The 144,179-nt window shown below is 35.5% G+C and overlaps 10 protein-coding genes and 7 long non-coding RNA genes across 17 annotated transcripts; 13 read left to right on the plus strand and 4 right to left on the minus strand.

The window, feature by feature from the left end:
- Positions 1 to 597: 597 nt before the first annotated feature.
- On the plus strand, positions 598 to 1,169 carry LOC123883947. Its single transcript, XM_045932921.1, has 2 exons — positions 598 to 907; positions 1,014 to 1,169. The coding sequence occupies exons 1-2, from the start codon at positions 616 to 618 to the stop codon at positions 1,070 to 1,072; spliced, it is 351 nt and encodes a 116-aa protein (XP_045788877.1). The 5' UTR covers positions 598 to 615; the 3' UTR covers positions 1,073 to 1,169.
- Positions 1,170 to 2,526: 1,357 nt separating this feature from the next.
- On the minus strand, positions 2,527 to 5,539 carry LOC123883942. The gene is made up of 5 exons (XM_045932915.1): positions 5,067 to 5,539; positions 4,712 to 4,841; positions 4,351 to 4,626; positions 4,162 to 4,263; positions 2,527 to 3,240 (listed from the first exon to the last, which is right to left on the minus strand). The coding sequence occupies exons 1-5, from the start codon at positions 5,492 to 5,494 to the stop codon at positions 2,728 to 2,730; spliced, it is 1,449 nt and encodes a 482-aa protein (XP_045788871.1). The 5' UTR covers positions 5,495 to 5,539; the 3' UTR covers positions 2,527 to 2,727.
- Positions 5,540 to 23,002: 17,463 nt separating this feature from the next.
- Positions 23,003 to 23,574, plus strand: LOC123883951. Its single transcript, XM_045932925.1, has 2 exons — positions 23,003 to 23,312; positions 23,419 to 23,574. The coding sequence occupies exons 1-2, from the start codon at positions 23,021 to 23,023 to the stop codon at positions 23,475 to 23,477; spliced, it is 351 nt and encodes a 116-aa protein (XP_045788881.1). The 5' UTR covers positions 23,003 to 23,020; the 3' UTR covers positions 23,478 to 23,574.
- A 15,079-nt stretch (positions 23,575 to 38,653) lies between these two features.
- On the minus strand, positions 38,654 to 40,477 carry LOC123883952. The gene is made up of 3 exons (XR_006800568.1): positions 40,092 to 40,477; positions 38,948 to 39,087; positions 38,654 to 38,753 (listed from the first exon to the last, which is right to left on the minus strand). It is a non-coding gene; the product is annotated as an uncharacterized LOC123883952 (long non-coding RNA).
- Positions 40,478 to 41,242: 765 nt separating this feature from the next.
- LOC123883953 lies at positions 41,243 to 41,787 on the plus strand. Its single transcript, XM_045932926.1, has 2 exons — positions 41,243 to 41,552; positions 41,659 to 41,787. Exons 1-2 carry the CDS (start codon positions 41,261 to 41,263, stop codon positions 41,715 to 41,717), a joined length of 351 nt encoding a protein of 116 aa, XP_045788882.1. The 5' UTR covers positions 41,243 to 41,260; the 3' UTR covers positions 41,718 to 41,787.
- Positions 41,788 to 43,921: 2,134 nt separating this feature from the next.
- Positions 43,922 to 44,493, plus strand: LOC123883954. The gene is made up of 2 exons (XM_045932927.1): positions 43,922 to 44,231; positions 44,338 to 44,493. The coding sequence occupies exons 1-2, from the start codon at positions 43,940 to 43,942 to the stop codon at positions 44,394 to 44,396; spliced, it is 351 nt and encodes a 116-aa protein (XP_045788883.1). The 5' UTR covers positions 43,922 to 43,939; the 3' UTR covers positions 44,397 to 44,493.
- A 1,957-nt stretch (positions 44,494 to 46,450) lies between these two features.
- On the minus strand, positions 46,451 to 47,863 carry LOC123883955. The gene is made up of 3 exons (XR_006800569.1): positions 47,700 to 47,863; positions 47,467 to 47,563; positions 46,451 to 46,696 (listed from the first exon to the last, which is right to left on the minus strand). It is a non-coding gene; the product is annotated as an uncharacterized LOC123883955 (long non-coding RNA).
- A 23,029-nt stretch (positions 47,864 to 70,892) lies between these two features.
- LOC123883956 lies at positions 70,893 to 72,281 on the minus strand. Its single transcript, XR_006800570.1, has 3 exons — positions 72,141 to 72,281; positions 71,908 to 72,004; positions 70,893 to 71,137 (listed from the first exon to the last, which is right to left on the minus strand). It is a non-coding gene; the product is annotated as an uncharacterized LOC123883956 (long non-coding RNA).
- Positions 72,282 to 72,627: 346 nt separating this feature from the next.
- LOC123886224 lies at positions 72,628 to 73,102 on the plus strand. The gene is made up of 2 exons (XM_045935558.1): positions 72,628 to 72,937; positions 73,044 to 73,102. The coding sequence occupies exons 1-2, from the start codon at positions 72,646 to 72,648 to the stop codon at positions 73,100 to 73,102; spliced, it is 351 nt and encodes a 116-aa protein (XP_045791514.1). The 5' UTR covers positions 72,628 to 72,645.
- Positions 73,103 to 75,306: 2,204 nt separating this feature from the next.
- Positions 75,307 to 75,878, plus strand: LOC123883957. Its single transcript, XM_045932928.1, has 2 exons — positions 75,307 to 75,616; positions 75,723 to 75,878. The coding sequence occupies exons 1-2, from the start codon at positions 75,325 to 75,327 to the stop codon at positions 75,779 to 75,781; spliced, it is 351 nt and encodes a 116-aa protein (XP_045788884.1). The 5' UTR covers positions 75,307 to 75,324; the 3' UTR covers positions 75,782 to 75,878.
- A 2,105-nt stretch (positions 75,879 to 77,983) lies between these two features.
- On the plus strand, positions 77,984 to 78,555 carry LOC123883958. The gene is made up of 2 exons (XM_045932929.1): positions 77,984 to 78,293; positions 78,400 to 78,555. Exons 1-2 carry the CDS (start codon positions 78,002 to 78,004, stop codon positions 78,456 to 78,458), a joined length of 351 nt encoding a protein of 116 aa, XP_045788885.1. The 5' UTR covers positions 77,984 to 78,001; the 3' UTR covers positions 78,459 to 78,555.
- A 2,106-nt stretch (positions 78,556 to 80,661) lies between these two features.
- On the plus strand, positions 80,662 to 81,233 carry LOC123883959. Its single transcript, XM_045932930.1, has 2 exons — positions 80,662 to 80,971; positions 81,078 to 81,233. Exons 1-2 carry the CDS (start codon positions 80,680 to 80,682, stop codon positions 81,134 to 81,136), a joined length of 351 nt encoding a protein of 116 aa, XP_045788886.1. The 5' UTR covers positions 80,662 to 80,679; the 3' UTR covers positions 81,137 to 81,233.
- Positions 81,234 to 83,339: 2,106 nt separating this feature from the next.
- LOC123883960 lies at positions 83,340 to 83,911 on the plus strand. Its single transcript, XM_045932931.1, has 2 exons — positions 83,340 to 83,649; positions 83,756 to 83,911. The coding sequence occupies exons 1-2, from the start codon at positions 83,358 to 83,360 to the stop codon at positions 83,812 to 83,814; spliced, it is 351 nt and encodes a 116-aa protein (XP_045788887.1). The 5' UTR covers positions 83,340 to 83,357; the 3' UTR covers positions 83,815 to 83,911.
- Positions 83,912 to 99,191: 15,280 nt separating this feature from the next.
- Positions 99,192 to 101,397, plus strand: LOC123883961. Its single transcript, XR_006800571.1, has 3 exons — positions 99,192 to 99,393; positions 100,671 to 100,725; positions 101,343 to 101,397. It is a non-coding gene; the product is annotated as an uncharacterized LOC123883961 (long non-coding RNA).
- Positions 101,398 to 109,696: 8,299 nt separating this feature from the next.
- On the plus strand, positions 109,697 to 112,055 carry LOC123883962. Its single transcript, XR_006800572.1, has 3 exons — positions 109,697 to 109,847; positions 111,125 to 111,179; positions 111,744 to 112,055. It is a non-coding gene; the product is annotated as an uncharacterized LOC123883962 (long non-coding RNA).
- An 8,316-nt stretch (positions 112,056 to 120,371) lies between these two features.
- On the plus strand, positions 120,372 to 123,250 carry LOC123883965. Its single transcript, XR_006800574.1, has 3 exons — positions 120,372 to 120,843; positions 121,818 to 121,911; positions 123,210 to 123,250. It is a non-coding gene; the product is annotated as an uncharacterized LOC123883965 (long non-coding RNA).
- Positions 123,251 to 125,573: 2,323 nt separating this feature from the next.
- Positions 125,574 to 137,405, plus strand: LOC123883964. The gene is made up of 3 exons (XR_006800573.1): positions 125,574 to 125,967; positions 136,178 to 136,271; positions 137,365 to 137,405. It is a non-coding gene; the product is annotated as an uncharacterized LOC123883964 (long non-coding RNA).
- The last annotated feature ends 6,774 nt before the right edge of the window (positions 137,406 to 144,179 follow it).

Below are 144,179 nucleotides of genomic sequence, written 5' to 3' on the forward strand. Positions count from 1 at the left end.
CTTCTTGATTTCGTGTTTCTTCAAGAGAAATCTCTAACAGGGCGCTTTCCATCTTTTTATAAGTATCAGGATTGGCCCTGAAAATTTGGAAGCCCAACCACAAATGTTAAAAACGAACTCTTAATAAAAAAATGTAAAAAGTTTCAAAAAGAATTATCCTTATCTAAATAGTAAATAAAATCAATAACATAAAAAAAAAAGTCATATTTGTATCGAACATAAATAAAATATCCTTATTCTAATGAAAGACATATTAAAAGATATAACTGAGCCACCATTAAAAAAAAAAAATATCACCGAATATATAAGTTTTGAATTACATGTTAAAGGGTTGGGCATGATTTCTATCAACCTTTTAGAAAGAAACTATTTTTTCTTTATTAAGAAACTATAAAAACATCGGTTTATGGATGTATTATTTATTAACCTTGTTTAGATTATACTCTTCTTCATTTGTTTCACAAATTTGTTACAAAATCAATTTTGTTAAGTCCATTATATTTATTATATATAAATGTACATTTATGTCCATGCTTATAAATTGAGGTTGTTTTATTCAATTTTTATTATCAAATCAAATTTAGCATATAATATCAAAATTAACATCGAAGAATTATGAAAATGTGTGAGAAGAAAAAGATTGTTTCAATATGTGTGATGATAATGTTAGTTATGGCACACGCTGATAATTCTCCTCCACCTCCATCACAACCTAGTTCACCAACTGGTCGAATCGCTTGTCTTGCCAAATGTGCTTTTAAATGTAAACGCTTCAAAACAAGAATTCCATTATATGCAGGTTGTGTTGCTGCATGTACATTATTGAAATGTCATAAAGTATTGTCAAAAGTTACTTATGATTGTGCAACTAATTGTTCGATGTCCAAGACCTTTAACATCAACACTGGTACATATACTTATACTTTTGTCTCTTATATTTTTATAAGAATAATCTTATAAATAATGATTGCCTTATTTAATTGTGCTTCTTACAATAAATGTCTTTTTCGCAGATGCCGGTGGTGTTAATGATATCGTGAATTCATGCTTGAAATCTTGCAAAAACAAATAAAAATGTTACATCTGTAAATCAATGGTTTTAGGAAAAAAGTTGATATGAGAAATTCTATGTAGAATTGGTAAGGTACTGACGTTGTAATGAAATTTGATTACACAAATAATAAAATAATTTTATCTCATTATTATTCTCTCACATTGTGATATTTTGTTAAAAAATTGACAAAAGATACGATTTAACGTATGTGTAATTGTTTCTGACGTTTTAGTGCAAACATGATTAGTTTTTTGTAATTTTTAATTATGTCGTAATAATGAGTATTATAATTAATTTTAAATATATATTTTTAGTGAAAACTCTTTTTTCACTTGTTCCTATATTATAGGTGTAAAAACAATTACAATCATCGTAAAGAATGAAATCCACCAAAAAATTTATAGTGGCTAATTTTAAAAAAATTATATAATTTTTATATTTAGATTATTTTAATTTGAATAAATGTTTTTCCATTATGGGTTGTCGTTTAATATGATTACGAAGAAAGTCAGCCATAATTTGTATAGGGGACTAAATGATACAAGTATTTTAAAAATAAAATTAGATATATAATTGTAGACCTGATAACCCATTATATTGATCGATTTTGTTTATGTGAAAATATTCTAAAGCATTCCTAATAAATTTGAATTTTTTGAATTAGACTTAATTATTTAAAAAAAATTAAAGACGTATCATTAAATAAAATGCTTACATTCTTTCCATCAATTTATTGCTTAAAAAATTGGTATAAAATCTCTGACATCTAAGAAGAAATTTGAAAAAATTTGAAATCCTGTTCTCGGCAGGACATATGTCATACACGATGTCTAGGACAACTGTGTAGATTGCCAGATTTCTCAGACAATTAGTTTGACAACTTGATCGCAGGATCAATTTAATTATATTGAAGTAAAATACTAAAAATAATAACGACACAAGTAATTGTTACACTACAACAAAACTGCTCTGGAGCGTCGGTCAAAATTAGACACTAAATGGCAAAAAACGGACTCTAACAGGTTTTAGCGTCAGCTTAGCATCCATGTCGTGGTAGACGCTTAAACGCTCGAAGTTAGACAGTTGCGTCCAGCAGACGCTATTTGGCATCCGTTCAATTAGACGCTACATTGAAGCTAGTAACATGTATATATGGCAGACGCTAGTAGCTTCGGTTATTGCGTGACGCTACAGATATATATCAGTCTCATAAAGTGTCACCTGTAGAGTCCACTTGACAGACGCTAACTGTAGCGTCTGCCCCTGATGGATGCTATGCGTTGGTTTTAGAATTATGTAGCATCACCTAACAATTAGCTAAGCTGACGCTTTTGTAATTTTTTTTTTTTTTTAGCTAATGGAAAGTCACCTAACAATTACTATTCATGCATTTAAAATATAAATTCTTATCCAAGACCAACTATATATATATATATATATATATATATATTATAACCATATAAAATGTCAACATAAAGGTCTATATATCCATAAAAATAACCCACAAAATATATAACCCACCAAAATATATAACCCATCAAAGCAACCCTTAAACTTCCATCAAAATAACCCTCAAAGTCTACAACCATCAAAATAACCCTTAAGCTTACCATCAAAATAACCCACAAATCTACAACCATCAAAATAACCCATAAAATCTACAACTATCAAAATCAAGCATCTTCCTCGTCATCAACCGATTGATCATCTAATTCATCATCATAATGAGGATGAGAACTATGACGAGAATGACCACTACAAGAGCCTGACTCCAAAGCCATCATGCGTCTACTGAATTCTTCAAACTTCATTTCCAAGTTTTGTGTCCGGTCTTGAGCTTTAGCAGCATCGTCTTCAGCTTTAGCAGCTCTCGCATTTGCCGCAGCAGCCGCAGCTCTAGCAGCTTCAGCATCTGCACGTGCTGCAGCAGCCTCGGCTCTAGCAGCCTCAATGAGTTGGTTATCATGTTCCCTAATGTGAGTTTCCTCTGCCTCATAAGTCAAGTGTGTGACACCATGAATAAGGTTTACAGCCAAGTGCCCAGTTCCATAACACCTTCCCCGAGACTTACCCCCAGAAACATCTTTCCATAAATGAATTCTCTGCGATCCATCAACCTCTTGAGTTTCACCGGTAACAACACCGTCAATTTGTGTCATTTTAGCAAGACGATCATGATATTCAGCCTGTAAATGAAAATATGATACTAACATCAATAAATGACAAGAGAATGTATTCAGATATAATGAGAGTATTTGGTATATTGTCTTTATTTCTACTATGTATTTAGATTAATAATAACAACTTGAACTCTATATCAGTACAGAAATCACAATAGATACTTAAGTAGTTATATTGCAAGTTAAGTCTTAAGCTAGCTTTTATAGGTAAATACTTAAGTAGTTATTACTTATTAGTACAAAAACATTTATTTACTTATATCTTTGGAGCTCACCATATATTGAAATTTTGGGGTGAGACACTATAATATTAGTACAGAAACAGGTCCTGATATAGGACAGCAACATGATATAACACATAACATAATCAACATCCAAGCTTAAGGAAAACAGTCCTTGATGTTTCTTCAAAAATAAAGAATACTACATGACAGATGATTAAACTATAAATAGAGAATCATATCTAAGAAAGTTTGAAGATTAAACTATAAAAGCTTGTTTTGTTAGTTTACTCATTCTTAAAGATTTAGTGAAGACCATAGTGGTAAATTGGTAATAGAATTTGACAGATGTCTTTGAATATTTAGCAAGTCAGTTCTAACATGCACAAAAGTCATGAATTCCATTAAATGATTAAAGAATTAAAATTTGAACATTTAAAATAACAGGTCAGCAATATGTTATAACATATAACATAATCAACATCCAAGCATAAGGAAAAATGTCCCTGATGTTTCTTCAAAAATAAAGAATACTAGATGACGGATGAAGCTGATTGACTGGCTTACAGTTATGCATGCATTCATCGGTATAAAAATCAAAAAAGATTTCTTAACTTTCAAATACACACATCAACTAAACAATATTTCTAAACTAAAATAAAGAATACTAGATGACATTCATGCTTTCAATTGAATATTGACTTACATGGGTTCTCTCTGAACGACGATCAACCCACTGACCGGTCTTCTTTTTGTGGGTAACCACAAAAAGTTCATCGGGAAGGACAGGTCTCCCAAACTTAATAGCCTATAAATAAAAATAGTGTATGATTACAAATTGCACAAGATTTAAATATAATGAATTACACAATGTAAGTACGGATTGAATACATACCATGTCATGTGCAATTTCGTGATGAGCTCTACGACCCGAGGTATGGAGTGCGCCTTTACTTGAAGCTCGATTAATCTTATTTCGTTCAGACTTCACCTTGAAATCTTCTTTCTGCCAAATGTCAGTAACATACTTCCATCCATCGCTCTCCATCCACAAGGGTTTTTTATTCTTATCTCTTGCCTTGGTAAGGATATCGGTCAAACGTTTGGCGCATCTTTGATGAAAAATTTTCTTAATTTTTTCCTCGTGACGAGGTTCCCATGAAACAAACTTCTGAAATAATAAAACAATAATTTATTACATAGTCTCAGCAAATCATCATAAACATCATTAAATCACCACAAAATTAATGTCTTACTCGAAATCTCTCAAACCAAGTATCTTTTTTTTCAGGAGGTGTGATATCACTATAGCAAGTGATATTGTTTGGAAACTTCTTTTCTATAACATGCCTAATCGCTGCAGCAGCTTCTTTGCTTGGAGCAAACCTAATAACACATGTATGAAACCACAAAATGGTTTGATTATTCTCATACTAGCTTACATTATAGTTAAGTTATATATTAATTTGATAATCAGATGATGAATTTCATTGTAATTAACTTATATATGAATTTGAAAATCAGATGATGAATTACATAATATTTAAGTTATATATTAATTTGAAAATCAGATTATCGTGGTTTTTCAATGAGGATGTATTATGGTCTTACCCGGTTCCAGCAGGACGTATGATGACCTTCCCATGAGCATCTTTATCATGGTTGTCTTCTTCCTCACCGTCTTCGTTGTCCCCCACCACATCGTCTTCGTTGTCCCCCTCCTCATCCTCTTGCTCGTCCTCTTGATGATGAGGATCTATCTCCATATCATGTGTTGTGAATTGGGGACCTTGCTGAAATTGATGAGGCAATGTGAATCCTGGGGTAGGAACGAATCTGAACGCCTCAGGAGTAGTAGTCTGGATCGGTGGTGGCCTCTGAGTCGGTGCTGCAACCTGAGAAGGTGGTGCCAGAATTGATGTTGCAACTTGAACCGATGTCGCAGCTTGAACCGGTTGTGCTTTCTGGACTACAAATGGTGTTTTCTGGATTGTAGATGGTGCTTTCTGGACTGCAGATGGTGCTTTTTGTTGGCGCATTCGATTATTGCCTATTGCAAGAGAACCTGGCAAAACCCGCGAACAGTTCTTGCTAATTGGTGGCTTTCTTTGAGTGCCACGGCCTGCCTTTTGCAAGCTAGAAAAAGAATATACAATTACCATAAGTTTTACATTTAAGTTGGGTGTAGAATATTAGAAGACAATGAATAAAATCTTACCAGTTCTTGTTAATCGGCTTTTTTCCATGAGCTTCACGGCCTCGTCCTGTCATTAAAAAGCTAGAAAACAAATAATATAACTTACATTAGTTTAACAAAAATATAATATATTAAGAAACCAAATTCATATACAACATCAATACAACCAAAAAAACCATTCATTTGTAGTCTGTTACGCAGAAAATAACATACAATTTAGGATCTTATAAGCTAAAACATCATAATTTCTAAACTAGTGACTTAAGCTAATTAGCATCATCAATTATTGTTCCATCGGCTAAACCCCGTATTTGTTCAATTTCTGTAATAGGAACAATTGGTAACATTTCATTAGATTGATAAGGCATTTCATCATCAACGTTGTCCATCTCCACATGACCCCTTGGTTTTGTGGTGATTGCCGCACACCATCCACGGAAGTCTCTACACATTTCTGGATAAGACACATAATACACTTGTCTTGCTTTTTGTGCAAGAATGAACGGGTCATATTGAGAATACCGTTTATTCATCTTAATGTCAACAATATTGTATTGCTTTTGAACCCTTGTGCCACTATTCTTTGTTGGATCAAACCAGTCACACTGAAATAGGGTAATCTTATCGTCAAAGTCATCGTATTCCAATTGCAAGATATTTTGGATGATGCCATAATAATCATCTTCTCCTTCATTTGTAAGACCTTTAACATGCACCCCACAATTAGTGGTCTTTTTACCATGACTCCAATCTTGAGTGTGAAACTTGTACCCATTAACAAAGTACATGTGCCATGAAGTTGCCTCTAAACAAGGACCCTGAGATAATGCCTTCACGTATGGGTTGATCGTATCGTTTCTCTCATCTTGCACCTACAGAAAAGTTACACCAAAACTTAAGAGAGTTTTTATCGGCTAACTACATCAACTATTAGAATTACACTTACATATTCCTTTAGCCAATTGGGAAACTCGTCATGTATAAGACTAGAAGCATTTTGCTCATCGATAGAATGATATTGCAGGAACGCTCTGACACCAACCATAAAATTTATGAGTATATACATGCAATAAGTTGTTAACATAATTAATTTTTTAACCAAATACACTTACTCCATATATGGTTTAACCTCATCGCAATTGATTAGGACATGTACATGAGCAGATTTCCATTCCTTATCAAGCAACCAATAGACTTGAGACTTCCCACTAGGACGACCGCATTTGCTCAAAATTGAAAGTGTTGGGTCGACATTCTCATGATCTGATTGAGGATTGTTCCTTAAACTTGTACTTGGCAACAAATTAAAGGTCTTGAAATAGTTAGAGCAAAAATATGTGGTTTCACGGTTCAAGTAGCTAGTACATATGGAACCTTCAACCCTAGCTTTATTTTTCACTGCAAGCTTTGAGTCACCCATCAATCTACACTTAAAATGATGTTGGGTTGTTAAAAATATATATAAAATAAAATGTAAATACTTAACAAAAAATCACAGTTCAATTACCTTTCAAATGGATACATCCAACGGTATTGCACCGGACCACCAAGGATTTCTTCATTAGGTAAGTGAATCGGAATATGTTCCATTGAGTCAAAGAAACCTGGTGGAAAAATTCTTTCTAGCTTGCATATGATGATGGGAATATTTTTTTCCATCTTAACCAAGTCTTCCAACTTCAATGTATTGCAACATAAGTCTTTAAAGAAACAACTTAATTCTGTTAGTGGTTTCCATATCTCTCCTGGCAAAGAACGAAAAGCAATTGGAAGTAAACACTCCATGAATACATGGCAGTCATGGCTTTTCATCCCTTTCATCTTACCCTTAGTGACATCAGCACACCTGGAAAGGTTTGAGGCATAGCCATCAGGCATTTTTAGTTCTTTAATCCATTGACAAACTAACTTTGCCTCTTCAGATGTGAAAGAATATTTTGCCTTTGGCTTAGCCCACTTTCCGTTAGGCAGAGGTTGCATCTCTAAATCCCCACGTACACACAAATTAGCTAAATCATTTCTCGCCTTTTCATTGTCCTTTGTTTTTCCAGCAACATTCATGATAGTGTTAAATACATTATCAAAGAAATTCTTCTCTATGTGCATCACATCAAGGTTGTGTCTTAACAAGTTGTCCTTCCAGTATGGCAAATCCCAAAATATACTTCTCTTAGTCCAATTATGAAGTTTTCCATACCCTGGAATTTTGGTTCCCCAACCAATGTCTGTCACTTTTGGATAATCACGAACAACTTCCCATACATCATTTCCGGACATCATCTTAGGTGGACCGTCTTTCTCGTCATTGTTTTTTCTAAAGCTCCTTTTACTTCTTCTAAATGAATGATTTGTTGGTAAAAATCGGCGATGACAATCAAACCATGAATTTTTTCCACCGCGATCTAAGTGGAAAGCTTTTGTGTCCTTCATACAATAGGGACATGCTAACTTACCTTGTGTTGTCCATCCAGATAACATACCATATGCTGGAAAATCATTGATTGTCCACATTAAATATGCTTTCATTACAAAGTTCTCTTTCGAAGATATATCGTACGTTAGAATGCCATCTCTCCATAAGCGCTGCAAATCATCAATCAATGGCTGCAAGTAGACATCTATCTTAGCTTTCGGGTTAGATGGTCCAGGTACAAGACAAGTCAAAAACATGTATGGTTTGGTCATGCACATTTCAGGAGGAAGATTGTACGGTGTAACTATTATCGGCCAACATGAATATGGAGAACTAGAGGCTTGAGTGTAAGGTGTAAACCCATCAGAACATAAACCTAATCTTACATTTCTTGATTCGAGAGCAAAATCAGGATAAACTTCATCGAAGTGTTTCCATGCTTTTCCATCAGATGGATGACGCAAAATGTTTGGATCGCTTATGTTATTACGATGCCATCTCATTTGAGATGCATATTCCTTCAAGGAATACAATCTTTGTAATCTAGGAATAATTGGAAAATAGAACATTCTCTTCTCTGGCACATCTTTGTGGTTTCCCATTCCTTTCCTTCGAGGAACATACCTAGGAGCTTGACAAACTCTACACTCGGTTAAATATATATCTTCTTTATAATATAATAAGCATCCATTTACACAACAATCAATCTTCTCAACCTCCAACCCTAATGTAGACACCAACTTCGTTGCTTGGTAACGATTTTGGGGTAAGCATTGTTTTGTTGGACAAACGTCAACAAGCATTTGAGCAAAATTGAAATTCTGGTATCACTAGAATGATGTTGCCTAAGATGTCCCAACAACTACTTTATGATTAATGTTGTTTCTTTTGTTGGCACATCTTATATAACATATAAAAAACTGACAGAAAGTAAATAAATGACACAAGTAATTGTTAACCCAGTTCAGCCAACTGCCTACTCTGGGGGATACCAATCTAGGAAGGAAATCCACTAATAGCTCTAGTTACTAAGACCTCCAGCAAACCCTAGGATTTACGCCTTACACTAAGACCTCCAGCAAACCCTTGGTTTACGCCTTATAACCTCGACACTACTCATGCAACTTCTGCCTAGGAACTTCCTAGACATGAGATCCCATCTCACTTCCACTCACACAACACAACCTGTGTTGATTATACAATGATAAGAATGATGTGGCGACAACTTGCCAAGACAACACTTCACTTTTGCTTAAAAGCTTCAAGTGAATCACACACGGTAAACTCCGTACTTCAAAGCTTAGGAGTAACCTTAAAATAACAAACTCACTTCTTAACTTGTGTTATAGAATCCACAAGCAAGAATTACAATCAAATAATAAAAGACTCAACAAAGACTCAATATGTGAACTAATATTTTTCCATAAGATGCTTAGTCTTGAGCTTGGTCTTCGTATATATAATGATTAGGCACGCTCCTCTTTCTTCACAAATGCTCAGACGCTCCTTGAGAATCATAAAGGATGATCTGATATTTTTTTCAATCTTCATTAAGGATATATCAAGACTTTCCAAAAGTGTTTAAAGGACTTTATGTGATAGGATAAGTCATCCAGCTATTCCATTAAGTTTGTCTTATCCTTAAAGCTCCTGATCAGATCAAATCTCCATTGAGCGTGCTCTTTAAGTGGATTTCCATAAATAGCAGATGCTCTCATAAATGCGCGAGATTTCCTTGAATAAAAAGGATGTTGTAACATGTTTTCCAACATCTTGTTAGTATATTTGTTTTAGCAAAATTAAGCCAATTCAAATATCCAACAATCTCCCCCTTTGGCAATTTTTGGCTAAAACAATTTCAGGCCATTACCCTTGAGAGATAAAAAAGCGCAATCCTTCAAATCACCATGGTCACACAAAAGAAGGAATGTTAGAGCATCATTTAATCAAAATTTCACATAAGTGAAAGTATATGCATCAGAGGCAGCAGCAGCGGAGTTATCATCAAATTGCCTCGAGCAAAATAAAAACGTGGTATCAGAGCAAAACATATATCATATGTCAGATGTCATCAAAGCTGTTGTGACATATGGGAGACATCTTCTAGCACATGTTCGTCCAATCAGGGCAGCATCCATTCAGTAGCAAACTCCCCCTGACTTCATCAGCTTGTGCACCATCTCAGGGTAAAAAAAATTTTACTCCCCCTGAATACTTGCTTACTGCTACTTAAAACATGTCATAACAAAAGACACAACAACATGTAGCAGAAACAAACAAACCAAAATGCTACTCCCCCTTTTTAGCCACAAAATGTGCCAAAACAGGAAAGTAAAGTATCCAAAGTGCAGAAGGTGCTAAAATCCAGGGCACAAAACACCCCACAAAACAAATAACAAAGTTCAGTAAAATATTAAAACAGATTACAAAATCATTCATCATCACTACTGTCAGAGGCTTCATCCTCATCTGTAGCAGTAGCATAACCTTCATCCTCATCTGCATTGTTTTGATCACCTGTAGCAGCCACATTTGCACTAGCTTTCACAGGTACCTCATCAGCTTCCAATCCTTCAATCATTTTCAAGAACATATTCTTCCTTTCCTCAAGCTCAGCCTGCTGTTTATCTATTTCCTGACATTGAACCTTTAAACCAGCAATAATCTCCCTTTTGGTCATAACACCAGCTCCAGCAGCAGATGTCCCAACATGATCAGTAACATTGTGATTACCAAAGAGCTTATGATGAAAAGTAAAGCCAGATTCCCTTTTCTTGGGAGTGTCAGTCACAGTCTTAATGTCTGGATATTGGGCCAAAATGATTCCACATAATAGTGATGGAAATGCTATTGGCATCTTTACAGCTGTTGATCTAATATGCTTAATGGTTTGATCAAAAATAAAGGTTCCATAGTCATAATCAAACTTGGTTCCTACAGCATATATAAATCTACCCAGGTTTGTAGCAACATTGGTTGCATGCTTGGTTGGTACCCAATTGGTTGACCCTATCCTATTGAGGATGGCATATTTGACATTCAATTTACTCGTGGGTATCATCTTCTTTGTAGGCCAGACCTTAACCTTACCACCAGTTATCTCAGCACTCACAACATCATTAGCAACTTCTAATTCAGCCTTAGGTTCTATAGATCTTCCTAAGTAATTATTAATCACAACAGGGGAAAAATTGATACATTTACCTCTGACAAAAACTTTGTGGTAGTCCTTGCTCAGTGGATTATCACATTCTTCAGGGATGTTCACCAGAAATTCTTTCACAAGCAGCTCATAACAGGGACTGAAATCACAGACTGTCTTCATCAGACCAGCTTCCTTGATGTATTCAAAGATGTCTTGACATTTGAGAGCATCTTTGGTCAGTTCCCTTTCAACAGCCAATCTCCTTTGGTAAATATAGTCCCATCTCAGTGCAAAGGCAGCACGATGGAAGGAGATGTTATCACATGGGGCTTCTTCAACACCTTGTGGAGCCTTCTTCACAGTAGTCTTCTTAGGATTGGCAGAGGAGATGTTAACAACATCTTCAGCAACATCATAGTCTGAGTCACTAGATGACTCCTTCTTTCTCTTCAGAGTTTCCTTCTTCTTGGCAGGAGGGGAGAGAACCTTGCTCCAACCTTTGACTGGTCCAACACCTTTTGTTTTCACTCTTGGTGCAGGAGTCTTGCTTGCAGTGGCCACAGCCTTCCCTGTACAGCTTCTCAACCTTTTTGTTATACCACCAGTTGGTTTTACAACAGTCTTGGTGGTGACATAATCATCAACATCTACTACATCTTTTTCTTTCTCAGCTTCTGCAGCCTTGTCAGCTTCAACCTCTTGCTCATCTGTAGGGATGGACTGGTTACTTTCTTCAGATTGAGTGTCCCCTTCATTATCAGAAGTACCCTCATCAGCAGTTCCAGTTTCTTCATCTGTGGACTCAGATGTTGTGGCAGTTGTCTCAACATCCTTTTCAGCAACAGTTTCCTCCACAGGTTCTTCCTCAGCAGTTGCAGTTTCAACTTCTTCATTCTCATTCAAGGATGTTTCAACATCCTTCATAACAACTTCTTCAGTAACAACAGGGGTTGATTTTTCAGCCACCATCTCAGCCATTGTTGGTGATTTTTCAGAAATATTAGGATCAACCTCTGTAGGAGTGTCTTCCATCTCAGTATCAACAGCCAAATTATTCAGATCTCTCTTCTCAGCATCAGATCCCAAATTATCTTGATTAGAGTTTCCAGCAATTGAAATAAGTGTTTCAACAACTTCAGAGACAGATTTAGGGTTCTGAGATTCTACTACGGTTGCTTTCTCGGATGTGTCAACATTCGATTCAAAAACCAAATCGGACATAGACAGAGCAAACTTAGATTTATAATCCCTTCTATTCCTTTTAGAAGTTCCTTTACTAGATTTAACAGTCGAAGGAGAGATATCATCACTTACTTTTGAAGTTTCTTTCTTATCAGCAGTTTTTCCTTTCCCTTTCTTCTCAGCGACATTTGTTTGGGCTTTAGATTTGGAAGCACGAACAGTTGTAACAGGTACAGCATCCTTGATGATTAGTGCCTTTGATCGAGTAGAACGACCGGACTTTGTAGTTTGGGAAGATTCAGACATGGTTGAATGATGATTTTTGAGGTTTAGGAAGTTGAATAGATGAAAGTTGAAGTTGGAAGTGGAAGAATAGGGTTCACGATAAAAAATTAGGATTTGAGTGAAAGTATATTGATTGCGTGTACAGACACATTTAAGGGAAGTTTGTAATGATTTCCCTAAATTAGCGTGCATTGAATGATGGGAGAGAAAACGGTTTCCTTTTGCACGCCTCAACTGCTGTAACTGCTATGCTTCTTCATGCAGGCAAATTCCCAATTTGCCCCTTAAAAATTCAAATTGATTAGCATCAAGCGCCTTTGTAAAAATGTCAGCTAGCTGTTCACTTGTACCAATGTGTTTGAGTTCCACACAATTTTCTTCAACAAGGTCTCTGATGAAATGGTGCCTGATGTCTATGTGTTTGGTTCTTGAGTGTTGAACTGGATTTTTTGATATATTGATTGCACTCAAGTTGTCGCAATATAATGTCATGACATCTTGGTCGACATTATACTCTTTCAGCATCTGTTTCATCCACATTAGCTGGGAACAACTGCTACCTGCAGCAATGTATTCAGCCTCTGCAGTAGATAGAGACACACAATTCTGCTTCTTGCTGAACCATGAGATTAAATTATCACCCAAAAAGAAGCATCCTCCTGAAGTGCTCTTTCTATCATCAGCACTTCCAGCCCAATCTGCATCACAATACCCTATCAAAGTTGAGTTCTTGGTCTGGGAATACAGAATCCCATAATTACTGGTGCCCTTTATATACTTCAGAATCCTCTTGACTTGCACAAGATGGCTCATCTTTGGCTTGGCTTGATATCTTGCACAAACGCCCACAGCAAAGGTGATGTCTGGTCTACTAGCTGTAAGATACAAGAGACTGCCAATCATGCTCCTGTATAGGCTTTGATCAACATCAATGCCATTTTCATCTTTGGTTAGCTTTAGGTGAGTAGCAGCTGGTGTTCTCTTGTGTGCTGCAGTGTCCATTCCAAACCTTTTGATCATGTTCTTTGCATATTTGCTTTGAGAGACAAATATGGTGTCTTCCATTTGTTTTACTTGCAGACCAAGGAAATATGTCAGCTCACCTACCAAACTCATTTCAAACTCTGATTGCATTTGTTGTACAAAATGTTGCACCATCTTTTCAGACATTCCACCAAATACTATGTCATCAACATAAATCTGGGCAATCATCAGCTTCTCTTCTTGTTCTTTAACAAACAAGGTTTTGTCATGGCCTCCTTTTCTGTATCCTTGACTAACAAGAAAGTTTGTCAGCCTTTCATACCAGGCCCTTGGAGCCTGTTTCAGTCCATAAAGAGCCTTCTTTAGCTTGTACACATGATCAGGATTAGCAGGATCTACAAAACCTTTTGGCTGCTCCACATAAACTTCTTCATGTAAGTACCCATTAAGGAAGGCACTCTTGACATCCATTTGGTACAGCTTAAATTTGAAGATGCATGCTATACCAAGAAGTAGCCTAATAGATTCCAGTCTTGCAACTGGCGCAAATGTTTCATCAAAGTCAAGTCCTTCAACCTGAGTGTACCCTTGAGCCACTAACCTTGCCTTGTTTCTTGTTACAACACCATTTTCATCTGACTTGTTCTTGAACACCCATTTTGTGCCTATGACATTAACACCATTGGGTCTAGGAACAAGATCCCACACATCACTTCTCCTAAACTGAGTTAATTCATCTTGCATGGCTTCTATCCAGAACTCATCAGTGAGAGCCTCTTTTACATTTTTAGGCTCAACCTTTGAGACAAAACATGAATTAGTAACCACTTCATTTGTCCTTCTTGTAGCAATTCCCTGGTTAGGATTTCCTATGATGAGATCCTTGGGATGGTTCTTCTGTATTCTTATTGAAGGAACTTTGCTCACAGGGCGAGGTGTAGGAATGGTTGATTCATCATCTGAATCTGATTCCTTTTCTGCTACAGCTTCTTCAGATGTTGGCAAAGTTGTTGCAACATCATCTTCAGTATCAGATGTTTTAGCAGTTGTCAAATCATCTATCACAACATTGATAGATTCTACTATTACCTTAGTTCTCTGGTTGTAAACTCTGTAGGCCCTGCTGTTTGTTGAGTATCCAAGAAACAATCCTTCTTCACTTTTAGGATCCATTTTTCTTCTGTGCTCTCTATCAAATAGGATATAGCACTTACTTCCAAACACATGAAAGTGTTTGACAGTTGGTTTTCTGCCTTTCCACAGTTCATATAGTGTAGTAGAAGTTCCAGTTCTGAGTGTGACACGATTGTGAATATAACAAGCAGTATGCATAGCTTCAGCCCAGAATTGATATGGAAGATGTTTTGCATGCAACATCACTCTGGCTGACTCTTGTATTGTCCTGTTCTTCCTCTCAACAACACCATTTTGTTGAGGTGTGATTGGAGCTGAGAATTCATGCTTGATTCCTTCAGAGATGCAGAATTCAAGAAAGCTTGCATTCTCAAACTCTTTACCATGATCACTTCGTATCCTAACAATGGCAGAGTTCTTTTCTCTTTGGAGTTGAAGACAAAGTTCTTTGAATGCATCAAAACTTTCAGATTTGTCTTTTAGAAATTCAATCCATGTGAACCTAGAAAAGTCATCTACCATGACAAACGCGTACCTTTTTCCTCCAAGGCTCTCCACTTGCATTGGCCCCATCAAGTCTATGTGCAGTAATTCTAGCACCCTTGTTGTGGTAAGATGTTGCAACTTTGGATGCGACATCTTTGTCTGCTTTCCTATTTGACATTCTCCACATATACTCCCTTCCTCTATTTTGAGCTTTGGAAGTCCTCTGATTGCCTCTTTAGCTATTGCCTTTTTCATGCCTTTGAGGTGTAGGTGGCCAAGTTTTTGATGCCACAATTTTACCTCATCTTCTTTGCTAATAAGACATGTGGATACATCTTCTTCTTTAGGAATCCAGAGATAACAGTTGTCTCTAGACCTTACTCCTTTCATCAACAGCTCTCCTTGCTCGTTTGTAACTAGGCATTCAGCTTTTGTGAAGTTAACTTTCATGCCTTGATCACAAAGTTGGCTTATGCTAATAAGATTAGCTTTAAGCCCTTTTACAAGCAGCACATTATCAAGCTTTGGTAAGCCATGGTCTGCAAGTTTACCAACTCCCTTGATCTCTCCTTTGGCTCCATCTCCAAAGGTCACAAAACTGGTAGCATATGACTTCAAGTCTTCAAGATAATGTTCAACACCTGTCATGTGTCTAGAACAGCCACTATCAAAGTACCAGGTTTCTCTTGAAGAAGCTCTCAAGGATGTATGAGCTATTAGACCTATGATCTTCTTCTTTTCTCTCCATTCTTGTCTTGTCGTAACATTAGGAAAGACAGGAGTATAGAATTCTTGATGAACTCTCCTTGGATATCCGTGCAGTCTATAGCAGAAAGGCCTAATGTGTCCTTTCCTGCCACAATGATGACATGTCCAGTTATAGAACCTGGGCATAGAATGTCCCATCAGATGTTGCGACAATCCTCCTGACACAAACGTGCTGTTGATTGGAGTATGTATAGTAGCATTGTTGAACTTCATCTGCTGCTTTACTCTTTCATGTTCAAAACCAATGGGCTTAGGTTTCCCATAGTTTTGTCTCTGTAACATTTCCTCAAAGGCATCAGTACCTTTGGTCATCATTTTAGCCACTTTAGTGACTTGATCTAAATCAGCATTTAATTTGGTTACTTCTTCATTCTGTTCAGCAACTTTACACAGGAGGTTAGACTTCTCCATTTCCAGCTGTTGAATTTGACTACTCTGATCTTCAACCTTAGCATTGAGATTATCAATGTTTATGAGTAAGTCATTTTTCTCAGCTTGTAGTTTACCATTGATCTTCTTTTGTTTCTCTAATGCTTTGCAAACTTCTATACTTCTAGTATGAAGATCTTTATAAGTAGCAGCTAGTTCCTCATAAGTTACCTCCTCATCACATGATTCTGAGTCAGATACACAAACTCCTGTTAAAGCATTAACAAACTTGGCAGATTCTTCCTCCTCTGAATCTGTATCAGACCATGAAACCACAAGACTTTTCTTTTGCCTTTTTAGAAAGGTTGGACATTCAGGTCTGATATGTCCAAAACCTTCACATTCATGGCATTTCATTCCTCTTTCATCTTCATTTGTCTTTTTCTGAAAGCTGGATTGTTTGTTGTTGTTGAATCGACCATTTGGCTTGTGCCTTTGATCCACTTTCTTCATCAACTTGTTGAACTGTCTTCCAAGCATAGCCATAGATTCAGCTAAGCTTTCTTCACCTTCAGATTCAATTTGTAAGTCATCAGCAGCACCTTTTGAAGCAAAGGCTAGATTCTTATCTTTCTTTTCATTTCTCCTGTTTAGGCCAATTTCATAGGTCTGAAGTGATCCTATGAGTTCATCTAAATTTAGACTTGAAAGATCATGAGCCTCCTCAATAGCTGTCACCTTCATATCAAATCTTTTAGGCAAAGATCTGAGTATTTTTCCAACTAGCTCCTCATCTGAGATAGGTTTTCCAAGTGCATCAAACGAATTTGCAAAATCAAGCACATTCATCTGAAAGTCATGAATGGTTTCTTCCTCCTTCATTCTGAGATTCTCAAAATTGGTTTTGAGCATCTGAAGTTTAGATAGCTTAACTTTTGATGTTCCTTCATGAGCTTTTCTCAGAACTTCCCAGGCATGCTTAGCAGTAATACATCTCTTAACAAGCCTGAACATGTTTGCATCCACACCATTAAAAATAGCATACAAGGCTTTGGAGTTGCCAAGTGCCAGATCATCCTCATCTTTAGTCCATTCATCATTTGGCTTTTTGACATCAGTTTTATTGCCATCTTTGTCAAGAACCATTGGTGGTTCCCATCCACGTAACACAGCCTTCCATGTCCTGCTGTCAATTGATTTTATGAAAGCCTCCATTTTAGATTTCCAATAATCATAGTTTTCAGGACCTGTCAGTAAGGGGGGTTTAGACACTGACCCTCCTTCTTTATCCATTGTACCAGAAAGTACTCTCCCTGGAGCTCACCCAAAATAACAGAACAGGGTGCCTGCTCTGATGCCAATTGAAATTCTGGTATCACTAGAATGATGTTGCCTAAGATGTCCCAACAACTACTTTATGATTAATGTTGTTTCTTTTGTTGGCACATCTTATATAACATATAAAAAACTGACAGAAAGTAAATAAATGACACAAGTAATTGTTAACCCAGTTCAGCCAACTGCCTACTCTGGGGGATACCAATCCAGGAAGGAAATCCACTAATAGCTCTAGTTACTAAGACCTCCAGCAAACCCTAGGATTTACGCCTTACACTAAGACCTCCAGCAAACCCTTGGTTTACGCCTTATAACCTCGACACTACTCATGCAACTTCTGCCTAGGAACTTCCTAGACATGAGATCCCATCTCACTTCCACTCACACAACACAACCTGTGTTGATTATACAATGATAAGAATGATGTGGCGACAACTTGCCAAGACAACACTTCACTTTTGCTTAAAAGCTTCAAGTGAATCACACACGGTAAACTCCGTACTTCAAAGCTTAGGAGTAACCTTAAAATAACAAACTCACTTCTTAACTTGTGTTATAGAATCCACAAGCAAGAATTACAATCAAATAATAAAAGACTCAACAAAGACTCAATATGTGAACTAATATTTTTCCATAAGATGCTTAGTCTTGAGCTTGGTCTTCGTATATATAATGATTAGGCACGCTCCTCTTTCTTCACAAATGCTCAGACGCTCCTTGAGAATCATAAAGGATGATCTGATATTTTTTTCAATCTTCATTAAGGATATATCAAGACTTTCCAAAAGTGTTTAAAGGACTTTATGTGATAGGATAAGTCATCCAGCTATTCCATTAAGTTTGTCTTATCCTTAAAGCTCCTGATCAGATCAAATCTCCATTGAGCGTGCTCTTTAAGTGGATTTCCATAAATAGCAGATGCTCTCATAAATGCGCGAGATTTCCTTGAATAAAAAGGATGTTGTAACATGTTTTCCAACATCTTGTTAGTATATTTGTTTTAGCAAAATTAAGCCAATTCAAATATCCAACAAAAATGATCTATGCATTTTTGAGGGACATGCCAATTAGACATAGCAGCCAAAAGCTTAACAGAAATTGATAATTTGGATTCCGAAGCTCCTTCATAAATGGGTTGGTTTGCAGAGATCAATTTATTGTAAAATTGTTGAGGTTTTTCATTGGGTACATTAGTGTCACCATCTGTCTCATTTTCCATATTAGCATTCACATTGGGGACATTGGAAAATGGCCTAAAAGCATCATAAATCATCTCATTCATTGCTTCAAATTGATCTTCATCGCCATCATCCTCACCACCACTAGAATGACCACCACTGTCTACGTCTTGATCCTCTTCTCCATGTTCAGTCCATATATAATAGTTTGGCAGAAAACCAAATTGGTACAAGTGATGTCTGACCTCATTAGTCGTCTTCAAGTCAATGCACTTGCATTTTATACAAGGACATCTTATCTCTCCATGGTTTAAAAATTGCGGTTGTTCCATAGCCTTGCTAACAAACTCTGCAACTCCACTAAGAAAGCTATCTTTCAAACCAAACCTATTAGGATTTATTCTATCATACATCCAACTACGATCCATTTTCTACATGAAAAACATCAAATTATGAACTATGACAAAACTAGTTGAGTACCTCTACCTTCGCACAAGGCTCAAAATTTAAAAACTACTTACCAAATGGATCCACATAACTAATGTATTAAACAAGTCATGGATGGAATTTGCTATTTTAAGATTAAAGCATGAACACAAAACTATTGTATCAAGTCATCAGCTAACAACGGAATCACATAGGAAATAAACCTCAGATGTAAGTACACCACAAAAATTATTAGACTATGAAAACCATTGCATCAACTCATAAGCTAACAACAGAATCACATAGGAAATAAACTTCAAATGAAAGTAGACTACAAAAATTATTAGACTACGAAACTATTGCATCAACTCATAAGATAACAACAAAACCACATAGGAAATAAACTTCAAATGAAAGTAAACTACAAAAATAAACTTCAGATGAAATAAACTTCTAGTAATGTTCAAATTGTGTTGCTGAAACTCCAAGTTTTCGGACAAAAATTATTAATTTTGTTGTTCTGGATAGTACTAGTGTAATCTTGTGAAAATGGTTATTAACCTGAGTTTGAATTAATCAGGAGGTTGTTCTAGTTTGACCTTAATTTTATAGCTACTGCACTAGTTTCAAATAAGAAACAAGCTCAAGAGGAACATGGCAGTTTGAAAATTTAAATTGGATTGTTAGCTTTTTGAAAATTAAAAGGATGTGAAATTAGTAATTAAATGCTCAATGAAGGGTGGTCTTTGGAACTGTATATGTCATCTGTTATCGCTATCCTAACAAACTCCTCAATGAAATGGTTTTTTCACTTAAGAGTTTGGGACCACTAGTGCAGGCAAGAAAATTGAGGGGACACAAGTAAGGGTTTGAAAATTAAAGGGACTTGGTTAGATATGGTTTTGGAAATTTAGGTAATAACACTGTCAGGACATACATATAATGATAATAAAAAATGCATGTTTAGATCAGTTTAGGTGAATTAATTTTAGTTAAAAGTAAGTTTTAGGTAAAATTATTTATACTAAGATACATTCACATGAAAGTGAACAATATATTTGAGTGTAAAAGTCACATTTAGAGACAAAAACTATAAATACTAGTTTGAAGATAGAATCAAATTCTAATCACTGTTAGAGACACTAAACATATCAAAAATCAATTATAAGTCCTAAAGAATCACTTTTGGCTCTCCCAAGGGACTTAATTGACCATTACAACTCACTGTTTCTCTGAATTTTCGGTTACATAATTTCACTATAATTTCCATTGATCAAAAGTATGATTTTTCCTCCTTTCATATTTTACGGTTACATTGTCTTTAGTAGTCTCTTGATAATTTCATTGATCACAATTAAAAAACCTACAACTAAAAGGTTACATAATTTCACTATAATCTTCCATTCAGTGAAATTACTATAAGTGAATCCAAACATGAACTAACTCAAAATTAAAAGACAAGAGATTAAGGAAGACACTTGTTAGAACATGAAGTGCAGAAATTAACACAAACAATGTTGTCCAAAACTTGCACAACAAAAAACAGTTTCAATTAAACAAAAATGATCAAAATCGATTCAAAAAATAAAAATGAAAATTGAATTAACGAAATCAAAAACCCTAACTGAGAAAAATTAACAAGTCTCTATATATGTGTGAATGAGCAATACTCAACTTGGTAGTGTGACTGTGAGAGCTGAAGAAGAGATGAAGTTACTTACCTTGGAACCGCGAGAACGACGAATAACGGCAAAGAGATTGACGTTCTTGACGGAGGATTGTTCTTCGATGGCGGAATGAACGACGGATGGAGAAGGCGGAGGATTATTCTTTGACGGCAGAGTGAACGGTGGATTAGGGTTAAGAAACCATGTTTGCTTATTATCTCTGTATCTCTTTCGTTTTAGCAATTTGGGATTTGGGAAGAAAAGAAAAATTGTTTTAAGACATATATGGTATAATAATAAATATAATGATTATAATATTGCTGATCAGTGGGAAAATGAAAAAACAAAGTGGGAAAATGAAAAATTGGGAAAATTTTGGCGCTTAACAATTAGTTTTTTTTATTTAATTTATTATATTGATCATTAGAGTCCGTCTGTGTAGACTCTATAAATTTATTAAAAAAATATAAAATGTTTGAGTCCCATTTAATAGACGCTAAGATGGGTTCGTTCTTTATTTTTCCTTAGCGTCTTCATAGTGTCTCTGAAAGTAGACGCTACCTATAATCATTAAATTAAAATAAAGATTTATAATAGAAATTGATTAGCGTCTATCTAGCAGACTCAAATGGGACACTTGTAGCGTCTGTGTCGTGGCCGACGCTACACTTTTTGATGCTACAAAGCAGTTTTGTTGTAGTGTTAACCCAGTTCAATGCAAACCACAGCTACTCTAGGGGATACCAATCCAGGAAGAGAAACTCACTACTATGAATTAATACTTAGTCTTACAACGCATACCAAAACCTATTGATATGTATGCCTTTTCTTAATCCTAGTGGTTTGGGACCAAACCCACAGGTTATGCGTTTTTAGCTGTTCAAGTGTTGGTGAAGCTCCTCTCTGATTGCGACATGGGAAAAAGGGGTTTTACGTGTATATAAAGTCTACTTATTTAGGTTGTTTTGTATATTTAAAGAGTACAATATTTGATTCAATAATTTCTATAAACATGGTTTTACTAAATTAAATACAATAGTATTATTTTTGTAAAGAAGATTGTAATACCTAGAACCAATGTTTATAAATAACTTTCAATTTTTCCGTTGCGTATTTCTGAAAAAGAGTTAATAAAGGTAGAATCACTACAATAATGGGTTTGGGTGTTACACACATTGCTATCATTTCAATTAGGATAATGATCATAAATTTATCATGGTCCATTCATTAGCGTTGTAGAACCATATCCTTTTACGAGACAATCTTCTCTTTCTCAATTTGTTCTACATTATCAATTAGTAGATCATCCTAGTAGGCAATAAACATATAATTAGAGACACTAGGAAACTCATGTCGACATCCGTTAAACTTTTTTGTGCTTCTTGATTTCGTGTTTCTTCAAGAGAAATCTCTAACAGGGCGCTTTCCATCTTTTTATAAGTATCAGGATTGGCCCCGAAAATTTGGAAGCCCAACCACAAATGTTAAAAACGAACTCTTAATAAAAAAATGTAAAAAGTTTCAAAAAGAATTATCCTTATCTAAATAGTAAATAAAATCAATAACATAAAAAAAAAAGTCATATTTGTATCGAACATAAATAAAATATCCTTATTCTAATGAAAGACATATTAAAAGATATAACTGAGCCACCATTAAAAAAAAAAAATATCACCGAATATATAGGTTTTGAATTACATGTTAAAGGGTTGGGCATGATTTCTATCAACCTTTTAGAAAGAAACTATTTTTTCTTTACTAAGAAACTATAAAAACATCGGTTTATGGATGTATTATTTATTAACCTTGTTTAGATTATACTCTTCTTCATTTGTTTCACAAATTTGTTACAAAATCAATTTTGTTAAGTCCATTATATTTATTATATATAAATGTACATTTATGTCCATGCTTATAAATTGAGGTTGTTTTATTCAATTTTTATTATCAAATCAAATTTAGCATATAATATCAAAATTAACATCGAAGAATTATGAAAATGTGTGAGAAGAAAAAGATTGTTTCAATATGTGTGATGATAATGTTAGTTATGGCACACGCTGATAATTCTCCTCCACCTCCATCACAACCTAGTTCACCAACTGGTCGAATCGCTTGTCTTGCCAAATGTGCTTTTAAATGTAAACGCTTCAAAACAAGAATTCCATTATATGCAGGTTGTGTTGCTGCATGTACATTATTGAAATGTCATAAAGTATTGTCAAAAGTTACTTATGATTGTGCAACTAATTGTTCGATGTCCAAGACCTTTAACATCAACACTGGTACATATACTTATACTTTTGTCTCTTATATTTTTATAAGAATAATCTTATAAATAATGATTGCCTTATTTAATTGTGCTTCTTACAATAAATGTCTTTTTCGCAGATGCCGGTGGTGTTAATGATATCGTGAATTCATGCTTGAAATCTTGCAAAAACAAATAAAAATGTTACATCTGTAAATCAATGGTTTTAGGAAAAAAGTTGATATGAGAAATTCTATGTAGAATTGGTAAGGTACTGACGTTGTAATGAAATTTGATTACACAAATAATAAAATAATTTCATCTCATTATTATTCTCTCACATTGTGATATTTTGTTACAAAATTGACAAAAGATACGATTGAACGTATGTGTAATTATTTCTGACGTTTTAGTGCAAACATGATTAGTTTTTTGTAATTTTTAATTATGTCGTAATAATGAGTATTATAATTAATTTTAAATATATATTTTTAGTGAAAACTCTTTTTTCACTTGTTCCTATATTATAGGTGTAAAAACAATTACAATCATCGTAAAGAATGAAATCCACAAAAAAATTTATAGTGGCTAATTTTAAAAAAATTATATAATTTTTATATTTAGATTATTTTAATTTGAATAAATGTTTTTCCATTATGGGTTGTCGTTTAATATGATTACGAAGAAAGTCAGCCATAATTTGTATAGGGGACTAAATGATACAAGTATTTTAAAAATAAAATTAGATATATAATTGTAGACCTGATAACCCATTATATTGATCGATTTTGTTTATGTGAAAATATTCTAAAGCATTCCTAATAAATTTGAATTTTTTGAATTAGACTTAATTATTTAAAAAAAATTAAAGACGGATCATTGAATAAAATGCTTACATTCTTTCCATCAATTTATTGCTTAAAAAATTGGTATAAAATCTCTGACATCTAAGAAGAAATTTGAAAAAATTTGAAATCCTGTTCTCGGCAGGACAGATGTCATACACGATGTCTAGGACAACTGTGTAGATTGCCAGATTTCTCAGACAATTAGTTTGACAACTTGATCGCAGGATCAATTTAATTATATTGAAGTAAAATACTAAAAATAATAACGACACAAGTAATTGTTAACCCAGTTCAATGCAAACCACAGCTACTCTAGGGGATACCAATCCAGGAAGAGAAACTCACTACTATGAATTAATACTTAGTCTTACAACGCATACCAAAACCTATTGATATGTATGCCTTTTCTTAATCCTAGTGGTTTGGGACCAGACCCACAGGTTATGCGTTTTTAGCTGTTCAAGTGTTGGTGAAGCTCCTCTCTGATTGCGACATGGGAAAAAGGGGTTTTACGTGTATATAAAGTCTACTTATTTAGGTTGTTTTGTATATTTAAAGAGTACAATATTTGATTCAATAATTTCTATAAACATGGTTTTACTAAATTAAATACAATAGTATTATTTTTGTAAAGAAGATTGTAATACCTAGAACCAATGTTTATAAATAACTTTCAATTTTTCCGTTGCGTATTTCTGAAAAAGAGTTAATAAAGGTAGAATCACTACAATAATGGGTTTGGGTGTTACACACATTGCTATCATTTCAATTAGGATAATGATCATAAATTTATCATGGTCCATTCATTAGCGTTGTAGAACCATATCCTTTTACGAGACAATCTTCTCTTTCTCAATTTGTTCTACATTATCAATTAGTAGATCATCCTAGTAGGCAATAAACATATAATTAGAGACACTAGGAAACTCATGTCGACATCCGTTAAACTTTTTTGTGCTTCTTGATTTCGTGTTTCTTCAAGAGAAATCTCTAACAGGGCGCTTTCCATCTTTTTATAAGTATCAGGATTGGCCCCGAAAATTTGGAAGCCCAACCACAAATGTTAAAAACGAACTCTTAATAAAAAAATGTAAAAAGTTTCAAAAAGAATTATCCTTATCTAAATAGTAAATAAAATCAATAACATAAAAAAAAAGTCATATTTGTATCGAACATAAATAAAATATCCTTATTCTAATGAAAGACATATTAAAAGATATAACTGAGCCACCATTAAAAAAAAAAAATATCACCGAATATATAGGTTTTGAATTACATGTTAAAGGGTTGGGCATGATTTCTATCAACCTTTTAGAAAGAAACTATTTTTTCTTTACTAAGAAACTATAAAAACATCGGTTTATGGATGTATTATTTATTAACCTTGTTTAGATTATACTCTTCTTCATTTGTTTCACAAATTTGTTACAAAATCAATTTTGTTAAGTCCATTATATTTATTATATATAAATGTACATTTATGTCCATGCTTATAAATTGAGGTTGTTTTATTCAATTTTTATTATCAAATCAAATTTAGCATATAATATCAAAATTAACATCGAAGAATTATGAAAATGTGTGAGAAGAAAAAGATTGTTTCAATATGTGTGATGATAATGTTAGTTATGGCACACGCTGATAATTCTCCTCCACCTCCATCACAACCTAGTTCACCAACTGGTCGAATCGCTTGTCTTGCCAAATGTGCTTTTAAATGTAAACGCTTCAAAACAAGAATTCCATTATATGCAGGTTGTGTTGCTGCATGTACATTATTGAAATGTCATAAAGTATTGTCAAAAGTTACTTATGATTGTGCAACTAATTGTTCGATGTCCAAGACCTTTAACATCAACACTGGTACATATACTTATACTTTTGTCTCTTATATTTTTATAAGAATAATCTTATAAATAATGATTGCCTTATTTAATTGTGCTTCTTACAATAAATGTCTTTTTCGCAGATGCCGATGGTGTTAATGATATCGTGAATTCATGCTTGAAATCTTGCAAAAACAAATAAAAATGTTACATCTGTAAATCAATGGTTTTAGGAAAAAAGTTGATATGAGAAATTCTATGTAGAATTGGTAAGGTACTGACGTTGTAATGAAATTTGATTACACAAATAATAAAATAATTTTATCTCATTATTATTCTCTCACATTGTGATATTTTGTTACAAAATTGACAAAAGATACGATTGAACGTATGTGTAATTGTTTCTGACGTTTTAGTGCAAACATGATTAGTTTTTTGTAATTTTTAATTATGTCGTAATAATGAGTATTATAATTAATTTTAAATATATATTTTTAGTGAAAACTCTTTTTTCACTTGTTCCTATATTATAGGTGTAAAAACAATTACAATCATCGTAAAGAATGAAATCCACAAAAAAATTTATAGTGGCTAATTTTAAAAAAATTATATAATTTTTATATTTAGATTATTTTAATTTGAATAAATGTTTTTCCATTATGGGTTGTCGTTTAATATGATTACGAAGAAAGTCAGCCATAATTTGTATAGGGGACTAAATGATACAAGTATTTTAAAAATAAAATTAGATATATAATTGTAGACCTGATAACCCATTATATTGATCGATTTTGTTTATGTGAAAATATTCTAAAGCATTCCTAATAAATTTGAATTTTTTGAATTAGACTTAATTATTTAAAAAAAATTAAAGACGGATCATTGAATAAAATGCTTACATTCTTTCCATCAATTTATTGCTTAAAAAATTGGTATAAAATCTCTGACATCTAAGAAGAAATTTGAAAAAATTTGAAATCCTGTTCTCGGCAGGACAGATGTCATACACGATGTCTAGGACAACTGTGTAGATTGCTAGATTTCTCAGACAATTAGTTTGACAACTTGATCGCAGGATCAATTTAATTATATTGAAGTAAAATACTAAAAATAATAACGACACAAGTAATTGTTAACCCAGTTCAATGCAAACCACAGCTACTCTAGGGGATACCAATCCAGGAAGAGAAACTCACTACTATGAATTAATACTTAGTCTTACAACGCATACCAAAACCTATTGATATGTATGCCTTTTCTTAATCCTAGTGGTTTGGGACCAGACCCACAGGTTATGCGTTTTTAGCTGTTCAAGTGTTGGTGAAGCTCCTCTCTGATTGCGACATGGGAAAAAGGGGTTTTACGTGTATATAAAGTCTACTTATTTAGGTTGTTTTGTATATTTAAAGAGTACAATATTTGATTCAGTAATTTCTATAAACATGGTTTTACTAAATTAAATACAATAGTATTATTTTTGTAAAGAAGATTGTAATACCTAGAACCAATGTTTATAAATAACTTTCAATTTTTCCGTTGCGTATTTCTGAAAAAGAGTTAATAAAGGTAGAATCACTACAATAATGGGTTTGGGTGTTACACACATTGCTATCATTTCAATTAGGATAATGATCATAAATTTATCATGGTCCATTCATTAGCGTTGTAGAACCATATCCTTTTACGAGACAATCTTCTCTTTCTCAATTTGTTCTACATTATCAATTAGTAGATCATCCTAGTAGGCAATAAACATATAATTAGAGACACTAGGAAACTCATGTCGACCTCCGTTAAACTTTTTAGTGCTTCTTGATTTCGTGTTTCTTCAAGAGAAATCTCTAACAGGGCGCTTTCCATCTTTTTATAAGTATCAGGATTGCACTAGTGCAGAAAGGGGATTCCACTACCGGCCAAATAGGGATTCCACTACTGGCCGCGGCCGGTAGTAAATACACTCGTCGTTGTAAGTCAATACTTTCCACGACGGGTCTTTTTATACCCGTCGTGGTATGTCAGGTTTCTACTGTATTATTAATTAAATTTATGAGGATTCCACTACGGGTATTTACAAATACCCGTAGTGGTATGTATGAGATTCCACTACGGGTATTTTCAATATCCGTAGTGGTATGTATAGTTTTCATTTTTTTTTTTATAGTCTGGGATTCCACTACCGGTATTTGTAAATACCGGTAGTGGTATGTGTGGTTTTAATTTTTTTTTTTTAGAATTGAGGATTCCACTACTGGTATTAACAAATACCCGTAGTGGTATGTATTGTTTCCAGTTTTTTTTTTTTAGAATCTGGGATACCACTACGGGTATTTAACAAATACCCGTAGTGGTATGTATTGTTTCCAGTTTTTTTTTTTTAGAATCTGGGATACCACTACGGGTATTTAACAAATACCCGTAGTGGTATGTATTGTTTCCAGTTTTTTTTTTTTAGAATCTGGGATACCACTACGGGTATTTACAAATACCCGTAGTGGTATGTGTGGTTTTCATTTTTTTTTTTTTAGAGTCTGGGATTCCACTACCGGTATTTGTAAATACCGGTAGTGGTATGTGTGGTTTTAATTTTTTTTTTTTAGAATTGAGGATACCACTACGGGTATTTACAAATACCCGTAGTGGTATGTATGGTTTTCACTACTGATTGTTATAAATATCAGTAGTGGTATGTTAGTTTTTTTTTTTGTTTTTTTGTTTTTTTTTGTTTTTTTTAATTCCTGTGCCTGCATATTAATATATGGCGCCCTTCCGGCGCATAAATTATACGTTCTTTTAGTAGGTAATAACGCAAAAGAAAATTGTCATAATTTCGAATATTATTTTCCACAATTCATTGTCAATTCCTAACAAGTTACACATTCAATACATTAAAATCACAAAACTTAACATTATCACTAATTATATCTATTCTAATTCCAAGCATACAGCCCCCTAATATACACAAAAATCAAAACTAGCTCTATCCAATTCCAAAACAGCAACTCAAACTACCAATTCCATGACAGTCCAAAACAGCAAGTCCAAAACAGTGGGATGCACCCGAGCCAAATTACCAATTCCATCACCTGATCTGCTTCCAAGACTCAAACTAAAGCTAATAACCAATTCCTCATCACCCTGCAGAATCTCAAATTTGACAGAAAGTGTTCAAATTTGACAGAATCTCAAATTTTCTCTTTTTTGCATAAAAATAAACAAGTGTAAACTAAAATTGCTGCAATGTATTGAATAGACCAATTTGCAAAAACAAAGTTCAAATAATGAACTATTCTATAACTCACCAGATAAATCTTAACCCTCCAATAACGACAAAAAATATGTTGACCAACGTAATCGCAATTCATACATCTCCTCAGCTGTTAACTCTTTTGGGTCATTAAATACCTACAATAAGTAAATAATAATATAAAACTATTCTTGACTCGGTTATAAAAAATTATTGATGTATAAAAAATAAAAATTATTACCTCCATCCAAGAATCAGTTATCTTAGCAGTGACAATGTCCAACATATTTTTCATTACATAGTATCCACAGTCATTTGAATTATATTGTTTCCTCGCCTACAAATTATATATAGTAACATTTGATCAAAAAATACCACACTTACTTATCAAAAAAGTAAATATATATAAAGTTAGAATACCACACTTACTTGTGGATAAAGCCATACGGTATTGTTCTTTCTATTGCCATTCGCCATTTGATCAACCGTAAAAACACTAATTCATAAGAAAAAAAAGCCGCATAAAATCATATAAAATTTGTAATAATTTATGTTTATAGTATATAACCAAAACCCCTAAAGTATAAACTTAATTACCTTGAAACAATTTTCTCCATTATTGGATTAAGTTTCCAATGTAGTGAACAAATAACAACCACGGTATTTATCTTTGGACAAAGTATTATCAACTGCCAATGTCCTCTGTACGCGTGCGTGGAAGAACAGTATTATATTGTTAATAACTATGAGTTATAAAAAATAAATAAGTATTAAAAAAATACACAAATTCATACAAACTTACCCATGGTTAAATGGTAATAATTGACACTCTTTCTTTTCATTTTCTAACTTATGCTGGATGTATTTCTTGCATTTACTTTGAGATATTCTGTTGCGTTAAAAACACACTTAGAGCAAGTGTACTCTAGCGCAGAAGTAGTATAAAAGATTATCGTATCCACAGGGATTAATTAACAAACACCAAACTAGTTAAGATTATTTATTATTTAAACTAACGAGTAGTTGAATTGTCATGATAAGTAAAGAGAAAATAATGACGTGTAAGAGTAAGAACAAGAATAAAAACGTGAAGTTTGTAAACCAGTAGAGAGAGGTCTAGGGTCATGGTTTCACTTGCAATATTCGGTTCCCTATGTCTAGTTCCATTTGAATTCCTTTATTTTAATTCAATTACCAATCCCTTTACTAAAACTATTAATCCGTTTGGTCATTCGTGATTAATATTCTTTTTCCTAAATTAACCTTTGTTTGGTCATGCAAAGAGTTGAAATTTAAGAAAAGCATAAAGCACAAAAAGGTTGAATGATTGGAAGACTAAAATCAAAGTTTGGTCATGCAATAATTATAGTCTCATTTATCGTATAGGTCCATCAATTAACTGCAGTACGGTCGCTGATCAATCAATTGATTATAAACATTCATAGGTTGATCATTCCTACTTATGTGATAAAATCAATAGGATAAAATTAATTGAACAAAATACTGAAATTCAAATTAGAAACTAGAACATATAGCTAAGACATAGCAAAAGGAATTTTAATTGCAAGATTCACCATAAACCCTAGAATAGTATTTAGCTATCCATAATCAAAAAGAACACCAACATAGAAATTGAATTCATGAAATTAAGAGTAAGAAATAACCCTAGAATGAAGAAAATATGTTGTTCCAAAGTTCCAATCTTCAATCCAAAGCTTCTCCAATTTTCCTCTCTCAGCCGTGTTACAGAACAGAAGAAAGCATAATATCAATTGAAACCAAGAAGCTCAATTTATAGTTTCAATCACCGCCTGTGTTGATTTCTTAAGTTTTAAGACTTTCCATTGCTTCACCGCCTCAGCCACTTGTGTTTGAGTTGTCAGACATTTTCAACTTGAAATCTCTTTTGTGTTGTGATGCTAGCCGCCCCTGCCACTTGATCTCAAGCTTCAGCTTTTCTCATGACAAAGCACACAAGTTCCTTTAATTTAATTTGGGCCATCGTGACTTTCTTTCACATTTGGGCTTATTTGCCTAAAATCTCACAAAATGATGAGAAGTATATAATTTCATATTATTAATAATAATAATAATAATAATAATATATATCATATTATTTTAAGTGATTCAAAAATTAGATTTGCATTTTTTTATCTTTTCTTCTCTTTTGTATAATATAGAGCAAATCAAGTGAGTTACTTATATAATAATAAATAATTACTCTAAATTAACACAAAAAATATCTACATATAATACACTAAATCAGAGTTTATCAACTCCCCCACACTTAACCTTTGCTTGTCCTCAAGCAAACTTCCTGGCTCAATATATTTTCAAAAAGGATAACAGACATAGCCAAATGAGAGACCAAAAATCATAAGCAATAATGACAGACAATATAAAATATATGGAGTAGTCAAAAAATTGCCCAATTAGAGTCTTATGTCCATGAAGACTACCTTTAAATGAACAGGAGCGCTCTCTCACAATCTCTCAACGTGTTTAGGGACTTTGGAAAATAAGCACTCAAGTTTCCACAAAATGCACATTACCATAAGCTTGTAGTTTGACCGATATCTCCACTAAATAGTCTATATGCATGCAAAAGTTGAGGTCTTACGGGTTGTAACAGGGCCATGGTTAATTCGTGCAAGGTGGGATATAAGAAGAAATGGATAATCAAAGGGGTAAAAATACAAGAAACAAATAGCAACCTTTGAAACCAAAATGGAGCTCCTATATATACTTTTAACTGTTGCTTCAAACTCCAAATCAACCCCTCTTCCTTTCTTTTCTACAAAAGTGTGCTCTTTCAATATTTTTTTTTTTTTTTTCTTTCTTCTTTCTATCATGCTCATAAAACAATTGAGCAACTCAAACATGAAAATTCTTATTTTTTCTTCTTTTCTTTTTGGACTTTTTGTTTTGCAATTCTCATTCTTTTGAAAGAAATGTTCACTATAATGACACAACCTACTTCTTTTATTTCTTTCCTTCCTGCTCATCATACATATTTTCTTTTGACAGTACCATGCACATACAATTGAACATCTCAAATATAGGAAATTTTCTTTTGAATAGTTACTCCACTTTCAATTTCAAATGGTTACCACAAAAAAAACAATATACTTAATCATATCTAGGTACCAAGGAAATGCATAATAAAATAGGCTCAAAGTGGGCAACTAAGGATGATTTCAAAACAATAAAATTAAAGGCCAGAAAAAATACCTACAAATGCCCCAACATTTTTCACATGATGCAGATCAATTTTCGCTTTAGCACGGTCACAAGACAAGTTCTAGAATGTGACAAAAATGGGAAACACACTCACACAAAAAGAAGGGGTCAAAACATATACTTAACAAGTAATCCCCTTATAAAGGCTCAAATCTCACATATAGAAGTTTGGTTCACAAAAAGATAGTCCACATAGCACATTATGCTAATTATTAGCTTTCAAAAGACAACCCCAATATAACATTGAACCAGTCTGTCAAATAATATTTTTTTTTTTTAGGGTCCCTCAAAGGCATGATCTCTATTTTTAAACATAATTTTAATCAAAACAAGCCAGAAAAATGCCATCAACAAAACTAATAAAAGGCAGTGTCAAAATATAGTACCTAATAATACCTAAATATAGTACCTAATAATACCTCCCCCACACTAGCAATAAGCATAGTCCTTAATGAAAATTATTCAACTAGGCACAAAACTAAATAAGTGAGTGAGAGAGTAAAAGTGACTTCCCTGAGAGATCTTGCAGACCTTGCAAATCAAGGATGACTTTCCTAACAACAAAAACAAGCATATCAACGTAATAAGGTTAATTAGAATAAACTAAAATATAAAACAATAAACACGGGTTGCCTCCCGCGAAGCGCTTATTTAACGTCCTGAGCTTGACGAGAGCCAAATAATCAATCAGGTGGCTCTCCAAGGGCAAATTTCACCTTTAAGGTATTGCCCCTTCTTAATTTTCTAACCATGTGGTTGACATTATTCTTTCTTTTTCTATGTGGTGGATGAGCATCAAAGTAAAGTGAAATTTTTATCTTGACTATATCCACCATTATGCTAGGATCCTGCAAAATAGGAAATTTTTCCAAAGAATCCTGCATTCTTAAATCACTGAAACTGTTATGAATAACCACATTGTCAACATAGGAAGAAATAAAATGAGAGAAATTTTCAATTGAATTTAAAGCTTTCAAAACATCATCTTCCTTACCACACCTTAAATTTACCTTTCCCTTGTGAACCTCAATTACAACATCACCAATTGTTAATATAGTTTGACCCAAAATGATTGGCGATTCTTTACTTTCTTCCATATTGAGAACCACAAGGTCTTGTTCTTCATCATTGCTCTCTTCAGTAAGAGCTTCTTCATTTTCTATGGACACATGCTCCTCATGCTTCAATTCTTCACTTAAGTCTACACGACTAATGAGAGTGACATTTTCATGTTCTTCCTCTTGCTTGGGCTCAAGATGTGTGGATATTGAGTCTTTAGGTTTTTGAGATAACTCAGTAAGAGTGTTTTGGTTCAAGGTTGTAAGTGTCTCATTGACATATGGCTCTTCCGCTTGTTCTGGACACCGACGTCTCAAGCAAGGCGGTATGTAATTAATGTCCCTCTTGAAAGGGTGAGGATCATGTTGCTCCTGCGACCAACGTCGCAGGCAAGGTGGTACATAGTTAATGTCCCGCTTGGGAGGGTGAGGATCATGTTGCTCCCCATTGTGGACAATTTCACCATCATCCCATATACTTCTTGTCGGACATTTTTCACTTTCATGTCCCACTAAATCACAATGTTCACAAGGAAGAGAGGTATATATCTCACATTGCCTTTGAAGAATTTCCAATTTAGCTATTATAGCATCCAATTTAGCTTCTATGATGTAATCTCTCATTGTTTTCCTCTCAGCCATGACTTTTTCTTTTCCTGCAAAATACAATCAACTACAAATAGGCTCTTGAGAGCAGGTGAGTACGCAGAAGTGATATTAAGAATGGAGAATAACAAAATAAACAGACAAAAACTGTACAATGTCTAAATTAATAAAAAAATCTTTTTCGTCTAATATCGTTAAATTAATCCCCGGCAACGGCGCCAAAAACTTGTTGCGTTAAAAACACACTTAGAGCAAGTGTACTCTAGCGCAGAAGTAGTATAAAAGATTATCGTATCCACAGGGATTAATTAACAAACACCAAACTAGTTAAGATTATTTATTATTTAAACTAACGAGTAGTTGAATTGTCATGATAAGTAAAGAGAAAATAATGACGTGTAAGAGTAAGAACAAGAATAAAAACGTGAAGTTTGTAAACCAGTAGAGAGAGGTCTAGGGTCATGGTTTCACTTGCAATATTCGGTTCCCTATGTCTAGTTCCATTTGAATTCCTTTATTTTAATTCAATTACCAATCCCTTTACTAAAACTATTAATCCGTTTGGTCATTCGTGATTAATATTCTTTTTCCTAAATTAACCTTTGTTTGGTCATGCAAAGAGTTGAAATTTAAGAAAAGCATAAAGCACAAAAAGGTTGAATGATTGGAAGACTAAAATCAAAGTTTGGTCATGCAATAATTATAGTCTCATTTATCGTATAGGTCCATCAATTAACTGCAGTACGGTCGCTGATCAATCAATTGATTATAAACATTCATAGGTTGATCATTCCTACTTATGTGATAAAATCAATAGGATAAAATTAATTGAACAAAATACTGAAATTCAAATTAGAAACTAGAACATATAGCTAAGACATAGCAAAAGGAATTTTAATTGCAAGATTCACCATAAACCCTAGAATAGTATTTAGCTATCCATAATCAAAAAGAACACCAACATAGAAATTGAATTCATGAAATTAAGAGTAAGAAATAACCCTAGAATGAAGAAAATATGTTGTTCCAAAGTTCCAATCTTCAATCCAAAGCTTCTCCAATTTTCCTCTCTCAGCCGTGTTACAGAACAGAAGAAAGCATAATATCAATTGAAACCAAGAAGCTCAATTTATAGTTTCAATCACCGCCTGTGTTGATTTCTTAAGTTTTAAGACTTTCCATTGCTTCACCGCCTCAGCCACTTGTGTTTGAGTTGTCAGACATTTTCAACTTGAAATCTCTTTTGTGTTGTGATGCTAGCCGCCCCTGCCACTTGATCTCAAGCTTCAGCTTTTCTCATGACAAAGCACACAAGTTCCTTTAATTTAATTTGGGCCATCGTGACTTTCTTTCACATTTGGGCTTATTTGCCTAAAATCTCACAAAATGATGAGAAGTATATAATTTCATATTATTAATAATAATAATAATAATAATAATATATATCATATTATTTTAAGTGATTCAAAAATTAGATTTGCATTTTTTTATCTTTTCTTCTCTTTTGTATAATATAGAGCAAATCAAGTGAGTTACTTATATAATAATAAATAATTACTCTAAATTAACACAAAAAATATCTACATATAATACACTAAATCAGAGTTTATCATATTCTCTGATCACTTTTTTTCCCAGCATCACCAACAATGTTCAGAAAACTTGGTTCCAAAATTCCATATACATTTGTGGTGTTGTTTTCAATGCATAAACGATGAATGTACCTGAATATAATTTTAAAGTTAGGAGAGATATATAACATATTAACAGATATTGAGATAGTAGTAAATAAGAAAGTACACTTACGAGCACCAAACACTTATAGTAGTCATGTCGAGCCAAATAAAACCCACCAACAACTCTCTTATACACTTGCAAGACATGAGAAAATTAGTACACATTGAACAATGAGTTAATTGTACATCCAAATGATCATCACCCTTTTTCAGAACCATGATTAACAATTTCTGAACATCGTCCATGTTATCTTCAGCCTCTGCTACCGGTGCAGGAGAACGACTTCCTTTTGCGCTTTCAGTGACAACAACCTCCTTGAGTTCATTTTGCATCTTGACCGGTGCAGGAGAACAACTCCCTTTTGCGCTTCCGGTGACAACAACTTGTTCAGCACAAGCTTCAGGTACCATGACTCTATTATTTGTATCAGAGGTTTGGGATAAACCCATGGACTTTAGTGTCTCCATAAGAGAATCTTGCATCATCTTACGCTCTTGCGCCAACTTTTCCTCAAACTTAGCTTCCAAATCTGCTTTAAATGCTGCTAGTTGCTCTTTGACATCTATACCTTGTCTTTGACGTGAAACCTTTGATCTTCCCCAGTAAGTGGGTTTTTTGTATACCCTTTTAGGATCTTCATGTATCGCTCTATTGGATACATCCACCGTAAATAAATTGGGCCACACAATCTAATCTCCCTTACTAGATGAACAATCAAATGAACCATAATGTCAAAAAATGAAGGAGGAAAATACATCTCCAATTGACACAAGATAACTGCAGCTTCGTTTTCCAACTCGTCTAACTTCAATGGATCAATTGCTTTACAACATATTGCATTGAAGAATAAGCACAACCTGCATATAGCTTTCCTAACATTATCGGGCAATATCCCACGAATAGCCACAGGTAGTAGTTGTTGCATCAAGACATGACAATCATGAGATTTTAAGCCGATTAATTTGAGATCTTTCATTGATACAAGGCTCTTGACATTTGACGAGTAACCATGTGGCACTTTGATACTTTGTAAACACTTGCAAAAACTTGTTTTCTCGTCTTTAGACAAAGTGTGACACGCGGGAGGCAAATATGTCTTGTCATTGATTTTTTGTGGTATTAACTCTTGTCGTATACCCATCAAATCCATATCAAGACGAGCATGTGCACCATCTTTTGTCTTGCCTTTAATGTCGAGAAGTGTTCCAATTACACTATCACATACATTTTTCTCCACGTGCATCACATCAATACAATGTCTTACATCAAGACTAGACCAATATGGAAGATCAAAGAACACTGACCTCTTTTTCCATATACTTTTCACAACAGGCTGCTTTTTCCTTTTGACACTTTCACTTTCGGCTTTTGGCACTTTCGCTTTTGGCACTCTCCCTTTTGGCTTTTGGCACTTTCCGAAGACAACATTAATGTCTCGTTGTCGTTCATAAACTTCCTCTCCAGTTAAGGGCGTTGGAGCAACACCATTCTCTTGGTCTCCGTCAAAAGCTTTTCGCAATCTACGATATGGATGATAACGATTTAGAAATTTTCGGTGGCCAAGATAAACAGTCTTCTTTCCATTTTTCAGTTGCTTATAACATGTTTTTTTTTCACATATGGGACACGCATTATGCCCTTTAACGGAATACCCAGACAAATTGCCGTATGCCGGAAAGTCGTTGATGGTGCAAAACAACATGGCACGCATGTTGAACTGTTCACCAGAATACGAATCAAAAACATCCACTCCTTCCTCCCACAACACTTTCAAATCATCAATTAGTGGACTTAGATAAACATCTATGTCATTTCCTGGTTGTCTTGGGCCTGAAATCATCATCGATAACATAATATATTTACGCTTCATGCACAACCAAGGAGATAGGTTGTAAATCATCAGGAGAACAGGCCATGAACTATGGTTAGTACTTTGATTACCAAACGGATTCATTCCATCAGTAGCAAGTCCAAGTCTAAGGTTTCTCGACTCTTTGCCAAAATTTGGAAACAAAGAGTCAATTTTCTTCCATTGCAAAGAATCAGCTACATGGCGAATTTGGCCATCACATTTTCTCTCTTCTGCATGCCATCTAAGATTCTTTGCGTCATTTGCATTAGCAAACAATCTCTTGAACCTTGAAATTATTGGTAGGTACCATACGACTTTCGCGGGAGGACCCGTTTTGGTCACCTCATCATCACTAGAATCACCATCTTTCTTTTTGTAGCGAGACGCCTTACATGTCGGACAATGATTATAGTTTACAAACTCTTTTCGGTATAATATACAATCATTAGGGCATGCATGTATCTTTTCATACTCCAAACCCATTGGACACAATACTTTTTTCGCCTCGTAATAACGATTTGGCATTACATTACCTTCTGGAAGCATTTGTATCAACAATTCAAGCAATTCAGTGAAACTTTTGTCGGTCCACCCATTTTTTGCTTTCAAATTAAACAATTTTAACACCGCAGACAAACGGGTAAAATTTGTGCATCCCGGATACAATGGTTCATCCTTGTCACTGCATAAAGTTTCATACACATGCGCCCTCTTAAACGAATCTTCTCCAATATCACGCATCATGTCTTCTAGTCGATCATCGATATCCACACTACCACTTTCTCTATGGGACACACTTGGCGTTGCTACTACTTCACCGTGCCATATCCATTGTGTATAATTTTGACAAATCCCGTCACAAATTAGATGATTCATGATTTCTTTCTTAGTACGTTTTGGTTCTTTATTTGCACAATTTATACACGGACATAGAAAAAGTGGAGGAAATTCAAGAGGAGGACGTTCTAGTTCAGCATTACTTTCCGCAAACTGTAGAAATTCCATCACTCCATGTCTGTACTCAGTACTTAATCGATTAGCTCTCATCCAACTACGGTCCATACCTACGTTTCGAAATTTATGCATTCTAAGTTAAAGGAATGACTAGGTTGTTACTATTGCGAAACATTCTCTCGCCCTATTTTAATAAAAATTCATAGCCTATAACAGAATTTGCATATAGCAGAATTTTTACATAGTAATTTGAATTGCATCTAAGTTTATAGCTTCTATATATGTTTTGAAATAGAATCGGTACCTGTAGATGAGACCGTGATTGAACCTTCTAACTTCAAACAAAGAGGACAACACCAAAAAACAGCAACACCAGCCCCTAAACAGCAGCAGTCAACACGTAGGAGCAGCAACCACCGCCTAACACAGAAAACAGCTCCACCCCTGCAAAGCACAAGCATTGAAACCCTCAATTCATACATGATCTAAGAAAAGCATCAACCCTCAATTCATACATGATCTGGGTTGTTTTTGTACCAGAACTACATGATAACTGCTGACAGAAAAACAATTGAAAAAATAAAAAGGATTGTTATTGCTCAAACAAAAACTCTTTAAAATAGAATTAGACTAGACAAACTCCTACTCAGTGGGCTCAAGCAAACCAAATAAATACAATATTCTCTACATATAACTGCGGAAACTAATCTCTCGAAATAATGCTGAACATGTATGGAATTATGGACCAAACAGTTAGAAGATTCAATTCAAATTCTACCTACACGCCGATAGAATCAATTATGTATTAATTCTACCTAAATATAAGTCAATTATTCAACCAATAAATACCAAAAGCAGACTATTATGTGTTAAAGTGAAAAGTAACTTTACTTAAGATCACCTTTGAATTCAACTAGTGGAAGAAAAAAACACAAAACCCTCCCAAAATTGGGTCACTATCAGTAACACATAGCATCAGGAAAAAAAAACACTAACCATTTTCTTTGTCACATAACAAACATTAACATAGAAAGACCAGAAGGAAAATTATCCTTAACTTTCTTCTAATCACATGTTGTCTATTTTCTGTTTCTGCTTAATACTTTTCACTTCTTTTAACCATTGTTTAGCTAGAGATACCATAACCATAAACAACTTACTAAGAGATGAAGAACAGGAACCCAAAACACATGAAAACGAATATCCAATTTAAAACCTTCACAATTTAAAACGTGAACTTAGAATATCCAATCTTCATTCAATGCTACCAAAATGTACTGAATGAGAAAAATGCGTGTTTTTCTTACCAGCAATTAACCATAAACAGAAAAAGAATGAAAACGAATACGAATGAAAACGAATACGAATGAAAACAAGATCAACCATAAACAGAAAACGAATGAAAACGAAAACGAATGAAATTTGGGGGAAGTTTGATTTATTCATACCTTTACCGAATGAAAACGAAGAGATTTGGAGGCGATTAAGCGTTTGCAGGTTCGTCGTTCCGTCTAGGGTTTGGAGAATGAAACCGCGAATGAAATTGGGACGATTGGAGATTGGAGAGATTGGAGAATGATTGGAGAACGATTGGAGAGTGTTTGATTTGAAGAAATTGGGACGATTTGAGGAACAAATTAGGGAGAACTAGAATTGGGACGATTGGATTGGAGAGTGTGTTCTTCTTCGCGTTTGCAGAATGAGGGAAATTGGGAAGAATGAAAAATATAATTAACACTATTAGGATTCCACTACCGGTGATAAGCTAGATCGGTAGTGGAAAGTGGGAATATGAAAAAACTAATAACACTATTAGGATTCCACTACCGGTGAATCCTAGATCGGTAGTGGAAGATAATTAAAACAATTTTGCACGTAATTACGACATTGCCACCGTGTCTACTTTCCACTACGGATTTAGCAAAGCGGGTAGTGAAATCCCTTGTCTCTGAACTTTCCACTACCGTTTTCAAAATATCAGTAGTGGAATCCTTTGGTCAAATGTATTTCACTACTGGTATTCACATACCGGTAGTGGTATCTCCAAACCAAAAGTCATTTTTCTACTAGTGTTGGCCCCGAAAATTTGGAAGCCCAACCACAAATGTTAAAAACGAACTCTTAATAAAAAATTGTAAAAAGTTTCAAAAAGAATTATCCTTATCTAAATAGTAAATAAAATCAATAACATAAAAAAAAAAAGTCATATTTGTATCGAACATAAATAAAATATCCTTATTCTAATGAAAGACATATTAAAAGATATAACTGAGCCACCATTAAAAAAAACAAATATCACCGAATATATAGGTTTTGAATTACATGTTAAAGGGTTGGGCATGATTTCTATCAACCTTTTAGAAAGAAACTATTTTTTCTTTACTAAGAAACTATAAAAACATCGGTTTATGGATGTATTATTTATTAACCTTGTTTAGATTACACTCTTCTTCATTTGTTTGACAAATTTGTTACAAAATCAATTTTGTTAAGTCCATTATATTTATTATATATAAATGTACATTTATGTCCATGCTTATAAATTGAGGTTGTTTTATTCAATTTTTATTATCAAATCAAATTTAGCATATAATATCAAAATTAACATCGAAGAATTATGAAAATGTGTGAGAAGAAAAAGATTGTTTCAATATGTGTGATGATAATGTTAGTTATGGCACACGCTGATAATTCTCCTCCACCTCCATCACAACCTAGTTCACCAACTGGTCGAATCGCTTGTCTTGCCAAATGTGCTTTTAAATGTAAACGCTTCAAAACAAGAATTCCATTATATGCAGGTTGTGTTGCTGCATGTACATTATTGAAATGTCATAAAGTATTGTCAAAAGTTACTTATGATTGTGCAACTAATTGTTCGATGTCCAAGACCTTTAACATCAACACTGGTACATATACTTATACTTTTGTCTCTTATATTTTTATAAGAATAATCTTATAAATAATGATTGCCTTATTTAATTGTGCTTCTTACAATAAATGTCTTTTTCGCAGATGCCGGTGGTGTTAATGATATCGTGAATTCATGCTTGAAATCTTGCAAAAACAAATAAAAATGTTACATCTGTAAATCAATGGTTTTAGGAAAAAAGTTGATATGAGAAATTCTATGTAGAATTGGTAAGGTACTGATGTTGTAATGAAATTTGATTACACAAATAATAAAATAATTTTATCTCATTATTATTCTCTCACATTGTGATATTTTGTTAAAAAATTGACAAAAGATACGATTGAACGTATGTGTAATTGTTTCTGACGTTTTAGTGCAAACATGATTAGTTTTTTGTAATTTTTAATTATGTCGTAATAATGAGTATTATAATTAATTTTAAATATATATTTTTAGTGAAAACTCTTTTTTCACTTGTTCCTATATTATAGGTGTAAAAACAATTACAATCATCGTAAAGAATGAAATCCACAAAAAAATTTATAGTGGCTAATTTTAAAAAAATTATATAATTTTTATATTTAGATTATTTTAATTTGAATAAATGTTTTTCCATTATGGGTTGTCGTTTAATATGATTACGAAGAAAGTCAGCCATAATTTGTATAGGGGACTAAATGATACAAGTATTTTAAAAATAAAATTAGATATATAATTGTAGACCTGATAACCCATTATATTGATCGATTTTGTTTATGTGAAAATATTCTAAAGCATTCCTAATAAATTTGAATTTTTTGAATTAGACTTAATTATTTAAAAAAAATTAAAGACGGATCATTGAATAAAATGCTTACATTCTTTCCATCAATTTATTGCTTAAAAAATTGGTATAAAATCTCTGACATCTAAGAAGAAATTTGAAAAAATTTGAAATCCTGTTCTCGGCAGGACAGATGTCATACACGATGTCTAGGACAACTGTGTAGATTGCCAGATTTCTCAGACAATTAGTTTGACAACTTGATCGCGGGATCAATTTAATTATATTGAAGTAAAATACTAAAAATAATAACGACACAAGTAATTGTTAACCCAGTTCAATGCAAACCACAGCTACTCTAGGGGATACCAATCCAGGAAGAGAAACTCACTACTATGAATTAATACTTAGTCTTACAACGCATACCAAAACCTATTGATATGTATGCCTTTTCTTAATCCTAGTGGTTTGGGACCAGACCCACAGGTTATGCGTTTTTAGCTGTTCAAGTGTTGGTGAAGCTCCTCTCTGATTGCGACATGGGAAAAAGGGGTTTTACGTGTATATAAAGTCTACTTATTTAGGTTGTTTTGTATATTTAAAGAGTACAATATTTGATTCAATAATTTCTATAAACATGGTTTTACTAAATTAAATACAATAGTATTATTTTTGTAAAGAAGATTGTAATACCTAGAACCAATGTTTATAAATAACTTTCAATTTTTCCGTTGCGTATTTCTGAAAAAGAGTTAATAAAGGTAGAATCACTACAATAATGGGTTTGGGTGTTACACACATTGCTATCATTTCAATTAGGATAATGATCATAAATTTATCATGGTCCATTCATTAGCGTTGTAGAACCATATCCTTTTACGAGACAATCTTCTCTTTCTCAATTTGTTCTACATTATCAATTAGTAGATCATCCTAGTAGGCAATAAACATATAATTAGAGACACTAGGAAACTCATGTCGACCTCCGTTAAACTTTTTAGTGCTTCTTGATTTCGTGTTTCTTCAAGAGAAATCTCTAACAGGGCGCTTTCCATCTTTTTATAAGTATCAGGATTGGCCCCGAAAATTTGGAAGCCCAACCACAAATGTTAAAAACGAACTCTTAATAAAAAAATGTAAAAAGTTTCAAAAAGAATTATCCTTATCTAAATAGTAAATAAAATCAATAACATAAAAAAAAAAAGTCATATTTGTATCGAACATAAATAAAATATCCTTATTCTAATGAAAGACATATTAAAAGATATAACTGAGCCACCATTAAAAAAAAAAAATATCACCGAATATATAGGTTTTGAATTACATGTTAAAGGGTTGGGCATGATTTCTATCAACCTTTTAGAAAGAAACTATTTTTTCTTTACTAAGAAACTATAAAAACATCGGTTTATGGATGTATTATTTATTAACCTTGTTTAGATTATACTCTTCTTCATTTGTTTCACAAATTTGTTACAAAATCAATTTTGTTAAGTCCATTATATTTATTATATATAAATGTACATTTATGTCCATGCTTATAAATTGAGGTTGTTTTATTCAATTTTTATTATCAAATCAAATTTAGCATATAATATCAAAATTAACATCGAAGAATTATGAAAATGTGTGAGAAGAAAAAGATTGTTTCAATATGTGTGATGATAATGTTAGTTATGGCACACGCTGATAATTCTCCTCCACCTCCATCACAACCTAGTTCACCAACTGGTCGAATCGCTTGTCTTGCCAAATGTGCTTTTAAATGTAAACGCTTCAAAACAAGAATTCCATTATATGCAGGTTGTGTTGCTGCATGTACATTATTGAAATGTCATAAAGTATTGTCAAAAGTTACTTATGATTGTGCAACTAATTGTTCGATGTCCAAGACCTTTAACATCAACACTGGTACATATACTTATACTTTTGTCTCTTATATTTTTATAAGAATAATCTTATAAATAATGATTGCCTTATTTAATTGTGCTTCTTACAATAAATGTCTTTTTCGCAGATGCCGGTGGTGTTAATGATATCGTGAATTCATGCTTGAAATCTTGCAAAAACAAATAAAAATGTTACATCTGTAAATCAATGGTTTTAGGAAAAAAGTTGATATGAGAAATTCTATGTAGAATTGGTAAGGTACTGACGTTGTAATGAAATTTGATTACACAAATAATAAAATAATTTTATCTCATTATTATTCTCTCACATTGTGATATTTTGTTAAAAAATTGACAAAAGATACGATTGAACGTATGTGTAATTGTTTCTGACGTTTTAGTGCAAACATGATTAGTTTTTTGTAATTTTTAATTATGTCGTAATAATGAGTATTATAATTAATTTTAAATATATATTTTTAGTGAAAACTCTTTTTTCACTTGTTCCTATATTATAGGTGTAAAAACAATTACAATCATCGTAAAGAATGAAATCCACCAAAAAATTTATAGTGGCTAATTTTTAAAAAATTATATAATTTTTATATTTAGATTATTTTAATTTGAATAAATGTTTTTCCATTATGGGTTGTCGTTTAATATGATTACGAAGAAAGTCAGCCATAATTTGTATAGGGGACTAAGTGATACAAGTATTTTAAAAATAAAATTAGATATATAATTGTAGACCTGATAACCCATTATATTGATCGATTTTGTTTATGTGAAAATATTCTAAAGCATTCCTAATAAATTTGAATTTTTTGAATTAGACTTAATTATTTAAAAAAAATTAAAGACGGATCATTGAATAAAATGCTTACATTCTTTCCATCAATTTATTGCTTAAAAAATTGGTATAAAATCTCTGACATCTAAGAAGAAATTTGAAAAAATTTGAAATCCTGTTCTCGGCAGGACAGATGTCATACACGATGTCTAGGACAACTGTGTAGATTGCCAGATTTCTCAGACAATTAGTTTGACAACTTGATCGCAGGATCAATTTAATTATATTGAAGTAAAATACTAAAAATAATAACGACACAAGTAATTGTTAACCCAGTTCAATGCAAACCACAGCTACTCTAGGGGATACCAATCCAGGAAGAGAAACTCACTACTATGAATTAATACTTAGTCTTACAACGCATACCAAAACCTATTGATATGTATGCCTTTTCTTAATCCTAGTGGTTTGGGACCAGACCCACAGGTTATGCGTTTTTAGCTGTTCAAGTGTTGGTGAAGCTCCTCTCTGATTGCGACTTGGGAAAAAGGGGTTTTACGTGTATATAAAGTCTACTTATTTAGGTTGTTTTGTATATTTAAAGAGTACAATATTTGATTCAATAATTTCTATAAACATGGTTTTACTAAATTAAATACAATAGTATTATTTTTGTAAAGAAGATTGTAATACCTAGAACCAATGTTTATAAATAACTTTCAATTTTTCCGTTGCGTATTTCTGAAAAAGAGTTAATAAAGGTAGAATCACTACAATAATGGGTTTGGGTGTTACACACATTGCTATCATTTCAATTAGGATAATGATCATAAATTTATCATGGTCCATTCATTAGCGTTGTAGAACCATATCCTTTTACGAGACAATCTTCTCTTTCTCAATTTGTTCTACATCATCAATTAGTAGATCATCCTAGTAGGCAATAAACATATAATTAGAGACACTAGGAAACTCATGTCGACCTCCGTTAAACTTTTTAGTGCTTCTTGATTTCGTGTTTCTTCAAGAGAAATCTCTAACAGGGCGCTTTCCATCTTTTTATAAGTATCAGGATTGGCCCCGAAAATTTGGAAGCCCAACCACAAATGTTAAAAACGAACTCTTAATAAAAAAATGTAAAAAGTTTCAAAAAGAATTATCCTTATCTAAATAGTAAATAAAATCAATAACATAAAAAAAAAAAGTCATATTTGTATCGAACATAAATAAAATATCCTTATTCTAATGAAAGACATATTAAAAGATATAACTGAGCCACCATTAAAAAAAAAAACATATCACCGAATATATAGGTTTTGAATTACATGTTAAAGGGTTGGGCATGATTTCTATCAACCTTTTAGAAAGAAACTATTTTTTCTTTACTAAGAAACTATAAAAACATCGGTTTATGGATGTATTATTTATTAACCTTGTTTAGATTACACTTATAACATCCCAAGTTAAATATCTAGAATATAACAGGTTTGTACATAATTAATACTTGGTACATTAAGTTTACAATTCCTGACATAATTAAAATGGCACACATAGGTGCTATAACATAAGTATAAAGTCATATACAGTACATGCCATGATCAAAATACATGATAGAAGTACAAAAAAAGCATCTAAACATAATTCATCTAGCTGCAGCAGCTACTCCATAGCCTGCTTACCATGTGATTTCTGCTTATCTGAAAAAATTAATAAGCGTGGGATGAGACTACTAAGCCTCAGTGAGTTCTACTACCCAACTAACGGTGACTACACCGGTGTACCTGAATGTCAGTCCATAGCATAATTTTCATAACATAATTCATAACATAGCATAAAATCATAAATGTGTATCACAATTTATCATCTTGTTCATTTTAACATAACTAAGACACTCTGAGGTGAGCCATTCTCAGAGGCCTGACATATCCGTCGTCGATGATTATACGCATCGGCACGGCATGAAGCTCACAATTATAACATGATTGGATTCATCGAATCCCATAACGTGGTACAAAAGTATCCACCATGATTGACTGACTAACTAAACTGTCCTGAGTTTTTATCCTGTCCATGATTCCCTTCCGGGGCATAACTAACATATTCTAATTTCTTGATTATCGTATACTTAACGTGTAATTAACATTGTAATTATGTATTTTACTTGCAGTAGTCACATAAAATAGCTAGAAGGCTAAGGGATTCAAAAAGAGTGAGATTGTTGTGTTTAAAGAATTCTGCAGGTACTGACCTGCTACTTTGTTTTCATATTTTTCACCAAACTTTTGCAGCAACTCTCACCACAATCCTTTTTCCTACTAGCCATGAATATTACAGCATATAATACATATTTAAAATGGAGAGAAGCTTTGGGATTAAGCTCCTCTCATACACAATTTGATCCTAAACTTATGTTGGCATACAAAGTTCATAATTTGGGGCAATTAACTAACTAAACTTAAGAACCCACCTGATAAATGGAGCTTAATCCTAGCCTTGAAACTTGGTTACAGATCTGAAATGAGAGCTTCAGCTCCCTCTTGAGCTTTGGCCTTCAATTCCACTTCCTAAATCATCACATAAAAACAAATAAGCCCCATTTCATTACATGTATGTAAAGGTCATAATTTGGGTCTTTAGAGAATGAATGAACAGTGCACGAATCCAAGAGATTGAAATTGAATTTGGAACACATGAACTTACCACTAGTGAGATTGGAGCTTGAGGAATTTAAAACACTACATACATGTGAGTTTTATGAGGAAGTTTAGAGAGATTGAGATGGTTGGGTGTTGTTGTTTTGTTAAACGAGAGAGATGAGATGAGAGAAGGGAGTATTCTGATTATGCAGGAAAAGAAAATGAAAGTGAACTAAGGGGTTTGGTACTTTAGTAATAGCGTGGGGTCCACTATAGGTTATCTCATTGGTTACACTTGGTCTTTATTTTCTAGTATTTGGTCATGTCATAATATGATACTCATAATATCTCTAATTGATACATAATACTCATAAAGAAAATGAGTGTAACACCCTAACCCATACTACCCTTAAAAACGCAATTTTAAAAACTTTTTAACAAGTGTAAAGGCAGAGTGCCACGCGGTAATTAAAACACAAGCATACACACAGAGCATCATGAAATTTAACATGAAAAGCAACAGCGGATTCCAATCAAACCAAGCATGCATATATATACATATATATATACATAAGCCAAATTCATCCCTAAGGATGTCACTTATACAAGAACTAGCATATCAAAAGGTAACACCGATATACGATGAAATCCAAGCGTAAACCCCGACTCGATGTTACATTACCAGAGCATTTACTATTTACAAATTCTAGTCAAAAGCTAGTACTAAGAGGAGTAATCTATTCTAAGTCTCCTCACCAAAAGGTACTTCAACACCACGCTAGAACCGCAGTCTAAACGTCGGCACAATCCTCAGCCTGAATATCTGAACCCCCAAAGGTCCAGCAAATAACACAAAGCAGAGAGTTAGAAAAACATAATCGCATATCATACGAGCATAAGAAAAGCCTTACACTTTCGAGCTATCATACATATTCTAACTCACGCCAAAACATTGTACTAAACAATTATCAATTAATAAAGTTCAACACAATTCGACCAGATAATGTCACATACCACTTATCAAATATATGCGCATTTACCCTAAGGTATCTAATGCCAATTAATTCACTGTCATGCCATCCCTAGACATAACTAAATGCATGTGGTACCAAGATGTCACACCAACGGTGGACCAAGAACAGTTTTATATCATGCTGGATATGTCGGAACTTACCGAACCATCTTATCTCCCTTGGATAAGCCAAAACAGTTTTATATCCTGTTGGATAGCAGCTCTGGACTCATGGATTCATCTAATCCGATCCTCGGCTTCATTATGGACACATAATCCATTTTCGTTATTGGAACCCAAGTTTCCAATGTTCACATACAATCATGAATGCATGATTACTTTTAAACACATCAAATACATGACGCTATCTAGCTCGAAGCTATTCATTCACTGATGCGGAAACACAATTCCGACATCTAACACATTAGAATAACACAATATCCTATCACTCAATTCATAATTATTCACATGATAATTATCTGCATACTCATTTTTATACACACAAGGTTTCATTTACACTTATGTCATAAAACATACATCATTCTCTTAACATTGCAAATTAATGTTAAAACATAAACATAGTCACTTGAACTACAAGTCATTGCATACGCGTGCGAATCATATAACGATTAACAATAAGCATTAACAACATCAACATGTATCAACAAACATGTAAGGATACCCTTAAACCATGTTACAAGTGCCTAATTGCACTTAAAACAATTATCAAATAGTTGCTGTCACAGTGCTGTTCGCTGAGCGAATCCGTAGCGAACCCGTAGCGAACACGTAGCGAACACGTAGCGAACACGTAGCGAACACGTTCGCTGTAGCGAACAGGTAGCGAACTACATCAGAGGGTTACAGGTACATGGCGAACACGTAGCGAACCCGTAGCGAACTTATTCGCTAAGCGAATCCGTAGCGAATCCGTAGCGAACTTATTCGCTAAGCGAATCCGTAGCGAATCCGTAGCGAACTACACCAGAAATATCTGTTCTTGAGTTATCTAAGGCGGTTTAACATTGATTCCACTCAAAAATTCATCTAAACATGTTATAAATTCATATAAACAGCTATTCTAAACATATATGGTATCAAGGAACATTAATCATCCCTTCCAAACATCCAAATACCTCTAATAATCAAAATCATGGCAATTTCTTGAGTTTTAAGCAACTTTTATAAACTTTTCAACATGATCCAAACACATACATATTTATCATGAAATCAAGCTAGTGATTAACACATACAAAGTAATGATGAAGAACATCACACTCACATACAAAAGCTTATCAAAAGTCTAAAAGAAATTGAGTGGGAGAGTTCGGGAACGGAGACATAGACAATCTCCCCCCTCCTTGTCACTCAAGAATCATGAATTCTAATCTCTTACCTTAAGCAAAGATGATGATCCAAGCCTTTCCTCTCCTCTCTTGCTCGTGAATCTCTTAGCCAAACCCTAGCTCTTGCTCTATCTTGCTTCTACTCACTCAAACTCAAAGAAATGAATTGTGAAACTATTCATGTGTTTGACTTGTTACTTATACTACTTTCCATGGTCATGAACCAAGCCCAATTGGCTTAGGCCCATTGCCTCTCACGCCCATAAGCCCAAAACAATGGTTCTCGCGTCTAATAACTTACGTTCGGCTAAATAATTATTCGTCGCTCACTAAAATAATAAAAGCCAATTAATAAATAAAATACATTTAATAAAATATACGAATACGAAAAATGGGTCGTTACAATCCTACCCCCCTTAAAAGAATTTCGCCCTCGAAATTACCTAGAAACAGATCGGGATACGAATCTCTCATCTTGCTTTCCAACTCCCACGTTGCATTCTCACCAGCCGGTCCTCCCCACACGACTTTCACGGATGCAATCTCTTTGTTTCTCAACCTCTTCACTTCTCTCCCTTCGATTCTCAAAGGCACAGTCTCGATGGTCAAGTCATCCCTCACTTGAACATCGTCCGATTCATTCACGTGTGTCGGATCAGACACATACTTGCGCAACTGTGATACATGGAAAACATCGTGCAAATTCGCCAATGATGGCGGCAATGCAATCCTATACGCAACTTTCCCAACTCGCTTCAAAATCTCAAACGGTCCAATAAACCTCGATGTCAACTTCCTTGACTTCAACGCACGTCCTACTCCAGTAGTCGATGTAACTCGTAGGAATACATGATCCCCCTCTTGGAATTCAATGTCCTTCCTCCTCTTATCATGATAACTCTTCTGTCGACTCTGAGACACTTTCATCTTCTCACGAATCATCCGAATCTTCTCTGTTGTCTCTTGTACAATCTCTGGTCCAAGAATTGCACCTTCTCCAGTTTCATACCAACACAGAGGTGTCCTACACCTTCTCCCATACAAAGCCTCAAACGGTGCCATTCCGATACTAGAATGGTAACTGTTGTTGTATGTAAACTCTACCAATGGCAAACAAGAATCCCAATTCACGTTTTGCTCCAAAACACAAGCCCTCAACAAATCCTCTAAGGATTGTATCGTCCTCTCCGACTGACCATCTGTCTGAGGATGATAAGCTGAACTCAACCTCAACTTCGTTCCTAAAGCTTCTTGCAAGCTTTCCCAAAATCTGGAAGTAAATCTCGGATCTCTATCCGAAATAATACTTGTTGGAATACCATGTAGCTTCACAATCTGCTCCACATAAATCTCGGCCAACTTAGGCACCAAAGTACCTTTCCTGATAGCAATGAAGTGAGCACACTTCGTCAAACGATCTACTACTACCCAAATCACCTCGTTACTTTTCTTGGTCTTCGGTAAACCTCCCACAAAATCCATTGCAATGCTATCCCATTTCCATTCGGGTATAAACATTGGTTGTAACAAACCAAACGGCTTCTGATGCTCAATCTTCGATTTCTGACAAGTTAAGCATGAATAAACAAATTCAGAAATTTGCCTCTTCATTCCCGGCCACCAAAACAACTTCCTCAAATCCTGATACATCTTGGTTACCCCAGGATGAATACTCAACCCACTTCTGTGACCTTCTTCCATGATCATTCTCTTTAATTCGGGTACATCCGGTACACAAACTCTTCCTTGAAATCTCATGACTCCACTTTCGTCCATCTTGATATTGGTCTCCTTACCTTCATTGATGAGTACCATCTTCTCCATCAATTTCTTATCCGATTTCTGACGTTCTTTAATATCTTCAAGAAAAGGATTCGTCAACTTCAACATTCCAAGCTTCACACTTGAAGAAGTAACCTCACACACAAGACTCAAGTCTCGGAATTCTTCAATCAACTCTAACTCTTTCACCATCAATGATGACATATGCAAAGTCTTCCTACTTAATGCATCGGCCACCACATTGGCTTTTCCGGGATGATAACTCAATTCAAAATCGTAGTCCTTTAAGAATTCGAGCCATCTTCGTTGCCTCATATTCAACTTGTTGGATATTTGTGTGTTGGCCTCATTTTGCTAAAACAAATATACAAGCAAGATGTTGGACCAAATGTTTCAACATGTTAGGTACAAAAGATGTTGGACCAAATGTTGTAACATGTTTGGGTACGACAGTCAGATTGCCCAAATCTCGCGCATTTATTACACGTATCTGCTATATATGGAAATCCACTATACAAACGTGTATATCAAGATTTGATCTGATCAAGACGTTATTAGTGCAGATATGTTCTTATCAAGACTTAATGGAATGATTCAACACATTATTTATTTCCTAAAGAGGATCAACTATTTTAGGAAAGTTTTTATTAAGGTCTGATTTGCTTAGCTGGACGTGACTCAAAGACCAGCTGCGTTCTGAAGCTTATCTTGGAAGATCAGGAGCGTGCTAGCTATGTCTATATAAAGAAGACTCAAGACCAAGATTTTATGAACCGAAACCATTGTTCATCAAAGATGTAGTCTTTAGGGTTTCGTGTTTTTGAGCCACTCTCTAGGAGAGTTGGTGTAAGTGAACCACTCGGGTTGTGAGATGGTCACTATGTCCTCACTCAGAAACCTTTAGGTAATGAGTTGAGTATTGTAATATCTCTGAAGCTTTTAAGCAAGGAGATAATGTTTGTATTTGATTGTAATTCTTGCTTGTGGATTCTATAACACGAGCTAAGAAGTAAGTTTATTAGTTTAAGGTTACTCCTAAGCTTTGAAGTACGGAGTTTACCATGTGTAATTCACTTGAAGCTTTTAAGCAAAAGTGAAGTGTTGTCTTGGCAAGTTGTCGCCACATCTTTCCCAACATTTTATAAACAACACAGGTTGTGTTGAGTGAGTGGAAGTGAGATGGGATCTCATGTCTAGGAGTTCCTAGGCAGAAGTTACATGAGTAGTGTCGAGGTCATAAGGCGTAAACCTAGGATTTGCTGGAGGTCTTAGTGTAAGACGTAAACCGAGGGTTTGCTGGAGGTCTTAGTGACTAGAGCTATTAGTGGATTTCCTTCCTGGATTGGTATCCCCCAGAGTAGGCAGGTTGGCTGAACTGGGTTAACAATTTCCTGTGCAGTTTATTTACTTGTTGATTTTATTATGTTTCCTGTGCTGTTTTCTGGATGAGATCCTAGGGAAGATACTTTCTGGTTATGGGCAAGTAAGGAATACTGAAAATTTGTTTGAACTTGGAGAAGTTCACATTGATTGAATGGTCCCTAGAAGTGGAGGATGGACTATTCATGATAGGGTGTGTATTAGACCTATCTTTTGTTGTTCAGGCGTGTAGATCTTGTGATGAGTTGTTGTATGGTTTGATTTATTTTCAAACATGTGTTATTGTAGTGTGCCTGAAGTTTGTTGAGGAGTTTTGTGGTTTGAATTCCGCTGAATACATATCTGATGGAAAACTCCTGGTGGTTTTGTTTGTTGAGGATGCACCACTCCGTTCTATGATGTAAGCCCTGGTGTGGTGATGCTCGAGGAGAGTTTTTTTAATTAACTTGTTAGAGATGCCAAAGATACTTGGGGGTGATCTTAAGTCCACTCATAAAGGCACTCATGTATGAGTTTGTTGAAAAGGAATCTGAAGGAAGTTATGAGCAATTTATTTTTGCTTCCAACTCTAAAAGTCTAACCTCCATTGGCTTTGATAAAGGATTTCTTGGTGTGTTCCGTTAGAAGGGAACTGATGTCTTATCAGATGTTGGAACATCTGACGGAACATCTGACGAGCAGATTCTGCAGAATCTTGTTGGATGACAGTAGGGCATGGCAGATGCTTGGGTGCTAAACAAATGTGTGTGTTGGTTACATATGTTTGGAACCTTCTCCTGACCTGGAAGAGGAGGCATCTGTGTCTGAGATGGTTTCTACGCTAGAAACATGTCTTAGATAAATTTGTTGGGACACAATCAACATATGGTTGACCTCTTGGGTTAGTTCATGTCTGATCCAAGTAAGTGGTAGTTGAAGTTGTGTGCAGTGTTGATGTGCTATATGATGTTTTAACCATGCATGTTATATTCTTGTGATAATATCTAGTTGTATGAATGCATGATTAAACAAGGAGGATTTATTTTTTTGGGACCAAAGGATTATGGTTCTCTGGTATTTTTGGTGAAGTTAATTCTTTACCTTGTGCGTTAAAGATATCTTTTGAATTAAGATTGATGAAGTTTTTACTTCCCTTCAAGATATGTGTTTGTGTTGAAGAGAAAGGAAGTATATGTTGCATCCCTCTCTCCATTGTCTGGTGCACACTAATCAAGGGAAATCCATCTGATGTATTTAATGCTTCCACTAAGGTCACAAGTGAGTTTGTTGATCTGTCTCTGAAAATGATGTTGCGTCGAATGTTGGTACATCTTTGGCACCTAAGACTGATGTTGTGCTAAGTACTGTCACATCTGTAGTACCTGATATTATGTTGGATCAAAGTGTTCCAGATACCTGTTAGAGGGAATCTCCTCTATAGGTTCAGAAGAATGGCATCAAACATCTCAAAGTAAGACAAGGGGTTGGAACATTAGAAGAAGTTTTTGAGATGTAAAATATGCACGTCCCTGCATGTGTAGATGATTTGATATTGAAGGTTGATCAACTACTGATGGTTGATTCTCCTGTGTCCCCTTGGAAGAGTTATGGACTACTATGGTATCTTCAGACCATAGTTCAGGATGAAACCGATGGGATTGAGATTGATGTCCGAATTAATGTTGAAACATCTTCTCCAACATCTGCTTCTTCAGCCAAGGAAGCTGGTTCTACTCAGGGTGGAGTACAAGGTCAAGCAACTGACCTAATCTGGAATGACTTTTTGTAAGAATAATTGTCATGAGTGGATGTTATCTGTTGGTGCCATATATGTGCAGAAGAATGATGTCAGATCTAATGTCCTACCTTGTGTGAGAAGGTAATCCTATCTGACAAATGATAAATACTTTAATGGGAGCTAAGTATATGTATATCCTTTGTTGAAGTTATGCATAAAACTGATATATTTGTCTGAAGAGCTGTGCAATTATGTAGTCTGAACTTTATTGTTCGGAGAGTATATTTCTCTTCATGGTATTCAGGTGTTTTGAAAAACCTGGATGATCTGCATTGATGGTACTCTATTGGGAGCTTCTTGAAGGATGTCTATGCACAATGAGTCCTTTTGAATGATGATTTATGAACCAATGTAATTGGGTTCCAAAATCAGAAGCTGATGTCCCAAATGATGTTGTAACATCATATTTACTGATGGTTGTTCTGTGGAAGGTGCATGAGACTTTGCATGGGAGTGCTCAAGCTATGTGGTCAGAAGACGTGTTTCTGACTATGTGAATCAGAATGTGGAGGTTCTGATCTTGTTTTAATAGTATGCTCTAGCAATGCATGACTATTTATTCCACTAGTATCAACAACTACTAGTGAATGTAAGGGCAGAAGAATATTGTCAAATACTGAGGTTTGATAATTGTCTTTGGTTTTCTTCTGTTGCAAGTCACTCTAGAAAAGGGTTGATAATCAGGATCTTAGTCAAGCTTTTAAGCAAACTAAGATGTTTTGGACTTTGTGCGTGACTTTACACCTTGTATGCATGACATCCTACCTATTCAAAAGGTCATGATACATAGTGTGGTTCTGCTATGACATTGATCAGATGTGTCCTTGTTAACTGAAGAGGTCAGAATGCTTGGATGTATTCTCAAGAAGTGAGAGTATCTGACTCAGAATCGACTCTACTGAGGGAGTTGGTGTTGCCCTTCAACATGAAAGCATGAAGTCTTTCGCATGTTTTCATTTAGTGCTCGAGTTTTCATCTTCAGCTGGAGCCCTGATTATCTATGATAGGTAGAGTCATGTGTTTATCTGTGGATTGCATTGGTACATATATATTGCCTAGAGTGTTGAACAAGCTTGTGGAGATCTTATGCCTCATATGAGAATATGATGTCAGACAACATGCTGTGACATTATGAAATTATTAACAAGGCATGGTTGATTCTAATCATGTAAAGCTGAATAATTATATCAGTTATATATCTCTCGAGTGATTAAATGGTTGAGTCTGGGAGAATTTATTTTTCTCTACAGATTTTTTTTGGAAGAACTTTCCAAGAGTCTTCATTATTGAGAGATGTCACAAATGTGATATTCATATGTCTTGGTATGTGTCACTAAGTCTAAGTGAAAGGAGAACACTTCGAATCAAGTGGAAAACAGTATGTTTGAAGATGTGTTGATAAATGCAAGTAAAAGACGACAATGTCTGACTGAATGTTAGAACATTATTCGAGACATGTTTCCTGTAAGATCAACAAGGAAGTGAAATGGACAGTGTGATCAACCTCGTGTCAGAAGGGAATGCATAAAAGGTCTGTGAATACTTTGAATCCATCTGAATCTACTTCTATTCTGCTTGGTCAACAAAATGTGCATCATCTAGGAAACCTATTTCTAAATCCATTATCCAGGTTAATCTTATCTCTCAAAAGATCCTAGAAAAGCCTATCTATGTTTGTTGATGATGTTAATAAACCTACCAAACTCGTTTTGATAACCTCATTGATTCAGTTGTCACCCCATAATGTTGAGTCAAATGTTGTTACATCTGTTAAAGTTTTTTTTGTCAGTTCAAATGTTGTGGGTAGTGTTGAAACATCTGTGAGATCTGTCTCTGAAATTGTAATTTTAGATAAACCAAGATCTCTTAAAACCATAGGTCAGTCTAGTATGAATGTTGTGGTTGTTGATGACGTTTTTTTTTTTTTTTTTTTTTTTTTTTTTTTTTTTTTTGAAATTTTTTCATGTGTCATCTTTCAAAGTTGTTGATTCTGTCACTTTGTTATTCCCCACTAAAGTTGTGGTTGTGTCCCCCAAAGAAACCTCACCTGAGTCTGATGTCACATCAGATGTCGAAACATCTTGGATCAACCTGTTGGTGTTGTTGAAACCTGTTCTACAATTCCCAAACTGATATTGATATAGTTCTGAGAGTTTTAAACCTGATGGTGGTTTGGAGTATTGAAGTTTAGACTGTGGTGGAAGAAACTGATCTTGATGATCTTCCACGTGACCAAGCTATTGCTCAAAGTATGACTGAAAGAGAACTGGTCATGCTATGACTGTTTGTGTGGATGTGCACTCTGTTGAGAAGTACTATATGTGTTCAGATGTGTTGTGATCAGATGTGATAATGCTCAGATTTGTGATACTTAAATGTGATTACTACTATTATATGTGACAGTTTCAAATCTGCTTCTGAAACCTCTAGCTTTATGTTCTCATGAAATATGTTATGCTATGATGTCATTCATGATGTCTACACATCCTGATCTGATTTTTGAGAATTTATTTTTCTCTGATGTGTGAGAATTCATTTTCCTCTGTATATGGGAGTTTATTTCTCCCTTTGTGCTTTAAAGGAGAAAGAAGCTATGAGAAGTATTACTAGCTCCTGACATTATTATCTCTGCTGGTGTGAATGTTGTTGATTCCACTAACACAATTATAGATGTTCTTGTTGCTGATGTATCTCAGACAAAAGATGCTATTGGTTCTGTTGTTGATAAATCAAAACAAACTGTTCCTGAAAAGGATGTTATGACAGACGTTGACACATCTGTGGACCAACCTAAGGCTGATGTTACTATTGTCCAGAAACCTGTTCAAGAAACTGCTGTGGTGAAAGATGTTGGGACATCTGTTGACCCATCTGACTCATCTGATGAAGAAACAGGGTCTGATGAAGAGAATTCTACTGAGGTTGAAGAAGGGTCTCTCAGTCTAAAGAAAGGCATCAAACTGTGCCACTTAATGAAGAAGTGGTTGAAGAACATGTATGAGGTTATTGTGCCTGCTAGTAAGAAGAGATAGAGTCTGAACAGAAAGGAAGCACCTTCAAGTAACTCTGAGTATAATGTTGAGGAGGATGTACCAGACATCACACCCTCTGCCTTAAAGAAAAAGTCTGGTGGGAAAAAGATCCCTCAGAATGTGCCTGTTGCTCCCTGTGACAATGTTTCCTTTCATCGTGCTTCCTTTGCACAAAGATGGGATCATGTGTACAGGAGGAGTTTTTGCTAGATGGAAGACCACGTGCTTTGATACCATACCGGAGGAACCTGTGCTATCTGATGTGCTACTAGATGGTGAAACATCTTGGTCATCATGTTGAAAATTTTGTGCTGATGAAGTGTGATCTGTTTTAGACTATTTGATGATGACTCCACTGCTAATCTATATCTGATGAGGTATGTATCCCATGGTGTTATCTTCGTTTGCAGTAGCTTTGTGCACTATGTTCCTGGATATCTCTACTATTGTACTCTTTGATTAATGCATGAAGACCCTATTTTGTCTACACTTCTGACTAAAAAGGGAAGTACTTAAGTAGTTGGTAGACATGATATGTTTTGCTGCTAATGTCTGTTGTGCTACCTGATGTCGAAACATATGCATGCTCTTTTAGTGGTTGGATGTGTTCTACTATATGATGTGGTGTCTGATGCTTAGACATCTACTAATCTGAGTGGTGCAGTATTGAATCTGTGCTGTTGTATGCTTATGTGCTGATATGGATGATAAAATTGAGGGGGAGTAAGAATTGTTTTCTGATGATCATTCTGATAAGCATGTGTCAATGTATTTGGAGGGAGTGAAATTAATTTTTGCTCTAATTCTGATTTTTAAGGGGAAGTAGCATAATGCAGTAAGTAGTTACTATTCTGTTGTGCAAAGCTCTATTTGTTTGCTCTGGATGATGTCCTGCCATATGTTGGAACATCCTGGATGCATGAGAACTTATTTTTCTCAGCTATGTGAGAATTTACTCTTCCCAACTGCTACTTTGTGGTTTGCTTAAGGAGTTGTGATCTGTGATGTGTTTTGTGTGCGGTAGCAGTATGTGATGTATAGTATCTGATGATTATATGATGTGGAGCATAATGTTGAGGACATTTGCCTTTTCTGTTTGTACGTGATGTAATGCTTATGCTATTTCAAGACTATGGATTGCTAGATACTAATATATGGATCTGTTATGCTCTGATATTCTACACTATGGATTTCTGTGATGTTCATTACTATTGCTCTTAATGCACGAAGTTTTTGTTTGGCATATTTTGTGGCTAAAAAGGGGGAGTAGTATGTTTGTGTTTGTCTGCTACTTTACAATGTTGTATCTGATGTTGTGACATGCTAGTCTAGCCTGTCTATGAAGAAGTAGTAGTGTGTGTTGTGACATGCATGAATTCAGGGGGAGTAAGAACCAGTTTTTCTGATGGCCTGATGAGATGCATAGCTGATGTATTCAGGGGGAGCAAAAATATGTTTTTCTCTGATCTGATATTAAGGGGGAGTAATGCAATATCAAGTTCTTTGCCTATGTGTGCTTAATGTATGGATGTTATGATGCGCTACAAATTGTTGAAACATCTTGATGCTGATGTGGGAATTTATTTTTCCCAAGTGTGCTTGTGAGAGTTTATTTCTCTCTACTGAAGGATGAAGCTAAGTTGGTTATGATTCCGCTGCTGTGTATGCCTCTGATGGTTTATGGTAAAGTTTATTTCTTTACCCTGTGCGTTATTTTCATTTGAGGAAATCTTTTGGAAGTAACATAGAAGATGTTCTACCTTCCTTCATATTTGTGTGCTCACGTTGACTTGAAGGATTGTTTGGTTTTTAAATCTCTCTGTGCTTATTAATGGGCTGAAGTTGTTTTAGCCAAAAATTGCCAAAGGGGGAGATTGTTGGATATTTGTGTGTTGGCCTCATTTTGCTAAAACAAATATACAAGCAAGATGTTGGACCAAATGTTTCAACATGTTAGGTACAAAAGATGTTGGACCAAATGTTGTAACATGTTTGGGTACGACAGTCAGATTGCCCAAATCTCGCGCATTTATTACACGTATCTGCTATATATGGAAATCCACTATACAAACGTGTATATCAAGATTTGATCTGATCAAGACGTTATTAGTGCAGATATGTTCTTATCAAGACTTAATGGAATGATTCAACACATTATTTATTTCCTAAAGAGGATCAACTATTTTAGGAAAGTTTTTATTAAGGTCTGATTTGCTTAGCTGGACGTGACTCAAAGACCAGCTGCGTTCTGAAGCTTATCTTGGAAGATCAGGAGCGTGCTAGCTATGTCTATATAAAGAAGACTCAAGACCAAGATTTTATGAACCGAAACCATTGTTCATCAAAGATGTAGTCTTTAGGGTTTCGTGTTTTTGAGCCACTCTCTAGGAGAGTTGGTGTAAGTGAACCACTCGGGTTGTGAGATGGTCACTATGTCCTCACTCAGAAACCTTTAGGTAATGAGTTGAGTATTGTAATATCTCTGAAGCTTTTAAGCAAGGAGATAATGTTTGTATTTGATTGTAATTCTTGCTTGTGGATTCTATAACACGAGCTAAGAAGTAAGTTTATTAGTTTAAGGTTACTCCTAAGCTTTGAAGTACGGAGTTTACCATGTGTAATTCACTTGAAGCTTTTAAGCAAAAGTGAAGTGTTGTCTTGGCAAGTTGTCGCCACATCTTTCCCAACATTTTATAAACAACACAGGTTGTGTTGAGTGAGTGGAAGTGAGATGGGATCTCATGTCTAGGAGTTCCTAGGCAGAAGTTACATGAGTAGTGTCGAGGTCATAAGGCGTAAACCTAGGATTTGCTGGAGGTCTTAGTGTAAGACGTAAACCGAGGGTTTGCTGGAGGTCTTAGTGACTAGAGCTATTAGTGGATTTCCTTCCTGGATTGGTATCCCCCAGAGTAGGCAGGTTGGCTGAACTGGGTTAACAATTTCCTGTGCAGTTTATTTACTTGTTGATTTTATTATGTTTCGTAAGATGTTCCAACATTAAGTATGACATTCTCTTTAAATTGAATGTTGGAACATCTGATAAAACATTATTTCTCAGTATCCGTTTTAATGTTATATGCCTTGCCGTGTTATTTTTGTCAGACCAGATGTCTCGACATTCTATACAACATCTGGTTCTGCTATACCAGAATTTCACAACTCCTTCTGGTCGAATAAGTATCTCAGACTCTTGTGATCACTAAACACTTCAAACCTCGATCCATACAAGTAGTGTCTCCACACTTTCAAAGCAAACACCACTGCGGCTAACTCCAAATCATGCGTTGGATAGTTCCTCTCGTGAACCTTCAGTTGCCTTGAAGCATATGCTACCACATTACCCCCTTGCATAAGCACTCCGCCAAGTCCTAACTTCGAAGCATCGCAATACACGACGAACGACTCTTTGGCATCAGGTAAAATCAACACGGGTGCAGTAGTCAATCTTCTCTTGAGCTCTTGGAAACTCTTCTCACAAATACCATCCCAAACAAACGCTTGATCTTTCCTCGTCAACTTGGTTAATGGTAAAGCCAACTTCGAAAAACCTTCGATGAATCTTCTGTAATAACCGGCTAAACCAAGGAAACTTCTAATCTCTGAAACAGATTCCGGCGTTCCCCACTGTGACACAGCGTCAACCTTCGCAGGATCTACCGCGATTCCTCCACTTGAAATTATATGCCCTAGGAAACTCACCTCTTTCATCCAAAATTCACACTTTGACAACTTGGCATACAACTTCTTCTCCTTCAAGACTTGTAAAACAATCCTCAAGTGCTCTTCGTGCTCTTCCTCGGATTTTGAGTAAATCAAAATGTCGTCGATGAACACCACCACGAATCTATCCAAAAATGAATGGAAAATTCGGTTCATATACTCCATGAAAACTCCAGGTGCATTGGTCACACCAAACGGCATAACTGAATACTCGTAGTGCCCATACCTCGTCCTAAATGCAGTCTTAGGTATGTCTTCCGTCTTCACTCTAATCTGATGGTATCCAGATCTCAAATCGATCTTACTAAACACGCAAGCTCCAACTAGTTGATCCATCAAATCATCTATCCTCGGAAGTGGATATTTATTCTTGATCGTCACTTTGTTCAACTGACGATAGTCTATACATAATCTCATGCTTCCATCTTTCTTCTTCACAAGCAACACCGGCGCTCCCCATGGCGAAACACTCGGTCGAACAAACCTCTTCTCAAGCAGCTCTTCAAGTTGCTTCTTCAATTCATTCAACTCAGACGCTGACATTCGATACGGCGCCATCGATATCGGACTAGTTCCAGGTACTAGGTCGATAGAAAACTCTACCTCTCGCTTTGGAGGCACGTCAGATATATCATCCGGAAACACATCTGGGAATTCACAAACGATCGGTAACTCTTCTATCTTAACTCCTCCTTCGAGTTTCAATGATGCAAACATCATGAACATCTCGGCATGTTCTTTCAACGCTTCCGATACTTCCTTCCCATTCATCAAATGCAAGTTCTCCTCCGGCTTCGGAAAAACAACGGCCTTCTCACGACAGTTGATATGAATTCGATTAAAGATTAACCAATTCATACCAAAAATCACATCCATACCACTAAGTGGAATACACACTAAATCCATACCAAAATGCCTACCAAAAATGGTTACGGGGCAGTTACGACATACTTGTCGGGTAATCACTGAACCATTAGCAGGAGTTTCTATTTCCATCCTACCCATCATATCCGTTAAAGGAATACTAAGACGCTTCGCACAATCCAAAGAAATAAAAGAATGCGTCGCTCCCGTATCTATAATCGCAATTAAAGGAGTGTCATAGATGAAACACGTACCTCTAATGAGATTGTCCTCAAGGCTAGCATCCTCTCCACTCAAAGCAAACACCTTGCCCATCACCTTCTTGGGCTTCTTACAAGTCAGACTTTTGTGGCCTTCATCTCCACAATTGAAACACACCACTTTTGTCCTACACACTTCGGTCTTGTGGCCCAGTTTTCCACCATTCTTACACCTATCTCCTTTCTTAGGGCAATCATAAGACATATGACCCCTTTCTCCACAGTTGTAACAACTTCCATTCACCGGCTTCTTACCACCACTGGTATTCCCTTTACCGCGGTTGTCATAAGGTTTTCCGCGCTCTTGTCCTTTCCCTTTTCGGTCATTCGCAGCCTTGTAGTAGTTCACCTTTGCCCTACCATCTTCATCACAAATCCTACTCTTGTTCACAAGGGTCGCAAAATCCCTTATCTGCGAAAATCCAATCATATGCTTAATGTCTGGACGTAGACCACTTTCAAACTTCACACACTTGTCGTTCTCCGCTTCCAAAGTGTTGTAATGCGGGCTAAACGCACACAAAGTCTCAAACTTGACGGCATAGTCAGCTACCGTCATATTTCCCTGTTTCAACTCCATGAATTCCACCACCTTCTTATTCTTCACATCCACAGGAAAATACTTAACCAAAAATTCTCTTTTAAACCTCGCCCATGGTATAGCCATACCACCGGGTCCTAGCTTCAACTTAGCATTCTTCCACCACACATTCGCTTCCTCGCGCAACACATATGTTCCAAGGGTTGTCTTCCCTTCCTCGGAACAATCCATTGCTTCAAAAATTATCTCAAGTTCCTCCAGCCACTTGTGAGCTCCATCCGGGTTGTAACCTCCGGTAAATGTTGGCGGTTTCTGCTTCATGAACCTTTCCAACCTCATCTCTACCTCTCTTCCAGGTTGATGATCTCTAACCACAATGTTGGTGAGTGCGGCCAAAGCCTCCGCAATCTGAGCATTCGTTCTCGCAGCAGCCATGATTCCTGAACGAATCACAACTAGACGTTAGAAAGTACTAACAGTGTTCCCTACACATGCTCATACGGGGAAAAGAAAAGTCCTAATTGGTTCACACGAACCGACCTGCTCTGATACCACTATTGTAACACCCTAACCCATACTACCCTTAAAAACGCAATTTTAAAAACTTTTTAACAAGTGTAAAGGCAGAGTGCCACGCGGTAATTAAAACACAAGCATACACACAGAGCATCATGAAATTTAACATGAAAAGCAACAGCGGATTCCAATCAAACCAAGCATGCATATATATACATATATATATACATAAGCCAAATTCATCCCTAAGGATGTCACTTATACAAGAACTAGCATATCAAAAGGTAACACCGATATACGATGAAATCCAAGCGTAAACCCCGACTCGATGTTACATTACCAGAGCATTTACTATTTACAAATTCTAGTCAAAAGCTAGTACTAAGAGGAGTAATCTATTCTAAGTCTCCTCACCAAAAGGTACTTCAACACCACGCTAGAACCGCAGTCTAAACGTCGGCACAATCCTCAGCCTGAATATCTGAACCCCCAAAGGTCCAGCAAATAACACAAAGCAGAGAGTTAGAAAAACATAATCGCATATCATACGAGCATAAGAAAAGCCTTACACTTTCGAGCTATCATACATATTCTAACTCACGCCAAAACATTGTACTAAACAATTATCAATTAATAAAGTTCAACACAATTCGACCAGATAATGTCACATACCACTTATCAAATATATGCGCATTTACCCTAAGGTATCTAATGCCAATTAATTCACTGTCATGCCATCCCTAGACATAACTAAATGCATGTGGTACCAAGATGTCACACCAACGGTGGACCAAGAACAGTTTTATATCATGCTGGATATGTCGGAACTTACCGAACCATCTTATCTCCCTTGGATAAGCCAAAACAGTTTTATATCCTGTTGGATAGCAGCTCTGGACTCATGGATTCATCTAATCCGATCCTCGGCTTCATTATGGACACATAATCCATTTTCGTTATTGGAACCCAAGTTTCCAATGTTCACATACAATCATGAATGCATGATTACTTTTAAACACATCAAATACATGACGCTATCTAGCTCGAAGCTATTCATTCACTGATGCGGAAACACAATTCCGACATCTAACACATTAGAATAACACAATATCCTATCACTCAATTCATAATTATTCACATGATAATTATCTGCATACTCATTTTTATACACACAAGGTTTCATTTACACTTATGTCATAAAACATACATCATTCTCTTAACATTGCAAATTAATGTTAAAACATAAACATAGTCACTTGAACTACAAGTCATTGCATACGCGTGCGAATCATATAACGATTAACAATAAGCATTAACAACATCAACATGTATCAACAAACATGTAAGGATACCCTTAAACCATGTTACAAGTGCCTAATTGCACTTAAAACAATTATCAAATAGTTGCTGTCACAGTGCTGTTCGCTGAGCGAATCCGTAGCGAACCCGTAGCGAACACGTAGCGAACACGTAGCGAACACGTAGCGAACACGTTCGCTGTAGCGAACAGGTAGCGAACTACATCAGAGGGTTACAGGTACATGGCGAACACGTAGCGAACCCGTAGCGAACTTATTCGCTAAGCGAATCCGTAGCGAATCCGTAGCGAACTTATTCGCTAAGCGAATCCGTAGCGAATCCGTAGCGAACTACACCAGAAATATCTGTTCTTGAGTTATCTAAGGCGGTTTAACATTGATTCCACTCAAAAATTCATCTAAACATGTTATAAATTCATATAAACAGCTATTCTAAACATATATGGTATCAAGGAACATTAATCATCCCTTCCAAACATCCAAATACCTCTAATAATCAAAATCATGGCAATTTCTTGAGTTTTAAGCAACTTTTATAAACTTTTCAACATGATCCAAACACATACATATTTATCATGAAATCAAGCTAGTGATTAACACATACAAAGTAATGATGAAGAACATCACACTCACATACAAAAGCTTATCAAAAGTCTAAAAGAAATTGAGTGGGAGAGTTCGGGAACGGAGACATAGACAATCTCCCCCCTCCTTGTCACTCAAGAATCATGAATTCTAATCTCTTACCTTAAGCAAAGATGATGATCCAAGCCTTTCCTCTCCTCTCTTGCTCGTGAATCTCTTAGCCAAACCCTAGCTCTTGCTCTATCTTGCTTCTACTCACTCAAACTCAAAGAAATGAATTGTGAAACTATTCATGTGTTTGACTTGTTACTTATACTACTTTCCATGGTCATGAACCAAGCCCAATTGGCTTAGGCCCATTGCCTCTCACGCCCATAAGCCCAAAACAATGGTTCTCGCGTCTAATAACTTACGTTCGGCTAAATAATTATTCGTCGCTCACTAAAATAATAAAAGCCAATTAATAAATAAAATACATTTAATAAAATATACGAATACGAAAAATGGGTCGTTACAATGAGGATGTTACAACTTACCCTCCTTAAAGAAATTTCGTCCGCGAAATTTAAAATTTACCTGAGAAAAGATAAGAATAGTTTTTCATCATTTCGGATTCTAACTCCCAAGTGAACTCGCCATCCGGTGACTGAGCCCATTGAACCTTAACTATTGGAATTGTCTTGTTCCGAAGAGTCTTAACATCACGGTCTACAATACGAACGGGGTTGGGCTGATACGTTAAATCTGGTTTCAAGTCTATGGTTTCCAATTCTACTGGCTGGAACGGATCTGGAATGAATTTCCTGAGTTGAGACACATGGAATACATCATGCATCCCTGACATAGATGGAGGCAATGCTAACTGATAGGCCACAGGACCGACACGCCTAAGGATCTGATATGGTCCAATGTACCTTGGACAAAGCTTCTTAGTTTTGAAAACACCGCGCAAACCCAATTTAGGCGTTACGCGTAAGAAAACATGGTCACCCTCATTGAACTCTAAAGGTCTCCTTCTGTGATCAGCATAACTCTTTTGTCTACTCTGAGCAATTTTCATATTCTCCTTGACTGATTTGATCTTCAAAGTAGTCTCTTGAATAATATCCGGTCCTAACAGTCCTTTATCACCTACTTCCGTCCAACACAACGGTGTCCGGCATTTTCTTCCATAAAGAGCTTCATATGGTGCCATTCCGATACTAGCATGATAACTGTTGTTGTATGCAAACTCAATGAGATGCAAATGTTTACTCCAAGTACCACCGTCCTCTAAAACACAAGCTCGGAGCATATCTTCCAAGGTCTGAATTGTTCTTTCCGATTGACCATCTGTCTGAGGATGATACGAAGTACTCATCTTAAGTCGTGTCCCCAATGCTCTTTGGAAAGCATGCCAAAAGTGTGAAGTGAAGATGGGATCTCTATCTGATACAATACTGAGTGGCACACCATGCAGCTTCACAATTTCCTCTATGAAAAGTTCTGCATACTGTGGAGCCTTATAGGTTGATTTCACTGCAATGAAGTGGGCTGACTTCGTTAAACGATCCACAATTACCCAAATTGAATCTTGTCCCTTTTGATTGCGGGGTAGTCCGCTCACAAAATCCATAGTAATGTGTTCCCACTTCCATTCGGGTATCTCTAAAGGTTGCAATGGACCGGCTGGTTTTTGGTGTTCAATCTTAACTTGTTGACATACGATACATCTTGACACAAACTCCGCAATTTCTGCCTTCATGTTTGGCCACCAGTAATTCTTCCTCAAATCATGATACATTTTGGTGGAACCGGGGTGAATTGAAAATCCGCTCTTATGTGCTTCTTCTAAAATTAATCTCTTTAATTCAACATCATTAGGCACACAAATTCTTCCTTCAAACTGAATTATACCGTCTTCAGATACGGTGAACTCTGGTTTACCAATACTATTTTGCAAGTTCATATCAAACGCTTGTGCACGGCCTATCATAGATCGTAGATCACATGATAACTCAATTCTATTCAGCCTAACTCCATTCTTCTGGTAAGTGACATTCAAATCAAGGTCTCTAAATTTCTCGTATAATCCACACCGATGCATTAATAACTCTGACGCATACAGTGCCTTTCTACTCAAAGCATCAGCTACCACATTTGCTTTTCCCAGGTGATAGTTCAATTCAAAATCAAAGTCCTTCAAGTATTCCATCCACCTTCGTTGTCTCATATTTAATTCTTTTTGATCAAACAAATATCTCAAACTCTTGTGGTCGCTGTACAAGTCAAACTGCACACCATACAAATGATGTCTCCAAATTTTCAATGCGAAAATAATGGCTGCAAGTTCCAGGTCATGGGTGGGGTAATTCTCTTCATGTGGTTTCAACTGTCTTGATGCATACGCCACTACTGCACCATCTTGCATAAGCACGCATCCCAGTCCTTTATTTGAAGCATCACAGTACACGACGTACTTCTTGTTTGGATCTGGAATAACTAACACCGGTGCACTGGTCAATTTCTTTTTCAACATGTTGAAACTTTGTTCACATGCTGCATCCCAATCAAACGAAACTCCTTTTCTAGTTAGATGTGTTAAGGGCAACGCCATTTCCGAAAATCCCAAAATGAATCTTCGGTAATAACCTGCCAAGCCTAGAAAACTTCTAACTTCTGAAACATTTCTAGGTCTTTCCCAATTAAGCACTGCTTCCACTTTCGACTGATCCACTGACACACCTCCTTGAGATATGACATGGCCTAGGAATTTAACTTCCGTAAGCCAAAATTCACATTTACTGAACTTAGCATAAAGTTGCTTCTCTCTTAGAATTTCTAGAACTATCCTTAGATGTTCAGCATGCTCCTGAGAATTTCTCGAATAGATTAGAATATCATCGATGAAGATTACGACAAACTTGTCAAGATAAGGTTGGAAAATCCGATTCATATAGTCCATAAACACTGCTGGTGCGTTGGTCAAACCAAATGGCATGACTAGGAACTCGTAATGGCCATAACGGGTCCTGAAGGCAGTCTTTGACACATCAGAAGTCTTGATGCGAATTTGATGATATCCAGATCTAAGGTCAATTTTTGAAAAGATAGTGGCTCCTCTGAGTTGATCTAGCAAATCATCAATACGGGGTAAAGGATATTTGTTCTTAATCGTGACTTTATTGAGCTGGCGGTAATCAATGCACAACCGCATAGTGCCGTCTTTCTTCTTGACTAACAGAACCGGTGCACCCCATGGTGAAACACTAGGGCGAATGAAGTGTTTTTGAAGCAGTTCTTCTAACTGAGATTTTAACTCTCTGAGCTCAATAGAGATAGGCTGAGATCCTGGAACAAGATCAATGGAGAATTCAATTTCTCTTTCCGGTGGTAAACTAGTTACTTCTTCCGGAAATACATCTAAGTATTCATTGACAATAGGAATGTCGCTGGGACGTAAGTTAGGTTCTGGATTCATTGTGAACATGATACTAAAGCATTTATTCTCGGCAAAGAGATACTGAATCATCTGATGAGTGTTCTGCAGCAGAGCAGTAAGGGCTCTACTCTCTGCAGTGATGTCAATAGGGACATAAAGATTTTTCTCGGCACAACCGATGTACACAGTATTGGCAGAAAGCCAATCCATGCCTAAAACTATATCCATATCCTTGATAGGCAGACAAATTAGATCAACATAATAAATTTTCCCAGAAACGTTGACAGGACAGTTCTGACACACCCGCTTGGATGTAACTTTGCCACCAGTAGCGACAACGACAGTCATTGGAGGAATTAAGGAGGTTGACGGTAATCCTAACCGTATAACGCAATCAACAGCAATAAAAGAATTTGTGGCTCCACAATCAAACAACACAAAAACTTCGGACTGATTCAGCAAACATATATCAGTAATTAAGGCATTATTAGTTTTTGCGTTCTTACCATCAAGTGAATACACCCTTCCTTTGCTCTTGGTAGTCCCGCTGGCATCTCCTTGCTTTTGCAGTTTAGGACAATCACTCCTGTAATGTCCCGGCTGCTTACAATAAAAGCACACATCTTTTCCTTTCATGCATTCTCCGCTGTGAGGAATACCACAATCTGGACACTTCCTTGGAGATCGAGGAGAGTAATTCTGTTTGTTCTTACTTGGGGAACTCTTTGGCTTCAGATGCATGTTATACTTTTCAGAATCCTTCTTCTTTTGGGCAATCTCACCCCTTTCCCTTCTAATATCATTAAGACTTGCCTCAGCATGATAACTTTTCTGGATTAAATCACCAAGATTGGTAACTGGCTGCATGAACACATCATGTGCAATATCGGCCCGCAATCCAAAGCGATACTTCTTCATCTTCCACGCCTCCGTTGGCACATCATTACCATCGGCCACATAACGAACTAACTCATTGAACCTTGTAGTGTACTCAGCAACTGACATGCTTCCTTGTTTCAACTCGGTCAATTCTCGCTCCATTTGCAATTGATAGCTTTCGGGAATATAGTGGGATATGAATTGGCGTCTGAAATTTTCCCAATTCACTTCAGTTTGGCTTGACAACATGGATGCTCGGGCGCCATCCCACCAATTGCAAGCAGCTCCGCGAAAAAATCTGGTCGCGAAAGTAACTTTCTCGGCTTCTGTGCATTCCATGGATTCAAGGATACCACTCATTCTTTGAATCCATTCTCTTGCAGTGGCGGGAACATACTCTCCAATGAACTCAGGTGGATTCATGCGACAAAACTCTCTGAAAGCTGCACTTCCCATGTTTTGATTTTGTGCATTATTCATTTGCTGCTGGAACATCATCATCATCTCCTGATGTTGTTGGGCTTGCTGGGCTTGGAACTGCTGGTGTTGATGCATCATGTGTGCCCACATATTAGCATTCGCTTCTCCCTCATATTCATAAGTCTCTTCTTCCGCCACATTACGCCTCGGCCTTCCGCGTCCGCGTCCTCTTGGAGCTCCAAACATAGTACTCTAACTGTCATAATCAAATCGAGTTAGCTAGGCTCAAAGTGATATAACATCTAGAATAAACGTGAGGAAATCCAATAGTCCACACTAGATTGATATTGTACTCTTAATAACCAAAGGCACAGTCTGAATCGACCTGCTCTGATACCAATTATAACATCCCAAGTTAAATATCTAGAATATAACAGGTTTGTACATAATTAATACTTGGTACATTAAGTTTACAATTCCTGACATAATTAAAATGGCACACATAGGTGCTATAACATAAGTATAAAGTCATATACAGTACATGCCATGATCAAAATACATGATAGAAGTACAAAAAAGCATCTAAACATAATTCATCTAGCTGCAGCAGCTACTCCATAGCCTGCTTACCATGTGATTTCTGCTTATCTGAAAAAATTAATAAGCGTGGGATGAGACTACTAAGCCTCAGTGAGTTCTACTACCCAACTAACGGTGACTACACCGGTGTACCTGAATGTCAGTCCATAGCATAATTTTCATAACATAATTCATAACATAGCATAAAATCATAAATGTGTATCACAATTTATCATCTTGTTCATTTTAACATAACTAAGACACTCTGAGGTGAGCCATTCTCAGAGGCCTGACATATCCGTCGTCGATGATTATACGCATCGGCACGGCATGAAGCTCACAATTATAACATGATTGGATTCATCGAATCCCATAACGTGGTACAAAAGTATCCACCATGATTGACTGACTAACTAAACTGTCCTGAGTTTTTATCCTGCCCATGATTCCCTTCCGGGGCATAACTAACATATTCTAATTTCTTGATTATCGTATACTTAACGTGTAATTAACATTGTAATTATGTATTTTACTTGCAGTAGTCACATAAAATAGCTAGAAGGCTTAGGGATTCAAAAAGAGTGAGATTGTTGTGTTTAAAGAATTCTGCAGGTACTGACCTGCTACTTTGTTTTCATATTTTTCACCAAACTTTTGCAGCAACTCTCACCACAATCCTTTTTCCTACTAGCCATGAATATTACAGCATATAATACATATTTAAAATGGAGAGAAGCTTTGGGATTAAGCTCCTCTCATACACAATTTGATCCTAAACTTATGTTGGCATACAAAGTTCATAATTTGGGGCAATTAACTAACTAAACTTAAGAACCCACCTGATAAATGGAGCTTAATCCTAGCCTTGAAACTTGGTTACAGATCTGAAATGAGAGCTTCAGCTCCCTCTTGAGCTTTGGCCTTCAATTCCACTTCCTAAATCACCACATAAAAACAAATAAGCCCCATTTCATTACATGTATGTAAAGGTCATAATTTGGGTCTTTAGAGAATGAATGAACAGTGCACGAATCCAAGAGATTGAAATTGAATTTGGAACACATGAACTTACCACTAGTGAGATTGGAGCTTGAGGAATTTAAAACACTACATACATGTGAGTTTTATGAGGAAGTTTAGAGAGATTGAGATGGTTGGGTGTTGTTGTTTTGTTAAACGAGAGAGATGAGATGAGAGAAGGGAGTATTCTGATTATGCACGAAAAGAAAATGAAAGTGAACTAAGGGGTTTGGTACTTTAGTAATAGCGTGGGGTCCACTATAGGTTATCTCATTGGTTACACTTGGTCTTTATTTTCTAGTATTTGGTCATGTCATAATATGATACTCATAATATCTCTAATTGATACATAATACTCATAAAGAAAATGAGGATGTTACAACACTCTTCTTCATTTGTTTCACAAATTTGTTACAAAATCAATTTTGTTAAGTCCATTATATTTATTATATATAAATGTACATTTATGTCCATGCTTATAAATTGAGGTTGTTTTATTCAATTTTTATTATCAAATCAAATTTAGCATATAATATCAAAATTAACATCGAAGAATTATGAAAATGTGTGAGAAGAAAAAGATTGTTTCAATATGTGTGATGATAATGTTAGTTATGGCACACGCTGATAATTCTCCTCCACCTCCATCACAACCTAGTTCACCAACTGGTCGAATCGCTTGTCTTGCCAAATGTGCTTTTAAATGTAAACGCTTCAAAACAAGAATTCCATTATATGCAGGTTGTGTTGCTGCATGTACATTATTGAAATGTCATAAAGTATTGTCAAAAGTTACTTATGATTGTGCAACTAATTGTTCGATGTCCAAGACCTTTAACATCAACACTGGTACATATACTTATACTTTTGTCTCTTATATTTTTATAAGAATAATCTTATAAATAATGATTGCCTTATTTAATTGTGCTTCTTACAATAAATGTCTTTTTCGCAGATGCCGGTGGTGTTAATGATATCGTGAATTCATGTTTGAAATCTTGCAAAAACAAATAAAAATGTTACATCTGTAAATCAATGGTTTTAGGAAAAAAGTTGATATGAGAAATTCTATGTAGAATTGGTAAGGTACTGACGTTGTAATGAAATTTGATTACACAAATAATAAAATAATTTTATCTCATTATTATTCTCTCACATTGTGATATTTTGTTAAAAAATTGACAAAAGATACGATTGAACGTATGTGTAATTGTTTCTGACGTTTTAGTGCAAACATGATTAGTTTTTTGTAATTTTTAATTATGTCGTAATAATGAGTATTATAATTAATTTTAAATATATATTTTTAGTGAAAACTCTTTTTTCACTTGTTCCTATATTATAGGTGTAAAAACAATTACAATCATCGTAAAGAATGAAATCCACAAAAAAAATTATAGTGGCTAATTTTAAAAAAATTATATAATTTTTATATTTAGATTATTTTAATTTGAATAAATGTTTTTCCATTATGGGTTGTCGTTTAATATGATTACGAAGAAAGTCAGCCATAATTTGTATAGGGGACTAAATGATACAAGTATTTTAAAAATAAAATTAGATATATAATTGTAGACCTGATAACCCATTATATTGATCGATTTTGTTTATGTGAAAATATTCTAAAGCATTCCTAATAAATTTGAATTTTTTGAATTAGACTTAATTATTTAAAAAAAATTAAAGACGGATCATTGAATAAAATGCTTACATTCTTTCCATCAATTTATTGCTTAAAAAATTGGTATAAAATCTCTGACATCTAAGAAGAAATTTGAAAAAATTTGAAATCCTGTTCTCGGCAGGACAGATGTCATACACGATGTCTAGGACAACTGTGTAGATTGCCAGATTTCTCAGACAATTAGTTTGACAACTTGATCGCAGGATCAATTTAATTATATTGAAGTAAAATACTAAAAATAATAACGACACAAGTAATTGTTAACCCAGTTCAATGCAAACCACAGCTACTCTAGGGGATACCAATCCAGGAAGAGAAACTCACTACTATGAATTAATACTTAGTCTTACAACGCATACCAAAACCTATTGATATGTATGCCTTTTCTTAATCCTAGTGGTTTGGGACCAGACCCACAGGTTATGCGTTTTTAGCTGTTCAAGTGTTGGTGAAGCTCCTCTCTGATTGCGACATGGGAAAAAGGGGTTTTACGTGTATATAAAGTCTACTTATTTAGGTTGTTTTGTATATTTAAAGAGTACAATATTTGATTCAATAATTTCTATAAACATGGTTTTACTAAATTAAATACAATAGTATTATTTTTGTAAAGAAGATTGTAATACCTAGAACCAATGTTTATAAATAACTTTCAATTTTTCCGTTGCGTATTTCTGAAAAAGAGTTAATAAAGGTAGAATCACTACAATAATGGGTTTGGGTGTTACACACATTGCTATCATTTCAATTAGGATAATGATCATAAATTTATCATGGTCCATTCATTAGCGTTGTAGAACCATATCCTTTTACGAGACAATCTTCTCTTTCTCAATTTGTTCTACATCATCAATTAGTAGATCATCCTAGTAGGCAATAAACATATAATTAGAGACACTAGGAAACTCATGTCGACCTCCGTTAAACTTTTTAGTGCTTCTTGATTTCGTGTTTCTTCAAGAGAAATCTCTAACAGGGCGCTTTCCATCTTTTTATAAGTATCAGGATTGGCCCCGAAAATTTGGAAGCCCAACCACAAATGTTAAAAACGAACTCTTAATAAAAAAATGTAAAAAGTTTCAAAAAGAATTATCCTTATCTAAATAGTAAATAAAATCAATAACATAAAAAAAAAAAGTCATATTTGTATCGAACATAAATAAAATATCCTTATTCTAATGAAAGACATATTAAAAGATATAACTGAGCCACCATTAAAAAAAAAAAATATCACCGAATATATAGGTTTTGAATTACATGTTAAAGGGTTGGGCATGATTTCTATCAACCTTTTAGAAAGAAACTATTTTTTCTTTACTAAGAAACTATAAAAACATCGGTTTATGGATGTATTATTTATTAACCTTGTTTAGATTACACTCTTCTTCATTTGTTTCACAAATTTGTTACAAAATCAATTTTGTTAAGTCCATTATATTTATTATATATAAATGTACATTTATGTCCATGCTTATAAATTGAGGTTGTTTTATTCAATTTTTATTATCAAATCAAATTTAGCATATAATATCAAAATTAACATCGAAGAATTATGAAAATGTGTGAGAAGAAAAAGATTGTTTCAATATGTGTGATGATAATGTTAGTTATGGCACACGCTGATAATTCTCCTCCACCTCCATCACAACCTAGTTCACCAACTGGTCGAATCGCTTGTCTTGCCAAATGTGCTTTTAAATGTAAACGCTTCAAAACAAGAATTCCATTATATGCAGGTTGTGTTGCTGCATGTACATTATTGAAATGTCATAAAGTATTGTCAAAAGTTACTTATGATTGTGCAACTAATTGTTCGATGTCCAAGACCTTTAACATCAACACTGGTACATATACTTATACTTTTGTCTCTTATATTTTTATAAGAATAATCTTATAAATAATGATTGCCTTATTTAATTGTGCTTCTTACAATAAATGTCTTTTTCGCAGATGCCGGTGGTGTTAATGATATCGTGAATTCATGCTTGAAATCTTGCAAAAACAAATAAAAATGTTACATCTGTAAATCAATGGTTTTAGGAAAAAAGTTGATATGAGAAATTCTATGTAGAATTGGTAAGGTACTGACGTTGTAATGAAATTTGATTACACAAATAATAAAATAATTTTATCTCATTATTATTCTCTCACATTGTGATATTTTGTTAAAAAATTGACAAAAGATACGATTGAACGTATGTGTAATTGTTTCTGACGTTTTAGTGCAAACATGATTAGTTTTTTGTAATTTTTAATTATGTCGTAATAATGAGTATTATAATTAATTTTAAATATATATTTTTAGTGAAAACTCTTTTTTCACTTGTTCCTATATTATAGGTGTAAAAACAATTACAATCATCGTAAAGAATGAAATCCACCAAAAAATTTATAGTGGCTAATTTTTAAAAAATTATATAATTTTTATATTTAGATTATTTTAATTTGAATAAATGTTTTTCCATTATGGGTTGTCGTTTAATATGATTACGAAGAAAGTCAGCCATAATTTGTATAGGGGACTAAGTGATACAAGTATTTTAAAAATAAAATTAGATATATAATTGTAGACCTGATAACCCATTATATTGATCGATTTTGTTTATGTGAAAATATTCTAAAGCATTCCTAATAAATTTGAATTTTTTGAATTAGACTTAATTATTTAAAAAAAATTAAAGACGGATCATTGAATAAAATGCTTACATTCTTTCCATCAATTTATTGCTTAAAAAATTGGTATAAAATCTCTGACATCTAAGAAGAAATTTGAAAAAATTTGAAATCCTGTTCTCGGCAGGACAGATGTCATACACGATGTCTAGGACAACTGTGTAGATTGCCAGATTTCTCAGACAATTAGTTTGACAACTTGATCGCAGGATCAATTTAATTATATTGAAGTAAAATACTAAAAATAATAACGACACAAGTAATTGTTAACCCAGTTCAATGCAAACCACAGCTACTCTAGGGGATACCAATCCAGGAAGAGAAACTCACTACTATGAATTAATACTTAGTCTTACAACGCATACCAAAACCTATTGATATGTATGCCTTTTCTTAATCCTAGTGGTTTGGGACCAGACCCACAGGTTATGCGTTTTTAGCTGTTCAAGTGTTGGTGAAGCTCCTCTCTGATTGCGACATGGGAAAAAGGGGTTTTACGTGTATATAAAGTCTACTTATTTAGGTTGTTTTGTATATTTAAAGAGTACAATATTTGATTCAATAATTTCTATAAACATGGTTTTACTAAATTAAATACAATAGTATTATTTTTGTAAAGAAGATTGTAATACCTAGAACCAATGTTTATAAATAACTTTCAATTTTTCCGTTGCGTATTTCTGAAAAAGAGTTAATAAAGGTAGAATCACTACAATAATGGGTTTGGGTGTTACACACATTGCTATCATTTCAATTAGGATAATGATCATAAATTTATCATGGTCCATTCATTAGCGTTGTAGAACCATATCCTTTTACGAGACAATCTTCTCTTTCTCAATTTGTTCTACATCATCAATTAGTAGATCATCCTAGTAGGCAATAAACATATAATTAGAGACACTAGGAAACTCATGTCGACCTCCGTTAAACTTTTTAGTGCTTCTTGATTTCGTGTTTCTTCAAGAGAAATCTCTAACAGGGCGCTTTCCATCTTTTTATAAGTATCAGGATTGGCCCCGAAAATTTGGAAGCCCAACCACAAATGTTAAAAACGAACTCTTAATAAAAAAATGTAAAAAGTTTCAAAAAGAATTATCCTTATCTAAATAGTAAATAAAATCAATAACATAAAAAAAAAAGTCATATTTGTATCGAACATAAATAAAATATCCTTATTCTAATGAAAGACATATTAAAAGATATAACTGAGCCACCATTAAAAAAAAAAATATCACCGAATATATAGGTTTTGAATTACATGTTAAAGGGTTGGGCATGATTTCTATCAACCTTTTAGAAAGAAACTATTTTTTCTTTACTAAGAAACTATAAAAACATCGGTTTATGGATGTATTATTTATTAACCTTGTTTAGATTACACTCTTCTTCATTTGTTTCACAAATTTGTTACAAAATCAATTTTGTTAAGTCCATTATATTTATTATATATAAATGTACATTTATGTCCATGCTTATAAATTGAGGTTGTTTTATTCAATTTTTATTATCAAATCAAATTTAGCATATAATATCAAAATTAACATCGAAGAATTATGAAAATGTGTGAGAAGAAAAAGATTGTTTCAATATGTGTGATGATAATGTTAGTTATGGCACACGCTGATAATTCTCCTCCACCTCCATCACAACCTAGTTCACCAACTGGTCGAATCGCTTGTCTTGCCAAATGTGCTTTTAAATGTAAACGCTTCAAAACAAGAATTCCATTATATGCAGGTTGTGTTGCTGCATGTACATTATTGAAATGTCATAAAGTATTGTCAAAAGTTACTTATGATTGTGCAACTAATTGTTCGATGTCCAAGACCTTTAACATCAACACTGGTACATATACTTATACTTTTGTCTCTTATATTTTTATAAGAATAATCTTATAAATAATGATTGCCTTATTTAATTGTGCTTCTTACAATAAATGTCTTTTTCGCAGATGCCGGTGGTGTTAATGATATCGTGAATTCATGCTTGAAATCTTGCAAAAACAAATAAAAATGTTACATCTGTAAATCAATGGTTTTAGGAAAAAAGTTGATATGAGAAATTCTATGTAGAATTGGTAAGGTACTGACGTTGTAATGAAATTTGATTACACAAATAATAAAATAATTTTATCTCATTATTATTCTCTCACATTGTGATATTTTGTTAAAAAATTGACAAAAGATACGATTGAACGTATGTGTAATTGTTTCTGACGTTTTAGTGCAAACATGATTAGTTTTTTGTAATTTTTAATTATGTCGTAATAATGAGTATTATAATTAATTTTAAATATATATTTTTAGTGAAAACTCTTTTTTCACTTGTTCCTATATTATAGGTGTAAAAACAATTACAATCATCGTAAAGAATGAAATCCACCAAAAAATTTATAGTGGCTAATTTTTAAAAAATTATATAATTTTTATATTTAGATTATTTTAATTTGAATAAATGTTTTTCCATTATGGGTTGTCGTTTAATATGATTACGAAGAAAGTCAGCCATAATTTGTATAGGGGACTAAGTGATACAAGTATTTTAAAAATAAAATTAGATATATAATTGTAGACCTGATAACCCATTATATTGATCGATTTTGTTTATGTGAAAATATTCTAAAGCATTCCTAATAAATTTGAATTTTTTGAATTAGACTTAATTATTTAAAAAAAATTAAAGACGGATCATTGAATAAAATGCTTACATTCTTTCCATCAATTTATTGCTTAAAAAATTGGTATAAAATCTCTGACATCTAAGAAGAAATTTGAAAAAATTTGAAATCCTGTTCTCGGCAGGACAGATGTCATACACGATGTCTAGGACAACTGTGTAGATTGCCAGATTTCTCAGACAATTAGTTTGACAACTTGATCGCAGGATCAATTTAATTATATTGAAGTAAAATACTAAAAATAATAACGACACAAGTAATTCTTAACCCAGTTCAATGCAAACCACAGCTACTCTAGGGGATACCAATCCAGGAAGAGAAACTCACTACTATGAATTAATACTTAGTCTTACAACGCATACCAAAACCTATTGATATGTATGCCTTTTCTTAATCCTAGTGGTTTGGGACCAGACCCACAGGTTATGCGTTTTTAGCTGTTCAAGTGTTGGTGAAGCTCCTCTCTGATTGCGACATGGGAAAAAGGGGTTTTACGTGTATATAAAGTCTACTTATTTAGGTTGTTTTGTATATTTAAAGAGTACAATATTTGATTCAATAATTTCTATAAACATGGTTTTACTAAATTAAATACAATAGTATTATTTTTGTAAAGAAGATTGTAATACCTAGAACCAATGTTTATAAATAACTTTCAATTTTTCCGTTGCGTATTTCTGAAAAAGAGTTAATAAAGGTAGAATCACTACAATAATGGGTTTGGGTGTTACACACATTGCTATCATTTCAATTAGGATAATGATCATAAATTTATCATGGTCCATTCATTAGCGTTGTAGAACCATATCCTTTTACGAGACAATCTTCTCTTTCTCAATTTGTTCTACATCATCAATTAGTAGATCATCCTAGTAGGCAATAAACATATAATTAGAGACACTAGGAAACTCATGTCGACCTCCGTTAAACTTTTTAGTGCTTCTTGATTTCGTGTTTCTTCAAGAGAAATCTCTAACAGGACGCTTTCCATCTTTTTATAAGTATCAGGATTGGCCCCGAAAATTTGGAAGCCCAACCACAAATGTTAAAAACGAACTCTTAATAAAAAAATGTAAAAAGTTTCAAAAAGAATTATCCTTATCTAAATAGTAAATAAAATCAATAACATAAAAAAAAAAGTCATATTTGTATCGAACATAAATAAAATATCCTTATTCTAATGAAAGACATATTAAAAGATATAACTGAGCCACCATTAAAAAAAAAAAATATCACCGAATATATAGGTTTTGAATTACATGTTAAAGGGTTGGGCATGATTTCTATCAACCTTTTAGAAAGAAACTATTTTTTCTTTACTAAGAAACTATAAAAACATCGGTTTATGGATGTATTATTTATTAACCTTGTTTAGATTACACTCTTCTTCATTTGTTTCACAAATTTGTTACAAAATCAATTTTGTTAAGTCCATTATATTTATTATATATAAATGTACATTTATGTCCATGCTTATAAATTGAGGTTGTTTTATTCAATTTTTATTATCAAATCAAATTTAGCATATAATATCAAAATTAACATCGAAGAATTATGAAAATGTGTGAGAAGAAAAAGATTGTTTCAATATGTGTGATGATAATGTTAGTTATGGCACACGCTGATAATTCTCCTCCACCTCCATCACAACCTAGTTCACCAACTGGTCGAATCGCTTGTCTTGCCAAATGTGCTTTTAAATGTAAACGCTTCAAAACAAGAATTCCATTATATGCAGGTTGTGTTGCTGCATGTACATTATTGAAATGTCATAAAGTATTGTCAAAAGTTACTTATGATTGTGCAACTAATTGTTCGATGTCCAAGACCTTTAACATCAACACTGGTACATATACTTATACTTTTGTCTCTTATATTTTTATAAGAATAATCTTATAAATAATGATTGCCTTATTTAATTGTGCTTCTTACAATAAAAGTCTTTTTCGCAGATGCCGGTGGTGTTAATGATATCGTGAATTCATGCTTGAAATCTTGCAAAAACAAATAAAAATGTTACATCTGTAAATCAATGGTTTTAGGAAAAAAGTTGATATGAGAAATTCTATGTAGAATTGGTAAGGTACTGACGTTGTAATGAAATTTGATTACACAAATAATAAAATAATTTTATCTCATTATTATTCTCTCACATTGTGATATTTTGTTAAAAAATTGACAAAAGATACGATTGAACGTATGTGTAATTGTTTCTGACGTTTTAGTGCAAACATGATTAGTTTTTTGTAATTTTTAATTATGTCGTAATAATGAGTATTATAATTAATTTTAAATATATATTTTTAGTGAAAACTCTTTTTTCACTTGTTCCTATATTATAGGTGTAAAAACAATTACAATCATCGTAAAGAATGAAATCCACCAAAAAATTTATAGTGGCTAATTTTTAAAAAATTATATAATTTTTATATTTAGATTATTTTAATTTGAATAAATGTTTTTCCATTATGGGTTGTCGTTTAATATGATTACGAAGAAAGTCAGCCATAATTTGTATAGGGGACTAAGTGATACAAGTATTTTAAAAATAAAATTAGATATATAATTGTAGACCTGATAACCCATTATATTGATCGATTTTGTTTATGTGAAAATATTCTAAAGCATTCCTAATAAATTTGAATTTTTTGAATTAGACTTAATTATTTAAAAAAAATTAAAGACGGATCATTGAATAAAATGCTTACATTCTTTCCATCAATTTATTGCTTAAAAAATTGGTATAAAATCTCTGACATCTAAGAAGAAATTTGAAAAAATTTGAAATCCTGTTCTCGGCAGGACAGATGTCATACACGATGTCTAGGACAACTGTGTAGATTGCCAGATTTCTCAGACAATTAGTTTGACAACTTGATCGCAGGATCAATTTAATTATATTGAAGTAAAATACTAAAAATAATAACGACACAAGTAATTGTTAACCCAGTTCAATGCAAACCACAGCTACTCTAGGGGATACCAATCCAGGAAGAGAAACTCACTACTATGAATTAATACTTAGTCTTACAACGCATACCAAAACCTATTGATATGTATGCCTTTTCTTAATCCAAGTGGTTTGGGACCAGACCCACAGGTTATGCGTTTTTAGCTGTTCAAGTGTTGGTGAAGCTCCTCTCTGATTGCGACATGGGAAAAAGGGGTTTTACGTGTATATAAAGTCTACTTATTTAGGTTGTTTTGTATATTTAAAGAGTACAATATTTGATTCAATAATTTCTATAAACATGGTTTTACTAAATTAAATACAATAGTATTATTTTTGTAAAGAAGATTGTAATACCTAGAACCAATGTTTATAAATAACTTTCAATTTTTCCGTTGCGTATTTCTGAAAAAGAGTTAATAAAGGTAGAATCACTACAATAATGGGTTTGGGTGTTACACACATTGCTATCATTTCAATTAGGATAATGATCATAAATTTATCATGGTCCATTCATTAGCGTTGTAGAACCATATCCTTTTACGAGACAATCTTCTCTTTCTCAATTTGTTCTACATCATCAATTAGTAGATCATCCTAGTAGGCAATAAACATATAATTAGAGACACTAGGAAACTCATGTCGACCTCCGTTAAACTTTTTAGTGCTTCTTGATTTCGTGTTTCTTCAAGAGAAATCTCTAACAGGGCGCTTTCCATCTTTTTATAAGTATCAGGATTGGCCCCGAAAATTTGGAAGCCCAACCACAAATGTTAAAAACGAACTCTTAATAAAAAAATGTAAAAAGTTTCAAAAAGAATTATCCTTATCTAAATAGTAAATAAAATCAATAACATAAAAAAAAAAGTCATATTTGTATCGAACATAAATAAAATATCCTTATTCTAATGAAAGACATATTAAAAGATATAACTGAGCCACCATTAAAAAAAAAAAATATCACCGAATATATAGGTTTTGAATTACATGTTAAAGGGTTGGGCATGATTTCTATCAACCTTTTAGAAAGAAACTATTTTTTCTTTACTAAGAAACTATAAAAACATCGGTTTATGGATGTATTATTTATTAACCTTGTTTAGATTACACTCTTCTTCATTTGTTTCACAAATTTGTTACAAAATCAATTTTGTTAAGTCCATTATATTTATTATATATAAATGTACATTTATGTCCATGCTTATAAATTGAGGTTGTTTTATTCAATTTTTATTATCAAATCAAATTTAGCATATAATATCAAAATTAACATCGAAGAATTATGAAAATGTGTGAGAAGAAAAAGATTGTTTCAATATGTGTGATGATAATGTTAGTTATGGCACACGCTGATAATTCTCCTCCACCTCCATCACAACCTAGTTCACCAACTGGTCGAATCGCTTGTCTTGCCAAATGTGCTTTTAAATGTAAACGCTTCAAAACAAGAATTCCATTATATGCAGGTTGTGTTGCTGCATGTACATTATTGAAATGTCATAAAGTATTGTCAAAAGTTACTTATGATTGTGCAACTAATTGTTCGATGTCCAAGACCTTTAACATCAACACTGGTACATATACTTATACTTTTGTCTCTTATATTTTTATAAGAATAATCTTATAAATAATGATTGCCTTATTTAATTGTGCTTCTTACAATAAATGTCTTTTTCGCAGATGCCGGTGGTGTTAATGATATCGTGAATTCATGCTTGAAATCTTGCAAAAACAAATAAAAATGTTACATCTGTAAATCAATGGTTTTAGGAAAAAAGTTGATATGAGAAATTCTATGTAGAATTGGTAAGGTACTGACGTTGTAATGAAATTTGATTACACAAATAATAAAATAATTTTATCTCATTATTATTCTCTCACATTGTGATATTTTGTTAAAAAATTGACAAAAGATACGATTGAACGTATGTGTAATTGTTTCTGACGTTTTAGTGCAAACATGATTAGTTTTTTGTAATTTTTAATTATGTCGTAATAATGAGTATTATAATTAATTTTAAATATATATTTTTAGTGAAAACTCTTTTTTCACTTGTTCCTATATTATAGGTGTAAAAACAATTACAATCATCGTAAAGAATGAAATCCACCAAAAAATTTATAGTGGCTAATTTTTAAAAAATTATATAATTTTTATATTTAGATTATTTTAATTTGAATAAATGTTTTTCCATTATGGGTTGTCGTTTAATATGATTACGAAGAAAGTCAGCCATAATTTGTATAGGGGACTAAGTGATACAAGTATTTTAAAAATAAAATTAGATATATAATTGTAGACCTGATAACCCATTATATTGATCGATTTTGTTTATGTGAAAATATTCTAAAGCATTCCTAATAAATTTGAATTTTTTGAATTAGACTTAATTATTTAAAAAAAATTAAAGACGGATCATTGAATAAAATGCTTACATTCTTTCCATCAATTTATTGCTTAAAAAATTGGTATAAAATCTCTGACATCTAAGAAGAAATTTGAAAAAATTTGAAATCCTGTTCTCGGCAGGACAGATGTCATACACGATGTCTAGGACAACTGTGTAGATTGCCAGATTTCTCAGACAATTAGTTTGACAACTTGATCGCAGGATCAATTTAATTATATTGAAGTAAAATACTAAAAATAATAACGACACAAGTAATTGTTAACCCAGTTCAATGCAAACCACAGCTACTCTAGGGGATACCAATCCAGGAAGAGAAACTCACTACTATGAATTAATACTTAGTCTTACAACGCATACCAAAACCTATTGATATGTATGCCTTTTCTTAATCCTAGTGGTTTGGGACCAGACCCACAGGTTATGCGTTTTTAGCTGTTCAAGTGTTGGTGAAGCTCCTCTCTGATTGCGACATGGGAAAAAGGGGTTTTACGTGTATATAAAGTCTACTTATTTAGGTTGTTTTGTATATTTAAAGAGTACAATATTTGATTCAATAATTTCTATAAACATGGTTTTACTAAATTAAATACAATAGTATTATTTTTGTAAAGAAGATTGTAATACCTAGAACCAATGTTTATAAATAACTTTCAATTTTTCCGTTGCGTATTTCTGAAAAAGAGTTAATAAAGGTAGAATCACTACAATAATGGGTTTGGGTGTTACACACATTGCTATCATTTCAATTAGGATAATGATCATAAATTTATCATGGTCCATTCATTAGCGTTGTAGAACCATATCCTTTTACGAGACAATCTTCTCTTTCTCAATTTGTTCTACATTATCAATTAGTAGATCATCCTAGTAGGCAATAAACATATAATTAGAGACACTAGGAAACTCATGTCGACCTCCGTTAAACTTTTTAGTGCTTCTTGATTTCGTGTTTCTTCAAGAGAAATCTCTAACAGGGCGCTTTCCATCTTTTTATAAGTATCAGGATTGGCCCCGAAAATTTGGAAGCCCAACCACAAATGTTAAAAACGAACTCTTAATAAAAAAATGTAAAAAGTTTCAAAAAGAATTATCCTTATCTAAATAGTAAATAAAATCAATAACATAAAAAAAAAAAAGTCATATTTGTATCGAACATAAATAAAATATCCTTATTCTAATGAAAGACATATTAAAAAATATAACTGAGCCACCATTAAAAAAAAAAAATCACCGAATATATAGGTTTTGAATTACATGTTAAAGGGTTGGGCATGATTTCTATCAACCTTTTAGAAAGAAACTATTTTTTTCTTTACTAAGAAACTATAAAAACATCGGTTTATGGATGTATTATTTATTAACCTTGTTTAGATTATACTCTTCTTCATTTGTTTCACAAATTTGTTACAAAATCAATTTTGTTAAGTCCATTATATTTATTATATATAAATGTACATTTATGTCCATGCTTATAAATTGAGGTTGTTTTATTCAATTTTTATTATCAAATCAAATTTAGCATATAATATCAAAATTAACATCGAAGAATTATGAAAATGTGTGAGAAGAAAAAGATTGTTTCAATATGTGTGATGATAATGTTAGTTATGGCACACGCTGATAATTCTCCTCCACCTCCTTCACAACCTAGTTCACCAACTGGTTGAATCGCTTGTCTTGCCAAATGTGCTTTTAAATGTAAACGCTTCAAAACAAGAATTCCATTATATGCAGGTTGTGTTGCTGCATGTACATTATTGAAATGTCATAAAGTATTGTCAAAAGTTACTTATGATTGTGCAACTAATTGTTCGATGTCCAAGACCTTTAACATCAACACTGGTACATATACTTATACTTTTGTCTCTTATATTTTTATAAGAATAATCTTATAAATAATGATTGCCTTATTTAATTGTGCTTCTTACAATAAATGTCTTTTTCGCAGATGCCGGTGGTGTTAATGATATCGTGAATTCATGCTTGAAATCTTGCAAAAACAAATAAAAATGTTACATCTGTAAATCAATGGTTTTAGGAAAAAAGTTGATATGAGAAATTCTATGTAGAATTGGTAAGGTACTGACGTTGTAATGAAATTTGATTACACAAATAATAAAATAATTTTATCTCATTATTATTCTCTCACATTGTGATATTTTGTTAAAAAATTGACAAAAGATACGATTGAACGTATGTGTAATTGTTTCTGACGTTTTAGTGCAAACATGATTAGTTTTTTGTAATTTTTAATTATGTCGTAATAATGAGTATTATAATTAATTTTAAATATATATTTTTAGTGAAAACTCTTTTTTCACTTGTTCCTATATTATAGGTGTAAAAACAATTACAATCATCGTAAAGAATGAAATCCACCAAAAAATTTATAGTGGCTAATTTTTAAAAAATTATATAATTTTTATATTTAGATTATTTTAATTTGAATAAATGTTTTTCCATTATGGGTTGTCGTTTAATATGATTACGAAGAAAGTCAGCCATAATTTGTATAGGGGACTAAGTGATACAAGTATTTTAAAAATAAAATTAGATATATAATTGTAGACCTGATAACCCATTATATTGATCGATTTTGTTTATGTGAAAATATTCTAAAGCATTCCTAATAAATTTGAATTTTTTGAATTAGACTTAATTATTTAAAAAAAATTAAAGACGGATCATTGAATAAAATGCTTACATTCTTTCCATCAATTTATTGCTTAAAAAATTGGTATAAAATCTCTGACATCTAAGAAGAAATTTGAAAAAATTTGAAATCCTGTTCTCGGCAGGACAGATGTAACGACCCATTTTTCGTATTCGTATATTTTATTAAATGTATTTTATTTATTAATTGGCTTTTATTATTTTAGTGAGCGACGAATAATTATTTAGCCGAACGTAAGTTATTAGACGCGAGAACCATTGTTTTGGGCTTATGGGCGTGAGAGGCAATGGGCCTAAGCCAATTGGGCTTGGTTCATGACCATGGAAAGTAGTATAAGTAACAAGTCAAACACATGAATAGTTTCACAATTCATTTCTTTGAGTTTGAGTGAGTAGAAGCAAGATAGAGCAAGAGCTAGGGTTTGGCTAAGAGATTCACGAGCAAGAGAGGAGAGGAAAGGCTTGGATCATCATCTTTGCTTAAGGTAAGAGATTAGAATTCATGATTCTTGAGTGACAAGGAGGGGGGAGATTGTCTATGTCTCCGTTCCCGAACTCTCCCACTCAATTTCTTTTAGACTTTTGATAAGCTTTTGTATGTGAGTGTGATGTTCTTCATCATTACTTTGTATGTGTTAATCACTAGCTTGATTTCATGATAAATATGTATGTGTTTGGATCATGTTGAAAAGTTTATAAAAGTTGCTTAAAACTCAAGAAATTGCCATGATTTTGATTATTAGAGGTATTTGGATGTTTGGAAGGGATGATTAATGTTCCTTGATACCATATATGTTTAGAATAGCTGTTTATATGAATTTATAACATGTTTAGATGAATTTTTGAGTGGAATCAATGTTAAACCGCCTTAGATAACTCAAGAACAGATATTTCTGGTGTAGTTCGCTACGGATTCGCTACGGATTCGCTTAGCGAATAAGTTCGCTACGGATTCGCTACGGATTCGCTTAGCGAATAAGTTCGCTACGGGTTCGCTACGTGTTCGCCATGTACCTGTAACCCTCTGATGTAGTTCGCTACCTGTTCGCTACAGCGAACGTGTTCGCTACGTGTTCGCTACGGGTTCGCTACGGATTCGCTCAGCGAACAGCACTGTGACAGCAACTATTTGATAATTGTTTTAAGTGCAATTAGGCACTTGTAACATGGTTTAAGGGTATCCTTACATGTTTGTTGATACATGTTGATGTTGTTAATGCTTATTGTTAATCGTTATATGATTCGCACGCGTATGCAATGACTTGTAGTTCAAGTGACTATGTTTATGTTTTAACATTAATTTGCAATGTTAAGAGAATGATGTATGTTTTATGACATAAGTGTAAATGAAACCTTGTGTGTATAAAAATGAGTATGCAGATAATTATCATGTGAATAATTATGAATTGAGTGATAGGATATTGTGTTATTCTAATGTGTTAGATGTCGGAATTGTGTTTCCGCATCAGTGAATGAATAGCTTCGAGCTAGATAGCGTCATGTATTTGATGTGTTTAAAAGTAATCATGCATTCATGATTGTATGTGAACATTGGAAACTTGGGTTCCAATAACGAAAATGGATTATGTGTCCATAATGAAGCCGAGGATCGGATTAGATGAATCCATGAGTCCAGAGCTGCTATCCAACAGGATATAAAACTGTTTTGGCTTATCCAAGGGAGATAAGATGGTTCGGTAAGTTCCGACATATCCAGCATGATATAAAACTGTTCTTGGTCCACCGTTGGTGTGACATCTTGGTACCACATGCATTTAGTTATGTCTAGGGATGGCATGACAGTGAATTAATTGGCATTAGATACCTTAGGGTAAATGCGCATATATTTGATAAGTGGTATGTGACATTATCTGGTCGAATTGTGTTGAACTTTATTAATTGATAATTGTTTAGTACAATGTTTTGGCGTGAGTTAGAATATGTATGATAGCTCGAAAGTGTAAGGCTTTTCTTATGCTCGTATGATATGCGATTATGTTTTTCTAACTCTCTGCTTTGTGTTATTTGCTGGACCTTTGGGGGTTCAGATATTCAGGCTGAGGATTGTGCCGACGTTTAGACTGCGGTTCTAGCGTGGTGTTGAAGTACCTTTTGGTGAGGAGACTTAGAATAGATTACTCCTCTTAGTACTAGCTTTTGACTAGAATTTGTAAATAGTAAATGCTCTGGTAATGTAACATCGAGTCGGGGTTTACGCTTGGATTTCATCGTATATCGGTGTTACCTTTTGATATGCTAGTTCTTGTATAAGTGACATCCTTAGGGATGAATTTGGCTTATGTATATATATATGTATATATATGCATGCTTGGTTTGATTGGAATCCGCTGTTGCTTTTCATGTTAAATTTCATGATGCTCTGTGTGTATGCTTGTGTTTTAATTACCGCGTGGCACTCTGCCTTTACACTTGTTAAAAAGTTTTTAAAATTGCGTTTTTAAGGGTAGTATGGGTTAGGGTGTTACAATAGTGGTATCAGAGCAGGTCGGTTCGTGTGAACCAATTAGGACTTTTCTTTTCCCCGTATGAGCATGTGTAGGGAACACTGTTAGTACTTTCTAACGTCTAGTTGTGATTCGTTCAGGAATCATGGCTGCTGCGAGAACGAATGCTCAGATTGCGGAGGCTTTGGCCGCACTCACCAACATTGTGGTTAGAGATCATCAACCTGGAAGAGAGGTAGAGATGAGGTTGGAAAGGTTCATGAAGCAGAAACCGCCAACATTTACCGGAGGTTACAACCCGGATGGAGCTCACAAGTGGCTGGAGGAACTTGAGATAATTTTTGAAGCAATGGATTGTTCCGAGGAAGGGAAGACAACCCTTGGAACATATGTGTTGCGCGAGGAAGCGAATGTGTGGTGGAAGAATGCTAAGTTGAGGCTAGGACCCGGTGGTATGGCTATACCATGGGCGAGGTTTAAAAGAGAATTTTTGGTTAAGTATTTTCCTGTGGATGTGAAGAATAAGAAGGTGGTGGAATTCATGGAGTTGAAACAGGGAAATATGACGGTAGCTGACTATGCCGTCAAGTTTGAGACTTTGTGTGCGTTTAGCCCGCATTACAACACTTTGGAAGCGGAGAACGACAAGTGTGTGAAGTTTGAAAGTGGTCTACGTCCAGACATTAAGCATATGATTGGATTTTCGCAGATAAGGGATTTTGCGACCCTTGTGAACAAGAGTAGGATTTGTGATGAAGATGGTAGGGCAAAGGTGAACTACTACAAGGCTGCGAATGACCGAAAAGGGAAAGGACAAGAGCGCGGAAAACCTTATGACAACCGCGGTAAAGGGAATACCAGTGGTGGTAAGAAGCCGGTGAATGGAAGTTGTTACAACTGTGGAGAAAGGGGTCATATGTCTTATGATTGCCCTAAGAAAGGAGATAGGTGTAAGAATTGTGGAAAACTGGGCCACAAGACCGAAGTGTGTAGGACAAAAGTGGTGTGTTTCAATTGTGGAGATGAAGGCCACAAAAGTCTGACTTGTAAGAAGCCCAAGAAGGTGATGGGCAAGGTGTTTGCTTTGAGTGGAGAGGATGCTAGCCTTGAGGACAATCTCATTAGAGGTACGTGTTTCATCTATGACACTCCTTTAATTGCGATTATAGATACGGGAGCGACGCATTCTTTTATTTCTTTGGATTGTGCGAAGCGTCTTAGTATTCCTTTAACGGATATGATGGGTAGGATGGAAATAGAAACTCCTGCTAATGGTTCAGTGATTACCCGACAAGTATGTCGTAACTGCCCCGTAACCATTTTTGGTAGGCATTTTGGTATGGATTTAGTGTGTATTCCACTTAGTGGTATGGATGTGATTTTTGGTATGAATTGGTTAATCTTTAATCGAATTCATATCAACTGTCGTGAGAAGGCCGTTGTTTTTCCGAAGCCGGAGGAGAACTTGCATTTGATGAATGGGAAGGAAGTATCGGAAGCGTTGAAAGAACATGCCGAGATGTTCATGATGTTTGCATCATTGAAACTCGAAGGAGGAGTTAAGATAGAAGAGTTACCGATCGTTTGTGAATTCCCAGATGTGTTTCCGGATGATATATCTGACGTGCCTCCAAAGCGAGAGGTAGAGTTTTCTATCGACCTAGTACCTGGAACTAGTCCGATATCGATGGCGCCGTATCGAATGTCAGCGTCTGAGTTGAATGAATTGAAGAAGCAACTTGAAGAGCTGCTTGAGAAGAGGTTTGTTCGACCGAGTGTTTCGCCATGGGGAGCGCCGGTGTTGCTTGTGAAGAAGAAAGATGGAAGCATGAGATTATGTATAGACTATCGTCAGTTGAACAAAGTGACGATCAAGAATAAATATCCACTTCCGAGGATAGATGATTTGATGGATCAACTAGTTGGAGCTTGCGTGTTTAGTAAGATCGATTTGAGATCTGGATACCATCAGATTAGAGTGAAGACGGAAGACATACCTAAGACTGCATTTAGGACGAGGTATGGGCACTACGAGTATTCAGTTATGCCGTTTGGTGTGACCAATGCACCTGGAGTTTTCATGGAGTATATGAACCGAATTTTCCATTCATTTTTGGATAGATTCGTGGTGGTGTTCATCGACGACATTTTGATTTACTCAAAATCCGAGGAAGAGCACGAAGAGCACTTGAGGATTGTTTTACAAGTCTTGAAGGAGAAGAAGTTGTATGCCAAGTTGTCAAAGTTTGAATTTTGGATGAAAGAGGTGAGTTTCCTAGGGCATATAATTTCAAGTGGAGGAATCGCGGTAGATCCTGCGAAGGTTGACGCTGTGTCACAGTGGGGAACGCCGGAATCTGTTTCAGAGATTAGAAGTTTCCTTGGTTTAGCCGGTTATTACAGAAGATTCATCGAAGGTTTTTCGAAGTTGGCTTTACCATTAACCAAGTTGACGAGGAAAGATCAAGCGTTTGTTTGGGATGGTATTTGTGAGAAGAGTTTCCAAGAGCTCAAGAGAAGATTGACTACTGCACCCGTGTTGATTTTACCTGATGCCAAAGAGTCGTTCGTCGTGTATTGCGATGCTTCGAAGTTAGGACTTGGCGGAGTGCTTATGCAAGGGGGTAATGTGGTAGCATATGCTTCAAGGCAACTGAAGGTTCACGAGAGGAACTATCCAACGCATGATTTGGAGTTAGCCGCAGTGGTGTTTGCTTTGAAAGTGTGGAGACACTACTTGTATGGATCGAGGTTTGAAGTGTTTAGTGATCACAAGAGTCTGAGATACTTATTCGACCAGAAGGAGTTGAATATGAGGCAACGAAGATGGCTCGAATTCTTAAAGGACTACGATTTTGAATTGAGTTATCACCCCGGAAAAGCCAATGTGGTGGCCGATGCATTAAGTAGGAAGACTTTGCATATGTCATCATTGATGGTGAAAGAGTTAGAGTTGATTGAAGAATTCCGAGACTTGAGTCTTGTGTGTGAGGTTACTTCTTCAAGTGTGAAGCTTGGAATGTTGAAGTTGACGAATCCTTTTCTTGAAGATATTAAAGAACGTCAGAAATCGGATAAGAAATTGATGGAGAAGATGGTACTCATCAATGAAGGTAAGGAGACCAATATCAAGATGGACGAAAGTGGAGTCATGAGATTTCAAGGAAGAGTTTGTGTACCGGATGTACCCGAATTAAAGAGAATGATCATGGAAGAAGGTCACAGAAGTGGGTTGAGTATTCATCCTGGGGTAACCAAGATGTATCAGGATTTGAGGAAGTTATTTTGGTGGCCGGGAATGAAGAGGCAAATTTCTGAATTTGTTTATTCATGTTTAACTTGTCAGAAATCGAAGATCGAACATCAGAAGCCGTTTGGTTTGTTGCAACCAATGTTTATACCCGAATGGAAATGGGATAGCATTGCAATGGATTTTGTGGGAGGTTTACCGAAGACCAAGAAAAGTAACGAGGTGATTTGGGTAGTGGTAGATCGTCTGACGAAGTGTGCTCACTTCATTGCTATCAGGAAAGGTACTTTGGTGCCTAAGTTGGCCGAGATTTATGTGGAGCAGATTGTGAAGCTACATGGTATTCCAACAAGTATTATTTCGGATAGAGATCCGAGATTTACTTCTAGATTTTGGGAAAGCTTGCAAGAAGCTTTAGGAACGAAGTTGAGGTTGAGTTCAGCGTATCACCCTCAGACAGATGGTCAGTCGGAGAGGACGATACAATCCTTAGAGGATTTGTTGAGAGCTTGTGTTTTGGAGCAAAACGTGAATTGGGATTCTTGTTTGCCGTTGGTAGAGTTTACATACAACAACAGTTACCATTCTAGTATCGGAATGGCACCGTTTGAGGCTTTGTATGGGAGAAGGTGTAGGACACCTCTGTGTTGGTATGAAACTGGAGAAGGTGCAATTCTTGGACCAGAGATTGTACAAGAGACAACAGAGAAGATTCGGATGATTCGTGAGAAGATGAAAGCGTCTCAGAGTCGACAGAAGAGTTATCATGATAAGAGGAGGAAGGACATTGAATTCCAAGAGGGGGATCATGTATTCCTAAGAGTTAAATCGACTACTGGAGTAGGACGTGCGTTGAAGTCAAGGAAGTTGACATCGAGGTTTATTGGACCGTTTGAGATTTTGAAGCGAGTTGGGAAAGTTGCGTATAGGATTGCATTGCCGCCATCATTGGCGAATTTGCACGATGTTTTCCATGTATCACAGTTGCGCAAGTATGTGTCTGATCCGACACACGTGATTGAATCGGACGATGTTCAAGTGAGGGATGACTTGACCATCGAGACTGTGCCTTTGAGAATCGAAGGGAGAGAAGTGAAGAGGTTGAGAAACAAAGAGATTGCATCCGTGAAAGTCGTGTGGGGAGGACCGGCTGGTGAGAATGCAACGTGGGAGTTGGAAAGCAAGATGAGAGATTCGTATCCCGATCTGTTTCTAGGTAATTTCGAGGGCGAAATTCTTTTAAGGGGGGTAGGATTGTAACGACCCATTTTTCGTATTCGTATATTTTATTAAATGTATTTTATTTATTAATTGGCTTTTATTATTTTAGTGAGCGACGAATAATTATTTAGCCGAACGTAAGTTATTAGACGCGAGAACCATTGTTTTGGGCTTATGGGCGTGAGAGGCAATGGGCCTAAGCCAATTGGGCTTGGTTCATGACCATGGAAAGTAGTATAAGTAACAAGTCAAACACATGAATAGTTTCACAATTCATTTCTTTGAGTTTGAGTGAGTAGAAGCAAGATAGAGCAAGAGCTAGGGTTTGGCTAAGAGATTCACGAGCAAGAGAGGAGAGGAAAGGCTTGGATCATCATCTTTGCTTAAGGTAAGAGATTAGAATTCATGATTCTTGAGTGACAAGGAGGGGGGAGATTGTCTATGTCTCCGTTCCCGAACTCTCCCACTCAATTTCTTTTAGACTTTTGATAAGCTTTTGTATGTGAGTGTGATGTTCTTCATCATTACTTTGTATGTGTTAATCACTAGCTTGATTTCATGATAAATATGTATGTGTTTGGATCATGTTGAAAAGTTTATAAAAGTTGCTTAAAACTCAAGAAATTGCCATGATTTTGATTATTAGAGGTATTTGGATGTTTGGAAGGGATGATTAATGTTCCTTGATACCATATATGTTTAGAATAGCTGTTTATATGAATTTATAACATGTTTAGATGAATTTTTGAGTGGAATCAATGTTAAACCGCCTTAGATAACTCAAGAACAGATATTTCTGGTGTAGTTCGCTACGGATTCGCTACGGATTCGCTTAGCGAATAAGTTCGCTACGGATTCGCTACGGATTCGCTTAGCGAATAAGTTCGCTACGGGTTCGCTACGTGTTCGCCATGTACCTGTAACCCTCTGATGTAGTTCGCTACCTGTTCGCTACAGCGAACGTGTTCGCTACGTGTTCGCTACGTGTTCGCTACGGGTTCGCTACGGATTCGCTCAGCGAACAGCACTGTGACAGCAACTATTTGATAATTGTTTTAAGTGCAATTAGGCACTTGTAACATGGTTTAAGGGTATCCTTACATGTTTGTTGATACATGTTGATGTTGTTAATGCTTATTGTTAATCGTTATATGATTCGCACGCGTATGCAATGACTTGTAGTTCAAGTGACTATGTTTATGTTTTAACATTAATTTGCAATGTTAAGAGAATGATGTATGTTTTATGACATAAGTGTAAATGAAACCTTGTGTGTATAAAAATGAGTATGCAGATAATTATCATGTGAATAATTATGAATTGAGTGATAGGATATTGTGTTATTCTAATGTGTTAGATGTCGGAATTGTGTTTCCGCATCAGTGAATGAATAGCTTCGAGCTAGATAGCGTCATGTATTTGATGTGTTTAAAAGTAATCATGCATTCATGATTGTATGTGAACATTGGAAACTTGGGTTCCAATAACGAAAATGGATTATGTGTCCATAATGAAGCCGAGGATCGGATTAGATGAATCCATGAGTCCAGAGCTGCTATCCAACAGGATATAAAACTGTTTTGGCTTATCCAAGGGAGATAAGATGGTTCGGTAAGTTCCGACATATCCAGCATGATATAAAACTGTTCTTGGTCCACCGTTGGTGTGACATCTTGGTACCACATGCATTTAGTTATGTCTAGGGATGGCATGACAGTGAATTAATTGGCATTAGATACCTTAGGGTAAATGCGCATATATTTGATAAGTGGTATGTGACATTATCTGGTCGAATTGTGTTGAACTTTATTAATTGATAATTGTTTAGTACAATGTTTTGGCGTGAGTTAGAATATGTATGATAGCTCGAAAGTGTAAGGCTTTTCTTATGCTCGTATGATATGCGATTATGTTTTTCTAACTCTCTGCTTTGTGTTATTTGCTGGACCTTTGGGGGTTCAGATATTCAGGCTGAGGATTGTGCCGACGTTTAGACTGCGGTTCTAGCGTGGTGTTGAAGTACCTTTTGGTGAGGAGACTTAGAATAGATTACTCCTCTTAGTACTAGCTTTTGACTAGAATTTGTAAATAGTAAATGCTCTGGTAATGTAACATCGAGTCGGGGTTTACGCTTGGATTTCATCGTATATCGGTGTTACCTTTTGATATGCTAGTTCTTGTATAAGTGACATCCTTAGGGATGAATTTGGCTTATGTATATATATATGTATATATATGCATGCTTGGTTTGATTGGAATCCGCTGTTGCTTTTCATGTTAAATTTCATGATGCTCTGTGTGTATGCTTGTGTTTTAATTACCGCGTGGCACTCTGCCTTTACACTTGTTAAAAAGTTTTTAAAATTGCGTTTTTAAGGGTAGTATGGGTTAGGGTGTTACAACAGATGTCATACACGATGTCTAGGACAACTGTGTAGATTGCCAGATTTCTCAGACAATTAGTTTGACAACTTGATCGCAGGATCAATTTAATTATATTGAAGTAAAATACTAAAAATAATAACGACACAAGTAATTGTTAACCCAGTTCAATGCAAACCACACCTACTCTAGGGGATACCAATCCAGGAAGAGAAACTCACTACTCTGAATTAATACTTAGTCTTACAACGCATACCAAAACCTATTGATATGTATGCCTTTTCTTAATCCTAGTGGTTTGGGACCAGACCCACAGGTTATGCGTTTTTAGCTGTTCAAGTGTTGGTGAAGCTCCTCTCTGATTGCGACATGGGAAAAAGGGGTTTTACGTGTATATAAAGTCTACTTATTTAGGTTGTTTTGTATATTTAAAGAGTACAATATTTGATTCAATAATTTCTATAAACATGGTTTTACTAAATTAAATACAATAGTATTATTTTTGTAAAGAAGATTGTAATACCTAGAACCAATGTTTATAAATAACTTTCAATTTTTCCGTTGCGTATTTCTGAAAAATAGTTAATAAAGGTAGAATCACTACAATAATGGGTTTGGGTGTTACACACATTGCTATCATTTCAATTATGATAATGATCATAAATTTATCATGGTCCATCCATTAGCGTTGTAGAACAATATCCTTTTACGAGACAATCTTCTCTTTCTCAATTTGTTCTACATTATCAATTAGTAGGTCATTGTAACGCCACAACTAAATTGTCTAGAATATTTAGTCGAGACATATATAATTGAATCTGAGTACATTAAAATTACAGAATAATTACTTGAATTCTACAATATCACGATAATAATGTGATAATCCAGTAAAATACAACGGAAGGGAATTAAATTCTAACTTAACAGATTAACATAAAAACAAAGAAGAAGACGATATTCTTCTAATCCGATAATCCAAGCTCTACCTCGATCATCAGTTCCTACCTGGTCCTTGCTCCGGTTAACCTGTTTACCTAAAAGAAAAATTGATAGTCGTGGGATGAGACTACTAAGCCTCAGTGAGCTCCTACGACCCAACTACTGGTGACTACACCGGGGCAACTTAAACTAATAGTTTTTAACTTTAACCTGAACCTGAATATCTAATAGTCTAATCCTGACATAATCCTGAAGTTTTCATTATATGATAATAAAGCAATAAAGATGTAACACACATAATAATTATCTTGTCGATTTTATCATAACAGGATCACCCCGGGGTAAGCCGGTCCCGGAGTGCCTGGCCTGGTATTACCGATAATAATGTACGTCGGAATACAACATGAGCTTACAGTTCTTATTACATGATTTTGGATTCTGAATGAATCCCCTGACATGGTACTAATGACCACGCTTCCTGATATTGGTTCTAATGACCAAACATCCTGATAAATTCTGAAACATAATTCCTAATCCTGAATGGTTATCCTACCCAAAAGAAAGAAAACCTTCCCGGGGTAATTCTAACTGTCCTATTTCCTGAACCTAAGTTCCTGAGCGTGATAAACATTCTAATCACATAATATTATTACGCTGTTTACGAAATATTCCAGAATAGTCAGGGACATAAAACGAGTGGATTTTTATTTAAAATGTTGATTCTACAAAGTCTTGATCTGATACGCTCGCTTAGCGAAGCAAGATGTTCGCTATGCGAGAATACTAGTTCAATTCTCGGCTTTTTACTTTTAAAAGAGTTTATCAGTTTCCACCTACAATCTCATTCATGTCCAGTCATAAGCAACTAAAATATTATTATATAATTAGAATGGAGATGGTTTTGGGATTAAACCTTCTCACACAATTATTTCCTAATTTTCCTATTGTTGTCATGCATAATTTTGGGGAGACTAATTTCCTAATGTAAGACCCATAATTTCATTGTACATTAAGGATATTAAGTGTTCGTTGTATTTGGAATAAAATGAATGTTTGGTTGAAGTCAATTGAGTCATTTTTTGAAATTCGTAAGCACGTTGCGTTGAAAACAAGTGTAGAAAAACTGTTTTGTGTGAAGTCTGAACGTATACGTGCCTTTTTTCCCCCTTTGCGTTTTGATTTGGTTTTTATGGTCAACATGAAAGTTGTAGATCTCGTCGTTAGCTTTCCAACTATTATTGGTGCGTCTCAATTGGACAATCGGAACTCAAGTTATGATCGTTTCCGTAAGAGGCGGATTCGCAGAAATCGTGCTTGTTTCGCGCTCGAGTGTCGGAATAGCATGAGGTTGGTTTCATTAGTCTTCTTTTATGGATGAGGTTGTTCCTGCGACTTTAGAGATCCATTTTTCGATTTGTTCTAGTTTTCGAGAAAACGGGCAATATTTTACCCGCTGTCGTAAAATTTTACGGTTTCGGAATTCAGTAAAATTTCAGATAGAAGGTTTATATATCTGCGCGAGTTAGGATATGTCCTGAGATTAATTTTCGAGAGCGTGGAAGAAAATTACAGTCGCGAAAAAAAGATTCGGCGATAAGTTTTGGAAATATTTTGAGACGGACGTTCGTTCCGTAAGTTTTCTGTTTTTACGAATTTTGCTCGTCGCGGCGCGCGAAGGTTGTGGGGCGTGTTAGAAATATCTAGATATTTGTGTAAGGGAATTGGAGGGCTAGGATTGGCCAAGGGAAAGTACTTTTGATCAAGTGGTCATGGTGGAGCAAGACCACTTGTCATAGGTTTTGTTTGGTAGACTTTTGGGACTTAGAAAAAATTGTGAAACCTCTCCTTCTCTTCTCTCACAAACCGTCCTTCTCTCCCTCTCACACAAAGCTTCATTGATTTTTCATTTCTCACCCATTCAAGCTAGGAATTGTCTTGTTGGATCAAGGAACTTGCAAGGATATCACTACTCATAAGGTAACTAACCAATTCCTTACCTTTGTTGCTCTAATTCTCCTAGTTTTAGAAATTGTTCTTGAGCATGATTCTTGAGAATTTTCTAGGATGTTAGTTTTGGTTGATTGTGGTTTTAGGGAAGTGTTTAGGATTAGTATATAAGCTTGTTTAAGCTTGGAAAGTTTGGATTCTCATGGTGATTGAAAGTTTCACAAAATTTTGTTAGGTTTTGAAGAAATAATTTTGAAATGGTCATAGCTTTGTGAAATTTTGTTGTGCTTTTATTTTTGAGGTTGTATTTGAGCTTTGTGGCAAAATGGATATTGGATTATGGTCTTGGTTTGGTGATACAAGAAAAATAATTTTTTTGGTGTGTGTTCTTGAGGCATAATGAACATATTTTCTTAGAAACTTTTGTTTTGATGCTAAGTGGTTCAATTGATCAATGTAATGGCTTTGTGAACTAATAGAGGATTGCTAGGATGTGGCATTGTAAAAAAATTTGAGTGTTGGCCTAGTTTTCAAAACTTTTGCCATGAGGAAAATTTTGAAAAGTGAGGAGGAGTTTTCAAAAATTGTTAAGGCTTTGGGGGAGGCACGATTGTGGCCTAGGGCGAATTACCATGCAAAAAGATTTGGGTAAAAATGGTTTTGGTGTGGGTTGTGTCTCAAAGAACCAAAAATTTAAAATGTCGTAATTAGAGGCTTTGCCCGGAAAATTTTTGGGTGCTTGGATTAGTGACTCGGGGGTATTATGGGATATTACCAAGCTCTCGGATGCGGAGAATTTTGAGCGGAAGTGTGATTTTGGTTTTTGGGGGCAGCCCCTAAAAGGAAAAAAAAAATGGGAGGATTTCCAAAATTTTTCTAAGTCCACAATGCTGAAAAAATGATCATGTTTTTGATGAATGATCTTAGGTGTGTAAAAGTATGATTATAGGATTGTATTTGGAAAGAAAAACTTGAAACTTGCGACGCAAGAAAAACTCGATTATTTTGTCGAGACATTTTCGTAAAATTTTTAGGTTGTTTTCAAGTGTTTTGGTAGTGTGTGAAAGTGTCCTTTGAAGTTTAAAACCATAGAGAGCAATGGTATGCTTTGAAAACGAAAATGTGTTTGTTTTGTGAAAAATAGTGTATTTAACTTCGGGAATTTTTAATCACCATGGGGAGGACTCGAATATAATATCCGAGAGTGTTAGGAAGTGCCTTAGATGCCTCTAGACCTTTGTTGATAGGTTTAGTTTCATTATAATACTTTGGGCGTGACTTATGGATTGTACGCTCCACTATTTTAGGGCGCACGAATTGTTGCATAACTCGGAATCGTTTGTAATTGGAAGTTTCGCCGAGGTAAGGGCACCTTTTTATTTCCGTCAATAGCATTAGGGTATGCTTGTGGTTATGCTTGTTGTGGTTCCATGCTTGTGTGCTTGGTTGTTTTCGATGTTATTTGTCTTACGTATAGGTGGGAAGTATATGTGTTGACATGTGGTTATGAATATGTGTATGTTTGTTGCATTAGTATATGTAGGGACGTATGCTCATGCAAACATTGTCGGTATTTGATCTGGGTGATTGTACCGGGTGATACTTCCGCCTTTAACGGAGACGGTATTTGATCTGGGTGATTGTACCGCCGTTAACGGAGCCGGTATTTGATCTGGGTGATTGTACTCCGGAGTATCCACCAATTGAGTTGGCATTTGATCTGGGTGATTGTGCCGGGTGTAATCCACCTTTTTCCGGAATTCATGCATGTGGCATTCGATCTGGGTGATTGTGCCACAACCATTCATTAGAGGTCTTGCATTAGGGTATGTGTGCACTTTATTTATTCTTCTTGGTGTGAGGATGTGATAAGTGTTTACCGCTTTCTATTCTGGTATGTGTATTCGATATTTTATTACTAGTTTCCAGTTGGTGACCCTTATTTTGCATGCCATATCGCGGGCTCCTCCCACCCCCAGACGATGGAGCGCCATCTGAGACCGTAGGCCGTGTGGACGGCGAGGACTTCGTGGACTATCCCAGAGTGTAGAGAGTAGCGCTTGTTAGGCTACATTTTGGTAGGCTTAGGGCCTAGGTTATATTTTGGGATGACTGTATGTTTTATACATTATACTCAGACATGTTAGTGCCGTTGGGCCTTGTGATATATTCGGTTCATGACTCGTGTCTTTTTGGTTGATGAACTTGCTATATCCGTTGTATGTAAATTATTCAGGTACACACTTTGCTTCGAGGAAGCCCTGTAATATAATGTGTTGATGTTATATTTATTTTCTATTGAATGACGAATTGCCGAGATAGCTGCGGGCGTTCACGCGCGCCATTTTATTTAAGCGTGTTGATTTAAAAAAAAAATAAAAATAATACCCCTTTTTATGCTTTGAAAAACGGGGGTGTTACATTTTGGTATCAGAGCTCGGCAGTAGATCTTCAAAGGGAAAGTGTGTACATGGGTTAACAGTCTGAGGACAGTCGGTTAAGTTTAGAATCGCGTAAGTTTAGTGATTCGTTAGCGGGTAGTGGTGAGTTTTGTTGATAGTTAGTAATGCATTAACTCGTTTCGTTAATGTATATCTTCAACCAACCATGTCGTAACCACTTTAATTCATATGCGTTGGATGTGGGAAATTCTGTGGAATTGGAAAAGGTTGTAATTAAAAGAATTGGTTTTGCAGGAAAGTTATGCCTCCGAGACGGGCACCTGCTGCTCCTGCTACTGAAGATGACCGGGTTGAGCGTATGGTGTAAGACCCGAGAAATTTATTTTAATATATAGATAACTATTTTATTTACGAGTCAAAATGCTTTAACTTCGTCTTTTATAACAAGTGGTTTTATTATGTTTGATTTTATAAGAGAAATTTACGTTAATTTTTTTTTTTTCTAGTTTCGAGGACGAAACTCTTTTAAGGGGGGTAATAATGTAACGACCCAATATTTTGTACACATATTTTTGTGATTTTCTTGACTTGTTATCAAACCTCTTATTTTATTATAAAGAATTTGACTAAAGTATAATTTAGCCTATATCATGAGACTAATTATAATTAGTATTATATCTAATATATTAATTATTAATTTAGTTGTTCAATTTAACTAAGGCAAAAATAATTGAATCAGTTTTACTATGCACTACCACATCCCACGAGATTAGAATGACAGTGAGCAAATGATGCTCCATGTTATCATTAACCATAAATGCTATAATCACAAGCAATGAATATCCCCTTTATTTCTTCCAGCAATATTCCCGTAACATAACATTCTATTTGACAAATTACTTACTCACATCATATTCATTTCAATTTCATTAAAAATACTATAATAGACAATGAATGTCCAGACCCATTTTCCTTCTATGGCCATGAATTTGTATTGATTCCATTCCATTCTCGGTCAATGAGTTTAACGGATTGATTGTTGTTATTATCTCAATTAATTAATTATAATTATATGCCAAGTATTCTTCCTTAATATTTCTTGTTGGTCCAAAGAAAAATCAGTTCATATATACCCTTGCTTTCACAACTCAGTACACGCCTGACAACATCACAAAACTAACATAGCCTCCACAAACAAAGTCTTACACCCATGCTATTACTTGTATGTCTCCTCTAGTATTCAAGTGATAATCACGCTATGTTCTTGGCCTTATTCTCCCCTAATTCCATCGTGGCATATGGTTCTCGGTTGGATTGTCAAATCGAACTCTAGAATGAGAGTGGCGGTAGCTGCGAATTTAGGCTGGTGTATGCTTGGAAGGAAAGCGTCTGAGGTAAGGGTTTTTTTCCCATACATTCATGCTACATAGGGATTTGTTGTGAGATGATGGTAGAATCTTTATCACTTAAAATAAACCAAAGGAATTAATTCTATAAAAATAAATAAATTCGTTTGTATATATGCTTCTAGTAATTAGACTAATTATACATATGCCTAGTGCTTGCTTATTATTGCATATGCCTTGTCATGCATGCCGTGTATATATATATGTTTGTTAATTTCCTATTTATTTCATATGATTAAAGATTTTGGTTTCCTTCTTTTCTTTGAAGCGTATGAATATTAGTTTGTGGGTGTGATCTAATAAATATAAATTAAGGGACGTGAATAAAAATACAGGGAGTGTTAGTTATATCGCAGGTCAAGTTGGTCTTGTTAAGGAAGTGGAGTTTCATGCATCATATAGGATGTGTATAGCAGAGTTCCTATAGGTAGCCTTTGTGGCTTGGTTTATTTTTTAGCCTGTGTGGCTTGTTTATTTTTTTAGCCTGTGTGGCTGGTTTAATTTAGCCTTTGTGGCTTGGAGCCTGTGTGGCTGGTTCTCTCATTGGTATGAGACTTATTATCCGGATCATTAGTATATCATATAGGATGGTCTTAGTTACATTTCATTTCATGTAGAGATGGAACAATTAACAATAGTAGTAAGTGATGATCTTGGTCACAGAAGAATCAACAAAAAAAAGATTAAAGAAAAAGTATAGTTAGTCCAGGGTAAAGCGGTGATCGTTACCTTCTCCTCTTTCATTTGATTTTGTCGTGCAATTTGTAATATGTGTAATATTGCCTTGTTTATTACTATCGTTGAACAATAAGATGCTACCTATGTTTGTATATGTGTACTCTTATCACCCAAAAGTTTTTATAATAAACTAATAATTATATTTTCGATAAGGTGAAGTGTTTTGTTATTATTTTATAACATTTTCTTGTGGTGAGTATGATTCAATATGGATCCGGAAATTGACCCTTACAACCAACATTTTAGGTACTCAAGGAGAAAGCTTTGATTGAATGTGATGTGATGCTTGAAGCGTGTACGAACGGGGAAAAAAAATGGGTTTTGTAATTTGTGAATTTTATGTAATAAATAGTTCTTTGTTTTTCCGCTGGAATTTTCAAACTATTTGTTCAAATTAATTAAGTTTATATTTCTATGAATTCTATTTCAATTATCTTTAGAATTATTTTATTTAATAAAAAAAAGAAGAAGTAGCCGCACGTTTTCAAACTAAGTAAAATTCTAACTAATATCTTGGATAAAAAAATCTGGGATGTTACATTTGGCCAACTCGATGAATGTGATGGCGACTGCCATAACCGCTCAGGCCCAAGCTAAGACCCAAAGAGACCTGGAAAAGCGGGAAAGAGAAATCCAAGCTGCTGGGGCTCGGGTTCTTACTAGTTTCAATAATCAGAGTCCACCAAAGTTTCGTGGTGAAGGTGGTCCTACAGCTGCGGATCTATGGCTCCAAGCAATGGAGAAAATCTTGGGAGCAATTCATTGTCCCGAGTGGGAAATGGTAACCTTGGCCACTTATCAGCTGCTGGGCGATGCGGAGTATTGGTGGGGAAATACAAGCTTGTTAATGGAAGCTAACTTTGAGGAATTTACTTGGGAGAATTTCAAAAGAAAATTTTTGGCCAAGTATTTTCCGGAGAGCGCAAGAGAACGTTATGGTGAAAAATTCCTGAAGCTGACTCAGGGAGGAATGAGTGTGGAGGCATATGCCAAAAAGTTTGAATCTTTGTCTCGATTCTTCCGTTTCTTCCGTGATGGAATTGATGAGGCATATATGTGTCGCTGTTTTCAGGGAGGATTAAAGTATGAACTGCAAGATGCAGTGGTACCCTTGGGGATCCGACAGTTTCAGGTGCTTGTGGAGAAATGCCAAGAGATTGAAGATATGAAAAAGAATAGGATGAATCGTCCCGGAAATTTTAGTGCTGGGGGACCCAGTCGTCCTAATCATCAGAATCAGAACAGGGGAAGACAGGGGAATAGGCCTTATAACCGTCCTCAGAACAACCAAGGGTCTAATCGTCCTGCAAACTCAGGGACTCAAGGAAGTCAAGCTAGAAAGAAGCTGACATGCTATGCTTGTGGGCAGGAGGGTCATTACTCCTACGAATGTAAGGAAAAGGGGGATGTTTGTTTCCGTTGTCAGAAGCCGGGTCATTTTGCTAAGGATTGCCGTATGCAAGAAGTGGCACCGTCGACAAATAACACCCAGGGAGCTCGACCAGCTGCAAGAGGACGTGCTTACTGCATGGGCACGGAAGTGAGTGGGCAAGCGAGCAATGCTATTCATGAGAACTGTCAGATTGCAGGTAATTTTTGGACTGCATTGATCGATACCGGAGCAACTCACTCTTTTATATCTTCAGAATGTTCTCAACATATGAAATTGCTTATTACGCCTCTAACTTTCGATTTACACGTCACTACGCCTGCAAAGGATTTAGTAGTAAATACTGCATGTTTGCATTGTTTGGTGAAAATTCAGAATAGGGATTTTCTGGTCAATTTGATATGTTTGCCTTTTTTGTCACTCGAGATCATTCTCGGGATGGATTGGTTATCTTACCATTATGTCATTCTAGATTGTGCACGTAAATTGGTATTTTTCCCCAAACCGGGAGTTGCTAGATTTATGTCGGCCAATAGACTTGTGGTAACCATGAGAAATGGTGAAGCGGAAATTATGTCACTTTCGAGTATAGAAGTCACCTCGGGCATAATTGTGGGAGATGTGCGATTAGTTCAACACTTTCAAGATGTTTTTCCGTTAGAAATTTCGGGTTTTCCTCCAATCCGAGAAGTGGAATTTTTCATTGATTTGCATCCGGGAACCGGACCAATTTCGGAGTCTCCTTATCGAATGGCTCCAGCTGAGTTAGTCGAGTTGAAAAGTCATATAGAAGACTTGTTGGGAAAGGGATTCATAAGGCCAAGTGTATCGCCGTGGGGAGCGCCAGTTTTATTGGTGAAAAAGAAGGATGGAAAGTCACGGTTATGTGTAGATTACCGGAAGCTCAACAAGGTGACCATTAAGAATCGTTATCCCTTGCCACGAATTGACGATTTAATGGACCAATTGAAGGATGCGTCGGTATTTTCTAAGATTGATTTGAAGTCGGGATACCACCAGATAAGGGTAAGGGATGAAGATATTCAAAAGACGGCATTTCGCACGCGTTATGGACATTATGAGTATTTGGTGATGCCATTTGGAGTGACAAATGCACCCGCTATTTTTATGGACTACATGAATAGAGTATTTCATCCGTTCTTGGACAAGTTCGTTGTGGTGTTTATTGATGATATACTTGTTTATTCGAAGAGTGAAGAAGAGCACGAGGAGCATCTTCGTCTAGTTTTGCAAGTTTTGCGCGACAACAAGTTGTATGCTAATCCGTCAAAGTGTGAGTTTTGGATGGAAAAGGTGAATTTTCTCGGCCATGTTATATCAAAAGAGGGAATAGCTGTGGATCCAGCTAAGATTGACACTGTACTTTCATGGAAGCAACCACAAACTGTCACCGAAGTACGAAGTTTTGTGGGTTTAGCAGGTTACTATCGGAGGTTCGTTGAGGGTTTTGCTAAGATTGTGGCGCCGATGACACAACTTACACGAAAAGATCAACCTTTTGCTTGGACGGACAAGTGTGAAGCTAGTTTTCAATTACTAAAGAAGCTTTTGACTACATCACCGGTGTTGGTTCTACCTCAATCCGATGAGCCGTATGAAGTTTATTGTGATGCGTCTTATCAAGGGCTTGGATGTGTGCTGATGCAACACAAGAAAGCGGTGGCTTATGCATCGCGGCAGTTAAAGGTGCATGAGAAGAATTATCCCACACACGATTTAGAGCTTGCGGCGGTAGTTTTTGCTTTGAAGATTTGGAGGCATTATTTGTATGGATGCACTTTTGTGGTGTTCAGTGACCATAAAAGTTTAAAGTACCTCTTCGATCAAAAGGAATTAAATATGAGGCAAAGGAGGTGGATGGAGACGCTTAAGGATTTTGACTTCACATTAGAATATCACCCCGGAAAAGCTAATGTGGTGGCAGATGCTTTGAGTAGAAAAAGTGTGTCGGCATGTTCAGCGGTAATGGCTAGTCAACATGAATTGTTGAAGATGTTTCAAGATTTGCACCTCACGGTAAAGTTTGCACCGGGCGCTTTGAAATTGGGAATGATTACTATTTCTAGTGGGTTGTTGGAAGAAATTGCAAATTGTCAAGATGATGAATTGCTTATGGCAAAGAGAGACTTGATAATTCGAGGAACGACCACCGAATTCAAAGTGGGGGCGGATAATATTTTGAGATGTAATGGAAGGGTGTGTGTGCCGGATGTTAAAAATTTGAGGAACACAATCCTTGAGGAAGCTCACAAAAATAAATTGAGTATCCACCCCGGAGCCACTAAAATGTATCAAGACTTGAGAAAAGATTTTTGGTGGCCGGGTATGAAAAGAAATGTGGCGGAATATGTGGCGGCGTGTTTGACATGTCAAAAAGCGAAGGTGGAGCATCAAAAACCGGCGGGAATGTTGCATCCGTTGGATATACCGGAGTGGAAGTGGGATAGTATATCCATGGACTTTATCACGGGATTGCCCAAGACAAGAAAAAGGAAGGATTCTATTTGGGTAATAGTGGATAGATTGACAAAATCCGCTCACTTTTTAGCGGTTAAAGTTACCGATACCGCGGAGAAGTCAACCTATCTTTACATTGCGGAGATTGTAAAATTACATGGAATACCTTCGAGCATTGTTTCGGATCGAGATCCAAAATTCACTTCACATTTTTGGAAAACACTCCATGATGCTTTGGGAACGAAGTTGAAAATGAGTTCGGCTTATCATCCACAAACGGACGGCCAAACGGAAAGAACAAATCAATCATTGGAGGATTTGTTAAGAGCATGTGTGCTAGATGATCGGGGAAGTTGGGATGATGTGTTGCCTTTGGTGGAATTTACGTATAATAATAGTCATCATGCAAGCATCGGAATGGCTCCATTTGAGGCACTTTACGGGAGAAGATGTCAGACTCCTTTGTGTTGGTATCAAGATGGTGAAAGCATAATTGTAGGGCCTGAAATGGTGCAACAAACAACGGATAAAGTTAAGCAAATCCGGGCAAGATTGAAAGCTACACAAGATAGGCAAAAGAGTTATGCGAATAAGCATCGTAGGCCTTTGGAATTTGAAGCGGGTGATCATGTATTTCTTAGAGTTACACCGACCACGGGTGTTGGAAGAGTTTTGAAAGCTAAGAAATTAACTCCGAAGTTTATTGGACCGTATCAAATTACGGAAAGGATAGGAAAGGTAGCTTATCGTATCGCGTTACCACCGGTACTATCTCGGATTCATGATGTGTTCCATGTTTCTCAGTTGAGAAAATATACTCCCGACCCTTCACATGTGATCAAGCCGGATGACATTCAATTAAAAGAGAATTTGTCATTTGAGGTTCCGCCGATCAAGATTACGGATAGGAAGATGAAGCTTTTGAGGACAAAAGAAATACCTTTGGTTAAGGTAATTTGGAACGAAGCTACCGGAGATGCAACATGGGAACTTGAAAACAAAATAAAAGAGCAATATCCGGAGTTATTCCACGACGTTTAAGTTTCGAGGACGAAACTTCTTTTTGTTGGGTAGTAATGTAAGACCCATAATTTCATTGTACATTAAGGATATTAAGTGTTCGTTGTATTTGGAATAAAATGAATGTTTGGTTGAAGTCAATTGAGTCGTTTTTCAAATTCGTAAGCACGTTGCGTTGAAAACAAGTGTAGAAAAACTGTTTTGTGTGAAGTCTGAACGTATACGTGCCTTTTTGCCCCCTTTGCGTTTTGATTTGGTTTTTATGGTCAACATGAAAGTTGTAGATCTCGTCGTTAGCTTTCCAACGATTATTGGTGCGTCTCAATTGGACAATCGGAACTCAAGTTATGATCGTTTCCGTAAGAGGCGGATTCGCAGAAATCGTGCTTGTTTCGCGCTCGAGTGTCGGAATAGCATGAGGTTGGTTTCATTAGTCTTCTTTTATGGATGAGGTTGTTCCTGCGACTTTAGAGATCCATTTTTCGAGTTGTTCTAGTTTTCGAGAAAACGGGCAATATTTTACCCGCTGTCGTAAAATTTTACGGTTTCGGAATTCAGTAAAATTTCAGATAGAATGTTTATATATCTGCGCGAGTTAGGATATGTCCTGAGATTAATTTTCGAGAGCGTGGAAGAAAATTACAGTCGCGAAAAAAAGATTCGGCGATAAGTTTTGGAAATATTTTGAGACGGACGTTCGTTCCGTAAGTTTTCTGTTTTTACGAATTTTGCTCGTCGCGGCGCGCGAAGGTTGTGGGGCGTGTTAGAAATATCTAGATATTTGTGTAAGGGAATTGGAGGGCTAGGATTGGCCAAGGGAAAGTACTTTTGATCAAGTGGTCATGGTGGAGCAAGACCACTTGTCATAGGTTTTGTTTGGTAGACTTTTGGGACTTAGAAAAAATTGTGAAACCTCTCCTTCTCTTTTCTCACAAACCGTCCTTCTCTCCCTCTCACACAAAGCTTCATTGATTTTTCATTTCTCACCCATTCAAGCTAGGAATTGTCTTGTTGGATCAAGGAACTTGCAAGGATATCACTACTCATAAGGTAACTAACCAATTCCTTACCTTTGTTGCTCTAATTCTCCTAGTTTTAGAAATTGTTCTTGAGCATGATTCTTGAGAATTTTCTAGGATGTTAGTTTTGGTTGATTGTGGTTTTAGGGAAGTGTTTAGGATTAGTATATAAGCTTGTTTAAGCTTGGAAAGTTTGGATTCTCATGGTGATTGAAAGTTTCACAAAATTTTGTTAGGTTTTGAAGAAATAATTTTGAAATGGTCATAACTTTGTGAAATTTTGTTGTGCTTTTATTTTTGAGGTTGTATTTGAGCTTTGTGGCAAAATGGATATTGGATTATGGTCTTGGTTTGGTGATACCAGAAAAATAATTTTTTTGGTGTGTGTTCTTGAGGCATAATGAACATATTTTCTTAGAAACTTTTGTTTTGATGCTAAGTGGTTCAATTGATCAATGTAATGGCTTTGTGAACTAATAGAGGATTGCTAGGATGTGGCATTGTAAAAAATTTTGAGTGTTGGCCTAGTTTTCAAAACTTTTGCCATGAGGAAAATTTTGAAAAGTGATGAGGAGTTTTCAAAAATTGTTAAGGCTTTGGGGGAGGCACGATTGTGGCCTAGGGCGAATTACCATGCAAAAAGATTTGGGTAAAAATGGTTTTGGTGTGGGTTGTGTCTCAAAGAACCAAAAATTTAAAATGTCGTAATTAGAGGCTTTGCCCGGAAAATTTTTGGGTGCTTGGATTAGTGACTCGGGGGTATTATGGGATATTACCAAGCTCTCGGATGCGGAGAATTTTGAGCGGAAGTGTGATTTTGGTTTTTGGGGGCAGCCCCTAAAAGGAAAAAAAAAATGGGAGGATTTCCAAAAATTTTCTAAGTCCACAATGTTGAAAAAATGATCATGTTTTTGATGAATGATCTTAGGTGTGTAAAAGTATGATTATAGGATTGTATTTGGAAAGAAAAACTTGAAACTTGCGACGCAAGAAAAACTCGATTATTTTGTCGAGACATTTTCGTAAAATTTTTAGGTTGTTTTCAAGTGTTTTGGTAGTGTGTGAAAGTGTCCTTTGAAGTTTAAAACCATAGAGAGCAATGGTATGCTTTGAAAACGAAAATGTGTTTGTTTTGTGAAAAATAGTGTATTTAACTTCGGGAATTTTTAATCACCATGGGGAGGACTCGAATATAATATCCGAGAGTGTTAGGAAGTGCCTTAGATGCCTCTAGACCTTTGTTGATAGGTTTAGTTTCATTATAATACTTTGGGCGTGACTTATGGATTGTACGCTCCACTATTTTAGGGCGCACGAATTGTTGCATAACTCGGAATCGTTTGTAATTGGAAGTTTCGCCGAGGTAAGGGCACCTTTTCATTTCCGTCAATAGCATTAGGGTATGCTTGTGGTTATGCTTGTTGTGGTTCCATGCTTGTGTGCTTGGTTGTTTTCGATGTGATTTGTCTTACATATAGGTGGGAAGTATATGTGTTGACATGTGGTTATGAATATGTGTATGTTTGTTGCATTAGTATATGTAGGGACGTATGCTCATGCAAACATTGTCGGTATTTGATCTGGGTGATTGTACCGCCGTTAACGGAGCCGGTATTTGATCTGGGTGATTGTACTCCAGAGTATCCACCAATTGAGTTGGCATTTGATCTGGGTGATTGTGTCGGGTGTAATCCACCTTTTTCCGGAATTCATGCATGTGGCATTCGATCTGGGTGATTGTGCCACAACCATTCATTAGAGGTCTTGCATTAGGGTATGTGTGCACTTTATTTATTCTTCTTGGTGTGAGGATGTGATAAGTGTTTACCGCTTTCTATTCTGGTATGTGTATTCGATATTTTATTACTAGTTTCCAGTTGGTGACCCTTATTTTGCATGCCATATCGCGGGCTCCTCCCACCCCCAGACGATGGAGCGCCATCTGAGACCGTAGGCCGTGTGGACGGCGAGGACTTCGTGGACTATCCCAGAGTGTAGAGAGTAGCGCTTGTTAGGCTACATTTTGGTAGGCTTAGGGCCTAGGCTATATTTTGGGATGACTGTATGTTTTATACATTATACTCAGACATGTTAGTGCCGTTGGGCCTTGTGATATAATCGGTTCATGACTCGTGTCTTTTTGGTTGATGAACTTGCTATATCCGTTGTATGTAAATTATTCAGGTACACACTTTGCTTCGAGGAATCCCTGTAATATAATGTGTTGATGTTATATTTATTTTCTATTGAATGACGAATTGTCGAGATAGCTGCGGGCGTTCACGCGCGCCATTTTATTTAAGCGTGTTGATTTTAAAAAAAAAAAATAATAATACCCCTTTTTATGCTTTGAAAAACGGGGGTGTTACACCTAACTAATACTAATGTCATCATACATATATTGAATTTGGGGAAACTAAAGGTGCTAACTAATCTAAAAGTTAAGCTTCTAAAGGAACCCTCCTGAATTTGACGCTTTAACAGTACCATTGACATATTCGGAGTTTGCTGAAAAACAGAAATTGCAGCCACAACACTTCAAACCCGTAGCCCAAAATTCTGCATCAGACCCCGAACTTCAGATGCGTCTCCTGAACTCAATACTGCTCCAAAATTTATGAAATTGGTGTCGAAACGACCGAAATTTCGTTAGCTAACCGTAGAAACAAACCCCATACGAAACAGATTTACAGAGAGGGAAAAATCACCTTTTTAGTGGAGCCCTGTCCATGAATACGGGTTTCACTAGATTATTCCAATTTCTTTTGTTTCTTCAACAATCACCACAATCCTTCACAGCTGCTCCTCTACCCACATCCATGGCTTCTGATAAGTACTCAGAGTCTTTCAATTCCATTAAACTCCACATGCAATTATCAATTTGAGGAATGGTGAACTTATGTGTTGGTTAAACATAAAAAGGAATGGAATATTGAATGGGGAAAAAGGAAGTTCTTGTAGTTCTTACCCTTTAAGTTCTGAACAAACAGTAGCTTAGTTCAAATGACTTCTTCTTCCTATCTTGGCTACAGTTTGGGTAATTGAGAGAGTAAAGTGGTTGCATGCAAGCTCAAACCTTCAATTGTTCATATTTTGACAAGCTTTCTACTCATAAGTCTTTGCTTTCATTCCAATATACAACCCATTATTTCCAAATCCTCCAATCTCCATGCTTCATTCCATTTTACAGAACAATAACTCCTTCTTTCTACCATATAAGTGAAATTTCGTGGGGGAGGCATGCATCCAAAGGATCCTCCATCATTTTGAGAGCTAAATAAGAAATGGGTCATTGTGGATGTTGAGAGAGCTCGCGAGAGATGGATAAATAAATGAAAAGAAGTGTTGCTGATTGTAGCTCTAGTGAAGGATAATTTCATGGTTCCTTCTTTTATAAAAGAGTCATCATTTTCTATTAAGAGGGAGTAAGGGATTTGGACTAGATTTTATGAGTTTGGTATGGTTTGGTTGTTATGTTTGTGTTTCTATAGTGAAAGAAGAAGAAGAAGATGAGTAGTTCAAGAGAGAGAGTATGTGGGATAGAGAGAAGAGTGGATTAATGAATGGACAAAGTCTGACTTTCCATGTGCCTTGTAGCTTCTTAATATAGATGTAAGTGTGATTATAAAGCAAGTGTGGTCCCACTTGGTATCGAAACCACCAATTGACAATACATAGTTGTTGTTGTTTCACGTGAAAGAAAGAGGGAAAGGTAGAGAAAACTTGTGACAATTTACTTCTATTTATTTAAAATAATGTGGTCCCTTTTCAAAGGCCATAAAATTTGTTGGGTTTTTGTATGTTGGCTACATTTTGCAAAAATATATTTTAGCCAAGTGTTGAGACATATGTGCTGACCCCAAGTGTTGTGACAAATGTTGGTACACTTTGGAACAACACCTGTCTGTGTATCTGTGCGCGCCAGCTAGCGGGTTTTAATTTCTACTCAATCTTTTGAAGATTTGATTGAAGAATTGTTTCAAGGTTTCTTATAGAGGAAGGCGCACGTGTTTAATGTGTTTCAGGAGGCAGCCGAAACCCTAGCTATATTTTCTAAAGGAATTATATTTTTGGAAAATATATTTTTGTGTTTCAAAAATAGAACTATTATTTTCAAAAATATATCACTGCTGCCGCAATTCAAGAAGCCCTAATTTTGTCTTGAAGCCCAAGTCGTTATACTACTATAAATACGAAGGCAAGCATATGGTTTCAAGCATCTAAAATCGTGTCTTACAAAGCATGTGTTTTTAGGGATTTTAGAGTGTTAATTGTGAGTCTTTCTTGTGTCTCATTGATGCAAGCTTAGGACCTGTGTTTATTGAGTTGTAAGTGTGAACTTCTCCTAAGCTTTGAAGTACGGAGATTGTTCTATTGAGTTGTGTGGTTTGCTCGCAAGCTTTTAAGCATGAGTGAATCCTAGTTTCTTAGGAGTGTGTCTCCACCGTTTGTAATCGTTGTATTGAATAACAACGCTGTCTGTGTTGTTAAGGTGGGAATTGGGACGAGGTCTCATATCTAGGAGTTTCTAGGTAGAAGTGTCATTGGGTAGTGATTAAGTGAGAAGTTGTAAACGGGTGAGTTTAGCTTCGAAGTAATACTGCTGATAGTGGACTTCATTCCTGGATTGGTATCCCCCAGAGTAGGCTTTAGGCTGAACTGGGTTAACAACTCTTGTGTGTTATTTACTTTACTGTTTTTATTGTTTTATGTTAAGTGCTCTGTTTATACACAAGTGTTGGCGCACCGGTAACAACATCTGTCTACAACAGACAAGTGTTGATACACCTTGATCAACACCTGTCCACTGTGTGCCAGGAATTTCAATTGTGTCATCTAGTTTATCTATTTATTACTGGCTTGCCAATGTGTTTATCTACTATTTTTCATTCTCAAATAAATAATTTCAATATATAGTCTTAATTAATAATACTCCTATTAATTAAGATCGGGATGTTACAATCATCCTAGTAGGCAATAAACATATAATTAGAGACACTAGGAAACTCATGTCGACCTCCGTTAAACTTTTTGGTGCTTCTTGATTTCGTGTTTCTCAAGATAAATCTCTAACAGGGCGCTTTCCATCTTTTTATAAGTATCAGGATTGGCCCCGAAAATTTGGAAGCCCAACCACAAATGTTAAAAACGAACTCTTAATAAAAAAATGTAAAAACTTTCAAAGAGAATTATCCTTATCTAAATAGTAAATAAAATCAATAACATAAAAAAAAAAAGAAGTCATATTTGTATCGAACATAAATAAAATATCCTTATTCTAATGAAAGACATATTAAAAGATATAACTGAGCCACCATTAAAAAAAATAAAAAATATCACCGAATATATAGGTTTTGAATTACATGTTGAAGGGTTGGGCATGATTTCTATCAACCTTTTAGAAAGAAACTATTTTTTCTTTACTAAGAAACTATAAAAACATCGGTTTATGGATGTATTATTTATTAACCTTGTTTAGATTATACTCTTCTTCATTTGTTTCACAATTTTGTTACAAAATCAATTTTGTTAAGTCCATTATATTTATTATATATAAATGTACATTTATGTCCATGCTTATAAATTGATGTTGTTTTATTCAATTTTTATTATCAAATCAAATTTAGCATATAATATCAAAATTAACATCGAAGAATTATGAAAATGTGTGAGAAGAAAAAGATTGTTTCAATATGTGTGATGATAATGTTAGTTATGGCACACGCTGATAATTCTCCTCCACCTCCATCACAACCTAGTTCACCAACTGGTCGAATCGCTTGTCTTGCCAAATGTGCTTTTAAATGTAAAGGCTTCAAAACAAGAATTCCATTATATGCAGGTTGTGTTGCTGCATGTACATTATTGAAATGTCATAAAGTATTGTCAAAAGTTACTTATGATTGTGCAACTAATTGTTCGATGTCCAAGACCTTTAACATCAACACTGGTACATATACTTATACTTTTGTCTCTTATATTTTTATAAGAATAATCTTATAAATAATGATTGCCTTATTTAATTGTGCTTCTTACAATAAATGTCTTTTTCGCAGATGCCGGTGGTGTTAATGATATCGTGAATTCATGCTTGAAATCTTGCAAAAACAAATAAAAATGTTACATCTGTAAATCAATGGTTTTAGGAAAAAAGTTGATATGAGAAATTCTATGTAGAATTGGTAAGGTACTGACGTTGTAATGAAATTTGATTACACAAATAATAAAATAATTTTATCTCATTATTATTCTCTCACATTGTGATATTTTGTTAAAAAATTGACAAAAGATACGATTGAACGTATGTGTAATTGTTTCTGACGTTTTAGTGCAAACATGATTAGTTTTTTGTAATTTTTAATTATGTTGTAATAATGAGTATTATAATTAATTTTAAATATATATTTTTAGTGAAAACTCTTTTTTCACTTGTTCCTATATTATAGGTGTAAAAACAATTACAATCATCGTAAAGAATGAAATCCACCAAAAAATTTATAGTGGCTAATTTTAAAAAAATTATATAATTTTTATATTTAGATTATTTTAATTTGAATAAATGTTTTTCCATTATGGGTTGTCGTTTAATATGATTACGAAGAAAGTCAGCCATAATTTGTATAGGGGACTAAGTGATTTAAGTATTTTAAAAATAAAATTAGATATATAATTGTAGACCTGATAACCCATTATATTGATCGATTTTGTTTATGTGAAAATATTCTAAAGCATTCCTAATAAATTTGAATTTTTTGAATTAGACTTAATTATTTAAAAAAAATTAAAGACGGATCATTGAATAAAATGCTTACATTCTTTCCATCAATTTATTGCTTAAAAAATTGGTATAAAATCTCTAACATCTAAGAAGAAATTTGAAAAAATTTGAAATCCTGTTCTCGGCAGGACAGATGTCATACACGATGTCTAGGACAACTGTGTAGATTGCCAGATGTCTCAGACAATTAGTTTGACAATTTGATCGCAGGATCAATTTAATTATATTGAAGTAAAATACTGAAAATAATAACGACACAAGTAATTGTTAACCCAGTTCAGCGCAAACCACACCTACTCTAGGGGATATGTAACGACCCAAATTTATTATTCACTATTTAAGTGTTTAATTATTTGGTGATGTGGTTTTAAGTAAGATAGTAACTTTAAGTTATTTATCGAGAGTTTTTAGTTAACACGCGAGTTAGTGAGAGTTAACGCGAGTTGGGCCAAGTTAGTGGGCTTGAGGCCCAATGGGCCTTGTCTCATGAGTGGGGGGCGCTACTTATAGCCCATTAGAGAGAGAAAGTTTCATTTTTGGTTGTTCTTGGAGAGAGCTAGAGAGAAGGAAGAGAAGAGGAGAGCTAGGGCAAGCTTGGAGGAGAGATTCGAGGAGCAATCTTCGTGAGTTCGTCGATCTAAGGTAAGAGAGTAGATTTCATATTCGTGGGTGACCCGAGGAAGGGGAGAATGTCGATTTCTCCTCACCCGAACTTCCTCCACCCCATTTTCGTTTTAGCTTGGAATGGATTTTCTTGATGGAAATCGTTCCTAAGGTTCTTAATATGTTTAACATGCTTTTAACATGATTAATGAACGGATTTAATGATTAAAAAACGAGTTTATGAAAGATTAAACTCAAGAACTTTGTGTTCTTGAGAGTTTTGATGAAAAAGTGTTCAATCTTTACTTTTTCGATGTTTATAATGTAGATCTGAGAAATGGACTGTCCTTTTGTGTTCATCCATGTTTGTTATGCTTGAATACAAACTCTTTTGGGATTTATAACATGAAAAATGGGATTTTTGGGCGTTTTTGTGTAGAAAACGCAAGTATTCCGCCCCAAGCGCAAGAATTTTCGCCTGAAACGGCAGAACAGAGAGTAACCAGTCTTTCAGCAGTTTTTCCGCCCCAGGCGTAAATATTTCCGCCTCAGGCGAAAATACTGCAGATTTCACAAATTTTCATCTGCTGTCTTCCTTTGCATGTATTTTCGAATCAATGTCTTATTCTTACATGATTGTTGATGCATGTTGATGCTTATAATGCTCATTGCTAATCGTTAATTGATTGTTAATCATGTATGAAGTATAAATGAAGTATATTAAGGTGTTAATCAACTTAATAAAGAAGGATATTAGAATTATGTTATTCTAATAAAGACGTATATTAAGGTATAGTGTTATCTTAATAAAGAAGTAATGTTGGATAGTGTTCCACATTAGTAAAGGAAGAGCTTAATGCTAATTAAAATGATTGTGAGTGAATTCATGAAAAACATATACATGCATTCATGAATATATGTGATATTGGATATTCCAATAAAGAAGGATATCGGATTATATTTATCCGATAAAGAAGGATATTAGAGGTGAGATACTCTAATAAAGAAGATGGTACCACATGCATTAGAGGTGTCTAGAGGACATAGCATGAATGTGAAGCATTAGATTGCATTAGGGATTATGTGTGCATTTTATGATAAATGATGTTTGACACATACTTGGTAAACGTTGATTGTTAATCCGTATGTGAGGAGCAGAGTCCGTCATGACTATAAAATGAATAACGCAGGGTCCGTCATGACCATAATCTGAACAATGTATTTGTGGTGTTAGATTACATTAGGAACTTTATGTATATTCCTATTTGTAATTGAGTTATATGATGTTTGTTGATGTTTTGGTATTGTCCGAGACGACGTGAAACTATATGTTTGGTGTATTTTGTGGATGATTGATTATGTGATAATTGTTGACGTATAAGTGATGTTTGAATTATAATTTGTCTGGTAGATTATAATGGAATGATAGATGTTGGTGAATATGTATAGATGTATGATATATGCATGAATATTGAGGAGTGTTTAAGTACCCTTTACTTACACTTATATTTTGAGTATGTTGTCTAACTCTCTTTTATGTGTTATGTGCTGGACCGTTGGGGGTCTAGATTTTACAGGATTTTGTGGTATTCGATGTCGAGTCGTCGGTGAAGCTCCGCTCTGATTGTGACACAGGAAAAGGGGTTTTATGTTGTATATAGAGTCATTCATGACTCATGTATTTAGATTGGAAAAATGTATCTTTTATAAGGGAATTTATATTGTATAAAACGAGTTTTTATTAAATAATCATGTTAGTATTATTTTGTAAAGAGGAGTGTAATACCTAGAACTAATATTCTATAACTTAAATTGCAATTTTCCGTTGCGTATTTTTGAAAAAGATTTAATAAAGGTAGAATTAATTAAATAATGGGTTCGGTGTTACAATTGGTATCAGAGCCCCGTTGTCTTCGGACTGTGTGGGTTATGTGTCGATCAGAGCAGGTCTGTGCAGTCAGGCCTAGTGAGCGTTGTGTGTCAGTCGTGTTTGTCTGTGAGTCATAACTTCTTGTGAATTAAATGTTGTAGATACACTTGCACCTTAGTCACTAATTATCTATCTTACAAATGTATGATAAGTTTCATGAATTTTGTGGACATGTTGTTTTACTTAATTCTTGAAACTTGGGTTTTAATTGGTGTTGATTTATGAATTTATAGTTTCATAAGTAACGATTAGTTGTGAAGTGTTTGTTTTATGAATTTACTTATTGTTGTTTATTCATGAACCGTATGTACTGTGAATTGGAATAAGTTATCCATTCTTTTGTTGAGTGTGCGATGTGAATGCTATACTTTTATGTTTATAATAGTTGTGAATGCTTAAATTTTTAACCTTTGTGTGGTTTAAATTCGGTTGTTGTGGTTTGCTTATGTATTGTTGAAGATCCGGCATGATATAAAACTGCATGTGAAGATCCGGCATGATATAAAACTGCATGTGACGATCCGGCATGATATAAAACTGCATGTGGTAATGATTTGAAATAATTTTAAAAGAAAAACTAATATTATTTCTTAACGATGAAGATTTTGGTGAAAATATAAAATTATTTTCTTTTAAGTGAAAACTAAAATTTTTCTTGAAAGTGAGAAGAGTAGGATGTTAGTGAATCCTAGTGTGTGTTGTTATATGTTTGTTTATAACATGTGCTAGATGATTACTAGGAACTCGAATTGTCATGCGTTTTATGAGTAAAAATATAAAGATCTCATAATTCTATGTTGTGATTATTGATGCATGATTCTAGTTTTACTTTCAAGTATATAAAGATGTTATATGCTTGATGTTTTGTGTAAGACCCGAAACTCCACAGTACCTTTTGTGTGAGAAAAATAAGTAAAGGCTAAGAAATTTAGGGTTTTTGGTTAAGTGTTTTTGTGAGTATCGTCGCAATAATGGGATTTTTGCTGAAATGGAGTCTGTTTTGTGCTCGTGCGCTGGAAAGGCACAGACTTTTGGCTTGTAATCCTCTTTCAGGAATGAGAAGGTTTCTGTGAAGTCAGAACGACGAGTTTTGGATTATTCTTGTTTTTGGAAAAACGAGTAGAAATTTTACCCGCTGACGTAAAATTTTACGGCTTCTGAATTCCGTAGAATTTTAGATGGAAGTTTTATATATCTGCGCGAGTTAGGATATGTCCTGAGAATAATTTTCAGGAGTGTGGAAGAAAATTACAGTCGCGGAAAAAGATTCGGCGATAAGTTTTGGAAATGTCTTAAGACGGACTTTTATTCCGTAGGTTTTCTGTTTTTACAAGTTTTGTTCGTCGCGGCGCGCGAGAGCTGTGAGGCGTGAGAAGGAAAATATCTAGATATTTATTTTAGATTGCCAGTTGGCCAAGTATTTGATCCAAGGGCTAGGATTTAATCATGGCTTTAGTGCACTATTTGATCCAAGGGCCTAGAATGATTCATGATTAGCTTTAAATAGGCAAAAGCCATGAGAACCCAACTCCCTTCCCTTCTTCCTCTCATAACCGTAGCTCTCTCTCCACCCCTTAGAAAATTTATTTCTTTGTGTTGGTAAGAAACAAGATGGAAGAAACTCATTTTTTATCAAGATTCTTAAATGATTTTGGAGAAGTTGATAGAAGGAAAAAGCTTGGTCTTGCTCTTATGATTCTAGTGACACTAGCTAAGGTAACAAATCACCAATTTATCTCTCTCTTTCCTTGGCCGAAAACTAGAGTGAAATAGGAAGAGGTTTTATTTCAATTTTTGTCTTGGTTAATATTATAGATCCATGCCTTGTAGTATTAGAGTTAGAAGGAAAATTGTCATTTGAATTAATTGTTATAATGATAAAAAAAAATGGTGTTAAGTTTTGATTTGCTTACTCATTTCTTTTGAGAAAATTTGTTGTGTGAGTTTAGGTGTTTTATATCCAAAAGAATTTAATTGTTTTGAACATTTGAAAAGTGTAGAGATTTTGGAAAAAATGTCGAACGGCCATTTTTATTTGAGGAACGTGTTTATATCGAGTAGGTATATTAACGTGTCGGTTTAGTTTATTCGAAAAATGGTTTTTGGTGTGAATACCAATTCTGGCCGAATTTGGAAAGGGTATTTTCGTCCCCTCAAAAATTGTTTTGTTTTCTGGAAACTTAACCATTCGATCCGTCTTTTCGAGACGAAGAGTTTGGCGTATGGCTCGTCTCGATCGAATGAGAATTGAATGAGTTATGGCCATTTTGGTTTGAAAACCGTTTTGCCGAGAATTGTGTTTAAAAGGGGTTAAACAGTTGTGGACTGTCGTGAAAACGTTTTAGTTACGTACGCGCGAAAAATATTTTGTTATACGTCGGACTTGTTGTTTTAAAAGGATTTTGGAAACTTATAAATTGAGGTATAAGTTGTTAAAAAGAGATTTTCTTTTGAAAACGGTTTAAAAATAGTTGGTTTTATTTAACGACGTTTTTGCGATGAAAACTATTCTTCGAGGTGTTTGTGTTTCAAAAAGAGTTGTTTTGAAAACTATTTGAGCCTAGTAGTTGTGAGAGAGCAATTTTAGGACTTGAACCCGATAGTCGCCGAGTTAGGGCTTATTGGAGAAATCGTGTAGAGTATGTTTTAACATAGTGGAACTATGTTAGTGGAACTATGTTTTGTTGAAGGTTAAGAGCGTTAACCGAGACTGTGGGACTTCGTCGTGAGCGACGGTTTTCGTGCGCGTAGAGTGTGTTGATTTTTGTTGGAAGCTTTGCCGAGGTAAGGGCACCTTCTTACTTCCGTATTAAATTCCGTCGATAGCATAGTTGTATGCTTGTTGTTGTGAATGCTTTGTGTGTTTGTTTGTGCACTATTTGTGAGTGCTTGGCATGTTTGTATTATGTATTCTCGATATGAGTTCGTGATGAATACATGAGGTTACTTGTCTGACATAGTATTTGATGAAATATATGTGTTGACATGCTTGTTGGGAGATTACATATGATTGTGATAATATATGTATTGTTGTTGCATTGGTATAGATAAGGGTATCGTATGCTCATGCGTCCATGGTAAGAGGTGGTTGCGGGAGTGGACCACGGGGTGTGATTGCGAGAGTGGGTCCACCCAAATGGTTGAGGGATTTTATGGGGTTTAATAAGTGGTTGCGGGAGTGGACCACGAGGTGTGGTTGTGTGAGTGGAGTACTTAATCCTACGGGATTCTTGGTGAGCGGAGCTTGGTATTTGTCTGAGTGACTATACCGGTAAGTCGGTATTCGATCTGTAGTGATTGTACCGCAGTTGTTCTAGTCGGTATTCGATCTGTAGTGATTGTACCGCAGTTGTTCTAGTTGGTATTCGATCTGTAGTCATTGTACCGCAGTTGTTCTAGTCGGTATTCGATCTGTAGTGATTGTACCGCAGTTGTTCTAGTCGGTATTCGATCTGTAGTGATTGTACCGCAGTTGTTCTAGTCGGTATTCGATCTGTAGTGATTGTACCGCAGTTGTTCTAGTCGGTATTCGATCTGTAGTGATTGTACCGCAGTTGTTCTAGTCGGTATTCGATCTGTAGTGATTGTACCGCAGTTGTTCTAGTCGGTATTCGATCTGTAGTGATTGTACCGCAGTTGTTCTAGTCGGTATTCGATCTGTAGTGATTGTACCGTAGTTGTTAAAGTCGGTATTCGATCTGTAGTGGTTGTACCTCAGTTGATAGTGTCGGTGATTTGTCTGAGTGACTTCACCCGGTGTTTGGTACTTTGTCTGAGTGTGGTTAGATTCCGAGGTTTATGCGTGTGATTTAACCAGTGGCGGTTATCACCTTTATTCATTAGAGGTTTGCGAGACCAGTGGCGGTTGTCGCATTGCTTGCGTTAGAGGGTTGTGAAACCAGAGGGGTTGTCGCATTCATTGCATTAGAGTATGTGTGCACTTTATTTATTCTTCTTGGTGTGAGGATGTGATAAGTGTTTACCGCTTTCTATTCTGGTATGTGTATTCGGTATTTTATTACTTGTTTCCAGTTGGTGACCCTTATTTTGCATGCCATATCGCGGGCTCCTCCCACCCCCAGACGATGGAGCGCCATCTGAGACCGTAGGCCGTGTGGACGGCGAGGACTTCGTGGACTATCCCGGAGTGTAGAGAGTAGCGCTTGTTAGGCTACATTTTGGTTAGGCTTAGGGCCTAGTTTGTATTTTGGATGACTGTATGTCTTATACATTAATACTCAGACATGTTTAGTGCCTTTTGGCCTTGTGATATATTCGGTTCATAACTCGTGTCTTTTGGTTGATGAACTTAATGTATCCGCCGTATGTAAATTATTCAGGTACACACTTTGCTTCGAGGAAGCCCTGTAATATAATGTGTTGATGTTATATTTATTTTCTATTGAATGACGAATTGCCGAGATAGCTGCGGGTGTTCACGCGCGCCATTTTATTTAAGCGTGTTGTTTTAAAAAAAAAAAAATAATACCCCTTTTTATGCTTTGAAAAATGGGGTGTTACATTTTGGTATCAGAGCTCGGCATTAGATCATCAAAGGGAAAGTGTGTACATGAGTTAACAGTCTGAGGTCAGTCAGTCTAGAGTTAGAGTCGCGTTGGTTTCGCGAATCGTTGTTAGTAGCAGTGAGTCTTTCGTGGGAGTGACCCCCGAATGAGTTAGTGTGTGACTTCAACCAAACGTGATGTGACTGCTTTTAACACTTGTCGGATGGATGTGGAAGTTTCTGTGGAATTGAAAAAAGGATTTATTACGCCAAGTGTGTCCCCGTGAGGAGCATTAGTCCTAATGGTGAAAAAGAAAGATGGTGGAACAAATCAGAACTACAAGGGATTCTTGGAAGTAGCGTTGGATGTGGTCACTCGAAGATGTTGAGTGTGGACGAGTGGACGTCATTCTTGTAAAGGAATTCGGATATTGTCACCATGGATGGTTGAACAATAGTAATGTAAGGAGTACCCTAAGGTTTATTTTTGGGAAGTAATGTGGACGTGTAAGAAACCAATTTTTGGGAAATTGAGATTGTATAAGGGAGTCCAAGAGGAGTAGATGGTATAGTTTGGCAAGTGCCAAGACAAATGGGGAGTTGTAATCACCAACCGGGAGGTTGGGATGGTATTATTTAAGTCGTGTTTGGAAAGAGATTCGAAGGTGAGCATACGGTTCGACGTATTCATTGAGTTGCGAACTTATGGATATCAGTCAAGTGTGAAGTTCTTCTATAGAGAAGACAACTTCTTTCGGAATGTAACGGTTTGGTGGTAACTGCCGTGGTGGCACTGTACTACTGTTGGATTATACTCAATGGATGTCTCATGAGTGGAAGCATGAGAGTTTGAGTGCCGTGTTTTGAGCGTTGTGTCTTACGAAGACAAGGTCGAAATCGTAAGAGATCGAGGAAAGCATTAAGGAAAACCTCGAAGGAATTGTGGAACCCTTGTACCACGGAGGACATTGAGCACAAGTGGAACGAAGCATCATGATTGTCGACTATTTATTGACAAATTGAGGAACTGATCATCCTTAATCTCTTGTTGATAGTAGACGGAGTCGTGTTGACTGGAATTGACTAGTTTTTGCTAGCTTTGGTGGTGCACAGAGAGTTCGGTGTTTCTTTTTGGAGGGTAGCCAGTCACTGCTTCGCGTGAACCTAGTGGAATAGGCTGTGTCGCGGAGGCGAAAGAGGTGACTTTGGAAAAATTTTGTGTGAACTCTAGGACATTTGAGGAACTTGGGGTTGTGAACCTGGTTGTGCGGCTAATTTTGAGTGGTGAACTCGTTGAGAGTTGTGGTTGGTGCACGTTTGTGCCGGGTTGTTGGTGAGAGCATCTGTGTGGCTTCACCCGGTGTTAGCATCCGCGTGACTATACCTAATCCTGAGGGATTTTGTTGTGCTGGTGATGGTAATAACTAGCTGAGTTGTTACTCGTATCTTTAGTTTCGAGGACGAAACTTCTTTTTGGAGGGTAGTAATGTAAGACCCGAAACTCCACAGTACCTTTTGTGTGAGGAAAATAAGTAATGGCTAAGAAATTTAGGGTTTTTGGTTAAGTGTTTTTGTGAGTATCGTCGCAATAATGGGATTTTTGCTGAAATGGAGTCTGTTTTGTGCTCGTGCGCTGGAAAGGCACAGACTTTTGGCTTGTAATCCTCTTTCAGGAATGAGAAGGTTTCTGTGAAGTCAGAACGACGAGTTTTGGATTATTCTTGTTTTTGGAAAAACGAGTAGAAATTTTACCCGCTGACGTAAAATTTTACGGCTTCTGAATTCCGTAGAATTTTAGATGGAAGTTTTATATATCTGCGCGAGTTAGGATTTGTCCTGAGAATAATTTTCAGGAGTGTGGAAGAAAATTACAGTCACGGAAAATGATTCGGCGATAAGTTTTGGAAATGTCTTAAGACGGACTTTTATTCCGTAGGTTTTCTGTTTTTACAAGTTTTGTTCGTCGCGGCGCGCGAGAGCTGTGAGGCGTGAGAAGGAAAATATCTAGATATTTATTTTAGATTGCCAGTTGGCCAAGTATTTGATCCAAGGGCTAGGATTTAATCATGGCTTTAGTGCACTATTTGATCCAAGGGCCTAGAATGATTCATGATTAGCTTTAAATAGGCAAAAGCCATGAGAACCCAACTCCCTTCCCTTCTTCCTCTCATAACCGTAGCTCTCTCTCCACCCCTTAGAAAATTTATTTCTTTGTGTTGGTAAGAAACAAGATGGAAGAAACTCATTTTTTATCAAGATTCTTAAATGATTTTGGAGAAGTTGATAGAAGGAAAAAGCTTGGTCTTGCTCTTATGATTCTAGTGACACTAGCTAAGGTAACAAATCACCAATTTATCTCTCTCTTTCCTAGCCCGAAAACTAGAGTGAAATAGGAAGAGGTTTTATTTCAATTTTTGTCTTGGTTAATATTATAGATCCATGCCTTGTAGTATTAGAGTTAGAAGGAAAATTGTCATTTGAATTAATTGTTATAATGATAAAAAAAAATGGTGTTAAGTTTTGATTTGCTTACTCATTTCTTTTGAGAAAATTTGTTGTGTGAGTTTAGGTGTTTTATATCCAAAAGACTTTAATTGTTTTGAACATTTGAAAAGTGTAGAGATTTTGGAAAAAATGTCGAACGGCCATTTTTATTTGAGGAACGTGTTTATATCGAGTAGGTATATTAACGTGTCGGTTTAGTTTATTCGAAAAATGGTTTTTGGTGTGAATACCAATTCTGGCCGAATTTGGAAAGGGTATTTTCGTCCCCTCAAAAATTGTTTTTGTTGGATATTTGTGTGTTGGCCTCATTTTGCTAAAACAAATATACAAGCAAGATGTTGGACCAAATGTTTCAACATGTTGGGTACAAAAGATGTTGGACCAAATGTTGTAACATGTTTGGGTACGACAGTCAGATTGCCCAAATCTCGCGCATTTATTACACGTATCTGCTATATATGGAAATCCACTCTACAAACGTGTATATCAAGATTTGATCTGATCAAGACGTTATCAGTGAAGATATGTTCTTATCAAGACTTAATGGAATGATTCAACACATTGTTTATTTCCTAAAGAGGATCAACTATTTTAGGAAAGTTTTTATTAAGGTCTGATTTGCTTAGCTGGACGTGACTCAAAGACCAGCTGTGTTCTGAAGGTTATCTTGGAAGATCAGGAGCGTGCTAGCTCTGTCTATATAAAGAAGACTCAAGGCCAAGATTTTAATCAACCGAAACCATTGTTTCATCAAAGATGTAGTCTTTAGGGTTTCGTGTCTTTAAGCCACTCTCTAGGAGAGTTGGTGTAAGTGAACCACTCGGGTTGTGAGATGGTCACTATGTCCTCACTCAGAAACCTTTAGGTAATGAGTTGAGTATTGTAATATCTCTGAAGCTTTTAAGCAAGGAGATAATGTTTGTATTTTTAATTGTGATTCTTACTTGTGGATTCTATAACACGAGTTAAGAACTGAGTTTGTTATTGTAAGGTTACTCCTAAGCTTTGAAGTACGGAGTTTACCGTGTGTGATTCACTTGAAGCTTTTAAGCAAAAGTGAAGTGTTGTCTTGGCAAGTTGTCGCCACATCTTTCCCAACATTTTATAAACAACACAGGTTGTGTTGAGTGAGTGGAAGTGAGATGGGATCTCATGTCTAGGAGTTCCTAGGCAGAAGTTGCATGAGTAGTGTCGAGGTCATAAGGCGTAAACCTAGGATTTGCTGGAGGTCTTAGTGTAAGACGTAAACCGAGGGTTTGCTGGAGGTCTTAGTGTAAGACGTAAATTCAAAGGGTTTGCTGGAGGTCTTAGTGACTAGATCTATTAGTGGATTTCCTTCCTGGATTGGTATCCCCCAGAGTAGGCAGGTTGGCTGAACTGGGTTAACAATTTCCTGTGCAGTTTATTTACTTGTTGATTTTATTATGTTTCGTAAGATGTTACAACATTAAGTATGACATTCTCTTTAAATTGAATGTTGGAACATCTGATAAAACATTATTTCTCAGTATCCGTTTTAATGTTATATGCCTTGCCGTGTTATTCATGTCAGACCAGATGTCTCGACATTCTATACAACATCTGGTTCTGCTATACCAGAATTTCAATTGGTATCAGAGCAGGCATCCTGTTCTGTTTTCTGGATGAGATCTTAGGGAAGATACTTTCTGGTTATGGGCAAGTAAGGAATAATGAAAATTTGTTTGAACTTGGAGAAGTTCACATTGATTGAATGGTCCCTAGAAGTGGAGGATGGACTATTCATGATAGGGTGTGTATTAGACCTATCTTTTGTTGGTCAGGCGTGTAGATCTTGTGATGAGTTGCTGTATGGTTTGATTTATTTTCAAACATGTGTTATTGTAGTGTGCCTGAGGTTTGTTGAGGAGTTTTGTGGTTTGAATTCCGCTGCATATATATCTGATGGAAAACTCCTGGTGGTTTTGTTTGTTGAGGATGCACCACTCTGTTCTATGATGTAAGCCCTGGTGTGGTGATGCTCGAGGAGAGTTTTGTTAGAGATGACAAAGATACTTGGGGGTGATCTTAAGTCCACTCATAAAGGCACTCATGTATGAGTTTGTTTAAAAGGGATCTGAAGAAAGTTATGAGCAATTTATTTTTGCTTCCAAAAGCTAACCTCCATTGGCTTTGATAAAGGATTTCTTGGTGTGTTCCGTTAAAAGGGAACTGATGTCTTACCAGATGTTGGAACATCTGACGGAACATCTGACGAGCAGATTCTGCAGAATCTTGTTGGATGACAGTAGGGCATGGCAGATGCTTGGGTGCTAAACAAATGTGTGTGTTGGTTACATATGTTTGGAACCTTCTCCTGATCTGGAAGAGGAGGCATCTGTGTCTGAGATGGTTTCTACACTAGAAACATGTCTTAGATAAGTTTGTTGGGACACAATCAACATATGGTTGACCTCTTGGGTTAGTTCATGTCTGATCCAAGTAAGTGGTAGTTGAAGTTGTGTGCAGTGTTGATGTGTTATATGATGTTTTAACCATGCATGTTATATTCTTGTGATAATATCTAGTTGTACGAATGCATGATTAAACAAGGAGGATTTATTTTTTTGGGACCAAAGGATTATGGTTCTCTGGTATTTTTGGTGAAGTTAATTCTTTACCTTGTGCGTTAAAGATATCTTTTGAATTAAGATTGATGAAGTTTTTACTTCCCTTCAAGATATGTGTTTGTGTTGAAGAGAAAGGAAGTATATGTTGCATCCCTCTCTCCATTGTCTGGTGCACACTAATCAAGGGAAATCCATCTGATGTATTTAATGCTTCCACTAAGGTCACAAGTGAGTTTGTTGATCTGTCTCTGAAAATGATGTTGCGTCGAATGTTGGTACATCTTTGGCACCTAAGACTGATGTTGTGCTAAGTACTGTCACATCTGTAGTACCTGATATTATGTTGGATCAAAGTGTTCCAGATACCTGTTAGAGGGAATCTCCTCTATAGGTTCAGAAGAATGCCATCAAACATCTCAAAGTAAGACAAGGGGTTGGAACATTGGAAGAATTTTTTGAGATGTAAAATATGCACGTCCCTGCCTGTGTGGATGATTTGATATTGAAGGTTGATCAACTACTGATGGTTGATTCTCCTGTGTCCCCTTGCAAGAGTTATGGACTACTATGGTATCTTCAGACCATAGTTCAGGATGAAACCGATGGGATTGAGATTGATGTCAGAATTAATGTTGAAGCATCTTCTCCAACATCTGCTCCTTCAGCCAAGGAAGCTGGTTCTACTCAGGGTGGAGTACAAGGTCAAGCAACTGACCTAATCTGGAATGACTTTTTTGTAAGAATAACTGTCATGAGTGGATGTTATCTGTTGGTGCCATATATGTGCAGAAGAATGATGTCAGATCTAATGTCCTACCTTGTGTGAGAAGGTGTTTTGAAAAACCTGGATGATCTGCATTGATGGTACTCTATTGGGAGCTTCTTGAAGGATGTCTATGCACAATGAGTCCTTTTGAATGGTGATTTATGAATCAATGTAATTGGGTTCCAAAATCAGAAGCTGGTGTCCCAAATGATGTTGTAACATCATATTTATTGATGGCTGTTCTGTGGAAGGTGCTTGAGACTTTGCATGGGAGTGCTCAAGCTGTGTGGTCAGAAGACGTGTTTCTGACTATGTGAATCAGAATGTGGAGGTTCTGATCTTGTTTTAATAGTATGCTCTAGCAATGCATGACTATTTATTCCACTAGTATCAACAACTACTAGTGAATGTAAGGGCAGAAGAATATTGTCAAATACTGAGGTTTGATAATTGTCTTTGGTTTTCTTCTGTTGCAAGTCACTCTAGAAAAGGGTTGATAATCAGGATCTTAGTCAAGCTTTTAAGCAAACTAAGATGTTTTGGACTTTGTGAGTGACTTTACACCTTGTATGCATGACATCTTGCCTATTCAAAAGGCCATGATACATAGTGTGGTTCTGCTAGGACATTGATCAGATGTGTCCTTGTTAACTGAAGAGGTCAGAATGCTTGAATCTATTCTCAAGAAGTGAGAATATCTACTCAGAATCGACTCTACTGAAGGAGTTGGTGTTGCCCTTCAACATGAAAGCATGAAGTCTTTCACATGTTTTCATTTAGTGCTCGAGTTTTCATCTTCAGTTGGAGCCCTGATTATCTATGACAGGTAGAGTCATGTGTTTTTCTGTGGATTGCATTGGTACATATATATTGTCTAGAGTGTTGTACAAGCTTCTGGAGATCTTTGCCTCATATGAGAATATGATGTCAGACAACATGTTGTGACATTATGAAATTATTAACAAGGCATGGTTGATTCTAGTCATGTAAAGCTGAATAATTATATCAGTTATTCACATATCTCTCGAGTCGTTAAATGGTTGAGCCTGGGAGAATTTATTTTTCTCTACAGTTTTTTTTGGAAGGACTTTCCAGGAGTCTTCATTATTGGGAGATGTCACAAATGTGATATTCATATGTCTTGGTATGTGTCACTAAGTCTAAGTGAAAGAAGAACACTTAGAATCAAGTGGAAGACAGTATGTTTGAAGATGTGTTGATCAATGCAAGTAAAAGAAGACAATGTCTGACTGAATGTTAGAACATTATTCGAGACATGTTTCCTGTAAGATCAACAAGGAAGTGAAATGGACAGTGTGATCAACCAGGTGTCAAAAGAGAATGCATAAAAGGTCTGTGAATACTTTAATCCATCTGAAACTACTTCTATATTGCTTGGTGAACAAAATGTGCATCATCTAGGAAACCTATTTCTAAATCCATTATCCAGGTTAATCTTATCTTTCAAAAGATCATAGAAAAGTCTATCTATGTTTGTTGATGATGTTAATAAACCTACCAAACTCGTTTTGATAACCTCATTAATTCAGTTGTCACCTCTAAATGTTGAATCAAATTTTGTTACCTCTATTAAAGGTTTTTGTCAGTTCAAATGTTGTGGGTAGTGTTGAAACATCTGTGAGATCTGCCTCTGAAATTGTAAGACTAGATAAACCAAGATCTCTTAAAACCATAGGTCAGTCTAGTATGAATGTTGTGGTTGTTGATGACATTTTTTTTTTTGAATTTTTTTTTATGTGTCATCTTTCAAAGTTGTTGATTCTGTCACTTTGTTATCCCCCACTAAAGTTGTGGTTGTGTCCCCCAAAGAAACCTCACCTGAGTCTGATATCACATCAGATGTCGAAACATCTTGGACCAACCTGTTCGTGTTGTTGAAACCTGTTCTACAATTCCCCAAACTGATGTTAATATGGCTCTGAGAGTCTTAAACCAGATGGTGGTTTGGAGTATTGAAGTTTAGACTGTGGTGGAAGAAACTGATCTTGATGATCTTCCATGAGACCAAGCTATTACTCAAAGTATGACTAAAAGAGAACTTGTCATGCTATGACTGTTTGTGTGGATGTGCATTCTGTTGAGAAGTACTATATGTGTTCAGATGTGTTGTAATCAGATGTGATAATGCTCAGATATGTGATACTTAAATGTGATTACTACTACTATGTGTGATAGTTTCAGATCTGCTTTTGAAACCTCTAGCTTTATGTTCTCATGAAATATGTTATGCTATGATGTCATCCATGATGTCTACACATCCTGATCTGATTTTTGAGAATTTATTTTTCTCTGATGTGTGAGAATTCATTTTCCTCTGTATATGGGAGTTTATTTCTCCCTTTGTGCTTTAAAGGAGAAAGAAGCTATGAGAAGTATTACTAGCTCCTGACATTATTATCTCTGCTGGTGTGAATGTTGTTGATTCCACAAACACAATTATAGATGTTCTTGTTGCTGATGTATCTCAGACAAAAGATGCTATTGGTTCTGTTGTTGATAAATCAAAACAAACTGTTCCTGAAAAGGATGTTGTGACAGACGTTGACACATCTGTGGACCAACCTAAGGCTGATGTTACTATTAACCTGTTCAAGAAACTGCTGTGGTGAAAGATGTTGGGACATCTATTGACCCATCTGACTCATCTGATGAAGAAACAGGGTCTGATGAAGAGAATTCTACTGAGGTTGAAGAAGGGTCTCTCAGTCTAAAGAAAGGCATCAAACTGTGCCACTTAATGAAGAAGTGGTTGAAGAACATGTATGAGGTTATTGTGCTTGCTAGTAAGAAGAGATAGAGTCTGAACAGAAAGGAAGCACCTTCAAGTAACTCTGAGTATAATGTTGAGGAGGATGTACCAGACATCACACCCTCTGCCTCAAAGAAAAAGTCTGGTGGGAAAAAGATCCCTCAGAATGTGCTTGTTGCTCTCTGTGGCAATGTTTCCTTTCATCGTGCTTCCTTTGCACAAAGATGGGATCATGTGTACAAGGGGAGTTTCTGTTAGATGGATGTTGCGTGCCCTGATTGGAAGACCACGTGCTTTGATACCATGCTGGAAGAACCTGTGCTAGAAGCTGTGCTACCATATGTTGCAACATCTTTGCTAACATGTGACGTATTTTGTGATTGCTCATATTCGCTCTGATACCACGCTAGATAAATATGTTGAAACATCTTTGCTAACATGTGCTATGTGTTGTGCTATTATGTGTTGAAACATCCTTGTTGTCAATGCTCTGATACCATACCGGAGGAACCTGTGCTATCTGATGTGCTACTAGATGGTGAAACATCTTGGTCATCATGTTGAAAATTTTGTGCTGATGAAGTGTGATATGTTTTATGTTATTTGATGATGACTCCACTGCTGATTTATATCTGATGAGGTATGTATCCCATGGTGTTGTCTTCGTTTGTAGTAGCTTTGTGCACTATGTTCCTGGATATATCTACTATTGTACTCTTTGATTAATGCATGAAGACCCTATTTTGTCTAAACTTCTGACTAAAAAGGGAAGTAGTTTAGTAGTTGGTAGGCATGATATGATTTACTGCTAATGTCTGTTGTGCTACCTGATGTTGACACATATGCATGCTCTTTTAGTGGTTGGATGTGTTCTACTATATGATGTGGTATCTGATGCTTAAACATCTGCTAATCTGAGTGGTGTAGTATTGAATCTGCGTTGCTGTATGCTTATGTGCTGATATGGATGATAAAATTGAGGGGGAGTAAGAATTGTTTTCTGATGATCATTCTGATAAGCATGTGTCAATGTATTTGGAGGGAGTAAAATTAATTTTTGCTCTGATTCTGAGTTTGAGGGGAAGTAGCATAATGCAGTAAGTAGTTACTATTCTGTTGTGCAAAGCTCTATTTGTTTGCTCCGGATGATGTCCTGCCATATGTTGGAACATCCTGAATGCATGAGAACTTATTTTTCTCCGCTATGTGAGAATTTACTCTTCCCAACTGCTACTTTGTGGTTTGCTTAAGGAGTTGCGATCTGTGATGTGTTTTGTGTGCGGTAGCAGTATGTGATGTATGGTATCTGATGATTATATGATGTGGAGCATAATGTTGAGGACATTTGCCTTTTCTGTTGGTACGTGATGTAATGCTTCTGCTATTTCAAGACTATGGATTGCTAGATACTAATATATGAATCTGTTATGCTCTGATATTCTGTACTATGGATTTCTGTGATGTTCATTACTATTGCCCTATGCACGAAGTTTTGTTTGGCATATTTTGTGGCTAAAAAGGGGGAGTAGTATGTTTGGTATGTTTGTGTTTTTCTGCTACTTTATAATGTTGTAGCCTGTCTATGAAGAAGTAGTAGTGTGTGTTGTGACATGCATGAATTCAGGGGGAGTGATGTATTCAGGGGGAGCAAAAGTAAAGTTTATCTGATATGATATTAAGGGGGAGAGTAATGCAATATCAATTTCTCTGCCTATGTGTGCTTAATGTATGGATGTTATGATGCGCTACAAAATGTTAAAACATCTTGATGCTGATGTGGGAATTTATTTTTCCCAAGTGTGCTTGTGAGAGTTTATTTCTCTCTACTGAAGGATGAAGCTAAGTATGTTATGATTCCGCTGCTGTGTATGCCTCTGATGGTTTATGGTAAAGTTTATTTCTTTACCCTGTGCGTTATTTTCATTTGAGGAATTCTTTTGGAAGTAACATAGAAGATGTTCTACCTTCCTTCATATTTGTGTGCTCACGTTGACTTGAAGGATTGTATGGTTTTTAAATCTCTCTATGCTAATTAATGGGCTGAAGTTGTTTTAGCCAAAAATTGCCAAAGGGGGAGATTGTTGGATATTTGTGTGTTGGCCTCATTTTGCTAAAACAAATATACAAGCAAGATGTTGGACCAAATGTTTCAACATGTTGGGTACAAAAGATGTTGGACCAAATGTTGTAACATGTTTGGGTACGACAGTCAGATTGCCCAAATCTCGCGCATTTATTACACGTATCTGCTATATATGGAAATCCACTCTACAAACGTGTATATCAAGATTTGATCTGATCAAGACGTTATCAGTGAAGATATGTTCTTATCAAGACTTAATGGAATGATTCAACACATTGTTTATTTCCTAAAGAGGATCAACTATTTTAGGAAAGTTTTTATTAAGGTCTGATTTGCTTAGCTGGACGTGACTCAAAGACCAGCTGTGTTCTGAAGGTTATCTTGGAAGATCAGGAGCGTGCTAGCTCTGTCTATATAAAGAAGACTCAAGGCCAAGATTTTAATCAACCGAAACCATTGTTTCATCAAAGATGTAGTCTTTAGGGTTTCGTGTCTTTAAGCCACTCTCTAGGAGAGTTGGTGTAAGTGAACCACTCGGGTTGTGAGATGGTCACTATGTCCTCACTCAGAAACCTTTAGGTAATGAGTTGAGTATTGTAATATCTCTGAAGCTTTTAAGCAAGGAGATAATGTTTGTATTTTTAATTGTGATTCTTACTTGTGGATTCTATAACACGAGTTAAGAACTGAGTTTGTTATTGTAAGGTTACTCCTAAGCTTTGAAGTACGGAGTTTACCGTGTGTGATTCACTTGAAGCTTTTAAGCAAAAGTGAAGTGTTGTCTTGGCAAGTTGTCGCCACATCTTTCCCAACATTTTATAAACAACACAGGTTGTGTTGAGTGAGTGGAAGTGAGATGGGATCTCATGTCTAGGAGTTCCTAGGCAGAAGTTGCATGAGTAGTGTCGAGGTCATAAGGCGTAAACCTAGGATTTGCTGGAGGTCTTAGTGTAAGACGTAAACCGAGGGTTTGCTGGAGGTCTTAGTGTAAGACGTAAATTCAAAGGGTTTGCTGGAGGTCTTAGTGACTAGATCTATTAGTGGATTTCCTTCCTGGATTGGTATCCCCCAGAGTAGGCAGGTTGGCTGAACTGGGTTAACAATTTCCTGTGCAGTTTATTTACTTGTTGATTTTATTATGTTTCGTAAGATGTTACAACATTAAGTATGACATTCTCTTTAAATTGAATGTTGGAACATCTGATAAAACATTATTTCTCAGTATCCGTTTTAATGTTATATGCCTTGCCGTGTTATTCATGTCAGACCAGATGTCTCGACATTCTATACAACATCTGGTTCTGCTATACCAGAATTTCAGTTTTGTTTTCTGGAAACTTAACCATTCGATCCGTCTTTTCGAGACGAAGAGTTTGGCGTATGGCTCGTCTCGATCGAATGAGAATTGAATGAGTTATGGCCATTTTGGTTTGAAAACCGTTTTGCCGAGAATTGTGTTTAAAAGGGGTTAAACAGTTGTGGACTGTCGTGAAAACGTTTTAGTTCCGTACGCGCGAAAAATATTTTGTTATACGTCGGACTTGTTGTTTTAAAAGGATTTTGGAAACTTATAAATTGAGGTATAAGTTGTTAAAAAGAGATTTTCTTTTGAAAACGGTTTAAAAATAGTTGGTTTTATTTAACGACGTTTTTGCGATGAAAACTATTCTTCGAGGTGTTTGTGTTTCAAAAAGAGTTGTTTTGAAAACTATTTGAGCCTAGTAGTTGTGAGAGAGCAATTTTAGGACTTGAACCCGATAGTCGCCGAGTTAGGGCTTATTGGAGAAATCGTGTAGAGTATGTTTTAACATAGTGGAACTATGTTTTGTTGAAGGTTAAGAGCGTTAACCGAGACTGTGGGACTTCGTCGTGAGCGACGGTTTTCGTGCGCGTAGAGTGTGTTGATTTTTGTTGGAAGCTTTGCCGAGGTAAGGGCACCTTCTTACTTCCGTATTAAATTCCGTCGATAGCATAGTTGTATGCTTGTTGTTGTGAATGCTTTGTGTGTTTGTTTGTGCACTATTTGTGAGTGCTTGGCATGTTTGTATTATGTATTCTCGATATGAGTTCGTGATGAATACATGAGGTTACTTGTCTGACATAGTATTTGATGAAATATATGTGTTGACATGCTTGTTGGGAGATTACATATGATTGTGATAATATATGTATTGTTGTTGCATTGGTATAGATAAGGGTATCGTATGCTCATGCGTCCATGGTAAGAGGTGGTTGCGGGAGTGGACCACGGGGTGTGATTGCGAGAGTGGGTCCACCCAAATGGTTGAGGGATTTTATGGGGTTTAATAAGTGGTTGCGGGAGTGGACCACGAGGTGTGGTTGTGTGAGTGGAGTACTTAATCCTACGGGATTCTTGGTGAGCGGAGCTTGGTATTTGGCTGAGTGACTATACCGGTAAGTCGGTATTCGATCTGTAGTGATTGTACCGCAGTTGTTCTAGTCGGTATTCGATCTGTAGTGATTGTACCGCAGTTGTTCTAGTCGGTATTCGATCTGTAGTGATTGTACCGCAGTTGTTCTAGTCGGTATTCGATCTGTAGTGATTGTACCGCAGTTGTTCTAGTCGGTATTCGATCTGTAGTGATTGTACCGTAGTTGTTAAAGTCGGTATTCGATCTGTAGTGGTTGTACCTCAGTTGATAGTGTCGATGATTTGTCTGAGTGACTTCACCCGGTGTTTGGTACTTTGTCTGAGTGTGGTTAGATTCCGAGGTTTATGCGTGTGATTTAACCAGTGGCGGTTATCACCTTTATTCATTAGAGGTTTGCGAGACCAGTGGCGGTTGTCGCCTTGCTTGCGTTAGAGGGTTGTGAAACCAGAGGGGTTGTCGCATTCATTGCATTAGAGTATGTGTGCACTTTATTTATTCTTCTTGGTGTGAGGATGTGATAAGTGTTTACCGCTTTCTATTCTGGTATGTGTATTCGGTATTTTATTACTTGTTTCCAGTTGGTGACCCTTATTTTGCATGCCATATCGCGGGCTCCTCCCACCCCCAGACGATGGAGCGCCATCTGAGACCGTAGGCCGTGTGGACGGCGAGGACTTCGTGGACTATCCCGGAGTGTAGAGAGTAGCGCTTGTTAGGCTACATTTTGGTTAGGCTTAGGGCCTAGTTTGTATTTTGGATGACTGTATGTCTTATACATTAATACTCAGACATGTTTAGTGCCTTTTGGCCTTGTGATATATTCGGTTCATAACTCGTGTCTTTTGGTTGATGAACTTAATGTATCCGCCGTATGTAAATTATTCAGGTACACACTTTGCTTCGAGGAAGCCCTGTAATATAATGTGTTGATGTTATATTTATTTTCTATTGAATGACGAATTGCCGAGATAGCTGCGGGCGTTCACGCGCGCCATTTTATTTAAGCGTGTTGTTTTAAAAAAAAAATAATACCCCTTTTTATGCTTTGAAAAATGGGGTGTTACATTTTGGATTTTGTGGATTAGTGAGCCGAGAAAACGAGAGTTTAGTGAGCGTAAGTTCAAAACCGTAGCAGAGCACCCAGATTTTTGGATGTGCTCGCTAGGCGAAGAATGAACCTCGCTGAGTCTCGCTAAGTCTTGCTAAATCATGTGAATGTTTTTGACTTGTCTCGCCGGGAGCTCGCTAGCTTTTGCTAAGCGAGGGAGCCAGACAAGAATTTTATTTTGTTGATGTTGTATCCTAAGTTGATTGGATGTGAAATTCTTGCCTTCTTGTGTTTGTTAGGACTAGAATAAATGTGAATATGAATTATTGCTATGCAATGTTCATTTTTCTTTTGTTGTTTTGATTTCCTAACTTTGAGAAGTGAGGGAAGTATAAGTTACTTGGATGCTTGCATGATTTTGTGTGAGTGTTTAGGTATCGTGGGTTAGGTTTTGTCCCTTGTATGCGACATGCGTGTAAACGATGTCGATACTAGTTTCTTCTTAGGAAGAATATGTTTAGAGACGATATAACCGTTAGGTGTGAGCACCAGAAGTTATAGTGGAAGAGTGTAGGTGGGTTTGAGATAAGTGGGGGAGAAGGTTATGTCCCTCCGAGATGTTTCGAACGTGAGAAGATGAGATGAGTAGAGATGTTCTTGAAGCGGAATATTCAGGAAGTGGTGACGTTGTTCGAAGTGGAATGAATGGGAGCAACGAGTTGTGAGAAACTACTAGAAGAGAAGTTGTCGGACCAAGTGTTTCGTCGTGGGCGTTAGTGAGATTGGTTAAGTGAGATGAAGAGTATTCAGAACGGTTGGAGATCGTGTGTTGCACTAAAAGTATGGAGGCGTGTTTTGTGGACCAAAGTTGAAGTACATGTTTGATCGAAGGAGTCGAATATGAGGAAGAGGGAGTGATTAAGATTCTTGAGGAGGTGATGATTTTGAAGTAAGTAGTCATCCAAGTGGATCGGATGTTGTACCGGATTCTCGAGTAAGAAGTTTTACGTGAGTCGTGCATGTGATAATAAGTTGAATTGGTTGAACAATTCAGAGTTTTAAGTCTAGTGTGTTAGGTGATTTTCAGAAGAGATTTGAGAAGCTTAGAGAAAGAGATGTGAAGATTAGTGAACCGTTGGTGTTAATTAATCGATGAAGGGAAGTAGGTTTTAAAGTAGATGAGAATGGAATTAAGAAATATCATAATAGGATTGGTATGCTTGTTGAATCGTTGGAAGTAAGAGTTGTATGAGTAGTCGAGTTAATTCGAAGATGGAAGTAGGATAACAATTCAAAGGATTTTGTGAGAGACTTGTCGAAGAGAGAATAATTGGATTTGGATAATGACCGGACAATTAGTGTCGCATGTTGAATGAGAACGTAGAGTCTTGGAGGTTGAGATGAAGCTAAGTGAGTAGTAACGTCTTAGAATGATTAGAAATAAGAAAGTTAGCCGTTGAAGAACGTGGTGAGAATGAGTAATACGAAGGCATGTTGGAAGTGACTTGTGTTAGGTGAGAGTTGCGAAAAGGATTACCGCACACATGAGTAGATGTTGTGTTTGAACACATATAGTAAGAAGTTGAAGGCGATGCCTAAGGTAAGTGTCGGAGAGCATTTTGTAGTGCCCACAAGATAAGAGTGAGTAAGTATTTACTAGGAAATTTGAATTCATGGAATGGAAGAGTCGGTAGAGACTAGTTTTGTTAGATGCATCGTGGATGTTGATGTAGTATGGTCGTAATCGGTGACAATGAAGTAAAGGATTTTAAATTGTTTCATCATGGATGATGGAACGGTAGTGATTTGGTGTATAACTTAAAATGTATTTTTGGACGAGAATTTTGGAAATTTTCTAGAAATGTCATGTTGGGAGTAGACAAGGAGTCGCTAATAAGAATACTAAGACAAAGAGTTGATATTGGAAGACCTTGTACCTTATATTAGAATTTAATGGATGGAGTTAGATCGTATGGAGAACATTTGGAGCTTGTGGATTAAATTCAAGAGTTTGATTTTGGTATCGAATGTACTAAGGAGAAGTTTAAAGACAGCTATCCATAGAGAGATGATGATTAGTAGAGGTTAGAATTGAATAAGAACCGATGGGTGAATAAACAGAGAATAGTATACTTGTTGCAATGCAAGATGATTTGTGGGCGAATTGAAGATGTCGTTTTGGAACCAATGAGATAGAAGTGATGATTGTTGGAATTGAATTATCGAGTAATATGTTTGGAATAAAATTCGAATATGAATAAGTGATGTAACACGGTTAAGTGACTCATGAGGGAATCAGAGACTTCTAGGATTTGTGGAGTTGTGGAGTATTCCACGGGAGTATCTTTAGGAGTGTGTTTGATTAGTTGTACTTGTTGTGGGTAGCATTATACGTACCGTAGAATGTGAGTTTATGGATGTTTCGTACGAAGTGGATGTTTTAGCGGTTTGATAAGAATGGTTTGTGCCGATATCATGATTGTTGAATATTTATCGACAAATTGAGGAACTGGCCGTCCTTGATCTCTTGTTGATAAATGGACAAAAATTGTGTTGGTTGGGATAAACTAATTTTGTCAAACTTAGTAATGTGTAGCGTTTTGAGCGTTTTGTTGGATGGTCGAATACAGGAGTTATCCGGAGTTGTTTTAGTTGCGTAATTTTCGAGGGCGAAAATCCTTTTAAGTAGGGGAGAGTTGTAACGACCCAAATTTATTATTCACTATTTAAGTGTTTAATTATTTGGTGATGTGGTTTTAAGTAAGATAGTAACTTTAAGTTATTTATCGAGAGTTTTTAGTTAACGCGCGAGTTAGTGAGAGTTAACGCGAGTTGGGCCAAGTTAGTGGGCTTGAGGCCCAATGGGCCTTGTCTCATGAGTGGGGGGCGCTACTTATAGCCCATTTGAGAGAGAAAGTTTCATTTTTGGTTGTTCTTGGAGAGAGCTAGAGAGAAGGAAGAGAAGAGGAGAGCTAGGGCAAGCTTGGAGGAGAGATTCGAGGAGCAATCTTGGTGAGTTCGTCGATCTAAGGTAAGAGAGTAGATTTCATATTCGTGGGTGACCCGAGGAAGGGGAGAATGTCGATTTCTCCTCACCCGAACTTCCTCCACCCCATTTTCGTTTTAGCTTGGAATGGATTTTATTGATGGAAATCGTTCCTAAGGTTCTTAATATGTTTAACATGCTTTTAACATGATTAATGAACGGATTTAATGATTAAAAAACGAGTTTATGAAAGATTAAACTCAAGAACTTTGTGTTCTTGAGAGTTTTGATGAAAAAGTGTTCAATCTTTGCTTTTTCGATGTTTATAATGTAGATCTGAGAAATGGACTGTCATTTTGTGTTCATCCATGTTTGTTATGCTTGAATACAAACTCTTTTGGGATTTATAACATGAAAAATGGGATTTTTGGGCGTTTTTGTGTAGAAAACGCAAGTATTCCGCCCCAAGCGCAAGAATTTTCGCCTGAAACGGCAGAACAGAGAGTAACCAGTCTTTTAGCAGTTTTTCTGCCCCAGGCGTAAATATTTCCGCCTCAGGCGAAAATACTGCAGATTTCACAAATTTTCATCTGCTGTCTTCCTTTGCATGTATTTTCGAATCAGTGTCTTATTCTTACATGATTGTTGATGCATGTTGATGCTTATAATGCTCATTGCTAATCGTTAATTGATTGTTAATCATGTATGAAGTATAAATGAAGTATATTAAGGTGTTAATCAACTTAATAAAGAAGGATATTAGAATTATGTTATTCTAATAATGACGTATATTAAGGTATAGTGTTATCTTAATAAAGAAGTAATGTTGGATAGTGTTCCACAATAGTAAAGGAAGAGCTTAATGCTAATTAAAATGATTGTGAGTGAATTCATGAAAAACATATACATGCACTCATGAATATATGTGATATTGGATATTCCAATAAAGAAGGATATCGGATTATATTTATCCGATAAAGAAGGATATTAGAGGTGAGATACTCTAATAAAGAAGATGGTACCACATGCATTAGAGGTGTCTAGAGGACATAGCATGAATGTGAAGCATTAGATTGCATTAGGGATTATGTGTGCATTTTATGATAAATGATGTTTGACACATACTTGGTAAATGTTGATTGTTAATCCGTATGTGAGGAGCAGAGTCCGTCATGACTATAAAATGAACAACGCAGGGTCCGTCATGACCATAATCTGAACAATGTATTTGTGGTGTTAGATTACATTAGGAACTTTATGTATATTCCTATTTGTAATTGAGTTATATGATGTTTGTTGATGTTTTGGTATTGTCCGAGACGACGTGAAACTATATGTTTGGTGTATTTTGTGGATGATTGATTATGTGATAATTGTTGACGTATAAGTGATGTTTGAATTATAATTTGTTTGGTAGATTATAATGGAATGATAGATGTTGGTGAATATGTATAGATGTATGATATATGCATGAATATTGAGAAGTGTTTAAGTACCCTTTACTTAGACTTATATTTTGAGTATGTTGTCTAACTCTCTTTTATGTGTTATGTGTTGGACCGTTGGGGGTCCAGATTTTACAGGATTTTGTGGTATTCGATGTCGAGTCGTCGGTGAAGCTCCGCTCTAATTGTGACACGGGAAAAGGGGTTTTATGTTGTATATAGAGTCATTCATGACTCATGTATTTAGATTGGAAAAATGTATCTTTTATAAGGGAATTTATATTGTATAAAACGAGTTTTTATTAAATAATCATGTTAGTATTATTTTGTAAAGAGGAGTGTAATACCTAGAACTAATATTCTATAACTTAAATTGCAATTTTTCGTTGCGTATTTTTGAAAAAGATTTAATAAAGGTTGAATTAATTAAATAATGGGTTCGGGTGTTACAGGATACCAATCCAGGACAGATGTCATACACGATGTCTAGGACAACTGTGTAGATTGCCAGATTTCTCAGACAATTAGTTTGACAACTTGATCGCAGGATCAATTTAATTATATTGAAGTAAAATACTAAAAATAATAACGACACAAGTAATTGTTAACCCAGTTCAATGCAAACCACACCTACTCTAGGGGATACCAATCCAGGAAGAGAAACTCACTACTATGAATTAATACTTAGTCTTACAACGCATACCAAAACCTATTGATATGTATGCCTTTTCTTAATCCTAGTGGTTTGGGACCAGACCCACAGGTTATGCGTTTTTAGCTGTTCAAGTGTTGGTGAAGCTCCTCTCTGATTGCGACATGGGAAAAAGGGGTTTTACGTGTATATAAAGTCTACTTATTTAGGTTGTTTTGTATATTTAAAGAGTACAATATTTGATTCAATAATTTCTATAAACATGGTTTTACTAAATTAAATACAATAGTATTATTTTTGTAAAGAAGATTGTAATACCTAGAACCAATGTTTATAAATAACTTTCAATTTTTCCGTTCGTATTTCTGAAAAAGAGTTAATAAAGGTAGAATCACTACAATAATGGGTTTGGGTGTTACACACATTGCTATCATTTCAATTATGATAATGATCATAAATTTATCATGGTCCATCCATTAGCGTTGTAGAACCATATCCTTTTACGAGGCAATCTTCTCTTTCTCAATTTGTTCTACATTATCAATTAGTAGATCATCCTAGTAGGCAATAAACATATAATTAGAGACACTAGGAAACTCATGTCGACCTCCGTTAAACTTTTTAGTGCTTCTTGATTTCGTGTTTCTCAAGAGAAATCTCTAACAGGGCGCTTTCCATCTTTTTATAAGTATCAGGATTGGCCCCGAAAATTTGGAAGCCCAACCACAAATGTTAAAAACGAACTCTTAATAAAAAAATGTAAAAACTTTCAAAAAGAATTATCCTTATCTAAATAGTAAATAAAATCAATAACATAAAAAAAAAGTCATATTTCTATCGAACATAAATAAAATATCCTTATTCTAATGAAAGACATATTAAAAGATATAACTGAGCCACCAATAAAAAAAAAAAAAAATATCACCGAATATATAGGTTTTGAATTACATGTTGAAGGGTTGGGTATGATTTCTATCAACCTTTTAGAAAGAAACTATTTTTTCTTTACTAAGAAACTAGAAAAACATCGGTTTATGGATGTATTATTTATTAACCTTGTTTAGATTATACTCTTCTTCATTTGTTTCACAAATTTGTTATAAAATCAATTTTGTTAAGTCCATTATATTTATTATATATAAATGTACATTTATGTCCATGCTTATAAATTGAGGTTGTTTTATTCAATTTTTATTATCAAATCAAATTTAGCATATAATATCAAAATTAACATCGAAGAATTATGAAAATGTGTGAGAAGAAAAAGATTGTTTCAATATGTGTGATGATAATGTTAGTTATGGCACACGCT

This window comes from Trifolium pratense, linkage group LG5 (genome assembly GCF_020283565.1).
Source record: "Trifolium pratense cultivar HEN17-A07 linkage group LG5, ARS_RC_1.1, whole genome shotgun sequence".
Classification (NCBI taxonomy): domain Eukaryota; kingdom Viridiplantae; phylum Streptophyta; class Magnoliopsida; order Fabales; family Fabaceae; genus Trifolium; species Trifolium pratense.

Bases quoted from the DNA above. Each gene is read 5' to 3' on its own strand.
- LOC123883947 (XM_045932921.1), top strand. From the start codon at position 616: ATGAAAATGTGTGAGAAGAAAAAGATTGTTTCAATATGTGTGATGATA. The intron at 908-1,013 runs GTACATATACTT...TCTTTTTCGCAG, and splicing joins GACCTTTAACATCAACACTG to ATGCCGGTGGTGTTAATGAT.
- LOC123883942 (XM_045932915.1), bottom strand. From the start codon at position 5,494: ATGCGCCAACAAAAAGCACCATCTGCAGTCCAGAAAGCACCATCTACA. The intron at 4,264-4,350 runs GTATGTATTCAA...TTTTATTTATAG, and splicing joins ACGAAATTGCACATGACATG to GCTATTAAGTTTGGGAGACC. The intron at 3,241-4,161 runs GTAAGTCAATAT...TTTCATTTACAG, and splicing joins GTCGTTCAGAGAGAACCCAT to GCTGAATATCATGATCGTCT.
- LOC123883959 (XM_045932930.1), top strand. From the start codon at position 80,680: ATGAAAATGTGTGAGAAGAAAAAGATTGTTTCAATATGTGTGATGATA. The intron at 80,972-81,077 runs GTACATATACTT...TCTTTTTCGCAG, and splicing joins GACCTTTAACATCAACACTG to ATGCCGGTGGTGTTAATGAT.
- LOC123883951 (XM_045932925.1), top strand. From the start codon at position 23,021: ATGAAAATGTGTGAGAAGAAAAAGATTGTTTCAATATGTGTGATGATA. The intron at 23,313-23,418 runs GTACATATACTT...TCTTTTTCGCAG, and splicing joins GACCTTTAACATCAACACTG to ATGCCGGTGGTGTTAATGAT.
- LOC123883954 (XM_045932927.1), top strand. From the start codon at position 43,940: ATGAAAATGTGTGAGAAGAAAAAGATTGTTTCAATATGTGTGATGATA. The intron at 44,232-44,337 runs GTACATATACTT...TCTTTTTCGCAG, and splicing joins GACCTTTAACATCAACACTG to ATGCCGGTGGTGTTAATGAT.
- LOC123886224 (XM_045935558.1), top strand. From the start codon at position 72,646: ATGAAAATGTGTGAGAAGAAAAAGATTGTTTCAATATGTGTGATGATA. The intron at 72,938-73,043 runs GTACATATACTT...TCTTTTTCGCAG, and splicing joins GACCTTTAACATCAACACTG to ATGCCGGTGGTGTTAATGAT.
- LOC123883957 (XM_045932928.1), top strand. From the start codon at position 75,325: ATGAAAATGTGTGAGAAGAAAAAGATTGTTTCAATATGTGTGATGATA. The intron at 75,617-75,722 runs GTACATATACTT...TCTTTTTCGCAG, and splicing joins GACCTTTAACATCAACACTG to ATGCCGGTGGTGTTAATGAT.
- LOC123883960 (XM_045932931.1), top strand. From the start codon at position 83,358: ATGAAAATGTGTGAGAAGAAAAAGATTGTTTCAATATGTGTGATGATA. The intron at 83,650-83,755 runs GTACATATACTT...TCTTTTTCGCAG, and splicing joins GACCTTTAACATCAACACTG to ATGCCGGTGGTGTTAATGAT.
- LOC123883953 (XM_045932926.1), top strand. From the start codon at position 41,261: ATGAAAATGTGTGAGAAGAAAAAGATTGTTTCAATATGTGTGATGATA. The intron at 41,553-41,658 runs GTACATATACTT...TCTTTTTCGCAG, and splicing joins GACCTTTAACATCAACACTG to ATGCCGGTGGTGTTAATGAT.
- LOC123883958 (XM_045932929.1), top strand. From the start codon at position 78,002: ATGAAAATGTGTGAGAAGAAAAAGATTGTTTCAATATGTGTGATGATA. The intron at 78,294-78,399 runs GTACATATACTT...TCTTTTTCGCAG, and splicing joins GACCTTTAACATCAACACTG to ATGCCGGTGGTGTTAATGAT.